The sequence below is a fragment of the Meriones unguiculatus genome (genome assembly GCF_030254825.1).
Source record: "Meriones unguiculatus strain TT.TT164.6M chromosome 13 unlocalized genomic scaffold, Bangor_MerUng_6.1 Chr13_unordered_Scaffold_28, whole genome shotgun sequence".
NCBI lineage: Eukaryota > Metazoa > Chordata > Mammalia > Rodentia > Muridae > Meriones > Meriones unguiculatus.
Window position 1 is genome coordinate 6,508,685 of NW_026843644.1, and position 144,179 is coordinate 6,652,863.

Consider the following 144,179-nt stretch of genomic DNA (forward strand, 5'->3'; position numbering starts at 1 on the left):
TGGCCACTTAAGCCAAAAAGATGTACTCCAAGATTCCTACACTTCCTCGGTTGCAGGGTTGGATTAATGAGCCTTTTGTTCTTTCTCTGTGATTTTTGGAACAGCACAATTAACTATTCAAGGAAACATATCTTTGATAGATTATTAAAAGCTTTAGCAAGAATAGAGTGGAAGAAAAATAAATTTTTAAACGAAGTAATGAATCAGATTCAGTATCAGAAAGCATTATAAGAATAGTGAAAAAATAGTGGGCTCCTCTTTAGGAAAAGATAGCATAAAAAAGTACAGCTGGCTCGATCGTGTCCCCCTTGGTGTCTTCTTTCTAAGGAAGATCGTATATCTTTAGCAAGACATATGGGAGAATGGTTAACAAAGGTGTATTTAGACTTTAATGCAGAGAAAGACTTTGACAGGTATCTGACTTGGCTCAGAGGACTATTACAGCTCCTGACTTTCCTCTTCACTAGTTAGCAATAATAAAACTGCAGTTTGAGTTTTTTGTTTGTTTGTTTGTTTTGTTTTTTGTTTGCTTTGATAAAAAAGTTCCTAGGCCAAGATTTCTTGTGGGCACTGCTTTATGTTTGGCTACACTTTTGAGTTAAAATGTAAACTTTGTATTTTTGGTAAAAATCTAAGTGTTCCGGGAAGTATGCCAACTTTAAGGTGTTTCCTTGTGTAATTAATATAAAATTATTAGCTTGACTTCAGTAAAATTGCAGCAGAGTCAAAGCTATCTCGGTGTCGTCTCTGACTGTCATTCGCCGAAACCGTGCCTTCCTGATATCCAAATCTCTGAGTTCCCACGGGTGTGGGACCTCGGCTGGGTCAGTCCATGGCAGGTGGCGCTTCAAACAGGGCTGTTTGGACAGGTAATATTTTTCTTTTCTTTCTTTTCTTTCTTTCAAGGCAACGGGTAAGGCTTTCACCAGGAAACTGCAGTTCTGCTGATAAAGAAGAGCAGTTAAGTGCAAATAATCAGAAATAGAAACATGGGGCAATCTGAATCAAAGCAAGAGAAAATGTTCCTCTCGGTTTCAAAACATATGTTAGCAAATCGTGGCTTTAGAGTTTCAGAAAAGGTCTTGAAAGTCTTTCTTGATTTTATTAAGAAGGTCAGCTCTTGGTTCCCGGCTGAAGGCTCGTTGACTTTAGCTGATCGGAAATGAGTGGGTAAAGAGATAAGAAAATATTTACAAGAACACGGAGAAGAGGAACTCCCCAAACATGCTTATCTTTTCTGGCTACAAATGAGAGAATTATTAACGAATGAGTCAGATTTTGAAGGTATGGTTCATGAAACCTCTGTGTCTCTAGATCAGACGAATGAGGCGGAACCTATTAATCACCCCACCAAATCCTATGGAACTAAAAATAAGTCATCTTTAAAATTTAAGCACATTAAATATGAATCCTCCTCATCTAGTAAAAATTAGAATGATGATGATCCTTTTGATGATGATGATCTGGAGGATGAGGCAGCTAAATATGAGCCCTCTGAAGACAGGATCATTTTCATGATCAAGATCCTCCTTTGGTGGCTCTAGCGTCTAAAAAAAAACAAGAAAAAGATAGAGTTGGTAGGAGGAGAAAGCCTCTGGTGCCTGTTGGTTTTCGAGGAGCTATGGAAGAAGCTAGAAGAAAAGGAGATTTAACATTTACCTTTCCAGTAGTGGAAGGAATGAATGATGAGGAACCTACTTGGGAACCTCTTCCATTAAAAATTTTAAAAGAGCTGCAAGCTGCTGTAAAGACTTCAGGGGCCTCCACTCCTTATACTTTGCAGGTGTTGGATATGGTTGCAAGTCATTGGTTAACTCCATATGACTGGCACCAAACTGCTAAGGCTACCTTGAGTCCTGGAGATTATGTTCTCTGGAGAACTGATTATGAGGATAGATCAAAAGTTACTGTTAACCAAATTTATAAAGAAAAGAGTGACAAAACCAGGGATAAATATGCTGCTGGGGATGGGAGACTATACTACTCCTCAATCTCAAGTAAAAATACCAAGAGAAGTCTTGGAAGCAATTACACATAATGCTGCCCAAGCATGGAGAAAATTGCCACCCCCTGGAACCAAGGGAACTACTTTATCAGGAATCAAGCAGACAAATGAGCAATCATATCAAGACTTTGTGTCTCGACTTGAGGAGGCAATCAATAAGATGTTGTTTCCATCTGAGGGAACAGAAATATTGTTAAAGCAATTAGCATGGGAAAATGCAAATTTCCTATGCCAGGACCTGATTAGGTCTCTGAGAAAGACAGGATCTATTCAAGATTACGTAAAGGCTTGTGTGCATGCCTCACCAGCCGTCATGCAAGCCATAGCATATGTAGCAGCCATGAAAGGTCAGACATTCAGCACCTATGTTAAGAATACTCATGGAGGAGGGAAAAGAGACTCCTCCAAACCCACATGTTTTAAGTGTGGAAGAACAGGGCACATACAAAGAATGTGTCCAGGGGAAGATACACAGGGGAGGTCAAAAAGGGGTCCTGCTCCTGGTATCTGTCCTCAATGTGAAAAGGGGAAACATTGGAAAAATGAATGCAAATCCAAGTTCCACAATGGTGGAACTTCTCTGATAGGAGAAAAAGAGGAAAATTCAGAGGATGAGACAAAAAAAAAAAAACTAAATGAGGAGCAACCTCTCAGCCCTGAAGCAAAAAGAGAGGAAGAAATTGTAAACCAAAGAGTTTACTCAATCCTGAAGCTCCAGAATTTACTCTCCATGATTTGCCTAGGGCCACTCCAGGAAGTGCTGGTCTGGACCTCTTTGTGAATAAAGATATAATTCTTTCATCATGGGATGGAGTAACCTTAATCTCCACCTTCTTTCTAGGGACTTTACCTCAAGGCACGGTTGGTTTAATGATCGGCTGAAGCTCAAATTATAAGAGAAACTTTGAGGTTCTGTGGTAAAGCCATTAAAGGAAACTATACAGCTACATAAAGGACAAAGAATAGCTCAATTGTAGTTGTTGCCTTATGTAAATTTACCAAATCCAGTTTTAAAACAGGAAAGACGGCAAGGTCAGTTTGGCTCCTCAGATGTTGTGGCCTAGGTACAAGACATAGGTTTTGAAAGACCATTTATGACAGTTAAAATAAATGGAAAAAATCTGCAAGGCCTTATGGATACAGGGGCAGACAAAACTTGTATAGCAGGAATAAATTGGCCTTCCTCTTGGCCCTGTGAAAGGACTTCTTCCTCTTTACTAGGGCTAGGGTTGGCATCTAATGTAGCTCAAAGTTCTCAGATGTTAAAATGAGAACTAGAGGGAAAATCAGGAATGATTCAGCCCTATGTTTTACTATCCTTGCCATTTTCATTATGGGGCAGAGATATGGTGAAAGAGATGAATGTAAAATTAGTTACCTAAGATAATCTAAGCAATCAGCATTTTTTATAAGATCCACTAGAAGCTCATTTTATGCAGATAAAATTAATTGGAAGTCAGAATAGCCTGTATGGCTCAATCAGTGGCCCCTTACAGAAGAAAAAATACAGGCTATAGAACATCTAGTAAAAGAACAGTTAGATAAAGGACATATAGAAGAAAGCAATAGTTCTCGGAATACTCCAATATTTGTTATTAAAAAGAAATCAGGAAAATTGAGACTTTTGCAAAACCTTAGAGCTGTTAATGCTACAACGACTGATATGGGGGTGTTACAACCTTGCCTCCTCTCTCCTGTAGCAGATCCTAAGGGATGGGAAATAATAGTAATATATCTGCAGGACTGTTTCTTTACAATAAAGTTATATCCAAAAGACTGTAAAAGATTTGCTTTTAGTGTTCCATCAGTAAACCTAAAACATCCGTATAGGAGGTATCATTGGAAAGTTTTACCTCAAGGGATGAAAAATAGTCCAATTTTGTGTCAAAAGTTTGTGGATGAACCTTTAAAGGAAGTCAGAAAGAGATATAAGGATGCATATATTATTCATTATATGGATGATATATTGTTGGCCCATTTCTCCAGGGAAGTTATACAAGAGCTTCTCGCTTATACTATTAAGCAACTTACTAAATTTGGTTTAATTATAGCTCCAGATAAGGTTCAAAAGAATAGGCCATTAAGTTATTTGGGTCAATTAATTTATGATGACTATATAAGTTCTCAAAAGATATCTATCAGGCTGGATAAATTACAAACATTGAATGACTTCCAAAAATTACTAGGCAATATTAATTGGGTCAAGCCTTATTTAAAATTAACCACAGGAGAATAGAGTCCTTTGTTTCAGTTATTACAAGGGGATTCTAATCAAGTCTCCCAGGAATCTGACTCCTGAAGCCATTAAAGCATTGGTTTTGGTGGAAGAACAATTAAATAAAGCAAAGGTTAAGCAGATAGCTTACAATCAAGAATGGGACTTAATTATTTTCAAAACACCATATACTCCTACAGGATGTTTATGGCAAAATGTGATTTTAGAATGGGTGCATTTACCCCATACTCAAGCAAAAATGCTTGCTTCTTATCCATATATGTGTCCCTTAATTATAAGCAAAGGAAGAATGAGATCAAAAGAATTATTTGGAAAAGAAATGCATAATATAATTGTTCCATATAATAAAAAACAAACAGATATATTATTAATGGAAGATTAAGATTGGGGAATAGCACTATAGGGCTATTCAGGAAAAATTAAATATCACTACCCTTGACATCCTTTAACAGAATTCTTTAAAGAAACAGAGGTAATTTTCCTCAGAAAATGTTCCCTGCAGCCTTTAGATGCTGCTCTCTGCATTTTCATAGATGGTTCCTCTAATGGAAGGTTTGCAGTTTATGCTCCAGACAGAGAACCACTAGTGAGACAGGATGTACAGACTTCTGCTCAAAAGGCAGAAATCAAAGTGGTTATCTTGGCTTTTCAAACCTTCTCAGAAAAATTTAATCTTTACACAGATTCAAGATATGTGGCTATTCTTTTTCCAGCAATAGAAACTGCTCTTTTAACAGGGCATTTTCAAATTATCCATTTACTTTGGGATTTACCAATTTTAATTAAAAATAGAATAGAAAAAAATTTTGTAGGCCACATCAGAGGGCATTCGAAATTACCTGGTCCATTAAGGCAAGGAAACTACATGGCAGACGCCTTAACAAGAGGAACAATAATGAATATATTAGAAGCTCAAGAAAGCCATACTTTACATCATCAAAATGCATTAGCTCTTAAAAGGTTATTTCATATTACAAGAGGCAAGACAAATTGTAAAAGACTGTGGCAAGTGTCCTCAGGTGTACCATCCATTAAAGATGGGGGTTAATCCTACAGGACTTAAAGCTTTATCACTATGGCAAATGGATGTTACTCATGTTCCGGAATTTGGGAAATTAGCATATGTCCATGTTACTGTGGACACATACTCTCATATGATATTTGCCTCAGCAAGAACAGGAGAGGCTGCCAAGGATGTCATTCAACATCTTATCTAATGTTTTGTAACTATGGGACGTCCAAGAAGAATAAAAACTGATAATACTCTGGCATATACATCAAAAGCCCTTGCAGTATTCTTACAGAGCTGGAACATAGATCATGTGACAGGTATATCATATAATCCCCGAGGACAGGCAATTATTGAAAGAACACATCAAATATTAAAAAATCAAATTATCAGACTTAAACAATCTCACACTTATTTCTCGCCTGGTCATTTGTTGAGCCATTCATTGTTTGTATTAAACCATTTAAATACTGATGAGCAGGGCAATACTCCTGCTATGAAACATTAGTCTGGGCTTAAAAATGAACAGCTTCTACAAGTATATTGGAAGGATTTGTTAACCGGATCCTGGAAGGGACCGGATGTTCTAATTTCCTCTGGAAGGGGATATGCATGTGTGTTTCCACAGGATGCCGACTCCCCCATCTGGATCCCAGATAGACTCATCCAGCCGGCTAATATCAAGACGGCAACAAAAAAGACAAAAGCAAAAAAGGAGAAAAATGGAAGCGAAGCTGCAGAAGCTCTCGTTGATGCCCAAGAAAATGACAACATGGACACAACTGAAACACCTGATGAGAGAAGCAGAGGGATTGGTGAAGGCTCAACAAAAGCCTAAAACCCCTTAATTCATATTTCTGGCTGTATTGTCATTACTTATGTGTCAGAATGCTGTTGTGCATAGTAAAAGTTATTGGGCTTATGTACCAAAACCACCCCTTATACACCCTGTGGGTTGGATGGATCCAGATTATGTGAAAGTACTAACTAATGATACTGAACTTCTCGGAGGTTTTCAGGATTATGAGGGAAGAATAAATAGCTCAGCTTATTTAAATTTTGAGGGCAGAACTGATTTGCTCCCCATTTGCATTGCCCTAAAAGGATCTCCACCATATGGTTGTCTGCCTATAAATTATCAAACTTTTCTTACAGATGCTCCTGATTTGACAGTTAAAGGCAGAAGAAAAAATGATAAAAGATTAATGTGGGAGCTTCAAATTTCTACTTTGGGGTACCTTAATTATAATGTAACTTTTGAAAAGACTCCTTTTATGCCTCTCCCTCTTTGTGCAGAGAAATTTAGAGATAAAGATCAATTTTGAGAAAGTAGCCTTACAGGTGCCCCTAAATGGTTAGAATGTGGCTTCCCTCAGGCTGCAGCTAAATATGTGCCTGTAGGGACCCATATGGAGGTTTGGGATTTTTCAATTGTTTCAGGTAATTATGATTATACTGAATATTTAAAAAATAATTCAGATAAGTTCAATGGATATATCCTCCAGGATTGGGACAAAAAGCACAAAGATGGTTTTCACCTGGTTATGTGGAACCTATTTGGGTCTCTAGAGATCCTAAGACCAATGCTACAGTTTCACATCATGAGTTGTTTAGATTGGCAGCTAGTGCCAATATGATTTTACAAAAAAGGCCTAAAAGGAAAAATTCTGTGCCTTTGGCAACCAGGGCATGTGTTGCTTATGCTTTTGCTCTTCTTATGGGATATATTTCTCAAATTAATATAACTCATGTTGGAAATTCTTATAAAATTCATTGTGTAGCTTGCAGGGTTACTAATTGTCTTGATTCTAGTTTGGATAAGAACATTGCTGTTATGATTTTAGTTAAGAGACCTGCTTATGTTATGCTTCCTGTTGATTTACAGGAAAAAGAATGGTATGAGAATACTGCTTTAAAGATTTTAGAAAAGCTAAGTAAATTGATTAGGCCTAAGAGATTTGTTGCAGCACTTATTTTAGGGATTTCAGCATTAATTGCAATTTTGACCACCTTTGCTATTGCTACTACAGCGTTAGTTCAAGAGATACATACAGCAGATTTTATTAATGAGATGAATAAAAATATTTCTTTAGCCCTTTTAGAACAATTTATTATAGATAAAAACTTAGAATCCAAGATAAATGCGCTGGAGGAAGCAGTTTTAGCCTTGGGACAAGATATGGTTAATATTAGCACGAGGATGGAAACTCGATGCCATGCTGCCTTCTCATATATTTGTGTTACACCTTTACCATACAATGCTTCTGACCAATGGGAAAAGGTAAAAAAAAAATCATTTACAAGGAGTTTGGAAAGATACGGATATTACTCATGATTTAGATAGTTTGCAAAAGAATATAGCAGCTATTAGCAAGGCTCATTTGGATGAAGCAAGTTTGAGTTCTTTAGCTTCTGATTTAGAGTCAGGAATTAGAAATTTAAATCCTTTGAATTGGATTCATTATTTAGTGATGATAGGGGCCCTGATTTTATTATTTTTATTGGTTGTGCTCCTGTTTCCTTGTCTTTTTAAATTACTGCTCCACTCCATCCGCACTGTAGAGCGAGATTTGTTTGAATTGCATCTTAAAAACAAGAAAGGGGGAGATGCCACACCCACGCCAGTGTCGCCATAGTAGCATAAGCTACAGGGCGGGGGATATGATTTCCCCGGAAATAATGCCCCCTGGAAGGTCCCTGGCAAACTCATCCCACTTGGAAAAGAGACGTGTTCTGAGATTTCTACGCTTCTTCAGTTGTGGCTCTGGGGCTGGAATAATGAATTCTTTGATCTTTCTCTGTGACACCTGAAACAGCACAACTAACTTTATAAAGAAATTTATTATTATTAGATTGTTAAAGGCTTTAATAAAAATAAGTTTAAGGAAAGTAATGAATTAGATTTAGTATTAATAGGCATTAAGAATACTAAAATAATAATAGGCTCCTTCTTAAATATAATAGCATAAGAGGTGCAGCTGACAGGAGTTTCCCCCTCCCTTCAGTGCCTTGTTCCTAGAGAAGATCAAAAATCTTGGGCAGGACATATGGGAAGAGGGTTAACAAAGGTATAGTTAGATTTTGATATAGAGAGGGACTTTGGCAGGCATCTGACTTAGCTCCTGACTTTCCTCTTCATTGGTTAGCAATAATGAAACTATATTTGAGGTTTCTTTTTCTTTGTTTGCTCTGATCAAAAAGTTTTTAGGCCAAGATTATTCATGGGTACTGCTTTATGTTTCATTGCATTTTGAGTTAAAATGTAAACTTTGTATTCTTGGTAAAAGTCTGAATGTTCTGGGAAGTATGCCATTTTAAGGTGCCTTTTGTGAAATCATTATAAAAATACTAGCTTGATTTCAGTAAAGTTGCAGCAGAGTCAAAACCATCAAGGTGTCTCTGTCTGTCAATTCTTTGCCGAAACCGTGTCTTCCTGTCTAAAGCCTTGTTCTCCCGCGGACAACGGGAGCCCGACTGGGCCGGTCCGTGCCAGGGAGATTTTAAACAAGTTAAGCCATTCCAGAAAAAAAAAAAAGTGTAGAGGATTTTCTAAAAGGGAAAAATAAATCTACCATAAATCACTTTTCCTAGACATATGTAAAAATGACTAAACAACCCACTCTAGAAATACTTGGTCAGTCACCTTCATTGCTATTTTAGTCACAATAGGTAGGAAGTGGAAACTCATAAATATCTTTAACATGATAAATGGATAAGAAAAATATCATACACATAAATACGTGTAAGTAGAAAATTTATAATTTAGGTAACCCATATCCAGAAATCAAATATCTCTCATTCTCTACTCTGGGGCATTTAGCTCCAAATGTTCTGATGTGAATATTCACCATGGAACAACTGTAGAAACAAGGAAACATGATGGGCAAGCAATACAATGGCAAAAAAAAATTGATCTACTTGTAATAATGTGTGGAAGTTATTCTAAATATGAAGGTGGATAAATATGAAAGAAGGAAGTGAGTGAAATAACAATAAATATTTTGAAAGAGTTTTAAGCAATCATACTATGAATTATTTACATAAAATTCCTATAATACATGTAAGTCCATGCATGAATATAAACATGTTACAACCTAAATATTTTTTTAATAATGCACACAGATATGTATAGTTCACCACTGACCAAAGAATCTTTTCCTTGCAACAACAAGCACGACCACAACCAATCACAAGGCAGAACTCTGGAGAACAGTCACACCTGATACATCTACAAAATAATTTCCAGATCTAAGGCACAGTGATCATGCAAAACAAGTGATGAAAAAAAGTTATATAAGGCAGAGGATCAGAGTATGTTTGGGTAGTGTGTCTTCTACTAATACCAGAAGCTACACCTAGAAGACATACCAATATAAAAAAATAAAGAAAAAAGGCTTACCAATATTCCTGCATAAACACAAACTAAACATTGAAAAAATGCTAATAGACATGCAAACATGCTCCAGGAAGAAACCAGTGGCCTCAATCCCATGCAAAAATTTATAGGGAACTAATAAAGACTGACAGTGGGATAAATATTCTTCCCAGGAAAGGGCATAAGATCAGTTACTTATCCAAAAGCGAACAGCCAGCCCTGAAAACATGCATAGACGTTACATTATTAGAATAAGTAACTTATAATTAGAAGTCTATATCAAACATATATTGACATAATATGAATTCATGAAAAAAAGATCATGAATTTGAAAGAAAGACAGGAGAGGTATTTGGGAATATTTGGAGGGAAGTAAAGAGAAGGCAGAAAATTATGTAATTATATTATAACCTCAAAAATGAAATACATATTGGTTCATTAGTTCATGATTTTAAAATGAATTATTATTCAATAGTTGAGAAAATAAAATTTGCAGCTAAATGGGTGGAACTAGTAAAAAAGCATGTTATTCAAGGTAATTCAAGCTCAGAAAGACAGACTTCACATATTTTCTCTTCTAAGAGAAAAACATAGCTGAAACCTGAGTATGTATGTACTCAGATATGAGTCTATATCTGGCAGTTACTGCAAAAACTAGGAATTAAAAAGGGACCGTTTCCAAGGTGAGAATGGTGCTGCACTGGAGGCAGTAGAATACAGCGGGGTATAACTGATTTCAAAGAGGAAATGGGAAAAATATGAGGGCGTTATAATAATTAGGGAGGTGAGATTGAGAGAAATACAAAAGAGAGGATAGTAAAATATCAATAAGGATTGTCAAACAACAGTCCTACATTGCTGTGATGCTGATGAACCACAACAATGATCGACATCACATGATAATCCTAAGGATGAAGTAAAGACACACATATCTTGGCAATAACCAACCTAAAAAATTCCTAACCTCATCCTAAATATCTATCATTATATTCACAGATAAGTGTGATCTTTATCAGAAATTTTAGAAACTTTTTTTTGTAATGGAGAAGGAAGGAGTACAAACATTTAAGAGACAGAGGATCAGGCATTTTGATATAAGATTTTATTTCCTCATTATAGCTATTGTTACACTGGAAAATATATGTGTATGGGAGTGTTTGGAAGAAAAAGTAGGGGTAATTATGAAATTATAACTGATAAATATAGGAAATAATCAAAAGAATAAATAAAATCACCAATGTTTCTTTGCTTATATTTTCTTTGCTTATATAGTTGATGGGATTGAATAAAATTCAAGGAAAAGAAAGGGCAAAATATAGTCCCTCTCTTTGTAAAATTGAGGAGCTGGAAGATTAATTTAGTGTGCTCTCCATTTGCAGTGCTTTCTTAGACCATGATTACTTCTTTGAAATTTTTATTTTATTTGTTTAATTTTTGAGACTAAGAGCCATTCATTTGGGGAAGTTCAAAAGGCATGTGAGCTTTCTGGAAGGGAGAGCTGGTATTTCATAAGGTCTGAATCCCAATGCACCCAGAATTGCTCCAGACACTGACACTCCTTTATTCTGTGCTACTGTGTCTCAAAATTTCTGGCTTGGCATGAACACTCACTTTTTGGGTTTTTACAATCTCTGATTGGATAACTTTCTATGGGATCTCTATGAAGATGCAATGCTGTTCACATGAATTAATTCCTGATTATGGAATTCCTGATTTGACTAAAACAATCTTAGAAGTTAACTTGTTCTAAAACAATTTTACAATTTTATGGCAGCAATAAATACCTTTCTGGATGCCTCCCAATGCCTCACAAGGATTGAGATAGATTTGTGGCTTCAGAGAAGTTCTCACTCTAGGGATGGCTCCATTAATTCTTGTACACACCATAAATATAGGGATGTTTACTGGTCACCAAACCCAAAATATAATGGGGACATATATCTCCTTGCAACCTCTTCGACCCTGTTAACCTTTAATACTTGTCAACCTTTGTCACTATGAACTTCTATAATGGATACCCAAATATGAAATGTTTAGTTTTAATGAAAATACATGTAATCTGTTGCATTTTCAAATTCATCTTTATCTGTAAACATTTTTGACTATGAAGTAATTCCTTTGTTTCAGAAATATAAAAGCTATGAAAAGACAATAGAAGCATTGAAGCCCATTGGGATTTGCTTCATCTATGAATTGTAAATATATATATTGATATGTTTGCATGAAATATGTCTTTTTTTGTACATGTTTTTGAATGTATGTCAATTCCCTAGCTACAAGGAGCTCCTTTTTATCACCCATGCAATATATGCATGAGTATACACAGGTTTATATGTCTGATCATTTGTTTATGTGTAAGCATGACTATTTGTCTATGTGTAAGCAATAACAGCTGGTCGAAGATATTTTCCCCAAGGGCAGCCTTAATATGCTACAGTTTCAGCAGGGGAGATGCTAGCTGAAATCATCATCATCATCATCATCATCATCATCATCATCATCATCATCATATGTAAGCTTGTGGGAATTTCTTAGTTAAATTTCTTGTTCCATCTACTTTTATTCAGTGAGCTTATGTGCCTGAGACTTCTCTCTTTATCTCCATTTCTCTTTCAATTGCAGAGGGTAAATGGGCCCCTAAATCTCTATCAGTCCTCTGAGCTTACCTCAGAGAGAGGACAGAGGATTGCCACTGATCCCATAGAGGCCTGAAGAAAGTCTCTGATTAAACAAGCCTGGAGCTCTTTGTCAGTCTAATTAAGATCATCTGTTGTTAAACAATGAGGACATTAGGGAAAGAGTGATTTTGGTGGCAGAGTGAGCAGAAAGCCTTAAGTAGCTCAATTGCTAAAGCAGCATTATTTCCTCATCAAGATGCCCAAATAAATTAAATTTTGGTATAGAGTAAGATACAAATATCAGTCCCTGACCATGAATTTACCTGCCTCACTTTTTCCACCCTGGGTATTGACTTTTGGATATTAACAGTTACAAATTATTTTAAGGCTATAATTTCATTACAAAATTTCTTCCTTCCATTTTCTCCCTCCAGGCCTTCCCACATGTTCCCAACTGCTCACCTTCAAATTCACGGCTTCTTTATTCATTGTTATTTCATGTGTTATATACATGTATTTTGAAATATAAACTGATGATTTTTTATAATGCAATCTGTAGGTATGTTTTCAGGGCTGAACAATATATATCCTTTTATTAGTAAACTGAATATTCTAAGTGATTGTAGTTAAATTATAGTTAAATATAAGAATGAAAGCAACCAATCATAATCATTTTTTGAAAATCTAAGGATAACACCAAAATCAACAAAATAATGGGAATTTATAAACATGTTCCAGTAAAACCTGAGTAGTAACAGACTCAATTCTACAACAAAGTGGCAAAGATTGTTAAACAAAAAAATCAATTAGAATTTTTGCTGCCTTCAAGAAAGTTTAATACATCAATGATAGTGATTTGATTTATTATTTTTATTTCTATTATTTTTCAATTCTGATATAACTTTAAGCATAATATAACTTCGTCATTACCTCTCCTCATTCCTCTTTCCAAACACTCCCATTCCTCATTGCTCTTTTGTAAAATTATGGTGTCTTTTTTCATTGTTATTACACACACACACACACACACACACACACAATGTTGGATCATAGCAATAGAAACATTAACAAAGAAAAAAATCTCAGACTATAAAATGCTTCCCCCCAAACTACCCCATGCTCAAGAATAACTGCCACCATACACAATTCATTAATGAAACCTCAGAGGCAGGACTAAGGCCAGAAATTTAGACACTGAACCACCACAATATGTTCTTCTCCCCATCAAGCCACTTAAAACCTGCAGCCCATGGTACTACAGTACAGAATCTCCACTCCCCCCTCAAAAGTCTAATGCGTCAGTGTTCTGTTTGAGAGAAAAATCCTCCACTTGGAAATACCCATCTTCTCTCTTTTAATTCCATGTCAACTGCAACAATCCTGATTTAACAGACACTACAATGTGCAGTGAGGAAAGCAGAGAATCATAGGTTCATATTTTAAATGTCTTCATTCAACTAAACTTTAAATTGTAAAAAAGTAGACTTCTACAGTTATAAAATCTAACAACATTAAATCAAGATGAAGTAAATTATTTAAACAGACACATCACAAACATGATAGAAACAGTAATTTAAATCTCTCAATTAAATGTAAAAATAAAAGAAAGCAAGCCTAGCTCCAGATATTCAGCATGAATTTTACAGGGGTCTCAAAGTACTCACTGCAATACTCCTGAAAGTATTCCACAGAAGGGAAAAGAATAAATTAAAGGAAAGATATTCCAAATTTTTGTTGAGATACCAGTATTATCTTGATAACAAAAAACTAAACTTCTGAAAATTAATAATGCAACCTAATATTGTTAACTAATTAATAACTTGTGTTAAAGAACTTCTATATAGGTACACAGTTATGTGTACAAGAGATGTACTAACTTACCTAATATACTATGACTAGAAGCCGTGATTACAGACTATGTCAATATCAATGTCAAATATTACTGATTCCCATAATACTAAAAAATACATAGTATACTAAACATTCACAGTTCTTTTATTTACTTACCATTGACTGAATGAAAAGTTCAATTGACTTGCTCAGCCATCTTCTCAATGATACTCTCCTTGAAGGCTTAATGTACGTTTAAATGAGTCCTAAGTTTATATCTTGTTGGTTTGAAACCCAAACATTATACTTATCACTAACATCTTGAGATATGGCCTGGGCTCATGAGCACTGTCTGTGTTCTAAAATTTAATAATGGAAACACAGTTTTAGTTTCACCTTCAACTTACCTTATATAACCTGTGAAAGCATTTACTTTTCAATTACTGCTGACTGTAGAACAAGCTATTTATCATCCACAAAAGGATCTTCTTAAAGTTTTGTGTCATAAATATAGATTGTATTTTAGGTGAAATGGCTGCTTTGGATCTGATCCCTTTGTCTGTATCTTATGGTATTGGACATATTGGATGAAATTATAAAAATTTAATTTTTTTTAACTTGTTATATTTTTACATTGATTACCCATACATCTTTTTATGACTTCTTTGTCATTTTTATTAATTTTTTTATATTATTACAGTTTATTCCCTTTGAATCCCATCTGTAGTGTCCTCCCTCATCTCCTCCCAACCACTTCTCTAAGTGCACTGATAGGTGAGGTCCTCTTCCCCTTCCTTCTGCCCCTAGCCTATCAGGTCTCATCAGGACTGGCTGTATTGTCTTCCTCTGTGGCCTGGTCAGGCTACTTAGGGGGGGGGTGTTCAAGGAACCTGCCACTGAGTTCATGTCAGAGACCGAAGTTCATCTCATCCTAGGAAAACATTTGCTGAAATATATTTAAATTTAATGTCTTCAAATCAGTGCTTTCAGTCCCAAAATCATGTCAGATAATTATCGACATAGACAAATAGTCTGTGATAGAACCTTTCTCATTTAAAATTATAAATTTAATTATAAGAAAAAATGTTGTATTGGCTTGACCACAGTAAATTACTTACCAATGATGTTAGATTCTAACAGTTCCCGTGCTTATGAGTGAGGCTTCCCTGCCATGGTAGAAGCCCCTGCTTGTTTTAGTCTTTTATAGACCCATTTCTGTTTTGCTCAATAGCATTTTACAGAAGGCATAGGCCACTGCATACACTGCATCCCATATGTTGTGGTTTGGACTCACAAAATGGTCATCACATCATTTTTTTCTGGTTTAATCTTTATAGAAATATTTTCTGGATATGGTTTATGATTTTCAGATAACATAGCAGGAAGTGAGCAATCAAAATTGCCAATCCAGAATTTATGGAATTATGACTCTTCTGGGTACTGGGAGAATATAGGTGCCTCGAGAAAATGCTTTAAGCCAGTGATAGTTCTTGTCTTTGAATATGAGAAGCTTTCTCTGAAAAAGTTTACGAAACCATTCTTATTTGATACAGACTCTAAATATAATGTGTTGTTTTGCCATGTTCCACACCTTCCATCTGTTTGAAAATATTTTATTTACAGTGCAGAAAAACATCAATTATTCAGATTACTATAGAATACCTGCACACTTAACTGTGTATGTTGGTTCAAATAAAGCAAATCAACACCAAATATTATCCATGTTTCAATTGAAACATGTAAAAACCACACAGATATCTTTCTTACTTTTCTTCCTCCCTTTCCTCTTCTTTATCCTCCTCCTTTTTTCTTTGTCCATGTATGTATGCCTTCAGGCCAGCAGAGGTGGCAGGATCCTTATGTACTGAGTTGAGAGAATCCTAAACAGTAAGCACAGAGCACCTTAGCTACTCAGCCCCCCTGCACCCTAAACACTATTTATTCATTGTTCAGCATGTGTGTATACCTTCAGGTCAACAGATGTGGCCAGATCCTTATGTACTGAGACCAAGCACCTTAACCACTAAGAGCAGAGCACCTTACCTAATCAATCTCCAGCACCCTAAAATTATTGATACTGTCCTGCCTGCTCGGTTACCTGCAGGACAGCAGAGAGCACCTATATAACCTATACAAGCTTGTGCATAGCCTGAACCCCTGGCATCATGCACCTACCTCCTACAGGATGCATGCAGACATGGTGGTAGCCTCATGCACAAGCCGCTCATGGACTTCAGGGAGACAGAATAATGGACAGTCTCCCCATGTGAGTGGGACTCAAAGAGTTTAGGCAAACAGCTTGGAATAAGAAGGATGCTGACAAGGGAAAACCAGTCCGGACAGTGACGCAGGTTAGCGGAAGTCCTGCCCCTTCAGGCTTTGCTTCCAGATCCACCCTGATGGGGGCAGACACTATGGAGCTCAGAGGCTCCGGAGGCTAACCCACGAACTCTCTGGCCTGGCCTCTGCTCCCGGGATGTAAACACAAAGTTTCTAGTCACAGACAGACCTCTATCCTTTCAGGTCTCACTTCACAGTGTTCCCTGGTCAGGGAAGTACCAACCATTACAAGATTTATAGCAACAGAAATCCACCTGCCTGATAACTACAAACACACACACACAGAGAGAGAGAGAGAGAGAGATAATAATAGAGGTCCCCTCATTCAGCCACTCTGAAATCTTATAAAAAGATTGGGATATACGAAACCCTCCCTTAATCAAATCCTTAAAAATCTAAGGTTTTGCCAGGCATGGTTGCACAAGCCTTTAATCCAGGCACATGAGAGGCAGACACAGGCTGTCTCTGTGAGTTCAATGTCAGCCTGGTTAACAGAGTCCAGGATTGTTAGGACCCAAAAATGATGATGTGCACAGCAGATTTTATATGAAAGGTTTATTGGATTGATATGAAGAGAGAAAGAGAAGGAGACAGGGAGACAGGATGGGGGAAGGGAGGGGATGCCTCGACAGAAAAGGGGAGAGGGTAAGAGGGTAAGAGGGCAAGAGAGACAAAGTGGTGGGTTGAACCTCTTAAGGAACAACACATAACCATGCCTGCCAGGTGAGCTACTTGGTCAGTGACACATGATGACATCATAGGTAGCTAGGCAACTGAGAAGCAGGCTACCTAAATGCTAACAGTCTTCCCTTTTTTTTTTCCGTCTCTCCTCTCTGTTGCCTGGACCGTGGCCCCAGAGTCGCCTACAAATCCCAGAATCCGCTGGGTGCTGTTGCCAGCATCGTTTGCATGCGTTCCTTAGATTACCACCAGTTGGCTTGGGGAGGAGCATGGAAGTAGGCGCAGGAAACCTCCTTGTCCTCAGACCCCACACAGCCTTTTCCCTGCTCTCCGTGTCTGTAAATCTCTCTGCCATGCCATACTGTCGTTGGGATCAGGTGCTTTGTGACGTCACTGCCCCGCCCCTTGTCCACGAAGTCAAACACACAGCAGCTGCTCCTGCTACTACAGTAAAAAGTCCTGTCCCTGGTAGCTGGTCCTTGGGTCTCTGCACCTTTGATTATGTCACTGGGAGTCAGACACAGACAATAAATCTTTTTTTTTTACATGAATACCACTCAGCTTTCTTTTGGAGGGGGACTTTTTTTAATTTTTTTTTATTAATTACACTATTCATTTTGTATCCCCCATGTAGCTCCTTCCGCCCTCCCCTCCCAATTCCTCCCTTCCTCCCCTTCTCCACCCATGTCCCTCCCCAAGTCCACTGATAAGGGAGGTCTTCTTTTCCTTCCTTCTGATCCTAGTCTATTAGGTTTCATCAGGAGTGGCTGCATTGTCTCCCTCTGTGGCTTCTCCTTTCAAAATGGAGTCACCCAAGCTAACTTAAACTCTTCAATCACATAAGTAGAAAAGTAACTAAGATACCATGCACACATGATATATATATATATGTATATATATATACACCCAAAGTTAAAATGTAAGATTCTGCTGGAGACATAAATGTATTCTACTGCCAATCTGTGACTAGCGTTTCCCTTCTGTATCGCCTGTTTTGACTGGAGTATGTTTTCACAAACTCCACAAGAAAATGAGTGTCACAAATTACAGGCTAAAAATCGGGACTAGAGGGATGACTCAGCAGTTAAGAGGACTTGCTGTCCTGCCAGGGGAACTGAATTTAGTTTCCAGCATTCACATTGGGCTACTCCCAATGGTCTGTAACACCAGATCCAAGTAAGGACCCACATTCCTCTCTAAACACACACACACACACACACAGAGAGAGAGAGAGAGAGAGAGAGAGAGAGAGAGAGAGAGAGAGAGAAAATGGAAAGTGAGAGGGGGAAAGGCTAGTTGTGTGTGTGTGTGTGTGTGTGTGTGTGTGTGTGTGTGTGTGACAGGATCTCCCATCTGTATTGTCTTTTAAAATCACATATAAACTAAAATGACCTTGATCCAATCATCTTGCCTCTAAATCCTGGGTGCTTGGATTCCAGGTGTGCAGCACCATACATCAGTTCAAGCAGTGGTGAAGATGGGACTCAGATTTTATTGTGGTTGCTAAGCATTTGGTCAACAGAGGGATCCTCAGACCATAGGTACCATTTCTCTGTAAAACAACTTAAGTTTGTTGAGCAACTTTTAAACAGATTCAGCCATTGCAGAAATCATTGTGTAGAATTCTCAAATATGTAATAATAAATGTACCATACGACCCAGCTGATTTATACCTTGACATATGCACAAAGTACTTGATATATCACTACAGAAATAATTGATCAGCCATGTTTCTTGCTATTCTCTTCTCATGGATAGGAAATTGAAACATCTAAACACATAAGTCAGACATAAATATAAATACATATACACACAAACATACATAGAAATACATACAGAACACATATGTCATACATATAAATAGATGAAACTAGAAAAATTATATTGATTTAGGTAACACAGATCCAGAAAGACAAATATCACTCATTCTCTATACTCTGAGGCAGCTAACTCAAAATCTTCAGATGTGAGTATTTACCATGGAATAACTGTAGAAACCAGGAAACATGGTGGGGAAGCAATGCATTTTGTACATTACAGTACAAAAAGCAGTGTGCAATTGATCTGATTTGGATAATATGGGGGAAGTACTCTAAATACAAAGGTGGATAAATGTAAAAGAAGGAAGAGTGTGAAATAACAATAAACATATGTGAACATCATAAACATCCTATAAATTATCTACATAAAATAGCTATAATACATGTAAGTCCATGCATAAGTATAAAAAGTACTTTAAATGGAAAATATACAATGAACACTTTAATAAATCACAGGGCTGATATGGGAGGGAGGGAAGCTCTCCTTTTCTGGGCAGAAAGGGGGAGGAGAAGGGGAAGAAGAGGAAGGAAAAATTGGGAGGAGTTGAGAGAGAGGCACCATTAGGGCTTATAGCACATAAACGTAAAGAAAATACAAATTGAAAAGAGGAATACAGCCATGTGAGGTCACAGAGAAAGCCTATGCAGCCAGTCCTGATGAGACCTGACAGGCTAGGATCAGGTGGAAGGGGAGGAGGTCCTATGCTATCAGTGGAGTAAGGGAGGGACATAGAGTCAAGAGGAATGGAGGGTAAGATTGTGAGGAGACGATGGAGGGGGCCACAGCCGGGATACAAATTAAATAAATTGTAATAAATTAAAATAATAAAACAGCAGGGAAAAAAGGAATACCAATTATGTTGAATGATGACATCTCAGAACAATGTAGTACAATAAGTTTAAATGCTTGGGGCAAGACTGAAGAACGAGAAAAATATTTTGAGTCATTCAGAAAGGTAAACCAGAGTTCACACAAATCTTTCACTGACTTTTTACAAAGATTTACTTGGGATTTAGATAGAGCAATATCAGATCCAGATGCTAGAGAAATTTACTTGTACCTTTAGCTGATGAGTGTGTGAATGCTGAATGGAAAAGGGCTATTAGACCTTCAAGCTCTACATCTGCACCTTTTTCTGAATGCATTAAAACTACTATAGATATTAAGTGTAAAGCTAACAATTTGGTTGTGGTTGAACAAACAATTTCAAAAGATTTGTATGTTCAAAATGTACATTGCTCTGATTGGGTAAGATCAGCTCATTTCCTAAAGGACTGTTGACAAATGGTCCCTAAAGATAATTTATTTTTTCTGGTAATAATCCAAGAAGAAAGTTTCCTGAGATATGTAGATTTGAGAGGAGCAGACCCAGGTCTTATGAATGTGGATCATTTAGAGATGAAAGTGAATGAGGGGCCTAGATCAGACCCTATAAACACAATTTTAAATCCTGATCACTGGTCACTGATGCCTGAGCCCTGAAGCCTCAGGCTTAAGCCCTAAGTCCCAATCCTTGGCCCCTCTGTTATCCTTATGTAGTAGTCAATGCCATCATCATGTCTTGTAGCAGTAGCTTAGACATACTTCAGCTGCCTGTGACCCAACAAGGAGACATCAGGACTCAACACCTGAGACCTGAGACAAAAGGCAGAAAATAATATAGAATATTACACAGTACATTATATCACTATTTAGGAGGTTGTGACACTTGAAACGCTGGCCGCATCCTTGGCCCTCCCCCAGCCCCTTGCATGTCAGGTGGGTCTTCAGCTCCACCCCTAATCTCCCTGGCCAATCCAACCTCTCATGTGATACTTCTGGCCCCTTCCTGGCTCCACTCACATCATGTGACCCCCTCTGGTTCTTCCTCTCTGGCTTCTTCCCTTCTCTGTCACCTGATTTCTTGACACCTCCCACTGACACTCCTTTAATCCCTCCCTACACGTGCAAAAAGTCTTCCCGAAGAGTCCTCCAGGCCTCATCTGTGCTAACACGGATGAGTCATAGACAGCTGATTTTGTGGTCAGTGTTCTCATGGTATCTCTGATACCCCTGGTTCCTTTGATTCTTCCCTTCCTCAAGAACTCCACACTTGTACCTTGCATTTGTTTGTGGGAATCTACATCTATTCCCATCATTTCCTGGAGGAAGTTTCTCTAGTCTCTGATGACAGTTCTTCTAGGCTCCCCTGGCCAGCTCTTCACACTCACTTATCTGGACATGTCCTAAGTCACAAAATATGACTTCAACCAGGCTATAAGAGAGTCCTGACAAGTATGGTGGCACACACCCTTAATCGCAGCACTTGGGAGGCAGAGGCAGGTGGATGTCTGTAGAAGAAAGGCCTGAATAGCCAGGGCTACATAGAGAAACCCTGTCTCAAAAAAACCATAATAATAATAATAATAATAATAATAATAATAATAATAATAATAAAACAAAAAATCTGAGCCAGGCCTGATGGCACATTACTGGGTTCTTTTCACAAGGAAGGTACACAGTAGAGTTTATAGATAAAATAGCAGATTGAAAAAAGATTTGAAAATTCATTTTATTTCATTTTTTAAGTCTCCATTACAATAAATTCTTAATGGGTTGAAAACAAAAGAAATCAAAGAAGGCAGGAGAAAGTACAGAAGATCCACAGGGCAGGGGTGTGGAGAGACACAGGGTTCTAATTATTTTGTAAAGAGAACATGTGAAGAAGAAAGATGTGAAACACTTGAAATATTTTGCATATCTAGTCCACATAACCACAGTGCCTCTCAGCTGCACCTCTTAAAAATGTTTTTTTCTTGGAATTCCTCTCCATTATGAAACCTTTATAATGATGAAAAATATAGATATATGCAAAGCCCTCACATTTTAAAACATTCATTAATGTCTCTCCAGTATGAATTCTTTAATGATGATGACTATACAAATGTGGAAGAGCTTCACCATGCTAAATGCACTCATAGTCTTTCAGTCCAATATGAATTCTTTCATGACTTTGAAGATGAGTGTGAAGAGCAACTTTTAGAACATTGGTTACATTCATAAGGTTTCTCTCCAGTATATGTTCTTTCTGTCATATGATATTATTACGTCAAGAAGCTTTATCACATTAGTTACATTCATAGTTTTCCTCCAGTGTGTATTCTTCTATGTACATGGAGATTATTATGACATGCAAAGGCTTTAACACATTGATTACAGTCATAGGGTTTCACTCCAGTAAGTGTTCTTGTTCAAGATGACTCTTACATGAAAAGCTTTTATGACATTGGTTATTTTCATAAGAATTTTCTGCAACATGCATTTTTATGTATTAGGAGATGACTGTGTTGTACAAAGATGATGCCAAACAGATTACATTCATAATGTTTTTTTCTTCAAGTTGTGTTCTTTTAGGTTTTCAGAGACTACTCTGAAATGCATACACTTTATCATATGAGGTACATTCATAAGATTTCTCTCCAATGTAAGTTCTTTTAGGTACTTCCAGATGACTATTCTGTGCAAAGACTTTACCACATTGGTTACATTCATAAGGTTTATATCCAGTGGGAGTTCTTTTCTGTATTAGGAAATTACTGTTACGTGCAAAGTCTTTGCAACTTTCGTTATATTCATAAGGTTTCTCTCAGGTGTGAGTTTTTTTATGTTTTAGGAGAGCACTGTAACATGCAAAGGCTTTAGCACATTGGTTGCATTCATAAGGTTTCTCTCCAGTGTGAGTTCTTTTATGTACTACCAGATGACTGTTCCGTGCAAAGGCTTTACCACATTGGTTACATTCATAAGGTTTCTGTCCAGTGTGAGTTCTTTTATGTAGCAGGAGACTGCTGTTATGTTTAAAGGCTTTACCACATTGGTTACATTCATAAGGTTTGTCTCCAGTGTGAGTTCTTTTATGTGCTACCAGATGACTGTTCCGTGCAAAGGCCTTACCGCATTGGTTACATTCATAAGGTTTCTGTCCAGTGTGAGTTCTTTTATGTATCAGGAGATTACTGTTATGTTTAAAGGCCTTACCACATTGGATACATTCATAAGGCTTCTCTTCAGGGTGAGTCCTTTTATGTACTACCAGATGACTGCTCCGTGCAAAGGCTTTACTGCATTGGTTACATTCATAAGGTTTCTCTCCAGTGTGAGTTCTTTTATGTACTACCAGATGACAGTTATGTGCAAAGGCTTTACCACATTGGTTACATTCATATGGTTTCTCTCCAGTGTGAGTTCTTTCATGTACTAGGAGAGTACTGTTACGTGCAAAGGCTTTACCACATTTGTTACATTCATATGGTTTCTCTCCAGTGTGAGTTCTTTTATGTATTTGGAGACTACTGTTACATGCAAAGGCTTTACCACATTGGTTACATTCATAAGGTTTCTCTCCAGAGTGAGTTCTTTCATGTACTATGAGAGTACTTTTACGTGCAAAGGCTTTTCCACATTCGTTACATTCATAAGGTTTCTCTCCATTGTGATTTTTTTCGTGTATTAGATTACTGTTACGTGCACAGGCTTTACCACGTTGGTTACATTCATAAGGTTTCTCTCCAATATGTGTCCTTTTATGTGTTAGGAGGTGACTGTTATGTGCAAAGGCATTACCATTTTGGTTACATTCATAGCGATCCTCACCAATATGCATACTTTTATATGTGTGGGGACTAATGTGACGTGTAAAGACTTCGTCATATCGAGTATCTTCAGAAGCTTTCTCTCCACTATGACTATTTTCAAACCTGCAAAGATGAATGACACATATGAAAGCTTTACCACATTCATTACACTAATGAATCTTTTTGTCCATGTCACTTAGTTTTACAATTTGGTGTAAAATGTAAAGAGGAATTAAATCTTAAATTTTCATCATTATTTTTACATTCATAGTGTTCTCCTTCTCTCTAGGGTTTGCATATTTGAAAATACATGTGATGGTAAAAACATTTGTTACCTGGCTCACACTTACACTATACTTTCTTCTATAAGATGGTTTTCCATGTATTTGTAGAAAAATCCAAGACCTCAGAGCTTTAACACAGTGACTGGATGAATAAATGTCCCTATACTGTGTGCCATCCTAAATTTGCGAAGATAACTGTGACAAACAGAAACATTTATATATTCCTAAAACTTATATTTTCTGCAGTGTGATTTTTGTGAGAATTACTAATGAAGTTAAGGAACCTGTTAATTGATGTTGGTGTATATTTTGTGAAAGTGTGTCAGTATAAGTAAATGCTGATTGCTGAGCCAGCAGAGAACTAAGTGCTGACAAGATTGTAGTATTGTTCTCTTTATGGCCCATTATCACCTGTCCTATATTTTGTAAACATTTGTCATTCCTTACTTATCTATTGGAAATAAAAGCTGACAACTGATAGTAGGGCAAAAATGGAGGGCAGAACTTCTGAGTGAGAGAGGGTTGCTGGGAAGAAGAAAAAAATCAGGCGATTCACCAGCAGGACAGTGAGGTCATCAAATGGACATGAACAGGAACAAAGAGGTAGAGCTGGCCAAAAAGTGGGACACTGTGTTAAGGTTTATTTGTGTTAGAGAAAAAGAGGGTTCAGAATCTGACCAGTTAAATTGACTAAACTTTAAAATATTACAAAGCCTCTGTGTCATTAGTTGTATTGCTTGCATCTCTGAATAGCCCATATAAAGCATAACAGGTACCTTTTAAACATCTATTCAAAATGGGGACTACTATTTATTTTAGTTGTTCTGGGTGGTCCATTGTTTCTTTCAATATACCTATAGTAACATGATTTGTATTCATTGTGATATATGATATAACTGTTAAAAGAAAAAAAATAAATGACATGGTTTCACGTTGCATTCACAGATTTGATTTTTTTTTTCATCAGAGACATGTGCTATAGGGATTATGGTTTTTCCACAACAACATTCTTTACTCTAAAAAAACTGACCTTCTCACAAAACTTAGCAACATTACTACAAGTAAATAATTAACCCCAGCTTTACTATGGACTCTATTGATCAGTATAATGTTTTGGACATACTTTCATTAACTATTTACTGTGAATACCTTTGGCAATATCTGAGTTGTAGGAGACTAAACAAATTGCAGTTCTACCTCATAGCGCTAATGACTAATCAATTTTTTTTCAGAATCACTTTCATACCCGCTTACATATGAAAATTACCTTGCATGTTTTCTAGAACTTTGACAATTCTCTTCAATATTATGATATTCCAAATTGTATCCTAAAATACAGGAAAAGAAAATGTATAATTTGTAATTGGAAATAAGGCAAAATTTAGGTCATGATGTATGCTCAAAGAACCATTCACCTCATCCTTCTTCATCCTCAAGAAAAATTACAGAAGTGGATAAAAAAATGAATAAAGAGTCTCCCATATTTTAAAAAGTAAAGAAAATTCACTGTCCTACCTATAGCAGTGAGGTTCCTGTAGGTCTCCAGCATTACCTCTTTGTATAGACTCCTCTGGGAAGGATCCAGCAAAGCCCACTCTTCTCGAGTGAAGTTCACATGCACATCATTGTAGGTCAATGCACTCTAAAATATTCATGCACATGTACATCAGAAAGCATGATACTTAGAATACTGAAAATGTATCCTTCATTTACAATATTTTCAAAGAATTCTGGTGTTTCTTTTATTTATTTCTCATACACAAGTTCTAAGGTAATAACCAACTCCTTTTAGGAGGAAACTGAATAGTGAGTTACCTTTCTAATTTTTACATCCTTTAATTAGGATATAGATTTGCAAGAGAAATGCCAATTAACAGACAAAGAGACAGAGAGAGTAAACATATCTATAGTACTGAGCCCACATGAGAGAAATAGTATAAAAGATTCCTGACTATAATAACAATGGGCAAACTGGGTGTATTTTCTGATGTCTTTAATTCCAAAATCACTCAGGAGACAGAGGATGGTGTACCTCATAGAGCTGGATGCTAGCCTGCTCTCTGCAATAAGTTCCAGGACAGTCAGGAGTACATAATAAGAACCTGAATAATCTGCAAAAAAATCAATCAAACTAAAAACATGGAAAGAACTGAAAGATCATTCTCAAGTTTCTACAAAGAGTTATATATTCTATCCAGTACTGTATACATGTCTAGAAACCTGAAGTGCCTCACTTAAATTGTAACATTAATACGATCTTGCTAAAATGAAATGAAAACTTGAACAATTACAAAAGGAGAGATGCAAATATTAGGAATGTAAATGTTGATCATAAATAGGCAACATGGGGGCTGGAGGTATGGTTCAGTGGTTAAGAACACTGTCTGTTCTTCCAGAGGACAGGGGTTCAATTCCCAGCACCCACATGACAGCTCATAGTTATCTGTAACTCCAATTCAATCAATCTGATATCCTCACATCAATGCACACAAATTTAAATTAAATTATTAGAAATAAAAAATGAATGAATAAATAAATGAAATAGGCAACATAGGACATGAGAGATGGCTCAGCTGTGAAGAGATCTTGTTGGTCTTGCAGATATTTGGGCCTGATTGCCAGTACTTACACAGATGGCGATCAGGTACCATGGGGTAGGTGGGTTAGGGGTGACAGGGTCCACACAGAAACCTGATAATCAAACTCCAGAGACAACATTCAAAGGTGCAGATCAAACTTTGTTACAGCGTTACAGCCTTTAAATGACTGAAAGCCCAATCAGACCATCCCATACTAGCCTCAAATACTAGTAACAATCAATCAGGTTGGTGCAACTGTAAGGAATGTGAGAGTTGCCACACCACAACTTAGTTTTGTGGTATATATTTCCATATACCTATATGGAAAGGGGAAGCAGCACCGCACTAGCCTTGGATCCCTTTGAGACTTCACTAGTGTGCTAGGAGTCACTAGTAAAGCAACAGTGTGCATTGGATCAGAACCTTTCAAGGAGAAACAGGAGTTCCTGAAGCTTTACTTGCCATTCCGTATGGGCCTCTTAAAGGCTTACCTTGACCCAACACATAGGGGCTCACACCTATCTATTATTCTAAGTTCAAGAGTTCTGAATCTTGTGAGGACCAGGCACACATGAGATATTTATTCACATAAACAGGAAAAATAGTCATATTCATTCAAAAAATTTTAAAACAAGCAATCATATGATTCAGAGGTTCAAACAGTATTAATATCCTAATGAAGAGCATATGTTTGACATATACAATATGCACATTCCAGGCCTATCACATAATAATATAACAAAGAAACAAAAAGGCCAGGCATGTGGGCCCACAACTAATCCCAGCACTCTAGAGACACTTTAAAGTGGATCTCTAAGTTGAACCCTGCCTGATCTACATACCTACTTACAGGACAATCAGGACTACAAAAAGAAAATAACTTCAAAAACAAAAAGAACAAACAAACACCACAAAACAAAAAAATAAACATGACCTACATACACTAAGGAAAAAGAAGCAGTCATTAAGTCTCCAAAATAAAATAAAAAGCTCTGAGCCAGCAGGTTTTTGCACAGAATTCTAACAGGCTTTCAAAGAAAAGCTAATACAAATACTCCTTAAACTATTCCACAAAATACAGAAAAAGAAGGAACATTGCCAAAATCATTCTATAGGATCACAATCACCCTATAACTAAATAAAATAAAGACACAACAGAAAAAAAGAATTTCAGAAAATCTCATTTATGAAAGCGATCTAAAAATACTCAATATAATACTCAGAAACTGAATCCAAAAACACATCATTAATATTGCCCACCAAGAGGAGGTAGCCTCCATCTCAGTGATGCAGGGATGGTTCAATATATGTAAATCCATCAATTTAATTCACCTTATAAATAATCTGATAGAAAAAAATCACATGGTCATCTCATCAGATGCTGAAAAGGCCTTTGACAAAAAATCTAACAGCCATTCATCTTAAAAGAATGTAGAGATCATGCACAAAAGGTTCAAACCTAAATATAATAAAGGCAATGGAGTGCAAGCCTATAAACTACATCAAATTAAATTTTAAAAAAATTGAAGCAATTCCACCAAATTCCAGGCTAGAGCAATAAGACAACGGAACATGTTCAAGGAGACAAATTGGAAAGGAAGATGCCAAAGAATCACTATACGAAGATGATATAGTAGAATACATAAGCGAATCTAAAAATTCTAAAAAAGAACTCCTACAATGACAAACACTTTCCACAAAGTGGCGCAGAACAAAATTTACTGAAAACATCAATAACCCTTCTGTATACAGACAGTAAATAGGCTTAGGATGAATTTAGGGAAACAACACCCTGAATAATAGTCACAAACAATATAAAATAGTTTTGGTATAATTCTAACCAAGCAAGTGAAAGATCTGTATGACTAGAAATTCAAGTCCCTGAAGGAAGAAACTGAAGAAGATACCAGAAGACGGAAAGATCTCCCAAACTCAAGGATCATACAATTAGCATTGTAAAAAATGGCCATCTTACCAAATGCAATTGATAGGTTCAAAGCAATTCCAATCAAAATTCCAACACAATTATTCATAGACTTTGAAAGAGCAACCATTAACTTCATAGGAAAGAAAATGCAATATAGATAAAATATTTCTATACTGTAAAAGAATTTCTGGCGGTACCAGCAGCCATAATTTCAAGCTATACTACAGAGCAATGGTAATTAAAACTTCATGGTATTGGCATAGAAACTGGCAGATTGATAATGGAACCAGATTAAAGACCGAGAAATAAACACACATTCCTACAGGAATTTGATATTTGACAAAGTCAAAAAGATACAAAGGAAAAATAGAAAGCATCTTCAGCAATTGGTGTTTCTCTAACTTGATGTCTGCATGTAGACACATGCAAATACAGCCATATTTACCACCCTGCACAAACCTCAAGTCCAATTGGATCAAAGACTGTAACATAAAACTGGATATACTAAACACAATAGAAGAGAGAGTGGGGAATAGCCTTGAACTCATTGGTACAGGAGACACCTCTGTGAATAGTACACCAACAGCTCAGACACTAAGATTAACAATTAATAAAAGGGATGCATAAAAGTGAAAAGTATCTGGAAGTTAAACAACTCTATCAATAGTACAAATGGCAGCACACAGACTTGGAGAGGACCTTTACGAACCCTACATCTGACTAAAGGATAATATTCAAATTAAAGAATTGAACAAATTAGACACAAACAAACCAAATAACCCAAATAAATAATGCCATACAGAGTTAAACAGAGAACTCTAAGCAGAGGAAGTGCTAATGGATGAGAGGTACTTAAAGAACTGTTCAGTGTCTTTAGTCATCAAGGAAATGTAAATTGAAGGATTCTTCATTTCAATCTTACACTTGTCAGAATAGCTCAGATCACGAAACTCAAGTGACAGCACACGGTGGTGAGGAATGTGGAGTAAAGAGAACACACCTCCAGTGATGGTGAGAATGAAAACTTGAACAACCTCTTTGGAAATCCATTTAGATATGTCTCAAAAAATTTAGAATAGACAAATGTCAATTCCTACATACCTTAATAGCTATACCACTTAGGGTAATATACCCAAAAGATGCTCTACTACACCAGAAGAACACTTGCTTAACTATGTTCACAGCATATTCATTTGTAATAAACACAAACTGGAAACAGCCTAGACTTCCTTCCACTGAAGAATGAATAAAGAGAATGTGATACAGTTGCACAATGGAATACCAATTAGCTATTAATAAAAAAGACTTCATGCAATCAGCAAGAGAATGGGTGGAACTAGGAAAGATCTTTCTGAGTGAGATAACTGTGACCCAGAAAGACCCACATGGTACCTACTTACTTATAAGTAGAAATTAACCATACATTACAGGATAACCAGGGAACAATCCACACACCCAGAGAGTCAAGGAGAGTAAAGGCAGGATGTAGTAAACTCACTCTGAAGAGAAAATGAGATATGTATCTGAATTAAATAGAGGGAAGGTACAGAGTGGGAGAGGGAGTGGGTAGGGTAATGCGGATGGGCATCAGGTATGGGGAGAGTAGAGGGAGGAAGGTAACAAGGAGAAAAAATAGAAATCTGGGTGAGTTTCTGGGTCAAGGGAGGCTCCTGGAATTTTATGGGTGTGGCCATAATGTAACAGCATTGGTTAATGAGCCTGAAGTTGCCAAAAGAGAAATGTGCTCTGAAAAATTTCAAAATTCAAGATGTGAGTAAAGATCAAGTAAACAACGGGTTTGATATGAACAAATTTCAGGTCTATTAGCCAATAATATAAAAAGAAAACAAAACAACACTACAAAGACAGGCATGTGGGCCCACATACAATCCATGATCCAGATTCAGGTGGATCTCTAAGTCTGAGGCCCATGTGATTCACATACCTACTTACAGGACACACAAGACAACAGAAACTTTTTCTTCAAAAACAAAAACAATAAAATTAATAAAATGAAACAACAAAGCCAATAACACCTTAGAAAATGGAAGCAGTCATTAAAAATTCTGCCAAACACACACACACACACACACACACACACACACGTCCTGGGTCAGATGGCTTTAGCACAGAATCATACCCGATTTTCAAACAAGAGTAAATACCAATACTTATCAAACTATTCCAAAAATACAAACAGAAGAAACATTGCCAAACTCATTCTGATGGCTGTCACCCTGATACACAAACCAAAGTCTCAACAAAGAAAGAGAATTTCAGACCATTCTCACTTATGAACATAGATATAAATACACTCAATAAAACAGTCGAAAACCAAATCCAAAAATACATGAAAGATAAACACAATGAACGCATAGGTTTTATCTCAGGGATACCAGGATGGTTCAACATATGAAAATCCATCAATGTAATCCACCATATAAACAAAGTGAAAGAACAAAATCACATGATCACCTCATTAGACGAGATAAAGCCTTTCACAAAATCCAACACCCCTTCATGTTAAAAGACTTGGAGAAATCAAGCATACAAGGAATCAGGCACATACTTAACATAATAAAGGCAGTAAAAAGCAAGCTGAGAGCCAGCATCAAATTACTTGGAGAGAAACTTAAATTCCACTCATATGAGGTACATGACAAGGATGGGATGCCTATCCTCCCCACATCTCTTCAATATACTACTTAAGTCCTAGCTAGAACAATAAAAAAAACTGAAGGTGATCAAGAAGATACACATTGGAAAGGAAGAAGTCAAATTATCACTATTTGCAGATGATATACTAGTATACATAAGTGACCCAAGAAATTATACCAGAGCATTCCTACAATTGATATATACTTTTCACAAAATAGCTGGGAACACAGTTTACCAAAAAGTTCATTAGCCCTTCTGTATACAAATGAAAAATGGGCTGAGAATGAAATTTGGTAAATAACACCCTGTGCAGTAGCCACAAACAATATAAAATATTTTGTTGTAACTCTAACCAAGAAGTGAAAGACCTCTATGACTAGAATTTCATGACTTTACAGAAAAAAAAACTGAAGAAGATATCAGAAGATGGAAAGATCTCCCAAAATCATGGATATGTAGGCTTAACATAGTAAAACAGCATTCCTAACAAATGCAAACTACAGATTCAATCCTTTTCCCACCAACATTCCAACATAGTTCTTTACAGACCTTGAAAGAGCAAGCACTTCATATGGAAAAATAAAACACCCTTGAGAGCAGACCGATCCTCTACAAATAAGGTCAGGAATAAGGACACAGAAATAAACCCACGCTCCTACTGGAACTTTACTTTCAACAAAGATAAAACCATACAATGGAAAAATGACAGCATCTTCAACAAATGGTTGTGGTCTAACTAGGTGTCTGCCTGTAGAAAAATGCAAATAGACCCCTTTGTATCACTATGCAGAAACTCAAGTCCAAGTGGATCAAAGACCTTGACATAAAACCAGAGATATATTTAGATAAGACAAGGTGAAGAAAAGTCTGGAACTCCTTAACATAGGACACAATAAAAAAACAACAGCACAGGCTCAGAGATCAACAACTAATAAGTGGGATCTCAGGAAATGGAAAAGCTTCTGTAAGTCAAAGGACATTATCAATAGATCAAAATGGCAGCCAACAGATTGGGAAAATACTAACACCAACCCTACATCAGACAGAGCGGTAAAATCCAAAATATACAAAGAACTTAAGAAATTAAACACCAACAAATCAACTAAACCAATTTTAAAAATGGGGTTCAGATTTAAACTGAGAATTCACAACAGAGGAATCTTGAATGGATGAGAAGCACTAAAGAAAATCATCAAAGTCCTTAGCCATCAGACAAATGGAAATCAAAATGACTCTAAGATTCCATCTTATACCACTCAAATGGCTAAGATAAAAAACTCAAGTGACAACACATGCTGGTGAGGATGTGGAGAAAAGGGAATATTCCTCCCATGCTGATGGGAATGCAGACTTGTACAACTTCTCTGGAAATCAATCTGGTGCATTCTCAGAAAACTGGGAATAGTTCTGCCTCAAAACCCAGCTATACCACTCGAGGGAACATATTCAAAAGATGTTCCATTATAGGACAAGGACATTTGTTCTACTATGTTCATAGCTGTTTTATTCATAAAAGCTAGAAACTGGAAACAACCTAGATGTCCCTCAAATCTAGAAGAATGTATAAAAGCATTTCTGGTACATTTACACAATGGGATACTAATCAGTTATTAAAAATAAGAAATCATGGAAACTGCAGGCAAAAGGATCAAACTAGAAAAAAAATCATCCTGAGTGAGGTAACACAGACATAGATAGAAACACATACTATGTACTCACTTATGAGCGGATATTAAACCTACAGTACAGGATAATCATACTACAATCCACAGACCCAAAGAAGCGAAATAACAAGGGTCCACAGGAGGGTGCCAGTCTCACTCAGAATAGAAAATAGAATAGACAACAGAAATGGATGAAGAAACTGGGCAGAATTTTTTTTTTTTTCTGTTCGTGAAGAATGATATTATGCTTTTCATTGCATTTGCATTGAATTTGTGAATAGCTTTTGGTAGAACAGTCATTTTCAAAATTTTACCATCATCAATCCAGGAACATGGGATGTCTCTTCATTTTCCAGTGTCTTTCTTGATTTCTTCAGGTGTTTGAAGTTCTCATTGTGGGTGTGTTTTTTTCTTTCATCTGTTTATTACTAGATACTTTATTTTCTTTCAGACATTTCTGAATGGGAGTGTGTTCAAGATCTCCTTTGAATGTTTGATGTTGGTATATACAAAAGTAAATAGATTTCTGCAAGTTAATTCTGTATCCTGTCACATAGTTATATTGTTAATCATTTCATAATTTTTTTGTGATAGAATTTTGGGGAACTGCAATGCATATTATTACATCATCTGCAAAGAGTGATAGTTTGAATTCTACTTTCCCTATTTATATTCCTTTATTTATCTTTCTTTATTGCTTAAACAAGCACTTTGAGCAAAATATTGAAAAAAGTGAGGGTGGTGAACATAGATGACAAACTTCTGACCTGAGTATACTTGCCTAAACCTTTTCTCTATTAGGGATGATTGTGGATGCAGGTTTCTCATCTATAGATTTTATTGTGTTGAGAGGTATTGCTTCTGGCCTTACAACTTTTGAAACTTATATGATAAAGGCACGTTGGATTTTTTTAAAGACGTTTTTTGGTTTTTGTTTAAGCTATTGAGATGTTCATGTGATTTCTGTTTATACATCATTTATGTAGTTTTTATATTTATTGACTTATGTTGTGCCATATCAGGGATAAGCAAGTCATTCATAGTGGATAATAGTTTTGATGTATGTCTGTATTCTCTTCAGAGAAATTTTATTAGACTTTTGAGTCTATTTTTATTATTTTTAAATAAATTAGTTTATTCACTTTGTATCCCCACTGTATCTCACTCCATTATTGCCTCCCAATCCTACCTCCCTCATGTCCTACCATGCCCCACCACAAGATGACTGATATGGAAGGTATTCCTCCCCATCCACCTGAACCTAGCCTATCAGGTCTCATCAGGACTAGCTGCATTGTCTTCCTTTGTGGCCTGGTAAGGCTGGAGCCCCATCAGGGGAAGGTGATCAAAGAGCCAGTCACTGAGTTCATGTCAGAGGCAGTCACTGTTCCCCTTTCTACAGAACCCACTTGGAGCTGCCATGGGCTACAACTGTGTAGAGCTATTAAAGATTCTATGTTATCTCCATGCATGGTTCTTGATTGGAGTAGCAGTCTCAGAAAAGACCTTTAAGTTGGGAGCCGTGGCTCTGGCAGCTGCTTTGATATTTATATCTCAGTGGAAAGACTGCTTTTACCAGGACTTCACTGAAGTCAAGGAAGAATTTGCAAGTCCATCACCTTTTGTTTGTGATAGGTGAGATAGCTTGTGAAGATCATACCTCTTGCTCCAGCTCCTTGTGGAAATTTAACCCATTGTTCTGAGCTGTTTTTACTGTGGCTTAAAAGCTCTCTACAAAAAAAATCAGGCTGTTGTGGCTAAGGCGTGTGGCTTGCTGCTGCTGCTACATCTGTTTGCTACTTGTGACTGCGGCTGCTGCAGTCCGGAGCCTCTTTAAAAAAGTTTCCTGTATGCTGTGTATTTGGGGTTTTTTGTTTGTTTGTTTGTTTGTTTTTTCATTAATTTCAATCCTCACTCCCGACTCAAGAACCATTCAACTCTCCTGGTGGGCTCTGGCACCCCTATGCCTAGATTTCTTGGATCTATTGTTCTCCTTGTGGAGATGTTGTCCCCTCCAGGTCCTCTCATCTCCCCTTCTTTCATAAGATTACCTGCACTCTGCCTAAAGTTTGGCTATGAATGTCAGCATCTACTTTGATACCCTGTGGGGTACAGTCTTCAGAGGCCCTCAGTGGTCAGTTCCTGTCCTATTGCCTGGTATCTCCCACTTCCAATATCTGTCCCATTTGTCATTCTGAGTGAGGACTGATCATGTAACCAGGGTCCTCCTTGTTTACCTTCTAGAGGTGAACATATTTTAGAATGTTTGTCCTACATATGTCTAAAAATCCATTTATGAGTATATACCATGTGTTTGTTTCAACTTCTGGGATACCTCAGTCAAGATGAGCATTTCTAGTTCCCACCATTTGCCTGCAATTTTTATGATTTTCCTGTTTTTAATATCTAAGCAGTATACCATTGTGTAAATGTACCACAATTTCTGTATCCATTCTTCATTTGAGGGACATCTGGATTGTTTCCAGATCTGGCTATTACAAATAAAGCTGCTATGAACAGAGTTGAGCAAATGCCCCTGTTGTATACTTGAGCATGTTTTGGATATATGCCTAGCTAGGAGTGCTATAGCTGGATCCTGAGGAAACAATATTCCTATTTCTCTGAGAAAGTGCCAGATTGATTTCCAAAGTGGCTGTACAAGTTTATATTCCTACCAGAAATGGAGGAGGGTTCCCCTTTCTGGACATCTCCTCCAGCATGTGTTGTCACTTGAGCTTTAGCCATTTTGATGGCTGTAAGATGAAATCTCAGGGTTGTTTTGATCAGCATTTCCCTAATGATTAAGGATGCTGAACATTGCTTTAACTGTTTCTCTGCAATTCAATATTCCTCCACTGAGAATTCTCTATTTAGCTCTATACCACATTTTTAATTGGACTACTTGTTTTATTGCTGTTTAACTTCTTGAGTTCTTTATATATTCTGGATTAGCCCTCTGTCAGCTATAGGGCTATACTTTCTCAATCTGTAGGCTGTCGTTTCATTTTGATGACAGAGTCCTTTGTTTACAGAAACTTTTCAGTTTCATGAGACCCCATTTATTAATTTTTGATCTCAGAGCCTGAGCTATTGGTGTTCAGTTCAGGAAGTATTCTCCTATGCCAATGAGTTCAAGGCTCCTCACCAATATTTCTTTTAACAGGTTTACTATGTCTGGTTTTATGTTGAGATCTTTGATCCACTTTGGACTTTAGTTTTGTGTAAGGTGATGAATATGGATCTTTTTGCATTTTTTCCTACAAGCAGACATCCAGTTAGACCAGCACCATTTGTTGAAGATGCAGGCTTTTTCCATTGTATGGTTTTGGCTTCTTTGTCAAAAAACAAGTATCCATAGGTGTATGGGTTTATTTCTACATCTTCTATTCAGTTCCATTGACCCACCATTCTGTTTATATGTCAGTATTATGCGGTTGCTTTATAGTATTGCTTGAGATCAGGAATGGAGATGCCTCCACACGATCTGTTGTTGTACAAGATAGTTTTAGTTCTGGGGATTTTTGTTGTTCCATGTGAAGTAAAGAATTGTTCTTTCAAGATCTATAAAGAATTGTGTTGGTATTTTGATGGGAACTGCATTAAATCCATTGATTGCTTTTGGCAGGATGGCCATTTTCACTATGTTAATCCTACTAGTCCATGAGCATGGGAGATCGTTCCTTCTTCTGATACCTTCTTCAATTTCATTTTTCAGAGCCTTGACATTTTTTTCAAACAGGTGTTTCACATGCTTGGTTAGAGTCACACCAAGGTACTTATTACTGGCTAATGTGAAGGGTGTAGTTTCCCTAATTTCTTTCTCAGCCCTTTTGTCTTTTGTACACATAAGGGCTACTGATTTTTTTCAGTTAATTTTGTATCCAGCCACTTTGTTGAAGGTGTTTAGCAGCTGAAGGCTTTTTCTAGTTCAATTTGTGCAGTTACTTATGTATATTATATCATCTTCAAATAACGATACTTTGACTTCTTCCTTTCTGATTTGTATCCTCTTGATCTGCTTTAGTTATCTTACTGCTCTAGTGAGGACTTCAAGTACTATGTTGAAGAGATACTGAGAGAGTGAGCAGCCATGCCTTTTCCCTGAGGTTTACTGGGATTGATTTAAGTTTCTCTCCATTTAGTTTGATGTTGGCTAAAGACTTGCTGTATATTGTCTTTACTATGTTTAGGTATGTGCCTTGTACCTCTCATTTGTCCAAGACTTTAAACAAGAAAGGGTGTTGGATTTTATCAAATGCGTTTTCAGGATCTAAGAAGATCATGTGCTTTTTCTCCTTCAGTTTGTTTATGTGGTGGATTATACTGATAGATTTCCATATACTGAACCTCCCCTGCATGCAGGGATGAAGCCCACTTGGTCATGGTGGATATCTTTGATGTTTTCTTGGATTCAGTTGGCAAGTATTTTATTGAGTAATGTTGCATCAATGTTCATAAGAGAGGTAGGTCTGAAGTTGTCTTTTTTTGTTGGGTCTTTTGGGACTTTAGGTGTCAAGGTGACTGTGGCTTAATAGAATGAGATTTCACCTCTGAATTTGATTATTTCTAATCATTTACTCCACTTGAGTGTGTCTGCTTAAGATGAAGTCACACCAGAATTCTACCAGACATTCAAAAAGGAGCTATAATAATCCTTCCTAAACTATCAAGAAAAGAAAAAAAGGAAAAGAAACAGAAGAAGCACTTCAAAACTCTTTCTAGAAATCCAGCATTCCTGTCATAAGCAAACTAATTAAAATCACACACACATGCACACACACACACACACACACACACAACCCACAGGCCAATACTCTTGATAAAAATAGACTTTCAACCTAAATTAATGAAAGAAGATGAGGAAGGGCAATTCATTCTCATCAAAGAAAAAATATACCAGAAGGACATCATAATCCTGAACATCTAGGCCCCAAATTCAGAAGCTGAATTTGATGATAAATGATACATGATTAAAGCTTAAATCACACATCGATCCCAACAACTTAATAGTAGGAGACTTCAACACTACACTCTTACCAAGGGACAGATCATCTAGACAGAAGCAAAATAAGGAAATAACAATTACAGAGGTCCTAAATAAAATGGACCTAATAGATGTCTACAGAACTTTTTGCCCAAACACAAAAGAGTATACCTTATTTTCAGCACTTCATGGAACCTTCTCAAAAATTGACCATATAATCAGGCACAAAGGAAGCCTCAAAATATACAAGAAGATCGAAATAATCCCTTGTATCCTATCAGACCAACATGGATTAAAACTAGACTTCAACAACAACAGAAATAACAAAAAGCCTACATACACATGGAAACTAAGCAACTCTCTACTCAATGACAGCTTTGTCAGGGAAGAAATGGAAAAAGAAATTAGAGACTTCCTAAAATTCAATGGAAATGACAGCACAACTTACCCAAACTTGTGGGACACAATGAAAGCACTGCTAAAAGGAAAGTTCATAGCACTAAGTGCCTCCAGAGAGTAGTTCATCTCATACAAGCAATTTAATGACACACCTAAAAGCCCTAGGAAAAAAAGGAAGAGGCACACCCAAGAGGAGTAGACAACTAGAAATAATGAAACTCAGAGCTGAGATGAATAAATTAGAAACAAAGAAAACAATTCAAAGAATCTAGAAGACTAAGAGCTGGTTCTTGGAGAAAATCAACAAGCTAGACAAATCCTTAGCCAATATAAGTAAAGGGGAGAAAGAAATTATCCAAATCAGCAAAATCAGAAATGAAAAGTGGGACATAACAACAGACACTGAGGAAATCCAAACAATCATTAGGTCTCACTAGAAAAGTCTATATGCCACACAATTTGAAAATCTAAATGAAATGGACAATTTTCTTGAGAGATTCCATCTACCAAAATTAAATCTAGATTGGGTAAATAAATTGAATAGTCCTATATCTCCCAAGGAACTAGAATCAGTCATCACAAGTCTCATGCCAAAAAAAAAAAAGCCCAGGGCCAGATGGTTTCAGCACAGAATTCTACCAGACCTTCAAAGAAGACCTAACTCCAATTCTTTTCAAACTATTCCACAAAATAGATACAGAAGCAACCAAACTCATTCGAGGAAGCCACAGTCACCTTGATACCAAAACCCCACAAAGACCCAATCAAAAAAGAGAACTTCAGACCTATCTTTCTTATGAGCATCGATGCAAAAATACTCAATAAAATACTTGCAAACCGAATCCTAGAACACATTAAAGATATCATCCTCCCTGTCCATAGAGCAGTAAGACAAATAAAGGAGATCAAAGGGATACAAATTAGAAAGGAAGAAGTCAAAGTATCAATATTCACAGATGATATGATAGTATACATGAGTGGCCCTAAAAATTATACCAGAGAACTCCTATAGCTGACAAACACCTTCAGCAAAATCGCTGGATATAAAATTAACTCAAAAAAAAAAAAATCTGAAGTCTTCCTGTATACAAAAGACAAGTGAGCTGAGAAAGAAATTGGGGAAACAACAACCTTCCAATAGTCACAAATAACATAAAGTACATCAGTTCAACTCTTACCAAGCAAAGGAAAGATCTGTATGAAAAACAAACAAACAAACAAACAAAAACCCTTCAAGCCTCTGAAGAAAGAAATTGAAGAAGATATCAGAAAATTAAAAGATTTTCCATGCTTATGGATCAGTAAGAATAACAGCAAAAATGGTCATCCTACCAAAAGAAATCAAGAGATTAATGCAATTCCCATCAAAATACCAACACTATTCCTTACAGACCTTGAAAGAACAATTCTCAACATCATATTAAAAAAAACAAACCCAGTATAATAAAGAACTTCTGAAGTTATTTCCATCCATGATCTAAAGCTATACTATAGAGCAATAGTAATAATAACAGCATACAAAGTACTGGCAGAGAAACAGACTTGGAGTGTCAATGGAATTGAATCAAATACTCAGAAATAAACCCACACACCTACAGAAGGCAGGACTAAGGCCAGAAATTTATACACTGAACCCCCACAGTATGTCCTCCCCATCAAGCTACTTAAGACCTCCAGCCCCTGGTACTACAGCACAGAATCTCCACTTCCCCCCGCAAAAGAATAGCATATCAGTGTTTTGTCTGAGAGAAAAATCCTGCTTTTGGAAATGCCTGTCTGTTCTCTTTTAAGACCATGTCAACTGTATCAATCCTGGTCTAAAAGATACTACAATATGTACTAAGGAAAGCAGAGAATGATAGGTTCATATTTTAAAAGTCTTCATTCAACTAAGCATTTAAATGTAAAAAAATAATAATAATAAATGGGTAGACTTCTAGATGTATAAAATCTAACAACATTAAATCAAGAAGAAGTAAATTATTAAAACAGACACATAACAACCAAGATAGAAATGATAATTTAAAAATCTCTTAATTAAAAGAACAAGGAAAGCAAGCCTAGGTATACTGATTCACCATGAATTCTACAAGAGTCTCAAATAACTCACTGCAATACTCCTCAAAGTATTCCACAAAAGGGAAAAAGAAGAAAAACTTCTATATTTTTGTAAAGACACCAGTATTATCTTGATTACAAAAAAATCAACTTTTAAAAATAACACAACCTGATATTGTGTTAACTAATTAATAACTTGTGTTATAAAGAACTTCTATATAGGTACTTAGTTATCTGTACAAGAGACATACTTACCTATTTTATGACTGGAAGCCATGACTACAGACTATGTCAATATCAATGTCAAACATTACTGATTCCTATAATACTAAATTATATAGTATACAAACATTCACATTTCATCTTTTATTTGCCTAACGTTGACTGACTGAAAAGTTTAATTGACTTGCTCAACAATCTTCTTCATGATACCCTATTTGAAGGTGATCTCCAAGGGTCATAAGTGTAAATGAGTCCTAGTTTATATCTTGTTGGTTTAGAACCCACACATTACACTTATCACTAACATGTTGAGATCCGGCTCAGCTCATGAGCACTGTCTGTATTTTAAAATCTAATAATGGGAGCACAGTTTTGGTTTCACCTTCATCATACTGTATTAATATTAAATGATCTGTGAAAGCAATTATGTTTCAGTTACTGCCTACTCTAATACAAGTTATTTATTGTCCACAAAAAGATCTTCTTATGGTCTCTTGTCATGAATATAGATTGTATTTTAGATGAAATGGTTGCTTTGGATATGATGCCCTAGTCTTATGTCATTGGACATATTCCATGAAATCATAAAAATTTTCGTTATTGAACTTGCTATATTTTTATAGTATTTACACATATATATTACAGAATCTCATCTCACACTAGGAAAATATTCGTTGAAAGACATTCAAATTTAATGTCTTCAAATGAGTGCTTTCAGTCCCCAAATCATGTAAGATACAGATATATACACATACATTTTGACAAAATTTTTTTTCCATTTTAATTTGTACTTTCAATGATAAGATGAAAATGTTTTACTGGCTTGATGACAGTGAATTACTTACCAATAATATAAGATCTTGATGCTTCCCTTGCTTATGAGTGAGGCTTACCTGGCATGGTAGAAGCCAGTCAGGATTTCTGTCTTTAGATTCCATTTCAATTTTGCTCAAAAGCGTTTAATGGAGGGCATGGGCCACTGAATACACTGCATTCCATATGGAATAGCTCAGAAACAGTCACCACATCATTTTCTTCTGGCTTAATCTCTATAGAAATTGGGTATGGGTCATGATTTTCACATAACAAAGCAGGAGGTGAGCAATCAAACCTGTCAATCCAGAATTTATGGAAGTAAGAATCTCCTGGGTACTAGGAGGGTGTAGGTGACTAGAGAAAGTTCATTCAGCCAGGGATAGCTCTTGTGTTTGAATATGAGAAGCTTCCTCTGAAAAAGTTCACCAAGTCATTCCTATTTGATACGGACTCTAAATAAAATGTGTTGGTTTGCCACGTTCTACACCTCCGTTCTGGCTGAAAATAATTTATTTACCATGTGGAAAAATGTCAATTACTTTTATCACTACAGAATACCTGCACATTTACCTGTGTATGTTGGCTTAAATTCAGCAAACCAACGCCAAATAGTACCCAAGTTTCAATTAGCTGACTTTTTTCTGTAAAAACCAGATTTCTTTCTTCCTTTGTTCTCTCTTTCCTTCCTTCCTCTTCTTTCTTCTCCACCGCTTCCTTTTTCTCTTTGCCCCAGATCCTTCTGTACTGAGTCCCCAGCACCCTAACAACTAAGCCCAGTGAACCTTACCTACTCAACCCCCAAAACATCGTTTATAGGGTCCTCCCTGCTCATGCACACGCAGGCCAGCAGAGGGCGCCAGGACAACATATACAAGGTCGGGCACAACCTCACCCAGGGCGGCATGCACCCATCTCCCCCAGGAAGCACACAGGCCTGGTGGGAGAGAAGGACTGGGCTTCTTCTCTTCCCGCCATCCCCCTTGCCCCACGCAGGAGCCGCTCGGGGACTCCAGGACGGACGGCGGGCGATGGACAGGTGCGGGAGGCGGCGAGCCCCAAGGTTCTTCCCCTCCCCGCCCCCTCGTGTGAGCAGGACTAGGAGTTCATTACTGCTTGGGATAAGACTGCTGACAGGGGACAACAGGTCTGGGTAGCGGCGCGCCTCTAGCGGAAGTCCCTCCCTTTGGGCTTCGCTTCTGGATCTGCCCTGCTGAGACTTCCGGGTGCAGACGCTCCGAGGCCGCCCCGCCATCTCCCTGTCCCCCGCCACAGGGATGTAAACACAAACCTAGTCACAGACGGACCTTCATCCTTTTTCCCCACTTCTGAGCGAGCGCTCGCTGGTCAGGGAAGTAACAACAGTAACACGATGCTTTGCGGAAGAGACCCACCTGCCTGAAAACTACAAACATGGCGTCAAGGCAAGGACTTCTGGGATTTTATCTGAAAACTACCAAAATGGCGTCTGGGCGGCGCAATGCCTTCTGGGATTGTTTGCAGTCCCATCTATGTGTCTCTCCCGTTAAGCAGCATGTACCAGGGCCGGGGGACGCCTACAAATCCCAGAATGCCCGACATGCTGTTCCCACCAAATCGTGCCGGCGTCCCTCACCTTCCCTTACGGAGGAAGTAGGCACGGGGGACTCTTCACGCTGCTGCTACTAGTTTTCAGAGCCTGCATAGCCATTCCCCTGCTCCAAGTGCCTGCAAATCTCCCTGCCATGCCATTCTGTCGTTGGGTCACGATTGGACAGTTGCTTTGTGACGTCATCGCCCCGCCCCATGTCTTGGAAGCTGCTGCTACAGTATAAAATGTCCAGTGCCTGGGAGCTGGAGAAGGGATCCTTGGGTCTCTGCACATTTGATTACGTCATTAGGAGTCAGACACAGGAAATAAATCTCTTCCAAATATATAAAGGCTGGGTATGGCAGCACACGCCTGTCATCCTAGCATTCCTGCAGGCAGTGACAGGAGGGTCTCTTGAGTTTTCTTCACCCCAAAATCCCAGTATCAGATCAGTTGTAGGGATTTTGTTTGACAGTGATTAATGCTTTTTTTTTTTTTTAATTACATAACAAACTGCTGGAGGTGCCTGCTGCTCCGGATGGTACTAGGCTCAATTCCCAACACCTACCACTGTTCTGAATCCACTTCCAGCAGATCTCACAACGTCACACACAGGAAGGCGAGGCAGTTTTCTAAAAATAAAATTTCTTAATCATAACAATAAAACCTTTTATCTAAGAAGGACTGTGTGTGTTATGCCAGCATCACAAGATCCTTAGAAACCACCAGGAGACTACATGATGCAAAAGGAAGAGAGCTTTATGAGAACGATCAGACTCGGGACCGAAGTCTAACTGATGCAGCAGTAGAGAAGGGGGACCCCGAGCACTGGGTGAACAGGGTTTTTAAAGGAAAAAACTGAAATCAGGGAATGTTCATGAGAGCAAGCAGGGAGATTCATGCCTTCGCATTACAGGATTGGGTAAAAGTCATAGCGAGGTAACCCTCTAGCTGAGGCACATAATCACAATTGGAATTCTTTTAAACTACATCTGGAACATTGGGGAGAATTTGCCCAACCAATTCTCATTGATTGTTGCCGGGGAGAAGGTCTCTGTTTTCTACCAAGTATTTATTCTGTGATATTTCCTGGAGGCTGTTGCTAGGAGAGTTAACTTTGTTTTCTGCCAAGTGCACATTCTGTGATATTTTGTGGTACCCGAGTTCAGCTCCTGATCAAGATGGCTTCTCATTTCAAAATGGAGTCACCCAGGCTAATTTAAACTCTTCAATCACAGAAGTAGAAAAGTAACTAAGATGTCACACACACATGATACATACCCAATAGAATGCCTGATCACCAAAGTTAAGATGTAAGATTCTGCCGGAGGCATAAATGTCTTCTATTGCGGAACTCTGATGAGTGTTCCCTTACATGTTGCCTGTTTTGACTGGAGTATGTTTTCACAAATTCCACAGGAAAATGAGTGTCACAAATTAGAGGCTAAAAATAGGGACTGGAGGGATGGCTCAGCAGTTAAAAGGACTTGCTCCTCTGCCAGGGGAACTAAATTTAGTTCCAGCAATCATGTTGGACTACTCACAACTGTTTCTAACTCCAGATCCAAGTGATCTGACACCCTCTTCTGGCTCTGAGAGCACCTACATTCATCTGTAAACAAAGGGAGAGAAAGAGAGAGGAGAGGCTAGAAGTTGATTTTGTGTAAATATGTGACAGGGTCTCCCATTTGTATTGTCTTTAAAAATTATATATAAACTAAAATGATCTTGATCTTCTGATCCTCTTGGCTCTACCTCCTGGGTGCTGAGATTCCAGGTGTGCAGCACCACACCCTAGTTCAAGCAGTGGTGAGGGTGGGACTCAGACATTCTCAATCAACTGAACCATGTCTAGATCTCCTAACATGACCCTTTCATTTCTCCATGCACTCTGCCTGCTGGGAGAATTTTAGGAGGAAGTGCTGATCTAATTGGATATCAGTGGGGATATTTTGGGGCTCAGTGGGACTGTACTGACTGACCATTTCCTCACCTCCTGCCCTCTCTCATTCTTCAGTTTAAAGTTCCCTCCGTGAACTCCAGGCCACTCTTGGGAGGAAAATGGCAGGCTAATTAGCGTTCAGGAACCTCCAACATCAGCTGTAAGACAGTCTGCCCTTCTTCATCAGTTCTTTTGGTGTGTACAATTATATTTCATTGCATACAGGTTTTCATAATGGATAAATCCAACTACTGTCATTTCTTTTTAAATATAACTTTTATTTATTACAATTTATTCATTTTGTATCCCAGCTGTAGCCCTCCCCTCATGTCCTCCCAATTCCCTCCCTTCCTCCCATGACCCTTCCCCAGTCCACTGATAGTGAAAGACCTATCCCCCCTCCCATCTGACCTTAAACTATTAGATCTCATCAGGACTGTCTTTCATAGTCTTCCTCTGTGGCCTGTTCAGGCTATTTCCCCCTCACAGGGAGGTGATCAAAGAGCCAGTCACTGAGTTCATGTCAGACAAAATCATAAATAACCCAGATGACCCTCAACTGAGGAATGGATACAGAAATAGTGGTACATTTACACAATGTAATACTACCCAGCAATTAAAAATAAGGAAATCATGAAATTTACAGACAATGTGTGGGAACTAGAAAAAAAAATCATTCTTAGTGAGTTATCCTAGACAAAGAAAGACATGCATGGTATAGGCTCAATTATAAGTGGATATTAGACATATAATATAGGATAATCGTACTAAAATCTGTACACCTAAGGAAGCTAAGTAAAAAGGAGGCCCCTGGGTAAGATGCTCAATCTTCATTCAGAAAGGCAAAGAAGATGGATATTGGAAGAAGGTGAAAATAATGAACAAGACAGAGAGCCTCTGAAAGACTCTACCCTGAAGGGTATCAAAGTGGATGCTAAGACTCATAGCAAAGTTAGGGCAGAGTGGAGGGAAACTTATGAAGAAGGGGGAGATAGAAAGACTTAGAAGGGTCTGGAGCTCTACAAGGAGAGCAACATAACCAAGAAATCTGGGCCTAGGGATCTTTTTATGAGACTGATACTCCTCATTAGCTCTTCCCAAGGAGGGTGCTGTTCTGGTTTCACTTTGTGGCTGTGCTGATAAAACTTTCTACCCAGAAGCAACTGGCAGAGAAAATGATTTGACTTAACACTTCCAGGTCACAATCCATCTATGAGAGAAATCATGAAAGGACCCATGTAATAACAACCGTGCTTGGTGGCTTGCTTGCTCACAGGCTCACACTTACCTAGCCTTCTTATACTGCCCAAGATGACTAGAGTTGCCACAGTGCCACCCGAAATTGGCTGGGTACTCCTGAATCAGTCAGTAACCAAGACAATTTTCCATAGATATTCCCCAAGGCCAATAAAATCTAGTTAATTGCCCCATGGAAGATTTCCTCTCAGATGAGATTCCTATGTCTCAAGGTAACAATTAAAATGGGTTTAGAAGAAGGTGAAGCCACATGGTGAAGGCACTGGCCACCACTGGTTTCATCCCCAACAGATCTGTACAGCAACTATACATCCCTTCAGTGGACAGTCTGAAGAACCATGGAGGGTCTTTGAGAATAACTTTCTGAAGGAAACTTTGAGAACCACATGGAGCTTGGTAGAGGGGGCACACACCTTTGACCCCAGCACTTGGAAAACAGAGGCAGGTGGATGTCTGAGTTTGATGCCAGCCTGGTCTATAGAGGCGTTCCAGGATAGCCAGAGCTACATAGAGAAACCATGTCTTTAAAAAAAATTAAAAATAGAGAGATAGAGAGGGAGGAAGAGAGGGAGACAGAGAGACATTATAATGTATATACTAGAGATCAAAGTGCACACATATGGCGGAACCAACAATTACAATCTAGCCACAAAGGAAGTGGCAGATGACCCTCCTTCCTGCGACACTGGCCAGGGCTGCAGCTCCCAGCCACGGGATCACAAAGGAAAGCCAATCATACAACATGGAATTTGGCCATGCTGAGCTATCAAAGCTAGTCCATTAGGTGTGAAGATGGTCAGTTAGTAATTATCAGGTTACTGAAATTCAGAAATGGCGATTGTTAATTGATAAAGGAAGACCTAGGCCCTAGTGGGCAGTGGTATTCCCGAGGCAGGGCATTCTGAGCAGTATAAGAGATAAGCACTTGGGGGCTGCAGAGATGGCTCAGTGGTTAAGAACACCAGCTGCTCTTCCAGAGGTCCTGAGTTCATTTCCCAGCACCCACAAAGGCAGCTTACAACTATCTACACTGGCATCTGAGGCTCTCTTCTGGGATATGATAAAGCACTCAAATGATTTTTTGTTTGTTTGCAAGAGTAAGTTCCAAACCACCTTATATACATACATATAGGTGGATGGAACAAACTCCAAAGAGCAAGCACCAAACCACCTTACCTACATATGCATACATCATGATGGATGGAACAAACACAAAAGAGCAAGCTCCATCCCAACCTTAACCTTACATACATACATACATACACATACATCTTTTCAGATGAAACAAATTCCAAAGAGTGTGGTCCAAACCACCGGACATACATACACCTTGGTGGATGGAACAAGACCCAGAAGGCCAGTTCAGACCACACTTTTACTCTTTTTCCACAGCTTATCTGTCCCAGCAAGATCTTTCAAGCTAAACACACAATGTGGTTTCACTCAATTTTTCTTTAAGTGAGTGAGTACAATGAATATATGCAAAAAAACAAAAAAACAAAAAACAAAAAACAAAACCAAACACATATTCCCCTATACCTTCACATGATCAAATGTTTCACGTATTTTGGGTGAAACATAAGATCAATTCCTTTGGTGCTAATTAATAATGAGCCCACCTGTATTTAATTGTAGCATGTAACACTCAAATATAAAATGGTTTAAGATGAATGTGGCACACTAAGATTTCATAAAGTGAAAAGTATTATGTTGAATGAGTTAGACAACAGTTATATTGGATATATTCAAAAGGTCTTATCACATCAACATTATTTTGTTGATGAACATTTTTTTTATCCAAAGTACAACCCTTACCCATTGCGCTATTCTTTTCTACAATCTTTTTTAATTTACTTTATAACTTATTCACTTTGTATACTTGTAATTTCTCCCTTCTCTCCTCCCAATCATGCCCTCCCTCCTTCTTCTCTTCCCCTACACTTTCCAGAGTCCAGTGATAGAGAAGGAACTCCTGCCCTTCCATCTGACTCCAGCCTATCAGGTCTCATCAGGATTGGCTGCATTGTCTTCCTCTGTGGCTTCATAAGGCTGCCCACAACCCCTCAGAGGGAGCTGAACAAAGAGCCAGCCACTGAGTTCATCTCAGGGACAGCTCCTGTTCTACATACTAGGGAACCCACTTGGACACTGAGCTGCCATGGGCTACATCTGTGCAGCGATTCTAGACTATCTGCACATACGGTCCTTCCTTGGAGAATCAGTCTCAGAAAAGATACCTGGGCCCAGATTTTTTGGTTCTGTTGCTCTCCTTGTGGAGCTCCTGTCCCGCTCCAGGTCTCCCCCTTCTTTCATAAGGTTCCATGCACTTTGCCCAAAGTTTGGCTATGAGTCTCAGCATCTCCTTCGCAAGATCCAGCTTTACAACTCCTAGGCATATATCCAAAATATCCTCAAATATACAAGGAAATTTGCTCAACCATGTCCATAGCAACTTTATTCATAATAGACAGAATCTCCAAAGAACCAAGATGTTCCTCAATTGAGGAATGGATACAGAAATTGTGGTACATTTACACAATGGACTACTACTCAGCAATAAAAACAAGGATATCATGAAATTTGTAGGCAAATAGTAGGAACTAGGAAAGATCATCCTAAGTTATCCCAGAAGTAGAAAGATACACATAGTATATACTCACTTGTAAGTGGATATTAGACATAATATATAGGGTAAACATACTAAAATCTGTATACCTAAAGAAGCTAAGTAAGAAGGATGACCCTGGGTAAGATGCTCAATTCTCATTCACAAATGCAAATGGGACAGACATTGGAAGAGGGAGAAAACAGGGAACAGGAAAGAATCCTACCACACAGGGCCTCTGAAAGACTCATTCCACTCTTCTTAATTCTACTATTTTATAGACCTATGCCAGGTATTGTTTTTCATTCATAAGCTAAAATGTGAGTTATTTCAAATTTCTGAAAATTGCAATCCTTGTTGCCAGGAACATTCAGATACATTTTACTTCTCTTTTGCCATGGTTCTACATACATAAATGGAGCTGCATATCCATAATGAAATTCTGTGACTGATTCTTGACAAGAGACTCTCACCTTTCATGTTTCCACTATTAACTGCTCACCCACTTTATATTCTGCCTGAAACCATTCTTATCAGAAGGGTGGATTATGTTTGTGGCCCTCAATATGCATGTGTAAACAGATAATACATCTAATATCACCAAATTAAAAGGTGGCATAGATAGAAACATCAAATGAATTTGGTTATATGCATTATTGAAAATGCCTGGTGCATATTTAATTGAATGTGCACTTAGTGTCAATTTGACTTCCAAATTTCACTCAGTCATAAAAAGAAAAGTTTAATGGAAATGTCAGTAAATACTTCATATATCTCTAGACACAGTATCTTCTCATATTCTAGATGGGAGAAACACCAAAAATTAACATAGAAAATCTTCAGATATATTACAAAATGACAGAAAATATTGAGAGAACAACACAAAGATGATCTTCTTATTCAAGTGTATGGAAATGCTTTTCCAGGTAAAGAGTAAAGTCACAGAACCCAGAAGTTTATACACTTGCAAGCACTTATGTTAATTAAGTCAACTCTGTGATGAGACTAGATATATGGACAGAGGAATGAAGGGGGTTGCCTGTGATGAAACTTTAATGTGGAAAAGACATGAATTCTGGTGTATACTTGCATGGAACAGAAGGTTTACACTACATAATCCCTGTGATTCCAACCTTCATATTCAAGATATTCTCAGTATACCATGATCACATCTTCTCTTGAAAGATCAGAATGTGAATTTGAAATTTACCTGCAGTGCACAAATCAGTGATTCCGAAGGTATAATGACACTGGTCCTCATCTGTTGAATATAGACACCAGTGATATTCTGCTGCACAGACATTTAAGACCTTTTGTAGTCTAAGGGTAATTATTTTTATGTGTACAATCAAATACAACTTTTAGGAAATTAACTTGAGGGTATAGGAGGTAGTTTTTTCAAAATCAATTATACTACACAATATCACTGAGGAGAGATCAATTTGTATACTTTAAAAACACAGAAAATACCAGGTCATTTTGCAGTGAGGAATGTGAAGAATGAGGTAAGGCCTGGTCCTGTCACGTTCTTCATATGACACAATGCACTTCATTTTCACCCCAAGGATTTTGTGGAGTCCTGATGAATATCACAGATCAAAATCTTAAGGAACGTACTTATATATAGAAATGTGTGTACAGACATACTCAGTATTCATAGAAGTGGAAAACTTGAGTTGGTAGCTTGCATACAATTACACTAATAAATTCTTATTTAGTAAATATTCTGGTGAAGAGATTTATATTTTCTATGTGAGTTAGCATTATTCTGACCCACAATTTCTACAGCCATCCTTTTTCTGAACACAGGTCCAAGCTGTAGGTCTTATCAAAAAGTGGCAACAAGATGTTTCTTGGGACAGAACAGGTGAATGGACTTGCCAGCAGAGCTGCTGTCTGTCCTGAATATGTCCACAAAGTCATCTATCCCTAAGTAACTCAGTGAAATGGACTCTTATTTTAAACCTTTCTTCCCCTAGAAGGAGAATCAAGTATTTGTTAATTTGCTTTTCATTATAGTTGGAATTGCTTGTAGTAAGACCCAGTTCTTCCTGTCCCAAAGCAGAGGAGGACTCATAAGTCTCTATGATCAAGGCACAGCTTATGCCATGGTACACAGACAACAACAAAGTTAGTGTTGAAGGAAGTCACTGAGTACACACTTTTTGATGGTCACAAATACCCGTAGACTGGTCTTTTTCTGATTAGTGAGTGTTTTGTAGTATAGGTATACTATGGATTTTAAAGGCATAGCATTTTTAAAAGCTATCTCAATATTTCTCCCCCCCATTTAATTAAATACTAACCTTTTTTGCATTGTTTATTTCCATAATTTCATATTAAAATTGGTTAAGATTTTTTATTAAATAATTTTGATAACCTTTTCAAAATAAATACTATAGAAATACTGTCTGACATAATATTCACATTCCATTGTCCTTTACCCTGTACTAAGTAAAGGACAATTTACTTAGTCATGCCAGCCTACTGCTGTTGCTCCTTCAGTGAACCCACGATGTGCAAGTAACACAGAGGATTCTTTTTTCCAATAACCTCATCCATTGATTACAAATGGCATCTTATCAAGCATTCTGATGTTATCAAAACTGTCCTTGAAAAACAATTACGTGGGAGCCTAAGTCTCATTCTTTCTTTACACTTTTTATATGAAGTTGGTTAAGAATTTCATACACATATGTAATGTGTTCTGATTAATTTTTCTCACTTTCTCCTATCTCCTGAGAGTTCTCCTTCCCACATTTGTGATTCTTTTGCATTATTTTTATGACAGACTGAGAATTTTCTGGGGCATTTGTTATGTAAACCTGAATTTGGAATTCTTCATTGGATACTGGTGGACTGAAGATAATGACTCTGACTCTCTCAGATTCAGGAGAAATTAGGTCACAAGTATAAACCTGATTCAAAAATCCTACACGTAAATATTTCTAAAATCCAAAATGTGAAGAAATAAAGATTTCCCACCCATCTAACATAACATCCTATAGTGAAAATACAAGCATATCATGTAACATGTACTTCAGGATACACATATACACACAAACACCTCAAATATATGAAATATTCATATTTGCTTTCCACCCTCAAGACTTGTGAATTTATGCATATATGTATGAATGTATATATACATATATGTATATACATAATATATATACGTACATATACATATACATATATGAACCAAAATTGGGAAGTAATGCTTCATGAAACCTGTAACTTCTAATTCTAATATTTCTCATTAGAAATAATCTACATTGAAAATGGAAAAATGATAACCATCCCATAAGCTTGATAATCCTCTTTTTATAATATAAATGATAATCTCAAAACATTTTTAATTACTATTCCAATTCAACCACAGAGGAACAAAAGATTTTTCAAAGAGGAACAAAATAGATTTTCTTTTAAGAAAATCAAACATTTTTTAGTTTCCATTATCTTCAAAAGTCAAAGTGAAATTCACCAGTTTCACAAACACATTGATGGAAAATGATCAGTATTTTTTTTTTTTATTTTAAATGAGTTGATTACTATCTTTCAAAATAAAATTAGGATTTCCAATTGTGGACTAAAGTGGAGCTGAGGAGAAATGACAAAGATGGACAGACAGTTGGGCCATTCACTTAGTTTAGGCCTACACTGGTCAGACACTAAGTCACCCTTTTCTAGGGTGGGAGCTTACAGTGAGAGAAAAATGTTGAGGGTTGAGTTTTCTCTCAGGGTTGAGAGAAAAATGTATGCATTTGGTTGTCTCTATAATGTATAGAAGAACTCTCTCCTTTCATTTTTTTCACAATTTATGAAATGGATCTTCAGGAATATTACTCAATAACTGGAAAATTTACGCCCCAAACTGAGACTGTTTTATTGATGTCTGTCCTAAAATCTATTTACATACTTATAAGAATACTCCTTAAAATATGTACTTGATGAGGTCAGGACCAATTTTATTTCTCTCAGAATAATATGAAGGCTATGATCATGGCCCCTAGAGATTATATGTGATGTGGTCCTAAAAACACCTCTATGCTCCAATCACAGCAGTCCTTAGCATCTGCAGGATCACCAAGCAGGGCCTACTTGGTACCAGCAGTTCCCCTGATGAGTGTAGGGATAGTGTCTGCTTCTCATCTCTTCACACTAATTTGGAAGTTATGAGTTCAGAGGCTTACATATATGATCCCCTTTGAGCAACCAATATAACCAGTGATTTTATCGTTCATATTTTAAACAGTTTTTGAGAAAAATCTTAGTGTAGTCCACAAACTTCCAATACTCATAAGTCAGCTTCAAAATAACTATAATTGCTGATATCTCTCTCCTTTTCATGATTTTTGCTATTTTTTTCTCAATTCAAACAGCAGAATCACACTTTAAATAATTCATTTTTTAAAATATGACTGAAACATTTGTGATAACAAAGTGAAAATGTGTACAGAAGAAAGTCCACTAAGCTTCAACTCTACTTCAAAAAGTCTGTGCCGCTGTGCAATTTTGAGAGTAAGAGAAATACCTCTCATAGGAATAGCAGACTAATTGGCTATCAATACCAAATGGTCAGTCCTGAAAAATATATATACAATTAATATTATACTGACTGAGCTGATTATGTAGTTACGAATACATATATATATATCGACACACATATACGTACCTTAACACATATATATCTGTGTAACAATTATTAATTAAAAAAGAAGCTATGATTTGAAAAGAGACCAAGTAAGGAAACATGGGAGGATGTGTAATAAGAAAATAGGGAAATAATGAAGTAATTATAAAGCAAAACAGAACAAAAAACTATTTTATTTTTGTACAGTAAAGCCTAATCAAAGTGTAGCCTCTAATACTATGGCAGGCATGAGGGACATACTCATAGGTTATTAGTCACAACCAAAACATCATTAAACAAGGAGAGATGTAGTTTTTCTTTTTTTTCCTTGTTCTGTCTCTTCTGAGTTTCCTGGAGCCTTGGCATAGCAAGGTCCAGTATATTCCATCGTTGGTGAACTCCTCATAGGCTTCCATGTAGGTAAATATGGATTCTCCTGGGACAGGTCTCAACCTAACAGAACAGATATTCAGTGGATAATTACAAGACTGATATTCATACTAAATTTCAAAGGGTGCATAGTTTTAAAACATGGACTCAATTTGCAAGAGAAGTCATTTTCCTTGCCTCTGGCAAAAGCGACATATGGCACTCCACCAACCTGTGATATCAGGATATCAGCCACCAATGCTGGCCTCCAGGTCAACTGAAGGGGAAGTAAAAGTACTTATTATACATCTCAGAACCCACACCTGTATTCCTGTTACTTCCCAAACAAGCCTACACTCTGCTAACTCCCAAAATATTCAAGCAAAATATTTTATAAAGACAGTTTCTTTACTTGTCTGAGCTATCTCCACTTTCCTGTCTTAATATTGTTTCTTTTCTCATAGACAGCTTGGTCACATGAAATTTTTTTTTCTCCCCCCAGGTCTGAAGTTTTCTAGAATCCTCTGAACATTTTTCATCTTTTATCCATAACAAAATTCTTTCCTATAATCATCTAAGATTTGGTGTTTTTCTTTCCTGTTATCCAGATCATTTAAATTGAACATTTAAAATGTATCTGTACTTAAGTGACTATTACTCTGCTAAAAACAAGGAATGTATAGCTTTTAGTTAGAAAACACTTAATGAAATGAATGAAAGTATGAAAAGAAAGATAGCAGCCAATGGTCTTCAATACACACATAAATGAAACGTATGTAATGTAAAGGGTTATGTTAAAAATAGTACCAATTCCATTTCATGATAACAGAATTGAAAGTAAAAGAGCATGTTTGGAAAACAGTTCTTGTCTAGTCTGAACCTGTATCAAAATATTGAGATTTAGGTTTCAAAGAACGTAAAATATGTCAGAAACAATGAAAGTCTGTTGAAACAAAGAATTGTGACTGAAACATGAGAGATACTCTGTAAGTTTCATAATAAAGAAATGTAGTATACACTGGACATATAATGGTCATGGACAAATCATTCAAAATTAGAATGCCTGTCTTTAAAATGATTGTATTTCGGTGACAGTAATAATCTTTGCCTTCTGCACAGTGTGCAATTTCATTAATATGTGTAATTATATACTTCTAATTAAGATAGCAAAACTCTACCAGACTGTTAGGTTCTTCATGAAGATATTCTGCTGAATAATTATGATTTTAAAAATATAACACATTTGAGTATGGGAAATAAAAACACATCAGAAGGAAATCTCTATAGTGTCACGTGGTAACCAACCCCATTATTTTCAAAATAGTAATAAATACGTGTAAAGAAAGTAATCGGGCTTTCCTAATAGCATAAACTATTTAGGTCCCAGGGAGTGCAATTATCCAAACATGCCAGTCCTGGACCTACTCAACATGCATTTTCAAAGGAATTCTGGTGATTAGAAAGAAACAAGCAAAAAACAAACAAATAAACACACATACCAAAAATAGCATTCATCAAGAATTTGTGCAAAAGTTCTGGTCCAGCAAAATAGCCATTTTCCTTGCTCCAACAAAAGGGACAAATCGCACTCTATTGACCTGTAGCTCCTATGAGGATATCAACACCCATGGTGGCCTCCAGGTTCCTTGAAGGGGAAGTAAATGGACTTGTTATATATCTCAAAACACACGTCTAGATTCCTGTGCCTTCCCAAAGAGCCTCATCTCTTTCTGCACTATCCTAATTTTCTGCATAGTCTAGAAATACCCTGATTTTTTTTTACACAAATTAATTTATTTATAAATTTCATATCTTCATCCCAGGCCCCGTCCCTTCTCTCTTCACAGTCCCACCATCATTCTTCCCTCCCCCATTCCCTCCTTCTCTTCAGAGAGGCTCACTGTGTGTAACAACCCACCCTGACACATTACATGAGGTAGGACTTCCTCTCTCACTAAGGACAGGCAAGACAGCCCAGCTAGGGGAAAGGAAACTAAGGGCAAGCAACAGAGTCAGAGATAGCCTTCAGTTCAATGTTAGGGGTCCCACATGCTGACCAAGATGCACATCTGTTACATATGTGTAGGTGGACCTAAGTCCAGCCTGTACATTTATGAAAGCATAGTTTGTCTCTGTCTAAGCTATCTTTACTTTTCTCCTAATATTCTCCATTCTCTTCTAGACAGTCTTGGTCATATCACGTCTGCTTCTTTTTCTCTGTGCTATGAACTCTTCCAGGTGCCTCTGAACATTTTTCCTCTCTGACCCATAATAAAATTATTCCCTGTAATAATGGAGTGGCTACAATTTTAATGGTTTCTCTGTTGTTCCTGCTCATACAGTTGGAATATTTAACATATATATTTTATTAAGTGAATATTACTATGCCTAAGTCATTTCATTTCATTCAAGGAATATGTACTGACAAGCCATAGTTTTTACTTGGGAAGGATTAAATATCCCTGTGAATTGAACAGTCAAAGAGAGACATCAGCCAAGGTTGTCATCAAATGCATCTGGCAATAATGTAAAGGTATTTTATAAAATATTGCCAATGCAATTTCATTATAAAATTGAAATTAAATGAGTATGTCTGGAAAGTCATTCCTATCTAGTAGAATCAATGTTCACATATTGAGAAATATATGTTTGAAACTAGAAGGTTGTTGAATTTGGGGCTGAAATTTGAGCAGTTTCCAACAAAACTTTGTTGGCACAATGGGTAATACAACTAGATGAAGAGAAAATAATCTCTCATATCTTGGGCATATAGTTTTGAAGGTACATGGCTATCATTCCTTGTAATAACTCAAAGCATTACTCTCTGTCATGATAACTTTGTTTCTTTGGGGGAATGGTACTGATTATTGCTAACAGGAGTAGCTTTTCATGAAAAAAAAAAAACTGTTAAGAATTAGCTCACAGGTTCTAGAGAACTCAAGACAGAACACTTCCTGAGACCATTAGTCTAGCATGAAAATCATAATGAGCATTTTAAAATACCTTTACATCGGAGCCTGGAATGGAGAACCTTTCACTGGGCAAAAAATTATCCTTTTCTTTCCTGGCACTAACCAAAATGGCTACAGCAGTTTGTAGACAAACCCCTGAAGTGTAAACATTCTGTAGTAGTCAGGGGGAGAAACCACTGTGATGTCAACATTCCAAGGCTCAGGCCATAACTGACAAAGTGACGCATGCATTTCAAATTTTGACTTTAAGACATTGATTTAAAAAAAAAAAATTGAGCCACATGTGTTTTGAAGAAATATTCAAAACTGTGTGTGTGTATGCGTGTGTAATAGATATATGATATAGACAATAGACAAAGAATAGATGTTAGATAGAAGGATAGATAACTATAATGCTATCAGCACAACAATAGGAGGAATACTTATATAGGGTCAAATAGGGGGAATACTTGTACAGGGTCAAATAAAAGGGGAGGACAACCTTCCCTAACAGTGGACTAGGGGAAGGGTGCAGGGGGAGAAGAGGGAAAGAGGGTGGGATCTGAGATGAGGGAGAGGGCCACAGCCACAATATAATTTGAATAACTTGAAATAAATAATAATAATAATAATATTTAAAAGACAGTAATGTAAAAATATCGGGAAATTTATATTCATCTCCAAAGATTATTAATTCCTAATTTTTTAACCTGTTAAAGGCCCAGGTAAAAAAAGGCAGCATGCAAAATCATTAAAACTCTGAAACTTAGAGTCTAATACATGCAAAAATCATAGAATACTTGAAAGATGAATGCGCTTTATTGAGATATGGTCAGAAAGCTTCATGCACAAAGAAGTCAGAAAGCTTGAAGGAGAGGAGTACACATGCTTATGAGTATACAGTAAATTTTATATATTAGTCCTAGATACACAAAGAATTGTAACTGAAACATGGGAGATGCTCTGTACATTTAGTAATAAAATATGTAGTATACTTTGGACATATAACAACCATGAACAAACCATTCAAAATTAGAATTACCTGTCTGTATGGTGATTGTATTTGGTGATAGTAATGATTTTAGACTTCTGCAAAGTGTATAATTTCATTAATACATTTAATTATACAGTTCTCTTTAAGATAGCAAAATTCTACCAGACTGTGAGATTCTTCATAAAGATGTTCTGCCAAATAATTATAATTTTAAAAATATGACACATTTGAGTATGGGAAATAAAAACACATCATAAGGAAATCTCTAAAGTGGCATGTGATAACTAAACCCATTACTTTTTAAAAGGACATAATAGGTGGGAATAGTTTAATCAGGCTCTCCTGATTACACTATTTAATTTAAATAATTTAAAAAACAAGTTTAAACTTGTTAGGTCCCACGAAGTGCAATTATCCAAAAATGCTCAACATGCAGTATCAAAGGAATTCTGGTGATTAGAAACAAACAACAACAAAAACAGACAAACAAATAAATACATATACCAAAAACAGTATTCATCCAGAATTAGTGAAATAGTCCTTGTCCAGCAAAATAACCATTTTTCTTGCTGTGACAAAAGGAACATACTGCTCTCTACTGACCTGTGGCTCCTATCAGGATATTAACACCCATGGTGGCTTCCAGGTTGCCTGAAGGGGGAGTAAATGTACTTGTTACACACCTCAAAACACCCATCTAGATTCCTGTGCCTTCCCAAACAGCCTCATCTCTTTCTGCACTATCACAATTTTCTAAATATTCTAGAAATTACCCTGTCTTTCTTTCCACCAATTAATTAATTAATTTCATACCTTCATCACAGGCCCCCATCCCTTCTCTCCTCACAGTCCTACCATCATTATTCACTCCCCCATGACCTCATTCTCTTCAAAGAGGCTCACTATGTGCACCAACCCACCCTGACATATTACATGAGGCAGGACTAAGAGCATCTCGCTAAGGGGAAGGGAATTAAGGGCAAGCATCAGAGTCAGTGAAAGCTCTCAGTCCAATTGTTAAGGGACCCACATGTTGCCCAAGCTGCACACCCGCTACTTAAGTGAGGGGGGCCCTAGGTACAGCCTGTGCATTGATGAAAGCATACTTTGTCTCTATCTAAGCTACCTCTACTTTTCTCCTAATATTCTCTATTTTCTTTGAGACAGTCTTGGTCATATCAAGTCTGCTTCTTTTTCTCTCTGATCTGAATTCTTCCATGTGCCTCTGAACATTTTTCCTCTCTCATCCATAAAAAATTACTCACTGTAATAATGGACCAGATGCTATTTTGCTGGTTTCTCTGCTGTCCCTGCTCATACAGTTTGAATATTTAAAGTATATATTTTATTAAGTGAGTATCACTATGTCCAAGACATGTTACTTTGTTTAAGGAGCCCCGGTCCTAGTGTGGGTGGCTCCTCCTCACATGCTGAGGAGGCCCTAGATGGATGACTCCAGGGTCTGGAGAAAGCAGAGTTCTGTCAGCCCTGGAGACCTTGGCTCTCCACCACATTGCTGTACTCCCTGGCCTCAGGGTATGGAATCTCTTCCCCCAAGAGCTCACATCACCTCTGGCTACACAGCCTTCCTCCTTTCCTCCCTCCCTCCTTCCTTCCCTCTCCCTTTCTTCCCTCCCTCCATTCCTTCCTTCCTTCCATCCTTCCCTCCTCCCTTCATTCCTCCCTTTCCTCCCCTCCCACTTCTTCTTCCCCCCACTGCCTGGCCTGGCTGGTCTGGAACTCTGTATACCAGGCTGCCTCCAACTCCATGGAGACCAATCTTCATCTGACTCCTGGAATTAAAGACATGTGTCCCTAAGTCTGGACCTTTATTTCAGGATTTATTTATGTCTTTTTTTTTTTGAGACAGGGTCTCTCTATGTAGCCCTGGCTGTCCTGGACTTGCTCTGTAGACCAGGCTGGCCCTGAACTCACAGAGATGCCCCTGCCTCCGCCTCCCTGAGTATTGGTGTCACAGGTGTGCTATACCACCCAGCTAATTTATGTATATATGCATGTAAGCATGTATGTATGTATGTATGTTCGTATTTTTGCATACATCACATGTGTGCCTGGTGTCTGTGGAAGGTGGAAGAGCATCAGAGTTCATGGGCCTGGTCGTGAGCTGCCAAGGGGGTGTCGGGAACCAAATCCTGAGGCCTAGGCGAGTGCTCTTAACTGCTAAGCCATCACTCCAGGCCCTATACTACTTTTTGTATTATCACACTTGTTGCATGTATGTGTGTGTGTGTGTGTTTGTGTGTTGCATGCATGTTCTATCTTCTCGGCTCATTGCATTATTTTTTGGTGTGTGTGGGGTAAGGTTCTATCATCTAGCTCAGGCTAGCACCAAGCTCAGAGCAATCCCTCTGCTTCAGCCTCCCAAACCTGGGCATTCCAAGACCGAGCCCATAGCCAACTGTGTAAACTGAGAAGCTGTGTCTGTGCACAGCTGTGTGGGCTGCTGGCTTCAACACAGCACCAAGCTTTCCTTGTGACGAGGGTGGCTAAGAACCACCACCCACCCACCTGCCAGGGACTGTGCTCCTCCTGTCTTAGGGACTCTGGGGCCAGCTCTTCTGCCAGGCACTGTGGCAAAGTGGCTCAGTGGATAGTGCATGCATGGCCCGGGCTGCACCCCAGTGCTGCCAACTGCCACTGGAGAGACATACCTTGAAATCCCAGATCATCATGGCCCCATTGATGCCAGTGGTGTATAATTTGCAACTGTCCTGCTGGTCCACCTCGTAAATGGACACCTGGCTAAAAGAAGAGCGAGACCATGAGGTTGGTGGAGGGAGTGAGGCCATTGCCCCAAGCCCCGCACCGAAAGATGGCTGGGGGTGCACTAGGCTCCAGATTCCTCAGGGCCACACGACAAGACCCTGTCCTAGAGTGGGAGGGCTCACTCACCCGGGATGTGGCCGAGACTACATCAGGCCCTGGCCAGGTCCCCAAGGCCAGGTCCCCAAAGCCACATACACTGGCTACTGGTGCTTGCATGGAGACCTACCTATCTGAAGGTGGAGGCCAGAAGGCTACAAGTTCAAGGTCAGGGGGCTGCAGGGATGGGTCAGAGGTTGAGAGTGCTGGCTGCTATTCCAGAGGTCTTGAATTCGAGTCCCAGGACTCACACGGTGGCTCATAGCCATCTGGTGCAGAGGAGAGGGAGAGGGAAAAGGAGGGAGAGAAAGAGAGAGGGAGGGAGAGGGATGGAGAGAGAGAGGAAGGGAGAGAGAAAGAGGAGGGAGAAGGAGGAGGAAGGAGGGGAAGGTAGAGGGAGAGAGAAGAGGAATGGAGAAGTAAGGAAAAGGCGAGGGAGAGGGATACAGGAGAGAGGAGAGCGAGGAAGTGGGAAGGAGAGGGAGGGGAAGGCGGCAGGAGGAAGACAGGGAAGGAGGGAGGAAGGAGAAAAGGCCACAGCCTCAGCATGGGGCTGGTAGGGACAGAACAGGGCTCAGCAGATGCAGACACAAAGAACTACTTTTTCCTTCCAAGCTCAAAAGTGACCGGAGCATGGCTGAAGCCAACCAGTCCTCAACAAGGCCTCTGAAAGCAGCCTGCTTGGGCAGCCACAGCCTTCCTGGCTTTTGAAATCGGCCTTCAGGAGTTCCAGGTTCCATCCCAATCCACAACCCCAAAGGAAACAAACAAATAGGGAGACTCCCTACAGAGCCTTCACCCCAAGATGCCTGCAGAACTGGGCAGACAGGGGATACCCGGGTGAGCCAACCCATCTGCAGAGCTTCCAGAGAGACTCCTCCTCCTCCTCAGATGCCAGCCTGGCTGGCCTCAAGGCGTGGAGGCCCCAGCACAGCCGGTGAGAAGGGCCTTTACACACTCACAATCATTTCAGGTTGTTATTAGTTCGTTAAGCTGTGTTTTTGGTATATAGGTCAGTAAACGACTATGAGAATCTGTTCTCTCCCTTCTCCGTGTGGGCTCTGGACAGCACATGCGCCTTGTTTGACTGGCACAGGCAGTGGCACCCTGCAAGTGGGCACACTGTGTGCGGGAAACTGTGTGTGGGGGAGGGTGTGCGGAGCATATCCTGGGACTGGCACAGGCAGGTGGCACCCTGAGAAGGGGCACACTACAGGAGACTATGTGCAGGGGACTGTGTGAGGGGAGCACCCTGGGAATGGCACAAGCGGGTGGCACCCAGCTAGGGTGCCCACTGCGGGGAAGTGTGTGCGTGGGAGGGTGTGTGAGGCAAGTCCTGGGCCCAGCACAGGAGGCATCCCAGGAGGGGCACACACTCACCTCGGCCACCATGCTCTTCTCTGAGGACAAACTGAGCAGTGGCAGAAATTCTGTCTTCAGACTCGACACACTGCACAGGGGAAACACGCATCACACATGGTTCTCCTCCTTTGTGAAGTGCACACTGAGGACCAAACTTGGGCAGTGCCACCTTCATGTGAGGGTCGTACCCTGCAGACCAGGCTGGCCTCAAAGGCATGATCCCTTTGCCTCGGCTCCCCGGATGCTGGGATTGTGGGCCTGCACTACCGTGCCTGGCTTGGAAGAGTGTATTCATGTGGAAGGGTGAAATCTTGACACCAAGGTCTTTGGCTTGACCTTTGTGGCTCTTTGACCTCCCCCACCACCACAGAGGGAGGAGCAGTATTGCCAAGCCAGAGGAGGACATTGTAGCCAGTCCTGATGAGACCTGATAGACTAGGGTCATATGGAAGGGGGGGGGGACTTCCCCTAGCAGTGGACTGGGGGAGGAGCAGGGAGGAGATGAGGGAGGAAGGGATGATGGGGAGGGAGGGATGACGGGAAGGGAGGGTGGCAGGGATGATGGGGAGGGAGGAAGGGATGATGGGGAGGGAGGGAGGATTGGTGGGGAGAAAGGGAGGGATGACAGGGAGGGAAGGAGAGATGATGGGAGGAATGACAGGGGGAGGGAGGGAGCTACAGCTGGGTTACAAATAAACTATAGTTAATATAAAAAATAGAAATTTAATTTAAAAACAAAACAAAATGCAAACAACCAAAAAACAAAATAAAAGCTTGACACCAGCAAAGCTGTCGCAGAGCACAGTTCTGCCATGGTGACCCTTTCATAAGAGAACTAGTAGAGTCAGCACGGGGAGGACCACATCCATACCGTCCACGCCACTGCATCCTCACAGGGTGGCCAGGAGGAGGCCATAACCCAGGCACATTCCTAGTTTGCCCATGGGAGGGCAAGTGCCAAGCTGCCTGAAAGCGGACTCTGGGCTTCTTCCCTTGCCACCGAGCCACCTTCACCGCAGTCTGGTGAAAAAGCACCATTCAGACTCTTCCTGAAGACCTGGGGTGGCACGAAGGCAGGAGAAAGATGGCCCCTGTCCTGTTTGGGGTGGTGTCAGGGGAAGGAGCTGAGGGTGTGCATGTGCTGGGTGGTGGCAGCAGCTTCAGCTCTGGTTTTCTGGGACAAAGACCAGGCTGGCCTTGAACTTCTGAGCCTCCTGCTTCTGCATCCTGGGCCACCACGCTCTGTCTCATCTCCCTGGGGGCTGGTGGGGACCACAGATGTGAGGAGACATTCAGGCATCTGAGGTGCCATCCTCCCAGCTCCCAGACATCATCTTCATGAGGGCGGCTTGGACCAGGCCTGCTGTCTACAAGTGCTGCCGGAAGGGCGGCCGTGGGTTACTGACCCCCAGTGAGACCCAGCTGCTCTATCCTGGGAGCTGTATACACTCCCCCTAGCTGCAGTGCTCTAGGTTACTGTGTCCAGAGTGACTGTGGCCAGCTGTATACACTTCCCCCAGCTGCCAAGGAGAGTCAGCATGTCCAGATCGGTAGCTGTCCACCCTTCCCCTCGCTGCTGTGTAGGGCCAGCATGTACAGATCGTTAACTGTACCCCCCAACCCTCCCCTCAGCCAGGCGAGGACTCACTGAACACTCTTGGAGGTGTCAGCCACAGACACTGTGCTGTCGCAGGCGGCTCCCACTGGCCGAGCAGCTGACACTGTGCACCCAGCCACCAGTGCAGCTGCTTTAGTGCTGGGTTTACAGGCGTGCAGCACCTACCGGGCTTCTGCAGTGCTGTGGGAAGGTAACCAGCTCAGCAAGTTCTCTACCTGCTGAGCCACATCTCAGCCCCAGCTCCTTTTCTAAACGAAGAAGCTCTCTTTATCACCCAGCTGCTCACATGGTACTGTACTTTGCAAATAAAGGAGCCCAAAGGGTACCTGGCAGTGCTGAGCAATAGGCAGTGCCCATTTATCCTCACCTGGATTTGAAGTCACATGACCCTGCAGCCAGCAAAATGTTGTTGGAGTGCCAGCCCAACCTGAGGACTGTGGAGCGAATCAGCTTCTTAATGTGCTTGCTCACCCACCTAAGGAAGGAGAAAACCAAGTTTACACTGTCTTCACAGACAAAAACAGCATCATTTGCCAAGACGCCCCATAAACCCCCTCCAAATAAAACTGATCTATATGTTTATAAAAACCATTTCAATTCTGAAATCTACTAGCAACGTTAGCTACATTTACAGAGATAAGTCATATAGGCACTTTTAATGTTGTAAGGCTGCCCTTTGACTTAGGCTTGAGTATTTTCATGGGCTCCCTACAGTTCACAGGTGCTCCTGCTGAAGGCTGGCTTGCTCTCTGTCAGGGAAGAGCTTCCTATACAGAGTTCAGGCTGGCCTCTGATTTGCTGTGAACCCCACACTGCTCTTAAAGTCAAGCTAGAATTACAGGCCTGTGCACCACACTGGCCTGAGGGGCTGACGTACAGCTCATGTTTAGGGACTACATTTGCGACCACAGTAAGGTCCAGTCCACTAACAACCTCTCTGCAAACACATAGAGTCAACTGCTCCAAGGCAGTCAGGAGGAAATGCTTCCTACATGAATTAAGAAGAGTGGGGAGCTGGAAAAGGAAGGATGGAGATGAAGGGATGAAGGAGGAGGTAGAGGGAGAAAGAAAGGGAAGGGGGATTAGCATGGCTCACCAGGTGTTTTCAGACTCAAAGTAGCAGACTGAGGAGATGAGCCAGCCTCCACTCCCCACAGCAAACTTGTTATCCAAAGAGGACTACTTCACAAAAGTGGCACAGTTGATCCTGAGCAAGGGCAGGGGTGGTGGCAACCTCAAGGTTGTCACTTTTCCAAAGCCCCTCCTCCTTGGCCCTGCAGAGGACTTATGAGGTGGCCGTGCACCTGGCTCTCCACTTCTCCAAAGCCCTTCCTCCTTGGGTGCACAAGGGACGCAAGAGGTGGCTGTGTGCCCTGACTCTCCTGGAGCACCCTGGGGCTGTGGCGGTGGCAGAACAGCATCTTTAGGTGGTTTCTCTTCCCTTTCGAAGTCCATCCCCAGGGGGACGGGGGGCGCGCCTTGTACCCAGGCCTGCGCAGGCTTGGTCTCCTCCTTGTAGTCCTCCTACTGCTTTGGGATCAGGTTAGGTTTCAGGCAGCTTGGTTCTCCAGGCCTGAAACGGGAGAATGTGAGCAGAGAGAGAATGGGCCCAGCCCGGGACTCCAATGTCAGTGTTAGGACCCAAGGTCTCGGTGGGGTCAGGGGGTCAATCTATAAGAACTGTTCCCCTGAGCGCTTAGGGAGAGGGAGGTGGGGGGGGATGGGAACTGGGGGATACTGGGAAGAAGAGGGGTTCCAGAGGCAGGACAGGAACTGGGGTATTCTGGGAAGGACGCTTTATCACAGCATCCAGGAGGAGACCCTGGCTCACCAGAGCCATGCGGACCTCAGGGCGTCAGAGAGGAGCCTCACTCACCCGGCACGGTCGTGCTCCCTTAATCCTCCGCGCTCTCTTTGCACGAGCCGTTCTGGGGATCCACGGCCAGCTGCTGCCATTCTCCCTGGGTTGGACATTCAGCCTCGGCCTTGAAAGTCGGGGTGCCCTGGAGGGGCGCAAGACCTCAGTTAGTACTCGCTTTCTCTGCTGAGTAGCAAGGAGCTGGTGAGCCGAATGGCAGGGTAACAAAGCGACCCACGTCACCTCGACTGGACTCAGGGACCCCTGAAACACGGCTTCGGGACTAGCCTGAACTAGGCAGCATCTCCCGGCAGCTTTGACTAGGCTGAATGTGCGGAATGGAGACAAGAGGAGCGCCAGTGTCCACCTCCTCCTCACTGCTAATCGGGAAACAAGGGGACCAGCTACAACCCTGCTGCACCTTCCTGGGCCTAGACTGTGGATCTTGTTCAACCCTGACACCCCAAAGTGCGCCCTTCCCTCTCGGAGCTCTTGACACAGCGGTGGGAAGACTCATTCGCCTGCGGTCTCGGGGTTTGGGGGGTCCTCACCTGCGGGGAGGCCGGGTGCAGGGCGCGCGCCCAGGCCCCTGCCTACTCCCCGCTCTCGGGAGGCAGGTGGCGCACGGGGTCCTGCAGCCGGCGCGCGAGGAGGCTGAGGAACTGCTCGAGGACCAGCAGCTCCAGCATCCGCTCCTCGGAGCGCCGCTCGGGCCGCAGCCAGCGGCGGCACAGCTCCCGCCGGCGGCTCAGCGCCTCCTCCGGGCTGGACACGTCCCCGGAGCGCAGCCGCCAGAAGCGTCTCCGGGAGGTTTCGGGGTCCCGCCAGTCCCCGGGATCCTTCTCTTCCTCCTCCGCTTCTGCTTTCAACGCCAACACGACCGCGCAGGCCACCGCCATCGCAGCCTCCGGGGCCACGAGACCCCGATGAGATTCCCGGAAAGCGGGGCGCGCGGCCACCGTTTCCCCCAAAACATGGCCACGACAGCTCACGACCCCGGCCAGCGCGCCAGCGGGAGAGAAAAAAAAAAACCAGGCCGGAAGTGCGTCATCAACCCACGCCTACTCCGGACAGAGACATACAAAAGCCGGGACCGTCGTGGGTCTCTCCATGCGCATCTCCGCCTCGCAGCGTTTATAATGCTGGAAACAGCGCGCATGAGATTCTGGGATTTGTAGGCGACTCAGGGTCCACGGTCCAGGCAACGGACAGGAAAGGAATCAAACTCGGGACTACGAGCAATCCCCGAATGCATTGCGCCACGTGGACGCCATTTTTGTAGTTCTCCGATACAATCCCGGAAGTCCTTGCTCCGAAGCCATGTTTGTAGTTCTCAGGCTGGTGGGTCTCTGAGGCGATGTATCTTGGACCATTGGGACTTCCGTGACCAGCAAGAGCTCCGAAGTGAGAAACGAAGGGATAAAGGTCTGTTTGTAAGTAGAGGGTTTGTGTTTACAGCCCAGGCCAGGGAGATGGTAGGGCGGCCTCGGTGCCTCCGAGCCCGGAAGTCTCTGTTCTCTGCGGGGCGGATCTGGAAGCGAAGCCATAAGGGGCGGGACTTCCGCCAGCGACGCGCTGCTACCCGGAACGGTTTTCCCAGGTCCGCAATCTTCTTATCTCAAGCAGTTATGAATTCATAGTCCTGCTCACACGTGGGGTGGAGGCGGGGAGGAAGGGGAGTAGGAGGGATTTGGGGGTTCCCTGCCTCCTTCCCTTGTCCACCCCTGGCCTTCCATCCATCCATCCGCCTGGAGTCCCTGAGCGGCTCGTGTGTGGAGCAGAACCGCAGGCAGGGTGTTGGCGGACGAGAACACAGTCCTCTGCTCCCTCCAGGCCTGCATGCTTCCTGGGGGAGATGGGTGCACCCCGCCCGGGGTGAGGCTGTGCACGACCTTGTATTGGTTGTTCTGGCGCCCTCTGCTGGCCTGCGGGTGCACGAGCAGGGAGGATCCTATAAATAATTTTTAGGGGGCTGGGGGTTGAGTAGGTAAGGTGCACTGGGCTTAGTTGTTAGGGTGCTGGGGACTCAGTACAAAAGGATCTGTCCACCTCTGCTGGGCTGAGGGCATATACTTATGGGCAAAGAGAAAAAAGAGGTGGAGGAGGAAGAAGAGGGAAGGAAGGAGAGAGAGAAGAAAGAAAAGGAAGGAAAGAACGAAAGAAATCTGTGTGGCTTTGCAGAAAAACAACAGCTAATTAAAACTTGGGTACTATTTGGTGTTGATTTCCTGAATTTGAACCAACATACACAGGTAAAAGTGCAGGTATTCTGTACTCACATAAGTAACTGAAGTTTTTCCACATGGTAAATAAATTATTTTCTACCAGAAGGAAGGTGTAGAACATGGCAAACCAATACATTTTATTTTGAGTCCCTATCAAATAGGAATGACTTGAACTTTTTCAGAGGAAGCTTCTCATATTCGAAAACAAGAGCTATCCCTGGCTTAATGAACTATCTCTAGTCTTCTACAGCCTCCCACTACCCAGGAGATTTTTACTTCCATAAATTCTGGATTGACAGGTTTGATTGCTCATCTCCTGCTATGCTATATATCATGACACATACCCAATTTCTATAGAGATTAAACCAGAAGAAAATGATGTGGTGACCGTTTCTGAGCCCAGCTATTCGATACGGAATGCAGTGTATGCAGTGTCCCATGCCCTCCATAAAATGCTGCTGAGCAAAATTGAAATGGGACCTAAAGAAGACAGAAACATGGACTGGCTTCTTCCATGCCAGGTAAGCCTCACTCATAAGCAAGGGAAGCATCAGGATTTTATATTATTGGTAAGTAATTACTATCCTCAAACCAATAAAACATTTTCATCTTATAGTTGCAAGTACAAATTAAAATAGAAAAAGGTTCTGTCAAAGTGTATGTGTATATATCTTACATGATTTGGATACTGAAAGCACTCATTTGAAGACAAATTTGAATGTCTTTCAACAAATGTTTTCCTAATGTGAGATGAAATTCTGTAAGATACAATTGAAAATAGTGTAAAAATATATCAAGTTCCAAAATTTTTATCATTTCATGGAATATGTCCAATGTCATAAGATACAGATTAGGGCATCATATCCAAGCAACCATTTCACCTAAAATACAATCTGTATTTATGACAAAAGACCATAAGAAGATTCTTTTGTGGACAATAAATAGCCTGTCTTTGAGTCAGCAGTAACAAAAGTAATTGCTTTCGCAGATGATTTAGTATTAATAAGGTAAGATCAATGTGAAACAAAAATCATGGTCCCATTAATAAATTTTAGAACATAGACAGTGCTCATGGGCCTGGACCATATCTCAGTGTGTTAGTGATAAATGTAATGTATGGGTTTTAAACCAACAAGGTTTAATATAGGACTCACTTACACTTATAAGCCTTGGAGATTAACTTCAAATAGGATGTCAAGATGATTGTTGAACAAGTCAATTGAACTTTTCATTCAGTTGATAGGTAAATAAAAGATAAAATGTGAATGTTTGTATACTATATAATTAGTATTATGGGAATCAATAATATTTGACATTAATATTAACATAGTCTGTAATCATGGCTTCCAGTCATAATGTATTAGGTAAGTGAGTAAGTCTCTTGTACGAATAACTGAGTACCTGTATAGAAGTTCTTTATAACATGAGCTATTAATTAGTTAACACAATATTAGGTTGTGTTATTAATTTTCAGAAATTGATTTTTTTGTAATCAAGATAATACTGCTGGTGTCTTAACAAAATATGGAAGTTTTTTTCCTTTTCCCTTATGTGAACTACTTTGAGGAGTATTGTAGTGAGTTATTTGCGACTCTTGTAGAATTCATGCTGAATCTCTAGACCTAGGCTGTTCTTTTCTCTTTTCTCTTTTTTTTTTTTTGAGAGATTTTTAAATTACCATTTCTATCTTGGTTATTATGTATCTGTTTTAATAATTTATTTCATCTTGATTTAATGTTAGATTTTATACATCTAGAAGTCTACCCATTAAATGTTTTTGCATTTAATGCTTAGTTGAATGAAGACTTTTAAAATATGAACCAATGATTCGCTGCTTTCCTCAGTGCATGTTGTAGTGTCTGTTAGATCAGGATTGATGCAGTTGACATGGACTTAAAAGAGAGCAGACAGGCATTTCCAAAAGCAGGATTTTTCTCTCAGACAGAACACTGATATGGTAGTCTATTGAGAGGGGAAGTGGAGATTCTGTGCTGTAGTACCAGAGGATGGAGGTCTTAAGTAGCTTGATGGGGAGAAGAACACACCGTGGGGGTTCAGTGTATAAATTTCTGGCCTTAGTCCTGCCTGTCTGTAGGTGCGTGGGTTTATTTCTGGGTATCTGTTTCAATTCCATTGATCCACAAGTCTTTTTCTCTGCCAGTACTATGGCGTTATTATTACTCTTGCTCTATAGTATAGCTTTAGATCAGGGATGGAGATAACTTCAGAAGTTCTTTATCATACTGGTTGTTTTAACTATTCAATTTTTTTTAATATGATGTTGAGAATTGTTCTTTCAAGGTCTGTAAGGAATAGTGTTGATGTTTTGATGGGAATTGCATTAATCTCTAGATTTCTTTTGGTAGGATGACCATTTTTGCTATTATGCTTACTGATCCATAAGCATGGAAAATCTTTCCATCTTCTCATATCTTCTTCAATTTCTTTCTTCAGAGACTTGAAGTTTTTTTTTTTTTTCATACAGATCTTTCCCTTTCTTGGTAAGAGTTAAACCGATGTACTTTATATTATTTGTGAATATTGGAACGTTGTTGTTGCCCCAATTTCTTTCTCAGCTCACTTGTCTTTTGTATACGGGAAGACTTCAGAATTTTTTGAGTTAATTTTATATCCAGCAATTTTGCTGAAGGTGTTTATCAGGTATAGGAGAGCTCTGGTAGAATTTGTGGGTCTACTCATGTATACTATCATATCATCTGTGAATAGTGATACTTTGACTTCTTCCTTTCTGATTTGTATCCCCTTGATCTCATTTACTGCTCTAGCATGGACATGATGGATGATATCTTTAATGTGTTCTTGTATTTGGTTTGCAAGTATTTTGTTGAGTATTTTTGCATGTTCATAAAAGAGATGGGTCTGAAGTTCTCTTTTTTTGGGTCTTTGTGGGTTTTAGGTATCAAGGTGACTGTGGCTTGCTTTCTTATTTGGGAAGGGAGATTTGTGATGACTAATTCTGTTTCCTTGGGAGATATAGTACTATTCAATCCATTTATCTGATCTTGATTTAATTTTGGAAGATGGAATCTATCAAGAAAATTGTCCATTTCATTTAGATTTTCATATTTTATGCCATATAGGCTTTTATAGCAAGACCTAATGATTGTTTGCATTTCCTCAGTGTCTGTTGTTAGGTCTCCCCTTTCAATTCTGATTTTTCATTTCTGATTTCCACTATGAACAAATTGCTTATACCTAATATGGCACAACATTAGTCAATAAATATAAAAACAACATAAATGATAAATGATGTATAAACAAAAATCACATGAACATCTTAATAGCGTCTACAAAAAAAAACAACAAAATCTTTGAAAAAATCCAAATACCTTTATCATAAAAGTTTCAAAAGTTGTAAGGCTAGAGGCAACACCTCTCAACACAATAAAGCTATAGGTGAGAAACCTGCATCCAAAATCATCACTAATGGAGCAAAGGTTTAGGCTAGTTTATTTAGGTCAGAAGCTTGTCATCTATGTTCACCACCCCCACTCCTTTTCAGTATTGTGCTCCAAGTGTTAGTTTAGGCAATAAAGAAAAATAAGTAAAAGAATATCAATAGGGAAAGTAGAATTCAAACTATCACGTTGTAGGTGTTGTTTAATATTTACTATTGATATACCTTCTGGTAAAGCTTGCTGTTAATCCTAAACAGCTGTATACACAAATCACCACACAAAGACTGGGCTCATTTAGTTAACCTAGAACACAATGTAGGGCAATAGTTACTGCATCCTAAACCTCCAAACCCTCATAGTTTCCTAACATTTAGATTCCCCACATTATACTTGCTTTTTGTGAAATATTATATCCAGTCCATCTTCACGTAGTTCCAGGATCTCTCTCTCCTGCTTCTTTCTCCTAGCTTTCCTCTCACACCTCTCTTCTTGCTCATTTGCTGCCCTCTGGCTCCTTGTCCCGACCCAAGGGACTTCAACGGGGTTCCTAAAGAAAGGAGGGTGGAAGGAATGGGGGAGGGGAGGAACAAGAGACACAGGAAAAAAATGTCAATTTCCTTCAGATTTTCCAATTTTATTAAATATAGTCTTTTGAAATAAGACCTAACAATTATTTGGATTTCCACAGGGTCTATTGTTACGTCCCCCTTTTCATTTCTGATTTTGGTTATTTGGATACTGTCTATCTTTTTCTTATGGCTAGAAGTTTGTCTATCTTGTTGATTTTCTCAAAAAAACAAAGTAAAAAACAAACAGCTCTTAGTTACAATGATTCTTTGTATTGTTGCCTTTGTTTCTACATCATTGGTTTTAGCATTGAAAAATAGCTGCAGTTTACTTAGCCCCAGCATGAAAACACAGAACAAATATCTCTCTGTATTTTTTAAAATCTCTCAATTCTTAATATTCTTGGCACCCTTTCACCTGTGGGAAAGTTTGTTTACTCCCTGCAGGTTGAATAATGGACTGTACAGCTATCTGTCTTGATTCCAAGAGGAAGAGGGAAAGTGCCTACTGTGTACTGGAAGACAGAAAGTAGGCAAGGAGAGGATAGGCACAGATCATGATGAAATACAAATCTCTGCAGATATGGAAAAAGACTGAAATGGAAGCCTGGACCAAGAATCACTGTACTTTTTCATTTCAGTACACTGTAACCCTAAGGGAGGTGCTCATGTCACTCAAGACTCACTGTCCAATCAGAACCCTCCTTCCCTTCAGTCACAGGAAGAGGCAGGTTCTTCCCACCACCTTGCTGCAGTTCTGTAGCTGAGAAGAGGTTAAAGGTTGGTATGATCTGGTCTGAGCACAGCTGCTGTGTGCTGTGATGGGATTTCAGGCTAGGTCCAAAGTTGCAATATGGTGAGTGTGCAGCTGCTTCCCCCAACCTGGTGGAGGAAGTGACTAAACAGCCGGACCTGCTGTGGTGTGTCCTTCCTGGGGCTGGGTGGGAACCTACAGCCAGAAGCAGCTACAGAGAGATCCCTTGTCATAGCCATGACTACAGCAGGGGCATCCGGGAGAGCCATTTCCTGTCACCTCTCTCAATCCTAGTCTCCTCAGGAGGACGGAGTGGACAGGGTCGAGCTGGTCACCATCTGGGGTGGACGTGTGTGTAAACAAACCAGGTCACAGGGTCACGCCTGGGGAGGGTCAGACACAAGTCTTTGGGGAAAAATAATGAAATGAAATAAAAATAAAAATTAAAAAGTAGAGGACAAAAAATGGGGAAAGCAATGTAATATACTTTAATTAAAATGTATAAAAATACATTTTAAATTAAAATGTAGCTAGGGAGATAGTTTAGCAGTTAAGAACAATGGATATTGGTACAGAAGATACAGTTTCCATCTCCAGAAACCACATGGTAGCTAACCATTTGCTCTAATTCCAGTCCATGCCATCTCCTGCAATCTTCTAGCTTCTGTTGTTACTGAACATAGACACATGGAGGCAAACACCCATGTATATGAAATAAAAATAACGCTTAAAATTGTAGTAATCTCTACAGAGATATCACAGCAGTGAGACAGATAGCAGCCAGGGCTACTTAAAATGAACTCTTTCTGCTCCTGTATGAAAGTAGCTGCAGCATTCCTCAGAACCAACCATCTCATAGGCAAAAACAGGCTCATTGTGAAGTTAGACTAGTTCAACAAAGCTGTTCCTCTAAGAATAGTGTCCATGGTGCTGATAGGTGATTTCCTTGATGTTTTCTGAATTTGTATTCTCTATCTTTGTATGTATGAGAAAATGGCCTTGATACTTATATCTGTGAAATCATACAACATGATTGAAAGTACAGGCTGCATGCAAACGATTTTTAGTGTTCCTTATTTTCATCTAAGACCTTGTGGTACAAGATGAACATTACAGAAGCATTTCTGTCCATTACTTTTATATTTTATAAATGTTTCTGCATGACTTTGAGCTAAGATGCATTTAAATATCTCTCCTTATACACTATTACCATGTTAAGAAAAGGATTTAACTTAGCATGCTTTAAAGTAGGCAAACCTATATTTGAACTTATCCAGATTCCCTAAGTAAAACCCCAAAGCTTCCTTTGTTGAAGAAAATCATGCTTTAGAAAAGACTTCCATGTTCTCCTTGCCTGCGACAGGAAAAAAAAAAAATCTTTCTCAGCTCTTCTGTTTTTTCTTCTGTTATGATGGCTCTTCTAGGCAGCCAAATTGACTATATGTCTGGAATTAACTAAAACCCAAACTGTTGGGAAAGTGGAAAAACTCTTTCTTCAATCTAGATTTTTGATGTGATAAAATCCACCTTTAATCTTGGCCACAGTCTCTGATGGTAACATATGATATTGGAGATGGTAGCTCTTTCTCTTTGTCTGCTGGCCCTACCTCTGGCTGGCAAGCTAATTTTTTTAAAACTGGCATTAAAGCCTACTTCTTAAGGAGTCTGGTATATACTGAAGACCAGCTGAGACATCCAGCCACACTGGCTGAACCATTACTGGCTTTTTTGTTTTGTTTTGTTTTTAAGCAAAAGATTTGATGTCACCAATAAAGATGCTGGAGTCAGATGCCTGGGTGAAAACTTACTAGCTCAGAAAGGCATAGAAAGCACCCAGCCTACCTTCCTACTCACCCTTGTTGACCTCTTGACCTATGGTTGAGTTTATTTAAGCCTGTTTTAATAAAGCGTTCATGGATTAAAGGTGTGGGCTTGCACTGAGGCATACCACAACTAGAGACAGATTTTTCCAGGACACCATCTCAGGGTTCACAGTATGATTAAATAATCTTTCAGCATGTGAGCCATTCTAATAAACCCACGTTCTACACATGTGCATTCATTCGATCAGTTCTGTTCATCTAGAGAATCTTTACTAATACAGATGTTTTGTTTTATTTTGGTTTTGTTTTGTTTCCCTTCCCATTTGGGAAGATGTGGCTGCTAAAGACAGTGTTCCACAGAGATTGTCATCTGTTAACTGCTTTTCTCCCAAGGTTTTCACAGGTACCAGGTGAAATATAGGTGCAATTATCTGAACCAAGCATGAAGCCACAAAAGAAAATTGTTGTTTCTTGAAATTTCTCTAATAGGGAGGTCCTCCTCTCCTTTCATCTGACCCAAGCCTATCAGGTCTCATCAGGACTGGCTGCATTGTTTTCCTCTGTAGCCTGGTCAGGCTGCTCTCCCCTTAGGGGTAGGTGATCAAAGAGCCAGCCACTGAGTACATGTCAGAGAGATACCCTGTTCCCCTTACTAGGAAACCCACTTGTATACTTAGTTGCCATGTGCAGGGGTTCTAAGTTATCTCCATGCATGGTCCTTGGTTGGAGTATCAGTCTTAAAAAAGACATAGAGGGGCATGGATGGAAATGAGGGAGCATGGGTGAGATTGGGAGGGAATGAGGAAGGGGCCTACAGCTGGGATACAAATTGAATAAACTTAATTAATATAAAAATAAAATTAAAAAAATCGTAACATTCAGAAATGAAATGTATGAGGAACACACAGTCCCAATCAAAATTCTGTTAGTAGATTTTATACTTTTTGCCAAGAGTGCATTTTGCATTTATTATAAAATACAATGCCTGTTGTTCTTTCAGAAGAGTATATAACTCCTGTGAGAGTCATTTATAAAATCTAACAAACTCCTCTGAAATACTTGTAAATAACTATAAATAACTTGACATTCCTTCAAAGATGAATATGATTTAGCCTAAGTTAAGAATCCTGCAATCATTTCATCAGTATTGTTTGATTGTACTAAATATGTTCTCTAGACATGTTAATCATCTCACAGGAATGGGCTTTTTGGAGTATGTGATTCCTACCTTTTATATTTTATATTATATACATATATGCATATTACTGCTAAAGCACTTAAACAGCATGCTAATTTAATAGAGAAGTCAGCTTAATTTGTATTTTGTTCCTTAATTATAAAATGTATGAATAATTAAAAACTTCTCCTTAATTGTTAATATTCTAGGACCCCTTCCATTTGTGGAACAGATGGGTAACTCCACTGCAGTTGAGTAATGGGCTGTGGAAGGTTGATCCACCAGGAAGAAGAAGCAGAACGCTGTAGGAGAGCTCAGGCATGTCCTGAGTTCTAGAGTTGGGGAGCCTAGGGCCCCTTCCCACATAGGGGAGCAGCAAGTGGCTGAGCAGCCAGAGTGGGAGGGCTGGGCGGTCCCGAGGCTGGGTGTGCAGGCAGACAGAGGCTATGGGAGAACAGGCCCTAGCACTGCTGAAATGCGAACCTCTGCAGATCTGGAGAAGGCGAGGGCACGGACTGGAAGCCAGGGTCAGGGACTAACTGGCTGTGTCCCTTCTGCACACTCTAACCCTAAGGGAGACACCCTAACCCTAAGGAAGGGGCTCCTGTCACTCAAGACTCTCTGTCCAATCAGGGCCTCTGTCCGGACCTGCCAGTCAAGAAAGGGGGCGTGTTCTTCCAGATACCTTTCTGCTGGTTCAGCTCCAGCTGCTGAACAGGCTCTTGTGGTTCCAGGTGAACCACGTGAGCAACCTCTTCTGTTGCTTGGGTGCTTGAGGGGAACTGAGGCAAGCTACAAAGTCGCAACATGGTGAGTTCAGGGAGGAGAAGGCAGCTGAGCAGCGGGAGCTGGTATGCGGGGTCTCTTCCGGGACTGGCTGGTGAGCAGCAGCCACTGGGGAGAGACCTTGTGGTCCTGGGTGCTCGCTGGACCCAGAGGTGGCATCTGAGTCACTTCACTGAGGGGGCCGCATCTATGCAGAGCGTTTGCAGCAGGGGTTTGTGTGCAGAATCATCCTTGTGGTGGCATGCCAAATTCGGAGTATTTCAGTTTCTCTTCAGTGTTCCAGTTTCTCTAATGTCTTCTACAGGTTCCGCTCTTAGCATTTAACCTTTAGGTGTAAGATCCATTCCGAAGTAGTTTTTTGGGGGTTGCAAACGGCATCTCGTGTGTTGGGTAGCACTCCAGTATTAAGCTGTGATGAGGAAGAGTAGAATTGATGTAAAGGATTTCCAATGCTTGGGAAATAGTAGGTGACACTAAATAGAATTTAGCCGCGGGGAGGACTGTCTCTAAATCACCCCACAGGTAAACAGTATGCTAACCAGGCCTGTTAGAGATTAGCATGCTAGCATACACATGTTGACCGGGCTTGTCCCGAAATTTGCCTCCCAACACTAGCAAAGGAGAGAGACAACTCTGATTTACAACCAGCTATCAGGCCAATCCTCATATCAAAGAATAGACTTCTACCGAGCTGCTGAAGTCGATCTTACAGGGTCACAACCAACATTACAGCCTGTGGTGACATAAAGGTGTTAAAGTAACATTTATTCCCCTGATGTAATTGTCCTCCAGGAGCTTAGTGCCTTCATCTGCTAACCTAAGCCTAGTCCTGCAAGCTTCTAGCCTCCATACAATCAAATCTAGGCCTAGAATGTTTTCATCCTCTGAGACAATCATTTTGTCAGCATTGCTTGATTGTACTGAATATGTTTTCTAGACATGCTAATCATCTAGGAATGGGCTTCTTGGAGTATGTGATTCAAATGTTTTATATTTACATTATATATGTGTATATTACTGCTAAAGCATTTAAACACCATGGTAATTTAATAGAGAAGTCACCTAAATTTGTATTTTGTTCTTTAATTATAAAATGTATAAATAATTAAATTATCTTGTTAATATTCTAGGATCCCTTCCATTTGTGGGACGGATGGGTAACTTCACTGCAGTTGAGTTGGGCTATGGAAGCCTGATCCACCAGGAGGAAGAAGCAGAACTGCCTCCTGAGTGCTGTGGGGAAGCTTAGGCATGCCCTGAGATCTTGAGTTGGGGAGCCTAGGGTCCCCTCCCACAGAGGGGAGCAGCAAGTGGCTGAGCGGCCAGGTTGGGAGGGCTGGGCGGTCCCGAGGTTGGGTGTGTAGGCACTAGCGCTGATGAATTGCGAATCTCCGCAGATCTGGAGAAGGTGCTGCCCTGGACAGGAATCCAGGATCATGGACTAACAGGCTGTGTCCCTTCAGCACACTCTAACCCTAAGGTAGACAGCCTAAACCTAAGGAAGGGGTACATGTCACTCAAGTCTCTCTAGCCAATCAGGGCCTCCTGCCGGACCTGCCAGTCAATAGAGGGGTCGTGTCCTTCCGGATTCCTTTCTGTGGAGGAAAAGAATCCTGTCGCTGGGCCGGCTTTTTGGGTCCAGGTGAAGAGCTCTGAGCTCCACCGGCGCTGCTTGGGTGCTGCGAGGGGAACTGATGCAAGGTCCGAAGTCGCAACATGGTGAGTGCAGGGAGGAGAAGCCAGCTGAGCGGCGGGAGCTGGAAATTTGCCTCCCAACACTAGCAAAGGAGAGAGACAACTCTGATTTACAACCAGCTACCAGGCCGATCCTCATATCAAAGAACAGGCCTCTACCAAGCTGCTCAAGTCGATCTTACAGGGTCACAACCAACATTACAGCCTGTGGTGACATAAAGGTGTTAACGTAACTTTTATTCCCCTGATGTAATTGTCCTCCAGGAGTTTAGTGCCTTCATCTGCTAAACTAGGCCTAGTACAGCAAAAAGATGTGTCTATATTCCATCCAGATCATATATATCTAGAAAGTCTTTGGATGTGATCTCTTGTCAGAGCAGCCATGTTTGTGTTCACAGCTGTCCTGATTAATGAAGGCATTCCATGAGGCCTTCACATAAGGGGAATGACATAGTTCTTTCTCATTACCATTAACATTTTTGGCATAGGCAGTAACAGATTGGGACCTAGGCCTTGGGAGCTTTCACTAAGTTCTCCATGTATTGAGAATAAAATGGAGTTCCTTCTCAAAAGCCAGGAATATGTTTGAGAGAGCCCATAATGGTCTGAGTTCCAGGCCTTTGGGGAGGCATTGCTTCAGATCATGAGATCCCACCTCTTCCCACCACATGGGGCTGTGGTTGTCAATTCCAAGGCCACTGTAGGCTTGGTTAGTAATGTTCTTGAGAGACCCTGTGTTCCTCTTACTGCAGCTCTGTTTCATTAGACTCCTCGTGAATTTGTTTCTACTTATGATATTTTCTCCTGACATCACAGAAGTTAACCATTTCCTTCCATTTTCCCTGAAAGTAGTATACCAGATGCTATTCTTGAGAAGCTAACTTGGCCATGGACCTCTCAGAGGCTGAACCACCAACTAAATAGTATTCATGGGCTGGACATAGAACCCCTCCACATATGTAGCAGATGTGCAGCTTGGTCATCATGTAGCTCCCCTAACAGTTGGAGTCCTGGCTGTTTCTGACTCTGTGCCTGGGTTTGGATCACTTTCTTTCCACCTGGACTGACTTGCCTAGCTTCAGTGGGAAAGGGAACAGTTGGTTCCATTTAGACTTGATGCATCAGGGTATGTTGGTACTTAAGTGGGGAAGGGGATATATGCTTCTATGAGGATAGAGGTAGGGAGGGGTGGGGTGTGGGGATGAGACAGGGAGGAAAGGAGGATGGCATTTTCCATCTGGCTGTTAAGTGATTAAATAAATGAACTGAAGGACAAAAATGCTTACTTGGCTTAACACATAGCTTGTACAAGACCTCCCCATCCCAGGTTTTATTTTTTTTCAATGTTGCCTTTTCCTGTCTTCTCTTCTGGCATACTCAATTCAGGACCCTATCCCTGAAGAATGGCCTTCTGTTTGAGGGCACTGGTGTACTTCTGGAAATATTTTTACTGTGTAAATCTCCCATCTTTTTAAGTGGCTAGACTTATATGTCTCCAGTCCCCATTTAAATTGTTGAAAACATAACCTGAGGCCTTTACCTAAAAGTGAATTAAGGTTTACAAGATACATGTAATGCAAAATTCTGTCCTCAGCTGGCTCCTTTTGAGCATTGGCCAGAGCTGAATGTATGCTGTCATTAAATGTATGCTGTCATAATTAATCTTTTAATTGTGTTTGCAGTGATTTCTCCTGGGGAGGGGATATTAGTTCTAGAACAGTTACATCTTTAGCCTTGTAGATAAATGTTCCAAGGCAAGCTCTTCTGACTGAGGTCACCTTCATCCCACTCTGTTTTCCCCTAGGACAATGACCTTGCTTTCCTCTTGATTAAAATTTCTAAATTATTTAGTTAAACAGCTGTATCACAAAAGAGCTTTATACTTTGAGTTAGTAATAAACTGTCCATTGTAGTTACAGTGAAAGGATTTGCATGTGGAGCATGGTTTGTGTCTTCTGTTCAGAACAGGAAGAAAAATTTATTATGTTCAATTGCTGTGTGAATCAGGGTAGGCAATAGCTAGATCAAAGACTAAGGCAGGCAGCTGCAGGGGTCACCCTATGAAAAGGGACGTGATCCCTACAGGGTTAGTGATTTTTCAATTTCGAGCACCTATTAACTTTTGCATGTGAGTGAAAATGGACCAGATTGGTGGGTGTTCAATTTCGGTAGGTCAGATGGAGCCAGTGAATATTGAATTTCCAAGTAAGGTCTATCCTATGCATTTATTTACAGTCTTCATAGGGCTATGTCTGCTCAAAAATTTGAGACTCATCTATTGGTGGTAGCTTTGTATGTCAGGTTACCAATCTCAGCAGCTAACACTGAAGGTAGAATCAAGGTCAAAAAGTATATGATTAATGCTATTAGCTCTACCAGAGAAGGGCCCGCTTATGTTCAAAGTCAGTATACCTACGTAGTTTTTCAATTATATTTATCTTTCTAAAAAAGTCAATTGTTGGTATTACTTAGTAAGTTTTACTTTCATTATGCATCACTGCTCTAATCTCTTATTTCTTTCTCTTCTCCAACATTTACCAGTCATTAAGAATTTGATTCCTGGGACTGGAGAGATGGCTCAGTGGTTAAGAGCATTGTCTCCTCTTCTAAAGGACCCAGCTTCAATTCCCATCACTCATGTGACAGCTCACAGCTGGAATGCCAATTCCAAGCAATCTAACACCTTCACACTAATGCACAGAAAAAATTAAATATTTTTTAAAAAGAATTTTATTCCTAATTAAAAATGGATTTTTTTATTATTTTCTGTTTAGAGCAATGTCTCCCAAAATTCGGCCTTTCTTTATGCTATGTAGTTAAGACTTGTTTGAACCACCCAATCCTGCCTTTGTAGCCCAGTGTCTTGCAACTCATTTCAGGCTGGACCTTAACCCGGTAAGTGAAATGAAAAAGGGACCAGTGAATGAGGTTCCTCAAACATCCCATGGGTTTCATGGGGTGAGTAATTACAAATAAAGAGGCACCTATGTATAAATTGAATTCAGTGACCAACTTTGAAGCTGGTGTCATCACTGTAAAGAAAGGGATGGAAAAAAAAGGATGGTGAGAGCTTTTCTGCTTGAACAGAAATGTCAGTTACTCAATTTTAGATGATTAGGAAATGTCCAAACTGGCAATACTTGGAGTTCACAGACCAAGGCAATCAAGATTCTGGAAAAGCAGCTAAACTTATTTCTAGAAACCAAATTTCTGTAGTTATACTGATTCAACAAACACAGAAGACCTGGATAATCTGGTGTGGCCAAGCATAACTGGAATGTTATTATTCTAACAATGGCGCACCCCAAGGAAAAGGAGTGTATAATTCTTGGTGTGCTCTGCTATGCATGTCTAGTCCCAGAAAACTATCGGAGCATGAAGCCTGTTTTAACTTTTTACAACAAATTTTGGAGATTATAGTTAAATCATTTCAATCTCCTCATTCTTCCCTACTGTTAAGTCTCAAATGCTGGGACAAATGGCTGAGGTATCTATTTAACAAAGCAAAGCAGGCCCAGCTGCTGGTTCTCCCAGCATCCCTCTGTTTCTACCTGTGATTGGGTAATGGTTGGCATCCCCAGCCTTCTAGCCCAGGGGCTGAGCTCCACTTTCCCTGGATGGTCTTCCTTATATAATCCAACCATTTTGGTTACCTGGCCTTTTTTATCTATCATTTACTATCCTGGCCCCTTGGTCTGGCTTTCCCCTCTCCCTCCTTCCTTTCCTCATAAGGCTCACAGTCATGTCTCCTCTGGACTCTCCCAGATGTCCCTGCATCTGGCTGTGCTGTCCCTTTTATCTATAATAAACTTTCTACACTACCATATCTAGAATTATCTATGTCCTTTCCTTTTTATTTCTTGTTTTTTTTTTTCATTCATTAACCATTTACCACTCCTTACTTTCAAATATATGGTCACTTTTTGCTTTAATTGTTGTTGACTTTGACCTGTTTGGATTTGGGATTTCTCAGCTATGGGGTAGAGATATCTGCACTGAATGTTGTTTGTGTATTGGAATGTGCACACAAAGGACCCTGTGACTTTGAAGAGGAACTGTCTCCTTGTGTCTTGGAGACTGGAAAATTGTACTAAAATACAGATTTCTTAGAGTAGGGCTCTGTCTGCTCCTAAGGTCGAAGGGTCCATCTGGGAAAGACTCACATGTCTGAGTTGCTTGATCTGATACCCCAGTTAAGTAGCTGTTACTGTCCTGAAGCTCAGCTAGATGGCCAAATGAAATGAGGAACTCTGGGAAGATCTACAAATCAGCAGCACCAGTGTGAGGTAGCTCATAGTCTTTCTCCAAGATTCTTCTCTGATGCATCTGAAGAGAACTGTGAGGGGTGCCCCCATCAGCGGAGACTCAGTTATTATTATTCTTTGCACTATTCTTTGCTGGGGACAGATTTTTTTTTCCCCTAATACCATTGAAGAAAAAGCTTGTTATTTTATTTATTTTTTTATTTTATTTTTCAATGCAGTTTATTCAGGAACCTTGAACAATCATCTGACCCTGGGGAAAGCCAACCCACAGCTTAAATAACCTCTGGGTAGCCAACCCCAGCATGCCACGTGGGCAATGCAGATAGGTCCACATACATGGAAGCAAGCCAGATCCTCAGCCTTAGCCAAATGTAGAGTTGTTCGTAACAGAGAGCACTCACCATCGGGAAGGTGGAAGGTGGAAACCAGCTCCCTCTTTAAGGCGCGGCATCACGCAGCTCTCTACAGTTCCCCATTTTTTTTTAAGACACATCAGGCAAGAGTAGAGGTCTGATCTCTGATATTAGAAATAAATTGGGACTTTGTACCGATGTTCATTTAGGTGTCATCCACCCAAAGAGCATCAGACCCATCCGATACCTTTTTCTCAGAGGCGGGACCTGGGGCATCAACCCGCATGCAATCAGACATGCTCTTCTCTGGGTCCAAAGCGGGTGATCCTGAGTGGAGTGCTTAGCCTCGCATCCTGAGCATAACATTTTAGCTTTTTATGGTAGCCAACCATACTTGGGGAGACTGTCCTGCTTCAATGGCTCTAAAGGCCTGAATGGTCATGGCTGCATTACGCTGTTGTGAGACTCTAATCTTGCATATATACCACAGGCAAACCAAGGAGACCAACACCAGAAGGCCTGCTAATGCTCCCATGCCCGCCCATTCCTTCAGATGATTCATGGCTGCAGCAATCCATGATGATATTCCTGTGGCTAGTCCTGTGTCCACTCTGGTAGAATTTACCGTGACAATGGCCACTCTCAGGTGCTCCATCGTAGTATCGAGTTTTCCAGTCCAATTACCTAAAATATAGCTTGACAATTGTTTAGACAGATTTGCAGCACAGGAAAAATTCTTATGTTGTATGCTAGTGACTTAAAGTCCAGCATACTTCCATTGACAGCCAAGTTGAGCAATTTGCCATAGGGTATCAATTTGCTCCTGCACGAGGTCAATCCTCTGATCGAACACCATCAAGCCTCCTTTTAGTTGAGCATTAATTCCTTTTTGTACATCTAAGGCATGAGCTACATTGGCTAAAAGATTATTCAGGGTCTGAGCAGTCTGCACAGTATGACTCATGGCTAATGCCACGGTGGTAGCTCCAACAGCCGCCAATGAGATGGCAGTAACAATGGTGGCTGTTAATTCCAAGATCCCTTTTCTGTCTGAAGAGAGTCATAGCGTGAGGGGCATCAACAGGCACAGGCGCCCAGCGAGGCATGTGAGTAACCAGGTAGTAAATTTACTAGCATTCCAGCATTGGGCAAAAAAGCAAGTATCATTACCACAATTACTTGGCTCTATTTGGCTAATAATGAATAAAAATGGGGGATATAAATAAACAGGTGTGGGCTTATAGGAAATATTATGAGAAGCCTTAACCCCCTCGTTGGAACATCCTGCATCAGTTCTAGAACTAGCAGTGGTGGTGTCCGAGGTATGAGTAGGTTCAGGAGACCATTGCCCCAAGGGGCGAGACGTGCTCCCTGTAAATTGTCTAACTCCATGTTTTTCTCCACTTTTGAAAGTCATTTAAGGTTCTTAAATTATTTTTTCCTTTTTTTTAAATTTTTCATCAATTACACTTTATTCATTCTGCATCCCCCCATAAGCCCCTCCCTCCTCCCCTCCCAATCGCACCCTCCCTCCTCCCTCTGCATGCATGGCACTCCCCAAGTCCACTGATAGGGGAGGTTCTCCTCTCCTTTCTGATCTTAGTCTATCAGTTCACATCAAAAGTGGCTGCATTGTCCTCTACTATGGCCTGGTAAGGCTGCTCCCCTCAGGAGGAGGTGACTAAAGAGCAGGCCAGTCAGTTCATGTCAGAGGCAGTCCCTCTTCACATTACTATGTAACCCAATTGGACTCTGAACTGCCCTGGGCTACATCTGTGCAGGGGTTCTGGGTTATCTCTATGAATAGTCCTTGATTGGAGTATGAGTCTCTGGGAAGTTCCCTGTATTCAAATTTTTCTTGTTCTGTTGCTCTCCTTGTGGAGACCCTGTCCTCTCCAGCTCTTACTATTTCCCAATTCTTACATAAAATTCCATTCATTCTGCCCAACAGTTGCCCATCAGGCTCAGCATCTGCTTAGATAGTCTGTAGGGCAGAGGCTTTCAGAGGCACTCTGTGGTAGGTTCCTAGGTTGTTTCCTGTTTTCTTCTTCTTCTGATGTCCATCCTCTTTGCCTTTCTGGATGGGGGATTGGACATTTTAGTTAGGGTCCTCTCTCTTACTTAGTTTCTTTAGGTGCACAGGTTTTAGTGGGTTTGTTCTACGTTGTATGTCTATATGAGTGAGTATATACCATGTGTGTCTTTTTGCTTCTGGGACAACTCACTCAGGATGATCCTTTCCAGATCCCACCATTTACCTGCGAATTTCATGATTTCCTTATTTTTCAGGACCATAAGGTCCTGGGCCTTTTTTGGATGGGAGACTTTCGATGACTGCTTCTATTTCCTTGGGGGATATAGGACTATTTAATTGATTTACCTGGTCCTGATTTAGCTTTGGTAAGTGGAATCAATCAAGAAAATTGTCCATTTCATTTAAATTTTCAAATTTTGTTGCATATAGACTTTTGAAGTAAGTCCTAATGATTGCTTGGATTTCCTCAGTGTCTGTAGTTACGTCCCCCTTTTCATTTCTGATTTTGTTGATTTGGATGGTGTCTCGCTGCCTTTTAGTTAGCTTTGCTAAGGGTTTGTCTATCTTGTTGATTTTCTCAAAGAACCAGCTCTTGGTTTCATTGATTCTTTGAATTGTTTTATTTGTTTCTAATTGATTGATTTCAGCCCTGAGTTTGATTATTTCCAGCCATCTGCTCCTTCTTGGTGTGTCTGCTTCTTGTTTTTCTAGGGTTTTTAAGTGAGCCATTAAGTTGCTTGAATGCTCTGTCTCAAATTTCTTCTTGAAGGCACTTATTGCTGTGAACTTTCCTCTTAGCACTGCTTTCATTGTGTCCCACAAGTTTGGGTATGTTGTGTCTTCATTTTCATTGAGTTCTAGGAAGATTTTAATTTCTTTCTTTATTTCTTCCCTGACCCAGCTGTCTTTTAGTAGCAAGTCGTTCAGTTTCCATGTATGTGTAGGCTTTTTGCTATTTCTGTTGTTACTGAGGTCCAGCTTTATTCCATGGTGATCAGACAGGATACAAGGGATTATTTCAATCTTCCTGTATTTGTTGAGGCTTGCTTTGTGACCAACTGTGTGGTCTATTTTGGAGAAGGTTCCATGAAGTGCTGAGAAGAAGGTAAATTCTTTTGTGTTTGGGTGTAAATGTCTGTTAGGTCCATTTGATTCATGACCTCTGTCAGAGATATTGTTTCTTCGTTTAATTTCTGTTTTGTTGACCTGTCTTTTGTTGAGAGTGGGGTGTTGAAGTCTCCCACTATTAGTATGTGGGGATCTATATGTGGTTTAAGTTTTATCAATGTTTCTTTCATAAATGTGGGTGCCCTTGTATTTGGGGCATAAATGTTCAGGATTGTGATGTCTTCTTGGTGGAATTTTCCCTTGATGAGTACGAAGTGTCCTTCCCCATCTCTTTTGATTAATTTTGGTTGAAAGAGTATTTTATCAGATATTAGAATGGCTACTCCTGCTTGCTTCTTGCGTCCATTTGCTTGAAAAGCCGTCTTCCATCCTTTTACCCTCAGGTAATGTCTATCTTTGTGACGTAGGTGTGTTTCTTGTATACAACAGATTGCTGGGTTTTGTTTATGCATCCATTCTGTTAGTCTTTGTCTTTTTATTGGAGAATTAAGTCCATTGATATTGAGAGAGAATAATGACCAGTGGCTGTTAGATTCTTTGAATTTGATGTTGGCTGTGGTCATACGGTTGTGTGCTTGGTTGCTTTTTGTTTTACTGTAGTGGGGTTATTTATTTCCTGTGTTTTTTTGAATGTAGCCAGCTTTCTTGGGTTGTATTTTCCCTTCCAGTGTCTTCTGTAATGCTGGATTTGTTTGTAGGTATTGTTGAAATTTGTTTTTGTCGTTGAATATCTTGTTTTCTCCGTCTATGAGGACTGAGAGTTTTGCAGGGTATAGTAGCCTGGGCTGACATCTGTGTTCTCTTAGGGTCTGCATGATATCTCTCCAGGCCCTTCTGGCTTTCATAGTCTCTGTTGAAAAGTCAGGTGTGATTCTAATGGGTTTGCCATTATATGTTACTTGGCCTTTTTCTCTTGCAGCTTTTAGTATTTTTTCTTTGTTCTGTATACTTACAGTTTTGATTATTATGTGGCGGGAGGATTTTCTTTTCTGGTCTAATTTATTGGGTGTTCTATAGGCCTCTTGTATTCTTATTGGCCTCTCCTTTAAGTTGGGGAAATTTTCTTCGATGATTTTGTTGAAAGTATTTTCTGGGCCTTGGTGCAGGGAATCTTCTTTTTCCTCTATTCCTATTATTCTTAGGTTTTGTCTTTTTATGTTGCCTTGAATTTCTTGGACGGTCTGTGTCAGAAATTTTTTAGATTTAACATTTTCTTTGACAGATACATCTATTTCTTCCATTGTATCGTCCACACCAGAGATTCTTTCTTCCATTTCTTGTATCCTATTGGTTATGCTAACCTCTGTAGTTCCTGCTTTCTTCCCTAAGTTCTTTCTCTCTACAATTTCTTCCATTTGTGTTTTTTTTTAATTTTTCCAATTCTATCTTCAGTTCTTGAGCTAGTTTGTTGGTTTCCTTCCCCTGTCTGACTGTATTTTCATGTTTTTCCATCAATTCCTTCAGCTGCTTGTTTGAAGAATCCACTGTTTCTTTTATTTCATTCAGTGATTTAAGCATTTCCTCTCTAAAGGCCACAGACTGTTTGGCTGCAGCTTCCCATATTTCTTCATGGATGGCCATAATCTCCTTGTCTTTAATTTCCTCCATTTTTTTACGGATAGCCATGATATGTTTGTTTTTATCTTCCTCTAATTCTTTTCGTATTTTATTTGTTTCCTCTGTTATCTTCGTGAGCATAGATGTTAGGTCATCTCCTTGAATTTCATTTATGCTGGGGTTTCTAGGGCTATTTGCCCCTGGATAACTGGGTTCTGGAGATGCCATATTGCTCTGGCCTTTGTTGGTTGGACTTTTACGCTGTCCTCTACCCATTGGGCTATCTTAGTTGTTTGAATTTAGTTTCTGGTTGTTCCTGGACTGTTGTAGTGGAGAGAATCCCTTTGGCAGGAAGATGGTTTTTCCTGAAGGAAGCCTTCTCAGCTTTTTGGTTATAGTCACTGGATGGCCTGTGTTTTTCAGGAGTTGTTACAGCTCACCTTAGGCATAGAGACCTGGGTGGTAACTGTGGCCCTGATTAGTCAAGAGGGCTCTCCTTTCACCGGGAGAAGTCCTGGAGACAGCTGCCCTTCTTCTGGGTTTCTTGCTGTAAATTTAGTGACCAGCTTCTGTAACCTTTGTGTCCCATGGTTTGGTCGGTTTTGTTAGGAATAACTGGTTGCCCCTTGGAGCAGTATCTGGGGGTTGATCTCAGGGTTCCCGGACTTTTGTAGGTCTGAGGTTGGGGCTCTGTGCCCCAGAACCCAAGAGCTAATCTGTGGCGGGTGAGTACTGCTCTGGTGTCTTAGGGCACTCAGTTCTGTCTGTAAGGAATAGTTGGTACGAAGCAGACCTCTGAGCTGGTGGAGTGTGCGCCCACCTGCTAGTCTGCGGGAGCTGAGTTTCCAATCACTCTGTGCTCCCTGTTTGGGCCCAGATCTGTGATGACTGGCCGTACTCACCTGTTTGCAATCTGCAGTCTGCTAGACTTTCCCTAGGTGACCCCAGCAGCACGGTTTCTTCCTTCTCTGTGGGGTCCTCTCTGAACAGGGGTTCCCAGTACCTGTTGTACTTGGGCGCGCAGCTTGTCTGTACCGCTGAGCTGAGTGCTAAATTCTCTGCGCATGGCAGGATCTCGGCTGTGATGGCGGCAGAGACCTTCCAGGTAAAGACTGGGTGACCAGCGATCAGACCCGCAACCCTGCTTCCCCGTGGGGTCCCCCCGCGACTGGGACATCCAGTCTCAGGTACCCTTGTGCCCACAGATCAGCCTAGGAAAGTGACTGGGACACGCCTGCTTGCGCCTCCAGCCTGGAGACACAAAGCCTGCGTTACCCGGGATTTCTTCCGGGTTCTGGCTGGGTAGCTGTGAGTGGACCCGACCGATTCCCACCCCGTGGGAGCCTCCCCTCACCTGGGAAACACGATTGATGTAGTTTCAGGGTCCCGAGTTCAGTCTCCTGGTCTCTGCACAGAGAGTGTTGTCCTGCTTCTCAGATGAGCTGTTCTCCCGGCGCCGCCATCTTGGCTCCTCCTAGGGGACAGATTCTAATCTAAATGTTTGTGCAAGGGATGTTTGCAATCAACCAAGGAATTTTAACTACCTAAGGTAGTTATCTTAGCTTGAGGTCAGTCCCGGACACTGGAGACCACAAAGTATGCAATGGTGAGTATGTGGGCCACTGTCCCAAAATCAGGAGGAACAGTTCTGCTAAGTTCTCAGAATCTGATATGGCGGTGCTGAGACTGCCAGTCAGTCAACTGTCATTCTGTTGATCTATGTGGTGATTTTCAGTAGTGGTCCTTGGTCTCTGACTCTCCCTTGAGTGTGGATTCCTTGGCGGTGGTTGGGGGCAGTGGATGGGGGGCTGGTAGAATTCCTCTGCAGTCCTGGCAGTTTAAAGCAGTGATTCTTAAAATATCACTGTCCAGTGTGCACACATACACATTGCTTTTGGTGTGTGCTGGGAAGACAGATTGGAAAATTGATGGTCTGCTCTCTAGACGTTCTGAACCTTGTATTTCACGTTCAGTTTTGTGTGGCAAATTTTATAAATAGTTTTGAAGCTGGTAGAAAGGGGGCGATGTACATTCTACAGCAATTTTTGTAATCTTTTTATCTTTTCGCTACTTTCAACCACAATGGTGTGATTCAGGAAATTTAACTTCATGACACAAAAGGAATTTCTGAGATGCAGAGGTTTTTAAGGTGTGCATGGTGTTGGGTAGGTGAATAAGGCAGATTCCATATCTTGTGGCACAATCTATGTGGGAGTAAGCAAACATGAAAACACTCACCACATTGGTTTGTGTGTGGCTTTCGGTGGGGCTGGATTTGCCTGAAACCACAAGGAAGCAAGAGGGTCTGTAGAATCATAGCCCACTTTTTTGATCACTTTTTTCTACACCGAGCTCCAGAACACAGAGCATGTGATCTCTCCTTTTCGAGAGCGATCTACAGTAGCCAGTGGGTCAGAAATGTATGTTAGTGGTCAGTTTGAATTGCTTTTGTAAGAGTTTTGAAGTCTGTGTTTATTTAATTTCTATATACATATAACCAAAAGTACACATGGTCAAGTACACATTTTTCCTGGCAGAGTTTCCTTGGGTCTTTTGAGGAAAATTTGAATATATTTTTAAGCTTACAGTTTTGGCTTTTTCTCTTCATCTCCTAATTTTGTCAAAACTGTTGTACACATTCTTGGTAGTTGTAGCTCTGAGATACATTCTGAGGTCACAGCTGCCCATGTGTTCCTTCATAATCCTATTTGGAATTCTGTGTCGTTTTTTCATGGGATATAGCTTTGGAATCAGCTTTCCTCTTAGAAATTCATAGAAATTTTCTTTAGAGTCTGTTGAATTCATGTTGAAAGAGAAAATAGCCAACATCTTTTTATTTTTAAATACATCATTCCATTTGTGTCATTTACTCTAGTATAAAAGGGTAAATAATATTATCCTATATAAATAATTTGTTTAGCAAACTACAGTTAGTACATAAAATTGAAAGTGATATGAAATAATTTACAATCTATAGAAAGAAGACAAGTATAGAATTTACTGACACAAAAAACATTGTTATGGTCAGAAAAGCTATCCCACCAAGTATAATTTGAGAAGACAAAAAGTGAAAATAACACACGGTACAGAATTGAACAATAAATTTGAATATGATATGGGATCGTGTATTAGCATACAAATCAACTTTTGATAGCAGAATTTGGGATTTCCTGTGGATATGAACTAAAATTAAGTAACATCAAGTAGTTTTATAGTCAATGTAAAACTGCAAGTATTTAATGTATGTAATCTGATGCTTTTGCAGATATTACCTACACCCACACCCCCTCATTACCAAAAACAACACAATAAACCATGTTTTCACACATTCTCATTGTTTCCATGTTTATGTGTGCCTACATTGCACAGAGCTCATAAAATGACAGAATTGCTATGGATCCCAACAGTCTTCTTAGTAAATTTTCATGTACTCTAGATTGGTTTTAAAGTAGTATCTGAAATCTCATGCTTATTGCATTTATATTCGTGGTGGTATAACTTTCAAAATAACCTAATTCTTCATTTGTTGAGGTCACCCTGGGTACCTCAGGAGGACAGTATGGCAAATAAATGAAGACAACAGCAATAGTTAAAGGATTGCATACTTATAAAAGACTCTCACAGTCAGTGCTGTATTAGTCATGAAACAGGATATAATTACAGCATAAGCAGTGTTAAACCAACAAACTTCTCTCTCTCTCTCTCTCTGATTTCAATCTTGCTGCATTCCCATTTGTCCATTGGGAAGGAGACCTTCAGTCATCTTGTCTACCTTAATGTTCGCAATAGAAAATGAAAGGCAGAAACAACACAACCTAGGTGAAGCACTTTCAAAGAATTTTTGTAACATTTTTTTTAGTTGGTATGTGGAGAAGGAAAATCAAATATCAGACTTTTTAGAGCAAAAGTTGTTATAGAAATAAAAAGCAAATGTGCTTGTATAATATTCTAGAAAATTGCAGAAAGTTGGTTTATTTTGATGGTATAAGAGCTTTCTGCCAATGAGTCATGCTGCATGAAGTGAAAATGAGTTAAGAAACTGACTTGTTTTGTTTGAATTGAAAGAATGACAATAAATTACAGTTGAATAAAAATGTAATAGTCTTAGACAAGTAACACTTTTCTTAGTTTTGTTTTGATCAGCTAACCCACCTTAGATGATGACACTTTTATTTTTATTGGGAAAACATGTTTAAATGCTTAACATTTTAAAATATCAGTTTGTATATACTTAATGTAGTATATATTTAATGTATAGTGTATAACATTATGCATTTATTTCTGTTATTGCGAATATTATTCAAACATTGTTTTTGGTTGTTTCTTTTTAAAGATTTTATTTATTTAATTAGTGTTCTGTCTGCATGTGCGCCTGCATGCCAGAAGAGCGCAACAGACCACAGTATAGATGGTCGTGAGCCACCATGTGGTTGCTGGGAATTGAACTCAGGAGTTCTGAAGGAACAGAGAGTGTTCTTACCTGCTGAGCCACCTCTCCAGCTTCAAAGTTTAGTTTTTATTATAGAGAAGAAAGAGTACTCTTTTGGAATTAAGTGAGCAGGGACCCCTGTAATTCCACATAACAGCAGAAAGTTACCATTTTTTTACCTGCATGATATATATTTCACATTGGTGAGAGCAAAACTTCTGATTTCATAGATCTAGATGGGACTAAAGAATAAGCTTGTTAAACTTCTGAGTGATGCTTTCCCTCTATGCACACAGAACAATAACTGTACGTCATGATAGTGTTTTCCTTGTCTTCACTATTTCACTTCTCTTTGATTGCTTCCCTTCTTTCCATTTTTTAGGTAGGAAAATTGAATTAATGCTTTTTAATTGAAAAGGATTCTTCCCTCAGACAATATATTCTGACCAATTTTCCCTCCCTCCACTTCTCCCACATCCAGCATACCTCCCTTCTTCCCCGGTTCCACTCCCTCCACTCTGTATCCTTTTCAGAAAAGAACAGGCCTCCAAGATAGGACTGCCAAACAACACCAAACAAGATACAAAAAGATAAACAAACACCCCACACAGAGGATTGGCAAGGAACCCATTAGGGGAAAAAGATTCTCAAGAGCAGGTGAGAGAGTCAAAGCTATGCCCATTGCTAATGTTATGATTCCCATAAAAATACAAAGCTAACAGCATGACACCTCAGTAGAGGACCTGGTGCTGATACATGCTCATGCAATGCTTGTCATTTATGTCTCTGTGACATTCCTGGCCATGAAGGGAGTGGATTCCATCCCATGGCTTAGGGTGCAAGTTAAACCAAACATTAACTCACCACTCAAGCATGTTTGGTGCCACCACGCCAACTTTACATCTTGCAAGCAGTACAGATTTTAGGTGGAGTGGTTTTTATTCTGGGTTTCTGTCCACGTTTCTCTTTCAGTAGCCTGTACAGTAGTCTCACCCTAAAGAGACTAGAATATAGGGGTGAAGTCTTTCAGCCTGCACCTGGTCCACCTCTCCACCTTCAGTGCACTGTGTGTAAGCTTTCCTCCACAGTGTGGTCCTGGTGTTATTTTTGAGAAATCAATGCTCTGTCCTAATATTAGCCTTGGCTTTTGGGCATTTCCAAATGACCTCCTGGGACAACAACTCAGTTGTCTGAGAAAATACAATGTTGGCTGTATTTGTTTGACCTCCATCCAACAATGAAGGAGTGTTTCCCTTCCCCAACACCTTTGTCAGTATGAGTGAGCTGTCGCTTGTCCTGTTAAACGTCACCATTCTGACATGTGTAAAATTAAAGCTCAAAGTAGTTTCCATTTGCATTTCCTTAAAGGATAAGGATGCTGAACCTGAACAGTGTTTCTCAGCCATTTGAGATTCTCCTGTTGAGAATTCTCTGTTGAGATCTGTTCTCTGTTTCTTATTTTATATATATATTTTTAAATATAAGTTACAGTTTATTAACTTTGTATCCCAGCTGTAGCCTGCTCCCTTATTACCTCCCAATCCCACCCTCCCTCCCTCATCTCCTCCCTACCTTTTTCCAAGTCCACTGATAGGGGAGGTCTTCCTCCCCTTCTATCTGACCTTAGCTTATCAGGTATCTTCAGGACTGCCTGCAGTGTCCGCTTTTGTGGCCTAGCAAGGCTGCTCCTCCCTCAGAGGGGGGAGGACAAAGAGCCAGCCATTGAGTTCATGTCAGAAATAGTCCCTGTTCCCCTTACTAGAGTGCCCACTTGGATACCAAGCTACCATGGGCTCCATCTGAGCAGGGATTCTAGGTCATATCTATACATGGTCCTTGGTTGGAGATACAGTCTCATAAAAGACCCCTGTTCCCAGATATAATTGGTCCTTGTGGAACTCCTGTCCTCTCCAGGTGATACTAACTCTCTCTTATTTTATATGATTCCTTGCCCTCGGAGGATCAGACCCACAGTGCAAGTGGTGCTCAGCACAGAACTCACTGCCTGGGGAGATGTTTTTCAAAAAAAAAATAAATAAAATTTCTTAAGCATAAGAATAAAAGCTCCGATCTAAGAACTGTGAGGATGGCAGCAGTGTCTGATTTAATGTCTGTGCATGCACAGACACACATCTATGCATGCACAGATAATAATAATCAGAGGTCCCCTCATCCACCCACTCAAAAATCTTATAAAAATTTAGTTACATAAGAAACCCTCCCTTAAACAAATCCTTAAAAGTCTAAGGTCTTGCTAGTCATGCTTGCATAAGCCTTTAATCCAGGCACACGAAATGCAGACACAGGCTGTTCTCTGTGAGTTCGGCCTGGTTGACAAGGAGAGCCCAGCACAGACAGGCCTACACAATGAAACCTGGTCTTGAGAAATACAAAACAAAAAATAAAATTAAAACAGAAAATCTGGCATGGATTTGATGGCACAGGCCTTGAATCCCAGTCCCCTGGCAGGAAGAAGCAGGTCAGTCTCTGTGAGTTCAAGGTCAGCCTGGTCTACACATCTAGTCCAAGCAGGAGAAGCCCAGCTGAAAATATATATATATATGAATGTCTGTGTTAGCTATATACATCCAGAGAAATTTATTCTGTCATTTCTTTTCGTGCAGAGAGCCTTTACTAGCACAGCTTTCTGTTTTCTTCATCTTCCCATTGAGGAAGCTGATTTACCTGCTGATAGTACTCCAAAGTGTCATGTTTTTCCTGCTTTCCCCCCCTGGGTTGTCTCTTATCTTCCAGGAGAAAAGCGGCTGCAGTTTACCTGACCCCAGTGTGAAGTCACCGAGCAAAAATCTTGCATTTTCTAAAATCTCTTTTTAATTTTTAATACTCTTGGCACCATTCTACCTGTAGCACAGATTGTTTACTCTGGTACAGGTTGAATAATGGTTGTGCAATATCCACCGTGATTCTCGTAGGAAGAGGGAAATTATGTCCTGAGTTCTGGAAGTCAGAGGGTAGGCTAGGGGAGACAGGCACAATTGATGATGAAATGCAAATCGCTGCAGATCTGAAGAAGGTTTGGTTCTGAAACTGAAGCCTGGGCCAAGAATCACTAACCTTTGTCCTTTCAGTAAAGTGTAACCCTAAGGGAGGTGTTCATGTCACTCAAGACTCACTGGCCAATTAGGATCTTCCATCCCTCCAGTTAGAGGAAGAGGCTGGTTCTTCCTGGCCCCATGCTGCATGTTCCCTCTGTAGCTTAGATGAATGGGGTTGAACGATTGGTGTGCCGCTGCTGTGTACTATGAAGGCATTTCAGACAAGTTCCAAAGTCGCAACATGGTGAGATTGTGTCTGCTGCCCCCAACCTGGTGGAGCAGGAGGCTGAACAGTAGGAGCTGTCCTGTAGGGTCCTTCCTGAGGCAGAGTGGGAACCAGCAGGCAGAATCACCTACCTGAGAGGTCCCTTTTCCTAGCCCTGAACACAGTGGGGCATCTAAATGTCTTGACTACATTGGCTTCGGGTTGGGAGCAGAGAAAAGTCATTTCTGGAGCAGAAGGTTAAAATGAAAGCTTTATTTTCTGAGCTCAGGGTCAGTTCAGGATCTGAATGGTGCTTTATTGTGTATTTAAAGGATTAAATCCACAAAAGCAGGGCCCCTTGGTGAGTGCTGGGGTTATCCAATCAAATTTTAACATTGTGGGTTTAGCAAGGGAATTTCTGTTGGAGGCTGTGCTGATACAGGCCACTGGGCTCAAGACCTTTAACTGTTTTCCAAGACATTTGGTCTGGAATCCAAGGTCCTTAATTTATGTCCCTTGACATTTGGTCCTGAACTCAAGATGATAAAGAAACAAAGTTGTGTGAGTTCTATCCATAATAAGGCAGAGCTTTGTAAATGACATAATTTTACAGTTTAGCCACCTTGGTTAAGGTAACAGCAATTTTTCTGAGTTAACTGAAAATTAGGAAAATGTTTCAAGGGGTAGGGTGGGAAGTAGAGCTGCAAGCTCAGGTGAAGTTAGTATTTTACTTGGAGAGGGTTGGGGCTCTGGAGGCTGCCTCCTTACACACTATGGGGCTGCATGTTCACAAAGTGTTTGCAGGACAGGTTTGAAAATAGACATGTCCTTGGTAGGATGCAAACTCAGAGAAGCCTAGTTTCTAGTACCTTTTCTAAGTTCTGACCTTGGCATTTAACATTTAGATATAAGATTCATTTGGAGTTAATTTTGTTGAGGTTGTAAATAACATGTGTTGAGTAGCACTTCCTTACACAGCTGTGATGTAAACAAGTAGAATTGTTGATGTAAGGGATTTACCAATACTTAGATGACAGGAAGTCACACCAAGTAGAATTTAGCTAAGGGCTAAGTAGATAAGTAGCATGCCATGCAGGCCTGTTAGAGATTAGGATGCTAGGAAACACATGTTTGCTCAAGATGATAGTCAACAAATTTGTCTCCAACCATAACCAAGGAGACAGCCCTTATGCATACCAACTATTGGCCCATCTCCATGCCAAAGAAGAGGCATATAACAAGCTGCTTAATTGCCATTATAGACTCACAGCCAACATTAAAGACTGGTGTGTTATAAAGTTGCAGTTTTCTTCTTGAGAAAAGCATAGCTCTGTCACATGGGGAAGACATCTGGTGAAAACCAATTGAACAGGAAAAACACTATTGTGTTGAGGGTTTCTCTGATCAAACAAAGCTTTCCCCAAGAGCCTCATGTATGTAGAATCACCTAACTTCTTCTCACACTTCTCAAATATGCTTGGCAGAGCTAATAGAACCTGTGGCCTGCACTTTGGGAGATTTCCCCAAAATTCTGAGGTAATTAAAATAAAGCAGTGTTCCTTTTCTAAAACCAGCAATAGGGTGAGCTGCAGGGTTGGGACATGTGAGGAGGGTTTCCTTCAGATTCTCAGAACCCCACTCTTTCTAACACATCAGTTCCAAAGTCACTGTGGTTTTGGTAAATAATGTTCTTGAGATCCTGTGTTCCCCCTTCCTTGTGCAGTTTTGTTTAATTATAATTCCTCATGATTTTATCCCACTTTATGAGACTGTCTGATCAATTCATAGATGTCTCCTGTTTCCTTCCATTTCTCCCCAGGAAGTAGTGTACAAGGTGCTATTCTTCTTAAGAAGCTTACTTGGTATAAGATATAGCTCATGGAAAACCTTGCCACCCTAGCTTTTGCATTTTCTACCTTTTACTTTTCCTAGTATTATAAACCCCTGAGACCTCTTACTTATACCATGTCACTGAATAATGACCTAGGGGAGTGGATTACAGAAATCATTCTAAGAATATTTTTGCTGTGTAAATCATCCAGTTGACTCAGTGGCTAGACTTGAACTCTCTAGCCCATATTGAAACTGTTTAATATATAACCTGGATCCTAAAAGAGACTTAAGGAAGACTGCATGTATGGAGTACAAAATTAGCTTTAGGCTGACTTCTCATATACCATTAACTAGCACTGGACACATGCTACTATTAAAGAGAACTTTTTTAATTAACCATTTAGTTGTGTGTGGCATTCTTTCTTCCTGGTGTGGATATTAATTCTATAATGGCTGCATTTTCAGCATTTTGGAAAAAATATTTCTGAGACAAGCTTTGTTGGCTCAGGTCACATTGATCCCAGTCTATTGCTCCCCAGATCCATGACTTTGCCTTTCTCTTGGTTAAAATTCCTAAATTCTTAAGTTAAAGTCTGTACACAGCAGAGTTTTAAACATTACTCATTTGAGACATATAATGAGCTGTCTATTGTGTGTGCAGTAGGAAGACAGTTTGGAAAAACTGAAGGTCAGATTTCTGGAAGTTTTAAACATTGTTTCCTAATGAATTTTTTTTTGTGAAAAATATTTCAATTTTACAAATAGGTTACAAAAATGATGTTGAGGAAGGAATGTGGATGAAACTTCAGAAGTATTTGATTAGCATCCTTTTACCATTCCAATAACAGCAGCCACAGTGTTGTGGCTTAAGGAACTCACTTCTAGGGTTAAAAGGCGTTTCTGAGCTGCAGAGGTGTCTCAACTATATATGGTGTTATGCAGTTACATAAGACAGATTTCACATCTTGTGCTGGAATACATATGGCAAGAACGAGACATAAAATTACTATTTAACATTATTTCCTTTATGGGAATCAGAAGGACTGGGTTTGCCTGAAATTGCTAGGGGGAATGATCTACAGCTCCATAGCGCACTTTTCTGGTGATCTCCATTTACAAAGAGAGTACTAGAGCATGGGGACTTAAAAAAAAGATCAGTTGTATCTAGAAAGTAATATGAATAGTGTAGGGGTCAATTTGCATTATTTTGTGGGAGGTATTACATTTCTGTTTATCTAATTTCTATATGTATACAATCAGAGGTAACATTGGTCTACTTCAAGTTTTTCTTGGTTGAGTGTCCTTGATGAAATCTTGACTTTATTTTTGGGCTTCTGTTATTGGCATTTTTGCTGTATTCTTTCACAAAAAAATGTGCACAATTTTCATTGTTGTGTTGTAAAGTAAGTACCGAAGTCATATTTGTCTCTATGTGTAATACTTCTTCATAAAACTGCTGAGAATTCTGAGTTATTTTTTCACATGGTAAATTCAGTTGGTACCATGCCATCATAGAATGGCTGGTTGCCAGCATCCAAAGAGCGAGCAGGTGCTGACCTAGGCACACTACACATATCTAGCTGATGGGCAGCTTTGTCTTCATGTAGGTCACCTAACATTTGAAATGGGGGCTGTCTGTCACATGGACACAGTTGCCTGTTTATGAATAACTTTTCTCTATCTGGGCTGCCTTGTCTGTCCTCACTGGAAGAAGATGCACTTAGTTTGTATGTAACTTGATGTGTTGAGGAGAGTTGATATGGGGAGGCTCCCCTTCTCTGAGAAGAAAGGGAGGAGAAGAAGGGGTAGAGGTGGGGAGGATGATACCAGAAAAGAGGAGATACAGAGCTGCAAGCAGGATATAAAGGGAAAAAAAATAAATGAAGTAATGAGAAAATGGCTGGTTTCTATGTAAGTGAGAGATTGTGTTGACTGATGATTTCTATAGATGGTTCTTCCATTGAGAGTGGAATTATCCTTAAGCATGTTGGCCCTGGGCTGGATAAAAATGTTAGGTGAGCCTGAGATGATGTAGAAACAAGAGAGCAAGGCAGGAAACAATATTTGCCATGGTTTTTGCCTAAGTTTTCTTGAAACTTGAGATTCTATCCTAGGATTCCAAAATGATGGATTCTGATCTGAAAGGACCAAACAAGTAAACTCATTCATAACCTGAGATATTTGGGGTTAGGGGTTTCAATCACAGCAGCACAGTTAGCAGGTTAGGAGAAAAAAGTTATGCCAAAAGTGACCTTGCTCCTGGACAGACCTGAAGATGTTCTCTTTTTTGAGGAATGTGGAAAATATCAGGACTTGAGATGGCAAAAGTCCAGACCTTAATTGGCTCTTCCTGTAGTACTTGGAAGTGCACAATGTTGAGTGTAGTGCATACAGAGGAAGTGGAGGTTATAGGATTTCAGTGGAAAATATGCTCCGTGAAAAATTAAGCTGGAGGTCATTTGTGTGGTAATTTGTCCTCAGATCTTTCTTATTCTGCTCATGATCTAAAAAATTTAGTAAGGTAGAGTTAAAAATTGGGGACTGATTTCTTAGGTGGTGATGTTTGTTTCATACCTGACTTGGATATTACTAATTAGTCAAGGCTACGTTTAAATTCTTGATTCTCATGTGTCAGCTTTCTGAATACAAGTCAAAGGATGGAAGATGTACCCCCAATGTGTTCTGTTTTGTCAACATATTTTACCAATGTTAATATTAAAATGCTTAATAGAATGTATGTATGTATTGTTTGAAGTCATATGCTTCTTTATGTTCTCATTTGTTACTACAGGGCACATCATGCTGAAGTTTTGCCTTGTAAGAGAATTTTCTAGAGGGGCTATATAATTCCACAACAATGAGATTTATTTCAAAAAAGCATGTTGTATATGTGTAATATGACTGAGTTCTTAGGCTATGACAGATATATGAAGATTTGATAACAGTTTGGGGTGTTTATTTTGACCATTTTAATTTGATGGTCAAGGTCATGTTGCCAGTTTTGCCTCTTGATATTTCAGAGAATGTATTAATATTATTCTTTTTTTATTTTTATTTATTACATTTATTTCCTATCCCATATACAGCCCCCTCCCTATCTCCTCTCAAGCCCACTGTCTCTCTCTTTCTCTGAGTGTATTAAATTTTTAAAGAGATTAGTTTGTTTTTTGACTTTACATCTAAAGGGCGATCCCTCCTTCCTCTGTTCTCAGTCCACCCCTACCCTTCTTTGTCCCCTCCCAGAAAAATGGAGCCCTACTCTCCCTGCATCACCCCATTACAGCACATCAAGTCACATCAGGACTGAACATATCCTCATCCACTAAAGACAGACAAGGCACGCCTGACAGGGGATGAGGATTTAAAAGCAGGCAGTAGAGTTCATAAAAGAAACAGTCCTTTTCACTTACCATTTAACGCATATGGACCAAACTGTCCTTAGTACACAGATAAGTTCAATAGGCCTAGGTTCAGAACATATGTTCCTTATTTGATATCTCATTTTCCGTAAGCCCTCCTGGGTCTGGGTTACTTGTCTCTGTTGGTCTTCTTGTTGCTTCCTATACCCTCCAGATTCTTCCATCTTTCCCCCAGTACTATCATAAGACCCCCAGAGATCCACCCAATGCTTATTTGCAAGTTCTAGATTCTGTCTCCATTGGCTACTAGGTGGAGCCTCTGAGAAAATGGGCATATTTAGGCTTTTCTATATGCACAGCAAAACAACATTTACAATTTCATTGGCTGGCTGACTAGTTTAAGGTGGGTCTCAAGCTGGCCCAATTATTGGTTGGACATTCCCTCAGTCTTTGTTCCCTCATTATCCCTAAACTTCTTGTAGGCAGGGTAATTTTTGGATCATGAGTTTTATGGTTCAGTTGTTGTTCCCTCTCTCCAATAGTCCTGTCTGGCTAGGGGGTAGTCATTTCATTTTCCATGTCTCTTTTCCCCTGTTCATTCGTTAGGAGTCTCAGCTAGGATCACACCCACATGCTATCAGGAACCTTCCCTGTCAAATGACTCCAAAGAGAAATGCCTTCAGTTTCCCTTCTTGTTCTGAGCCCTCTCACCTCCTACTACAATTCTCCCCACATTTGATACCCACATTTGTTTCCCACCCCATTCCAACTTCTGCCCAGTTCCCTCTCTTTATCCATTTGTGCTGTTTGTTCTGTTTTCTATTCTGAGTGACATTCTGGCAACCTCACATGGACCTTCTTGTTACTTAGCTTCTCTGGGTGTGTGGATTGTAGTATGATTATAAGCAATGTGTTTCTTTCTGTGTCTGGTTACCTCTCTCAGGATGATCTTTTATAGTTCAGTCCATTTGCCTACAAGTTCCATGATTTCTCATTTTTAATAACTGAGGAGTATTCCATTGTGTAAGTGTACTAGAAGTTCTTTATCCATTTCTCAGTTCTGGCTGTTATGAATAAAACAGCTATGAACATAGTAGCACAATTGTCCTTATTCTATAATGGAACATCTTTTGGATGTATTCCCTGGAGTGGCATAGCTGGGTAATAAGGTAGAATTATTCCCAATTTTCTGAAAATGCACCAGTTTAATTACCAGAGAAGTTGTACAAGTTTGCACTCCCATCAGCCCTGGAGGAAAGTTCCCTTTTCTCCACATCCTCACCAGCATGTGTTGTCACTTGAGTTTTTCATCTTAGTCATTTGAGTGGTGTAAGATGTAATCTTAGAGTCGTTTTGATTTCCATTTGTCTGATGGCTAAGGACTTTGATCATTTCCTTAAGTGTTTCTTGGCCATATGAGATTCCTCAGTTGTGACTTCTCAGTTTAGCTCTGAACCCCATTTTTAAATTGGTTTATTTGATTAGTTGGTGTTTAATTTCTTAATTTCTTTGTATATTTTGGATATTACATTTTTGTCTGATGTATGGTTGATGCAGATATTTCTCCAATCTGTTGACTGATGTTTTGTTCTATTGATAGTATCCTTTGACTTATAGAAGCTTTTCAGTTTCTTGAGATGCCATTTATTAATTGTTGATCTCAGAGCCTGTGCTGCTGCTGTTCTCCTGTGTTAATACATTCCAGACTTTTCTCCACCTTGTCTTCTAAATGATTTAGAGTCTCTGGTGAAGGTCTTAGATCCCCTTAGACTGGATTTTCTTCAGGATGAAACAAAGGCTTTATTTTCATTTTTCTACATATAGACATCTAGTTACACTACCACCATTTGTTGAAGATGCTGTCTTTTTTCCATTGTATGATTTTGGCTTCTTTGTTGAAAGTAAAGTTCCAGTAGGAGTGTGGATTTATTTCTGTGTCCTTACTCCAATTGTGCAGGATTGGTCTGCTATCAAGGGTATTTTATTTCTCCATTTGAAGTTAATGTTTGCTTTTTCATGGTCTGTAAAGAATTATGTTGCAATGTTGTTGGGAAATGGATTGAACTCATAGAATCCATTTTTTAAGAATGCTGTTTTAGAGAAGGGGATTAAGGGAGTGTTTCATGGGGAGGAAGAAGTGGGGGGAATTCAAAGTGAATAAAGTGTAATTAATAAAAAATTTTAAAAAAGAATGCTGTTTTACTATGTTAACCCTATATATCCATGAGTTTGGGAGATCTTTCCATCTTCTGAGATTTTCTTCAGTTTCTTTCTTTAAAGACTTCAAATTTTAGTCATAGAGGTATTTCACTTGCTTGTTTAGAGTTACAACAAAATATTTTATGTTGTTTGTGGCTACTGTTCAGGGTGTTTCCTAAATTTCATTCTCAGCCCATTTTTCATTTGTATACAAAAGGACTGATGAAATTTTTAGTTAATTGTGATCCCAGCCACTTTGTGGAAATTGTCAATTGTAGGAATTCTCTGGTAGAATTTCTTGTGTCACCTAGGTATACAAGTAATTCATCTGCAAATAGTGATACTTTGAATTTCCAATTTGTATACTTCCTTTCCAATTTGTATCTCCTTGATAACCTTCAGTTGTCTTATTGATTTAGTTAGGACTTAAGGAGTATATTGAAGAAATATGGAGAGTGGAGGCATCCTTGTCCTGTACTTCATATGAGTGGAATTTCTTTAGTTTCTCTCCAAATGGTTTGATGTTGGCTATCAGCTTGCTTTTTACTGCCTTTATTATGTTAAGTATGTGCCTGATGTCTTGTATGCCTGATTTCTCCAAGTCTTTTAACATGAAGGAGTGTTGGATTTTGTCAAAGGCTTTATTTCATTTAATGAGATGATCATGGAATCTTGGTCTTTCAGTTTGTTTATATGGTGGATTACATTGATGGGTTTTTATATGTTGAACAATCCCTGTATCCCTGAGATTAAGCCTATTTGTTCATTGTGTGTATCTTTGATGTGTTGTTCTTGGATTTGGTTTGCGAACGAGTATGTTATTGAATATATTTGTTACAGACAGCTATTAGCTGTCATGTGGGTGCTGGGCATTTAACCCAGGTCCTCTGGAAGAACAGACAGTTTCTTAACCACTGAGCCATACCTCCATCCGCCATGTTGCCTATTTATGATCAACATTTACAGTACTAGTATTTTCATTTTTCCTTTTGTAATTGTTCAAACATACGTTTCATTTTAGCAAGATCGTATTAATATTACTGTTTAAAATGAGGCACTTAATGTTTCTAGACATGTCTGCACAACTAGAGAGAATGTATAACTCTTTGTAGAAAGTTAAAGAAAGATCTTTAAGGTTTTTTTTTATCTTGTTTGTTTGATTAATTTTTTAATATTATTCAGGATTTTATTATGTACCCCTGAGTGTCCTGGAACTTATTGCATAGAGCAGGCTAGCATTCAGCTCTATGAGATACACCAGCCTCTGTTTTCTTTGTTTTGGAATTAAACTCATCAGAAAATACACCCAGCCTGTCCATTGTTATTAGATTAAGGAATCGTTTATATTATTTCTCAGATGTGGACTCAGAATTGTTGATCTGTTTATTCTCTCTATCTATCTATCTGTTACTTGACATTTGTCTTGCAAATCTAAATCCTGGTTAAAGGATGAAAAAATTAGAGAGGTAAACTTCTCTATTCAGTTTCGTCCTAAAAAGAGTTAAGTTATTATATTAAAACTTGTGTGTCACAAAATATGTAGAAGAAACACCAGAATACTTTGAAAATATTTTAAACGAAGTATACATTTCCAGTGTTCTAAGTATCATTCTTTCTGTTGTATACGTGTGTGGATATTTTAGACTGCATTGACCTACAATGATGTCCATGTGAACTTCACTCGAGAAGAGTGGGCTTTGCTGGATCCTTCCCAGAGGAATCTCTACAAAGATGTAATGCTAGAGATCTACAGGAACCTCACTGCTATAGGTAGAACAATGAATTTTCTTTACTTTTTTTTTTTAGAGATAATTGTGACTGTATTTGATCATTAATATTTTCAAGTGGGATATGTTGGTTCAGAAACCCCAAGATTAACAAAAATGCTCATATCATAAAAGTGGAGAGCGCCTTCTTTTGAGAACAATCCCTTGTTACAGTAGTGCCTCTCATAATGAGTCCAGGTCTTTCTAAATGCCTTTACCCTCATTTAAACCATTAGCACAATCTCAAAGTTCAGCCCTTGAACTTGAACAATTGAACAACATCAACAAAAATTATATACCACATTACACAGCTTTATTGCTATATAATACAAAAAGAAAAAAAAATTGGTGCTTATTTTCATTTAATTGACAATGAAGGATAAATGACAAATATGGGAAAAAATATTTATTCATTATTGATCTGCTTCTGGAATTTCTCTTGAAGATGAGGAAGAAAGAGGTGAATGGTTCATTGATTGACCAGAGATCACAACTTAAATTTTGTATTACTTCCAATAATACATCATACATTTTCTCTTACTGTATTTTAGGCTACAATTGCGAAGGTCATAATATGGAAGATCATTGTCAAAGTTCTAGAAGACATGCAAGGTAATTTTCATGTGTAAGCTGAAATGAATATGTTTCTGAGAAAATTTTAATATGTTCTGGAAGTTTGAAAGAGAAGAGACAGTGTAAATGAACTCCTTTAAGTGTATTTATTGATGGTGACTAAGTTGTTACTAAACCATGTGCCTCCATGTTAGGTATTTGATGTGTGTTTGCAAGGTTCTCCTCTAATAAAGAATGCAAGGAAATCATACCTTACACAAGGTCAATGTTTAAATCATTTGCTCATTATCTCTATGAGGTAGAAATGCAGTTTGTTTAGTCTCCTACAACTTAGATATTGCCAAATGTATTCAGAGTAAATAGGTGATGAAAGTATATTCATAACATTATACTAATCAACTAGTGCATAGTAAAATGGTGTTACTCATATACTTGCAGTAATGTTGCTAAATTTTGTGAGGAGAGCAGTTTTTTAGACTCAAGAATGTTGTTTCGGCAAAATCATAATCCCTATAGCACATGTCTCTGATGAACAAAACTCAAATGTGTGAATGCATCATGAAACCATGTCATTCTTTTAATAGGTATATCATATATCACAATGGATACAGTAATATATATATATATATATATATATATATATATATATTCAATGAAACAGTTAACCACCCAGAACAATTCAAAAATACAGTAGTCTCCATTTTGAGTAGATGTTTAAAAAGTGATACCTTTTATGCTTTATATGGGTTATTAAGAGCTGCCAGCAGTGCAAATAATGACACAAAAGCTTTTTAATATTTTAAAGCTTAGACAGTTTTACTAGGCAGATACTGAACCGTTTTTTTCCCCTAGTACATATAAACCAAGTATAGTGTCCCGATGCATGTCCAGCTCTACCTTCTTCATGTTCAAGTCTGTCTGTTAACCTCACTGTCCTTCTGGTGAATTGCCTGTCATTCGCTTTCTTCTTCCCTCTCACTCAGAAGTTCTGCCCTCCATCTATGCCATGCTATCAGTTGTCAGCTCTTTATGATTTCCAATAAATGAGGAAGGACAAATGTGTAGAAAATATAGGACTGGTGATGGGCCACAGAACTAAAAATACTATGATCTCATCAGCACTTAGCTCTCTCCTGACTCAGCAATCAGCATTCACGTATACTGACACACTTTCATACAATATACACCAACATCAATTAACTGGTTATTCAACTTCATAAGGAATTCTCACAAAATCACACTGCAGAAAATGTAAGTTTTAGGAAATATATAAATTATTGCGTTTGTTACAGTTATCTTTGCATATTTAATATGGCGCACAGTGTAGGGAAATTTATTAATCCAATCAGTGTGTTAAAGCTCCGAGGTCTTGCAGTTTTCTACAAATCTATGGTAAAACATCTTATAGAAGAAAGTATTGTATAAATGTAAGCCAGGTTACAAATATTTTTACCATTACGGCTATTTTCAAATATGCAAAACAACTCGTAGAGATGGCGAACACCATGAATATAAAAATAATGATGAAAACTCAAGATGTTATTCCTCTTTACCTTTACACCAAATTGTAAAATTAAGTGACATGGACAAAAATATTCATTATTGTAATGAATGTGGTAAAGTTTTCATATGTGCCTATTATCTTTGCAGGTATGAAAACAGTGATAGCAGAGACAAACCCTCTGAAGATACTCAATATAATGAAATATTTGCACCTCACAGTGGTTCCCACACATATGAAAGTATCCATACTGTTGAGGATTGCTATGAATGTAACCAATATGGGAACGCCTTTGCACATAACAGTCATCTCCTAAAACATAAAAGGACACATATAGGAGAGAAACCTAATGAATGTACACAATATGGTAAAGCCTTTGCATGTAACAGTGATCTCCTAAGACACGAAAGAACTCACACTGGAGAGAAACCTTATGAATGTAACCAGTGTGGTAAAGCCTTTCCATGTAATATTGAACTCCTAAGACATGAAAGAACTCACACTGGAGAGAAACCTTATGGATGTAACCAATGTGGTAAAGCCTTTGCACATAACAGTAGTGTCCTGAGACATCAAAGAACTCACACTGGAGAGAAACCTTATGAATGTAAGCAGTGTGGTAAATCCTTTGCACAGAACTTTAATCTCCTAATGCATGGAAGATCTCACACTGGAGAGAAACCTTATGAATGTAACCAATGTGGTAAAGCCTTTGGTCGTAAAAGTCATCTCTTAACACATGAAAGAACTCACACTGCCGAGAAACCTTATGAATGTAACCAATGTGCTGAAACCTTTGCACGTAACAATAGTCTCCTGGTACACTATAGAACTCACACTGGAGAGAAACCTTACCAATGTAACCAATGTGGTAAAGCCTTTACATGTAACAGTAGTCTCATTCTACATAAAAGAGCTCACACTGGTGAGAAACCTTATGAATGTAACCAATGTGGTAAAGCCTTTCTACGTAAAAGTAATCTCTTAACACATGAAAGAACTCACACTGGAGAGAAACCTTATGAATGTAACCAATGTGCTAAAACCTTTGCACGTAACAATAGTCTCCTGGTACATTACAGAACTCACACTGGAGAGAAACCTTACCAATGTAACCAATGTGGTAAAGCCTTTACATGTAACAGTAGTCTCATGCTACATAAAAGAGCTCACACTGGAGAGAAACCTTATGAATGTAACCAATGTGGTAAAGCCTTTCTACGTAAAAGTAATCTCTTAACACATGAAAGAACTCACACTGGAGAGAAACCTTATGAATGTAACCAATGTGCTAAAACCTTTGCATATAACAGTAGTCTCCTGGTACATAAAAGAACTCACACTGGAGAGCAATTTCATGCATGTAACTAGTGTGTTAAAGTCTTTGCATGTAACTGTGTCCTCCTAAGACATAAAAAAAACTCATACTGGAGAGAAACCTTATGAATGTGATGAATGTCACAAAGCCTTTACACAGACCAGTATTCTAAAAGATAAGAGAACTCTCACTGGAGATTAACCTTATGAATGTAACCAATGTGGTAAATAAAGCCTTTGCATGTAACAGTAAACTCTGAAAAGATAAGAGAACTCATACTGGAGAGACACCTTATGAATGCAACCAAGGTGGTAAACCCTTTGCATGGAACAGTCATCTGCTAGTACATAAAAGAACTCACACTGAAGAGAAACCTTATGACTGCAACCACTGTGCTAAAACCTTTGCATGTAACAGTAGTCCCCTGGTGCATAAAAAACTCACACTCCAGAGAAACCTTACAAATATAACCAATGTGATAAAGCCTTTACATGTAGCAGTAGTCTTATGCTACATAAAAGAGCTCACACTGGAGAGAAATCTTATGAATGTAACCAATGTGGTAAAACCTTTTGCATGTAACAGTGTTCTCCTAAGACATAAAAGAACTCACACTAGAGAGAATCTTTATGAACGTAACCAATGTGGTAAATAAAGCCTTTGCATGTAACAGTAATCTCTGAAAACGTAAGAGAACTCATACTGGAGAGACACCTTATGAATGCAACCAAGGTGGTAAAGTCATTACATATAACAGTGTCTCCTAATACATAAACTCACACTGGAGAGAAACATTATGGGATGTGTCCTATGTGTAAAGCCTTTGCACAAAACAGTCATTTCCTAATATAAACTTGCTCTTCTTCCTGAAGATACCTGATAAAAGGATCAGATGAATGAGGAGGAGGTCCCCCCATCAGTGGACTTGGAAAGGGGCACGGTGTAGATGAGGGAGGGAGGGAGGGACTGGGAGGGAATGAGGGATAGGGACACGGCTGGTTTACAGAGTTAATAAAATGTAACTGATAAGAAAAAAATAAAATTTGAGAGAAAAACCCTTTCTCTTCACAATCATGTCCAAAGTCATGAAAGAATTCATACTGGAAAGAAAGACTATGAGACTATTTAACATTGTGAAACTATTAAACATTTGTATAATCATCATGAACGAATTTGTACAGGGAGAAACTTTTTGAACATGTTAAGATGTGAGGCCTTTGCACATATCTATATTCTACATCATCATAAAACTTTCAAAATGGAGAGAAAATCTAAGAATATGAACAAATGTCATCCAGGTACTACTGGTTGATTAAGGCCACATAATGTTCTTGGGATCTAAACTGTGATGCCTACCCACCAAATGAACCAGAAAGTTACAGAGTTTCTGACCTTGAAAATCATAAACATCTTTGCCATTTTACAACTAAATTTTTAACATCAGTCAGGGTTTAGGGATATGGGATTTGTTTATGTCATTGAGGAAGTCAGCTGATGCAAAATGTAGGTTTTGCAATCAAAACAATCATCCATTTGTCCTTTTGTGATTAGGAAAAGGTAATATGGATAAAGAAAGAGAATATGTGGTTTGGGTCTGTCATTATGTTAGGGGACCAGAAACCATGGTATGGAAATTTGATATTTATGGGAACAAAAGTTGAGTAATGAATGCTGGTCAGCTATTGGTAATTTTACAGCTTTCTGAGGGACTATGAACTTAACCTTGGTTTCACCCTATAATTCAATGGAGGCTAGTATCAAAAAGGCACTACTTAGGACAAATTTCTTTTGCTCATTCCCACATGCAAATTACTTTTTCAAGTTTTGCATCCCACAGTCATCCTCAAGTATATAAAATACAGATACTAGAAACCTCACCCATGTAATCAATATGATAAAGCCTTTTCTTAATAAAGTTATGTCCATGCAAGAATACATAGTGCAGTGAAACCCTATGAGTAAACAAAGTTGTAAAGCCTTTTCATGTAGTTGCCTTTGAAATCATGAGAAACAGTCATGCTGCAAAGAAACGCTATGAGTGTGGTCAGTATGGTAAAGTTTTGTGCTTCATGGTACCATTATAGAAGAGTAAAATGTTAGTGTGTGAGCAACCAGTTAAAGCCTTTGCAGATCACAGTAGATTTTGAGAAACTTAAAGAACTAATTCTGAAAGAAATCTATTAGAATAAAAGATTTGTTAAGATCTTTGAAGAACCAAATTGCATTCAGTTAAAGGAGATTATATGGAGGAAAAATTCTAACAAGTGTCAACAATGTATTCATGCTTTATGGCATCCATCCTTATGTTGTTTCCAATTGAAACTAATATGGACAAAAGACCTATGAATTTAAACAATAAGGCAACTCTTCTAGATTTCAAAGTTCTCTCCAATTGCATGAAATAAATCATCCAGTTGTAAAATTTTGGGGTGTGTATTAATGCCTTTTTCTGTGACAAAACGCAATGTCTAAAGCAAATATCAAATGTGTTTAATTTGCCTTATGGTTCCAGAGGTATATGGGATCACTATGAAATGGGTTTCACAAGTGTCACACATGGGAGCTAGGAAGTTTGGAACTCACATCCTCAACCTGAAGCATGAAGTAGAGAGTGGGAAATACAAATGGTATGCAGTTGAAAACTATTAAGCCCACTCCAGGTAACATACTTCCTCCAGGAGGGCTGCTTTTCCTAAGCATTCCCAAATGATACCACCAACTGAGAAAGATTAATTTCTCTGACTTCAAGCCTACGTGTTTGATTACTGTTACATGAAGGAATTCTTGATGAAGAAAAACTCTGTAGATAACCCTATAGATGCCTCAACACCTGAGGTACAGGAGTGAATGCTTACACATGAACAACATTTATGAGCAAACATTTGTTTACCAATTTCTTTTAATTTAAATTATGTGATATCAGTGTGTCTTTGTTTATGTGCCTGTGCATTCTGATCTCCCGATCTTTTGATCTTCTTGTACAAGGAATTCCAGGGAGTTGTCAAAAACATGATCTTGGTTCTGGGAATAAACTTGTCTTAACTGCACAGCCATGTCTCTAGTACTGTAAATATCTTAACTACTTTATATATAATCTTAATGTCAAACTGTAGAAACTAATTCATAGAAGAAAGCAACTGTGTTTAAGATTTGATATAAAATCTTAATAGATTTTATGAAAGATTTGATGACTGTAGACATAGTTGATGTATTCATTTTCAAGAAAAGAACCCTTTTTAAACTTTTTCAACATAGACTTGTAAGAAGTAAATTATTCATGTTCACTTATAATGTCAATTTTGTTCTGTATTGTGAAACATTAGAGTAGGTATTGGAGTTTGCTGTATGTGTAGAAAATTCATTCACAGAAGTTTATTAGGCCATTCTGATATTTTTTTTTTTTTGTAGCTGCTGTTCATCTTCTAATGCATTTCCACTTGGTGTTAGGTATTTTCCTGCTGCAGTGTATAAAATGGGATTCCCATCACCTGTCTGGTCCATTGCTTATTTATTAAGATGTTTTTTTCAAGCCTGGCTTGGATGTCAGTAATTTGTCAAGGCTACGTTTGAAGTCTTGATTCTCATGTTCCAGCCTTTGGAGTACAATTCCAAGGGTGGAAGATATTCTCCCAATTTATTCTATTTTGCCATATTTTTACCAATGTTAATGTTAAACTGCTTAATAGTGTGTACGTAGAGATGTATATGTGTTTGTCTGTATTTGAAGTTCCATGCTTCTTCATGTTCCCATTAGCTACTTATGGCACATCATCTTGAAGTAGTGCCTTCTAAGAGAATTGGCTAGAGGTAATAGACAGTGTAACAACAATGAGATTTATTTCAAAAAAAAATGTGTGTGTGTGTGTGTGTGTGTGTGTGTGTGTGTAATGTGACTATGGCCATAACAGATATGTGAAGACTTGGAGAGAGCTTTGTAGAGTTTGTTATCATTGGTATATGATTTTCAAGGTCATGTTGCCAGTTTTGATTACCACAAACATTCCTCACTGAGCTCATTAATACTCAAATAGTCTCAGTTCAAACATTTCATCAGTAAAATATTGTGTCCTATTCAAATTGTAAACATTGTTATTTAAGGGTGGAAGAAATAACCTGAATTATAAATGCTGTTTGCAAATGAAAATGATATACTGCTATCTTCTTTTGGAGTGTATTAGTTCATTACTAGGAGTAAAGAGTTGTTCTTTCTCAGAACTACAAGTGAATGTCAGAGAATTGTCTCAGTGGTTCAAGTTGGTTGTTGCTAAGCCTGATGATTTGAGTTCAATACCTGGGTAGCCTGTATTACTCCCAAAGATTTTTGTTGTATCTCTGTTCTTGGGTTGCTGTAAACTAACACACGAGGACATAGGTAAATAATTTTTAGACCTAAAAAGGGCCCGTGTGGTCAATAGCAAAAAAGACCTTTGCATTTCATGTCAAGAACTCACATACCTGATGTAGATAATAAGTAGCAATAGTTGTCTTCTCATCAGCACATGCATACCATGTGTATACACACAAACACATTCAAATATTTTTAAATGGATGAAATTAACAAAGCAAAGAACCCACTTACTAAAAATGACAAATCATTTTCAAGTGTAAATAATTGTAGAATTTGAAGAATTACTAATGTTCATTAAAAGAAAAGTGTTTCTTTGTATATTATATTTTATCCTTTCATTCATTGATTCAAGGTTATTTTAAATACATATCTCAGCTTGACCCAGAGGGGCATCCCTGTCATCATAGATATGGTAGTCAGTGGCAGACTGACTCAATCTCTGAGATTGCGGCCTGGTTTGTCCACAGAGTTAGTGCTCCTACTTGTTTGTTTTTGAGAGAGCATTTGTTTGTACATTGACTGGCTCTCTGGGACCCACTGTAGATCTGGCTGGCCTCATATTTACATAAGTCTGCCTGCCCCTTCATCCTTGAGTTCTGGTATTACAGGTGTGACATAATGCCCAGCTCCACAGATTGAGTTCTAAAAGATATAGACTTTATCTCAAAGTATAATTTTCCCCCTTAGGGATAGTCTCCACAGTGCTGATAGATGTATTTTCATTGAAGTTTTCTGAAGTTGTGCTCTCTGTCCTTTGTGTAAGTGAGAAGTGTAGCATTGTATCATCCACCTGTCAGATCAGACATCATGATTACCAAATGGCATTGCCTCCTGAGCAGTCTGCTTTTGTAGTGTCATTTACTTCATTTTCAGCTAAGAATTTGTGGTCCAAATTAAACATTTCAGAGGCATTTCTGTCCATTTAAAAATATGCATATTTCTGCAAGACTTTGAGCTAAGAGTGTCCTTATATCTCTGATTACATTGTGACCACATTCAGAATAGGTATTTTTTTTTTTAGTATGGCTTGGATTAGTGGAACCTATATTTGCGCATACTCGTATTCTCTCAGTGAAATCCCAGTACTTACTTTGTTGAAGAAAAACATTGCTTTGGAAACAAATCTCATGCTTCTCTTGCTTGCCTAAGGAAACAATTTTCTTATGTCTTCTGTCTTGATATTGTGATGGCTCTTCTAGTTAGTCAATTTGACTCTATTTAACTAAAACACAAAGAGTTGGGTACTGTTGGGAATCTTTCTTATTCGTATCTTTTGAAGAGGAAAACCCTTCTTTAAATTGAATATTTTGAAGTGATAAGAGATTATAAGATTCACCTTTAATCTAGGCCACAGCTTCTGGTTGCATCCTACATATATTAAGGACATTGACAGTATTAGCTTTTTTTCTGCATGAAGCCCTCGATTCATTTCTAGAAAACAAATGTCTGTAGTTAATGCTAGTTCAATCAACACAGGAGATCTGGTCAAACTGGTGTGGCTGGGCATAGAAGTAATGTGATGTTTCCTTTCTGAAAATGCACAACCTGAGTGAAAAATGTGTGATTAATACTTGGTGTGTTCTTGTAAATATATCTAGTTCCTGGAAAATATTCTACAAAAAAAAGCCTGTTACAAATTTTTAAAATAATGTCTGAGATTATATGTAAATCAACCTTTTTATTTCACCCTAAAGTTAAGTCTAAAATATTAGGACAAATAGCTGAGGTGCCTATTCAGCATATTAAAGCTGACCTTCCAGGTTCTCCCAGCATCCTTCTGTCTCTATCTGTTCCAGGGTATAGATGGAATACTAAGCCCTGTAGTCCAAGATTTGGGTGGTACTTCCAAAGGCTGTCCATTTGTAATCCAACCATTTTAGTTATCTGGTCTCTTTCATCTATCATTTATCCTTGTGGCCTCTTGGTTTGGCTCTCACATTCTCTCTCCCTGAGATGACTCGGAGTTATATCCACTGTAGACTCTTCCAAGTGTCCCTATGTCTGGCTATGCTCTTCTTTTTATCTAATATAAGCTTTCTATTTTACTATAACTAGGAATAGTCATATCTTTTCATTTTTATTTCTTTTTTTCATTCACTTTCCAATTCCATCTCATTAATTTCAAAGTCATAGCTAATGTTTTCATTAATCATTGTTACTGTTTGATTTTGATTAAAGGTTGGCTGCAGGGCTTTTCAGCTATGAGGTAGAGATAACCACACTGGATATTGAGTGTGTGATGGATGTGGAAATAAATGTTCCTTTTAAGAAGAACATGAAGAGCTGTGGGAGACTGGACAATTATACAGAAAGAGATGTTTCTCAAACTGGGGCTCTGTCTTCCAGCTGGGCAGGCCTTAGCTGTCTGGGTCATTTTATCTTTGATCCCCAAGTAGAGGAGCTCCTGGTTGCTAGAGTCCTGAAGTCCAGCTGGGTTTTCAAAGTTACTAAAGACTCTGGTGAGGCCTACTAATCAGGAGCACCAGTGGGAGGCCATGTGCATATTCTTTCCCATATTCTCCTCTGATGCAGCTATTGGGAGCTCTGAGTGAGGCTATAAACCACAACATGGTATGTGTGTGATAAACACTTTCCCCAGGCCAGGACGAGCAATTCTACTGAACTATCTATTAGATTCTGCTGAAATGAGATGGACTCTGAGTCAGATTGTGTTTCTGTTGATCTATGTGGTGACTTGGGCAGAAGCCCTTGACTTCTGACCCTTCCTGAGTGTGGCTTCATTGGCTACAGGGAGGCTCTGCAGCCCTGGCAGTGAAAAAGTTTGGTCGTTATAATAGTACTGTCTGTTGGTGTGCACACACAGTCATTGCTCTGTTGTGCAATAGGAAGACAGATTAGAAAACAGAAGGTCTGGGTCCTTGAAGTTCTGAACCTTGCCTTCTACATTCAACTTTGTGTGACAAATTTTATGTGTAGTTTTGAAACCAGTAGACAGGAGGTGCTGGGGATTATGGTTCAGCAATACTTGATTAGATTCGTTTTTGCCTTTCCAGTACCACCAGGCACAAAGGTAAAATTTAGGGAGATACAGTTTGAGGGAACTAAAGAAGTTTCTGAGATGCAGAGTTTTCTCTGTTGCATATGGCTTTAGGAAAGTGGAGAGGGCAGATTTCACATCTTACACAATCCATGTGGGAAGAAGTTAAATCATTCTTCACCCTTGCTTTGTTTATGGGCTTCACTGGGGCTGGGTTTGCCTGAAAGTGCAAGTAGCTATGAAGGGCTGCAGAGCCATAGTTCATCTTTGTGATGACTTTCATTTTCAAAGAGACCTCTTGACCATGGAGCCTCTGTTTGCAAGAGAGATCAGTAGTAGCTAAAGGGTTAGAAATACAGCAGTTTAGGTGTCACTTTGATTTGTTTTTGTAGGAGGTGTGAAGTATGCATTATTTTTTTACACATACATTCAAAGTAACTTTAGTCAAATTCACACTTTTCTTGGCAGTTTCCTTAGGTTCTTTGATAAAAACTTGAATATATATTTTAGGCTTACATTTTAGGTGTTTTCTTGTCATCCATTCATTCTTTCAGAAATACTGTACACATTCATGAATGTTGTAAGTTTGTGGGAAGTACAGAAGTCACCTAGTCCTAATGTGTATACAATTTCTTTATAATCCTATTGAGAATGCTGAGGATTTGTACATGACACATAGCTTTCTAATCATCTTTCCTCTGGTGTATTTCTAGAAATTTTCTTTGGATTGTATTGGATTTATGCTGCAAATTGCTCTTTTTAAGACATAATTTTAGTGGTGTTTAATTTTAGTGGGGTAAAAGGTATTGTTCTACATAACCATTCATTTAGAAAACTACATTGTGTAACTATGAAAACTGATATGAAATAATGTACATAGCCATAAAAGGAGAAGACAGCAGCAGTTTCTGAAGCCTCAGGTGGGACTGCTGCTGACTGATTTATCTATATGAAGGTAGTTTGTGAGCTCCAGCAGCATCTCTGTGGCAACAATGTATAAAATAGCCATTCCCCTGATTCAGGGAGCTTTAGTTGGTCTGGCATGGTGAACTTGATCAGGTCTCTGCCCCTTCAAGATAAGTTCACTGTTTATTTGAGGAAAATTGTTTTGTTTAGCTTAGAAATGAACTCTGTGTATACCCCGTGAGGCAGAAGTCAATAGGTCCCTCACCCGCACAGTGCTGTAACTGTTACAATGGCATTTCTGCTTCTGTAACTGTCACTAAGGCCATTTTGAGCCACTATGTAGGACCCACCCTATATTATGCTAAGTTTAGGTGAAAACCCTAAACAAGAGCTCACTAATATCTGAGCAGGAAAACCCACCAATTCCTGAGCTACCCCCCCCCACATTATCCATGAGTTGGAGTTCAGATCAAACAGGAAAACCAGGAAATCCTGAACTTCCCTGAGTGCAGAAATTGAAATCCTCTCAATCCTCACTCTGAAAATCTCTACCCTAAAAATCTCTACCCCATAACAAATCACATTAAAAGGTTGTGTCTGCTCACTTCTCTGCTGACTTCTCAAGGGAGCAGAGGCAGCCACTCCTGGATTTCTTCCTCCACTGGCTGGATCCTCTAATATAAACCCCTTTTATTAGATTTACTGCCAGGTCTGACTATCATTGGAAAGAGAAAAGAAGCACAGCAGAGGAGAGGTAAAGTAGGAGTAGGGCCAAGGCTCCTGATGTTCTTCCTCAGTTCAACTGGGGATACCCTCACATAGGAGCTACAACACCTCTGCTGAAGAGGCCTCTTCTCAGAATTATGTGCTTCTTTGACTCTCCTGTCTCAAGATTCCATTCCATAGGGACATTGTTCCACCTCAGAGCTCTTTGGTTTCTGGGCTCCCATATCTCAGGATGCCTTTTCATTGAGATACCCTCTCTCCTTAGATCTGTCTTGTTCCAAGGCTACCAAGTCCCAGGACAGCTTCCCATGTGAGCAGGCAGGCCAAGAATATGGGTTTTATCTGGAGGACCGATCCATTGGTGAGAGTTGCCTGTCAGGCTGGGAGGCAGGTTCTTCAGGAGTCATGCTGGAGGTTTTGCTCTACAGCTGATCAGGCTTGAATGATTCGGTGTGAAGCGCTCTGAGCACTGCTGCTAGGTTTTGTGAGGAAAACTCAAGCAAGTTCCAAAGTCCCAAAATGCTGAGTGGAGGGTCACAGCCCATAAATAGGCAGAACAGGCTGCTGAGCAGTGCTAGCTGGAGTGGTGGGTCCTGCCTGGTGGGATAGGTGGGAAGACAGATGGAGGACAGGCACAAGTCATACTGAAATGCAAATCTCTGCAGGTGTGGAAAAGACACCACCGTAGTAGCATTATCAGTTTGCTGTGTCCCTCAGCAAACTGTACCCCTAATGGAGGTGCTCATGTCACTCAAGACTCACTGGCCAATCAGGGAGTCTAGTCAAAAGAGAAGGCACATCCTGCTTTAGGTTCTGCTCTGTTTCTGAGCAAGCTTGAACATCTGCTGTGATGAGATGTGAGAGGTGCTGCTAGATGTTTTGAGGGAAGGTCACGCAAGTTCTGAAGTCTCAAAATGGTAAGTGGAGGGTCATTGCAGCTAGATACAGTGGTAGGTCCTGAAGCTGAATGGAAATATAGATTTATACACTGTCATAAGGGCTACTGAAATACAAATGTGTGCAGATCTTGAAAAGGCATGACCCTGAAAAGCCTCGTACTAGTAGTGTTATGTTTTTTTCCCGTTCTGCACACTCTAACCCTAAGTGAGGGGCTCATGTTATTCAAGACACACTGGCCAATCAGGGCCTGCAGGCAAAAGAGGTGGTGTGTTCTTACAGGCATCAAGCTGCAGGTGTTACTAGCTGTTGGAACAGATTGTACATATTACTCAAACCTTGCTCTTTGGACACCTTGACAGTCAGTGACTCCTACCCGCCCAATGGAAATAGTTTATTTGTCTGTTTCTCCAGATTCTCCACTAGGATTTTTTCTGGAAAACTTCAGATTTCTATACCTAGAGCCTGCTTTAAGAGCCTCTAAGTGTACAAACTTCTGTAACCAAACTTGGCTTCAATTTTCTTAGATGACAGACCCAAAGCAAAGCCTTCTTAATTACCACCAGTGATTTGGTAACTGGAGGTTCCCTCAGTTAAATAGAAGCATCTGTATTTAAGTCTCTTTGACCCAAAGCTTCCAACTCTATTCTTTCGCTCTCAAAAGTTAAATGTACACCCGAATGAATTTTCTGCATAACCTACTTAACTTTGTCTTCTGCCTATATATGTGTATCCTGCCAAATGCAGATATTTCCTGTATCCACAACAGCGCCAAAGCAGCTACCACAAGCATTCCAGTCTGACCTCACAGACTTCCTCAAGCTGGACTTGCAGTTTTTCTCCCAGCCATAGATTGTCTCACAGACCCTGAACAGCATCAAAACAGCCTGTTCTTCCTGGACTTGACCAGTGTTTCAGTGTTTTGTCCTCCTTACAGAGCCCCCAGTGTCAGCAGGAAGTAGCCAGAAGAGAATCTACACCCATTACTCACTTATTATTAACAAAATCATGGAATTATGTGCTTCAGGCCCAGGACAAGTAGCTCCAGGTTCTCCCAGCATTCCTCAGTCCTTACCTGTTAACTTGCATGGCTGACAACTCTACAGTCAACCCTCTACCCTGAACTTTCCAGGGCAGTGGATTCTTCTCCTCCTGACCTTGAAAATCTGGATATTTTGTTATCTCTCTCTCTCTCTTTCTCTCTCTCTCTCTCTCTCTCTCTCTCTCTCTCTCTCTCTCTCTCTCTCTCTCTCTCTTTCTCCCTCTTGCATGGCAACCAAGAGCTGCTTCCAATGAACCTAAATGTATATACTTTAACTTGCCTTACATGAGAAGCAGCCCAAGCTCCTCACTTTTTTTAATTATAGAAAAAGGGAAGAATGTTAGCATTTAGGCAGCCTGCTTCTCAGTTGCCTAGCTACCTATGATGTCATCATGTGTCACTGACTAAGTAGCTCACCTGGCAGGCATGGTTATGTGTTGTTCCTTAAGAGGTTCAACCCACCACTTTGTCTCTCTTGCCCTCTTGCCCTCTTACCCTCTCCCCTTTTCTGTCGAGGCATCCTCTCCCTTCCCCCATCCTGTCTCCCTGTCTCCTTCTCTTATTCTCTTCATATCCATCCAATAAACCTTTCATATAAAATCTTCTGTGCACATCATCATTTTTTGGGCCCTAACAATCCTGGACTCTGTTAACCAGGCCGACATTGAACTCACAGAGACAGCCTGTGTCTGCCTCTCATGTGCCTGGATTAAAGGCTTGTGCAACCATGCCTGGCAAGACCATAGATTTTTAAGGATTTGATTAAGGGAGGGTTTCTTATATCCCAAGCTTTTTATAAGATTTCTGAGTGGCTGAATGAGGGGACCTCTATTATTATCTCTCTCTGTGTGTCTGTGTGTGTGTGTGTGTGTGTGTGTGTGTGTGTTATGTTTGTAGTTATCAGGCAGGTGAACTGTTGCGATGAATCTTGGAATGGTTGGTACTTCCCTGACCAGGGAACACTCCGAAGTGAGACCTGAAAGGTTAGAAGTCTGTCTGTGACTAGAAACTTTGTGTTTACATCCCGGGAGCAGAGGCCAGGCCAGAGAGTTGGTGGGTTAGCCTCCGGAGCCTCTGAGCCCCATAGTGTCTGCCCCCATCAGGGTGGATCTGGAAGCAAAGCCTGAAGGGGCAGGACTTCCGCTAACCTGCGTCACTGTCCAGACTGGTTTTCCCTTGTCAGCATCCTTCTTATCCCAAGCTGTTTGCCTAAACTCTTTGAGTCCCACTCACATGGGGAGGCTGTCCATCATTCTGTCTCCCTGAAGTCCATGAGTAGCTTGTGCATGAGGCTCCCACCATGTCTGCATGCATCCTGGAGGAGGTGGGTGCATACTGCCAGGGGTTCAGGTTATGCACAACCTTGTATAGGTTATATAGGTGCCCTCTGCTGGCCTGCAGGTAAGCGAGCAGACAGGACACTATCAATAATTTTAGGGTGCTGGAGATTGATTAGATAAAGTGCTGTGTTCTTAGTGGTTAGGGTGCTTGGTCTCAGTACATAAGGATCTGGCCACATCTGTTGACCTGAAGGTATACACACATGCTGAACAGTGTACAAATAGTGTTTAGGGTGCAGGGGGCTGAGTAGCTAAGGTGCTCTGTGCTTACTGGTTAGGGTTCTCGGGACTCAGTACATAAGGATCCTGCCACCTCTGCTGGCCGCACACATACATGGGCAAAGAAACGAGGAGGAGGATAAAGAAGAGGAAAGGGAGGAAGAAAAGTAAGAAAGATATCTGTGTGGTTTTTACATGTTTCAATTGAAACATGGATACTATTTGGTGTTGATTTGCTTTATTTGAACCAACATACACAGTTAAGTGTGCAAGTATTCTATAGTAATCTGAATAATTGATGTTTTTCTGCATGGTAAATAAAATATTTTCAACCAGAAGGAAGGTGTGGAACACGGCAAAACAACACAGTATATTTAGAGTCTGTATCAAATAAGAATGGTTTGGTAAACTTTTTCAGAGGAAGCTTCTCATATTCAAAGACAAGAACTATCACTGGCTTAAAGCATTTTCTCAAGGCACCTATATTCTCCCAGTACCCAGAAGAGTCATAATTACATAAATTCTGGATTGGCAATTTTGATTGCTCACTTCCTGCTTTGTTATCTGAAAATCATAAACCATACCAAGCAAATATTTCTATAAAGATTAAACCAGAAAAAAATGGTGTGATGACCATTTTGTGAGTCCAACCACAACATATGGGATGCAGTGTATGTAGTGGCCTATGCCTTCTGTAAAATGCTATTGAGCAAAACAGAAATGGGTCTATAAAAGACTAAAACAAGCAGGGGCTTCTACCATGGCAGGGAAGCCTCACTCATAAGCACGGGAACTGTTAGGATCTAACATCATTGGTAAGTAATTTACCGTGGTCAAGCCAATACAACATTTTTTCTTATAATTAAATTTATAATTTTAAATGAGAAAAGGTTCTATCACAGACTATTTGTCTATGTCGGTAATTATCTTACATGATTTTGGAACTGAAAGCACTGATTTGAAGACATTAAATTTAAATATATTTCAGCAAATGTTTTCCTAGGGTGAGATGAACTTCTGTCTCTGACATGAACTCAGTGGCAGGTTCCTTGAACACCCACCCTAAGCAGCCTGGCCAGGCCACAGAGGAAGACAATACAGCCAGTCCTGATGAGACCTGATAGGCTAGGGGCAGATGGAAGGGGAAGAGGACCTCACCTATCAGTGCACTTGGAGAAGGGCTTGGGAGGAGATGAGGGAGGAGGCTACAGATGGGATTCAAAGGGAATAAACTGTAATAATATAAAAAATTAATAAAAATGACAAAGAAGTCATAAAAAGATGTATGGGTAATCAATGTAAAAATATAACAAGTTAAAAAAATTAAATTTTTATAATTTCATTCAATATGTCCAATGCCATAAGATACAGACAAAGGGATCATATCCAAAGCAGCCATTTCACCTAAAATACAATCTATATTTATGACACAAAACTTTAATAAGATCCTTTTGTGGATGATAAATAGCTTGTTCTACAGTCAGCAGTAATTGAAAAGTAAATGTTTTCACAGGTTATGTAAGGTAGGTTGAAGGTGAAACTAAAACTGTGTTTCCATTATTAAAATTTTAGAACACAGTGCTCATGAGCCCAGGCCATATCTCAAGATGTTAGTGATAAGTATAATGTTTGTGTTTCAAACCAACAAGATATAAACTTAGCACTCATTTAAACGTACAAGCCTTCAAGGAGAGTATCATTGAGAAGATCGCTGAGCAAGTCAATTGAACTTTTCATTCAGTCAATGGTAAGTAAATAAAAGAACTGTGAATGTTTAGTATACTATGTATTTTTTAGTATTATGGGAATCAGTAATATTTGACATTGATATTGACATAGTCTGTAATCACGGCTTCTAGTCATAGTATATTAGGTAAGTTAGTACATCTCTTGTACACATAACTGTGTACCTATATAGAAGTTCTTTAACACAAGTTATTAATTAGTTAACAATATTAGGTTGCATTATTAATTTTCAGAAGTTTAGTTTTTTGTTATCAAGATAATACTGGTATCTCAACAAAAATTTGGAATATCTTTCCTTTAATTTATTCTTTTCCCTTCTGTGGAATACTTTCAGGAGTATTGCAGTGAGTACTTTGAGACCCCTGTAAAATTCATGCTGAATATCTGGAGCTAGGCTTGCTTTCTTTTATTTTTATATTTAATTGAGAGATTTAAATTACTGTTTCTATCGTGTTTGTGATGTGTCTGTTTAAATAATTTACTTCATCTTGATTTAATGTTGTTAGATTTTATAACTGTAGAAGTCTACTTTTTTTACAATTTAAAGTTTAGTTGAATGAAGACGTTTAAAATATAAACCTATGATTCTCTGCTTTCCTCACTGCACATTGTAGTGTCTGTTAAATCAGGATTGTTGCAGTTGACATGGAATTAAAAGAGAGAAGGTGGGCATTTCCAGATGGAGGATTTTTCTCTCAAACAGAACACTGACACACTAGACTTTTGAGGGGGGAGTGGAGATTCTGTACTGTAGTACCATGGGCTGCAGGTTTTAAGTGGCTTGATGGGGAGAAGAACATATCATGGTGGTTCAGTGTCTAAATTTCTGGCCTTAGTTCTGCCTCTGAGGTTTCATTAATGAATTGTGTATGGTGGCAGTTATTCTTGAGCATGGGGTAGTTTGCTGGGAAGCATTTTCCAGTCTGAGATTGTTTTTCTTTGTTAATGTTTCTATTGCTATGATCCAACATTGTATATGTGTGTGTGTGTGTGTGTGTGTAATAACAATGAAAAAAAACATCATAATTTTACAAAAGAGCAATGAGGAATGGGAGTGTTTGGAAAGAGAAATGAGGAGAGGTAATGATGAAGTTATATTATGCTTAAAGTTATATCAGAATTGAAAAATAATAGAAATAAAAATAATAAATCAAATCACTATCATTGATGTATTAAACTTTCTTAAGGCAGCAAAAATCCTAATTGATTTTTTTGTTTAACAATCTTTGCCACTTCGTTGTAGAATTGAGTCTGTTACTACTGAGATTTTACTGGAACATGTTTATAAATTTCCATTATTTTGTTGATTTTGATGTTATCCTTAGATTTTCAAAAAAATGATTATTATTGGTTGCTTTCATTCTTATATTTAACTATAATTTAACTACAATCACTTAGAACACTCAGTTTACTAATAAAAGGATATATATTGTTCAGCCCTGAAAACATACATACAGATAGCATTATAAAAAATCAGCAGTTTATATTTCAAAATACATGTATATAACACATGAAATAACAATGAATAAAGAAGCCGTGAATTTGAAGGTGAGCAGTTGGGAACACGTGGGAAGGCCTGGAGGGAGAAAATGGAAGGAAGAAATTTTGTAATGAAATTACAGCCTTAAAATAATTTGTAACTGTTAATATCCAGAAGTCAATACCCAGGGTGGAAAAAGTGAGGCAGGTGAATTCAGGTTCAGGGACTGATATTTGAATCTTACTCTATACCAAAATTTAATTTATTTGGGCACCTTGATGAGGAAATAAATAGTTTTATTTAGGTGTGAACCCCCAACCTCCATATTCAGATTAAGGAAAAATGTCAAGTAATCCTTCAAATGCTTTTTTTTAACACATTGAGCTCCTAGTTATATATACATTGTATGTTGAACAAAAATACACTTCCTTGTTTCCACCATCATGTGTTCTTCTCATTTTTCTTATTGCTCACAGTTTCAGTGAATATTTGTTACCCCATTTCTGTCTAATTTTTCTCAGGGATCATGGAATAAATTAGATACCACTTCCATGGTCTATGGAACTATTCTGATTTGGTAGTAAATACACAACAGTTGCATCAACAAATTGCAGCTATTGGGTCAGATCAACCAGTACCTATCTCTGCTGTGGAAGTTGCATATAAATATCTGTAGTCTTTGACATCCTTTGACTCAGGATAAGACCCTTTGTCTTTCATTATTAATTTCAGATTAATCTTTGGAATTTTTCTAATTTTCATTCTCGTTGTTCTAGTCATCTTTTGAAGAATAAAAAGTGCCCTACATGTCACACAATATGTCTATACATGTTAATCATTAAATCAGATAGCAGGAAATTCAGAGCCATATTCACTGGAATGGTGATTCTGATGAAGCCAGTTCAGCTGTTTGACGAAATTCCAGCAAAGCTGAGCAGAATGTAACAATCACTGTTCTTCTTTCTTTTTTTTTCTGTGTGTTCCATTACTAGGGACTTTCTGCACTGATTCATTTTCTGTTTTTTGTTTTGTTTTTCTACAAAAAAGTTATGTTTTAGTCTTTTTATGAAAATCCTATACTTAACTCTTCCTTTCCACAGTTTGGAAATCGTCTTTATGCCCTGGAGATTATTAAGCACAGATAAGCAGATAGAAAGATGAGGCCAATATTTCAGGAATTTTCTTGGGGTATCTGCCTGTAAACAGTATATTTCAGGGTAAACAGAGACAATATGCAAACCTCAGCAGGCCAGGATATTCGATTATAGATTTAAGACATTCTTTTATTATAGGCTTAGAACTCCCTGAAAATGTAGTTTAAAGATAAGAGGCCATAGAGAGTACACTCCTGATGGAATAAAATTCAGTTAACATGATATATTGACTAAAATAAAATTTCCTACTTCATAGCATAGATGATGATATTAGTATTTGCTATTCATAAAAAGAACAGTTCAGGTATTATCTGTTTGTATGGACTGTGGTCAAACTGAAAACACTGCCAGCCTAAAAGCAGACTTTCATATATTAAATGTGTTTTCTTGAAGGAGACATTCTTTAGATTCCTTAAATTAGGGTTATAGGGCTAATAATAATAATTAACTCTGTTATGTTTGTAATTTTTAAGTGTAACTGAATTTGTAACCCTGGGTATGTGATGAAAAAAAATTAAACACCCACTCTGTACCACTTGTGTAATCATTAGTCTGTGTTTGTACTGTGAAACTTGTATAAATAAAGTGCCTTGTTGATAGTAAGTTAGAGCCACAGATATTCCTGAATTTCAGAAGTTGGCAGTGAAATTCTCCTGACTACTGTACTTCACTCACTCCCTTCCCCAGTAGTCCCCTCATCTGCCCTGTGAAGCAACCTGTATGCAAAGACCCTCCAACTCTCCTTTCCCTGCTGAAGATGGCCCCACAGAAAGTTTCTTGATACAATCTCATAGTAATGAACTGCCAACAAGAGAGCATGCATGAAACAGATCTGGGCTCTGCATATATGTAACAGTTATTCTACTTGGTCTTCATGGGGGACACTGAACAGCAAGACCAAGACAATCTCTGTCTTTTTGTCTGCCATTGGATTCCTTTCCCATAATTATACTGCCTGTGTAACCTCAATAGCTAAAATTGTGCATAATCTTATTGCAACTTTATATGCCAAGGCTGCTTGATATACATTGGAGGCTTCCTTTTTTCTGATAAAGAAAGGGAGGAGTAGTACATTGGTTGGTAGGTAAGGTAGGTAAGGTTAGTAGGAGAGACTGGGAAGGGAGGTGTGAGCAGATGCTTCAATATTACATAAACAAATTAAATAGTATATTTAAAAATAAATAAAAAGATTATAATAGAAATCAATGAAATAGAAACAAAGAAAACAATACATAGAATTAACCAAAGGATGAGCTGGCTCTTTCTGAAGATAAACAAAATTAACAGATCCTTGTCTCAAGTAAATCAAATAAAGAAATAGAAGACACAACAGAATCAGAAACAACAGAAAAACATTACTACAGACACGAAAGAAATTCAGAATATTCAAAGGAAATATCAAAAAAATACTATATTCCAGTAAGCTTATAAATGTACATGAAATGGATGTTATAGAATTGCTGAAGCAACCATGATTCAAACATGAATTCAACAATAATTCAACAACCTAAATAGACCTCAACAGACCCATGAGGAAATTGAAAAGCTCACAAAAGTTTCCCACCATAAAAGAAAAGAAAGGTGTAAGATCAAAAAAAAAAAAAAAAAAAAAGGAGAATCCACGATGGTGGAGACCAGTGTGCACTCTATATGAGAGGCAAATGATTTCAGAGACTCTGAGACCAGTGAGTGGACAGGTGGCTAAATTCAGAGCATCAAGTTTTGTGCTTCCTGTCCTGGGTGGGACATTCAGGAATTAATTGGAATCATTCATACCCAGGTCCTCTGTGGTCATGTCATGGATCCAGGAGTAGCAAACATTGGGCCACCTGACCTTCCACGTACTACAGTGAGTTTGGACCTCCATATCCATGGACTCCCTGCTCTAGCAGACAGACATTGGATCCCTCCTGCTCCCCTGAGGGCAGCATCAGGATTCCTGTGACAGCATCCCAGGAAACAAGACACAGTTCTGCTGGCCACCTTGTGGACACTGATCTTCAATTCACCACCTCCCACCTGTTTTTGTGCCCACCACTGCCCTTCAAGACACTGGCATCTGAATCGCCAGCACCCATTCTTGAGCCACTGCACATTTCTTGTCTCCTGAATACTACTTTAGACTCCAAAGACAGGTGGATCCAGTCTCTTGTGTGGGTCCCAGGAAGAAACAGCTAAGGCTATAGACAACCAAGATGGCTAAAGCCCAGCATAAGAACATAGTCAACAAAAACCATGACATCATTGCTCCACCAGAACCCCTCCCCTCAAAAAACCAATGGATATTCTAATGTAACTCAAACACAGAAAAATGACATTAAGTTTATGTGTATGCAGTTGTTAGAGGCAAAGAAAAAAAAAGAGGCAAAGAAAAAAAAATCTCTCAAAGAAGTACAGGGAAATACAAAAAAAAAAAAAAAACAGAGGCCATCATGGAGAGGAAACCACAACCAAAAAGGTGAAGAAAATGAATAAAGTTATTCAAGACCTGAAAATGGAATTCGAATCAATAAAGAAAACACAAACCAAGAAATCCCTGGAGATGGGGTACCGATAGAAAGAATCAAGCACCACAGAGAAAAGCATCACCAACAGTATGCAAGAGGTGAAAGAGAGAATCTCATGCTTTGAATATACAATTAAAGAAACTCATACATCCCTCAAAGAAAACAATGGAAAGGTTCCTTATGCAAAACATCCAAGAAATCAAGGAATCTATGAAATGATGAAACCTAAGAATAATAAGAATAGACTGAAAAGATGATTCCAGGATACAAGGTCCAGAATATATTTTCAATAAAATTATAAAAGAAAAATTCCCCAACCTGAAAAAAGGTGATGTCCAGAAACATACAGGAGACATATAGAACACCAAATAGAATAGACCAGAAAAGAACATTCTTACAATAATCAAAACACTAACTCTACACAATGAAGAAAAAATATTAAAGCAGGAAGGGAAAAAGATCAAGTAACATATAAAGGCAGACCTATCAGAATTACACCAGAATTCTCAACAGAGACTATGAAAGCCAAAAGGCCTTGGGAGGATGTCATGCAGACATGAAAAGACCACAGATACAAACCCAGACTACAATACCCAGCAAACATTACAGTCAAAATAGATGGAGGAAACAAGATATTCCATGATGAAACTAAGTTTAAACAATATCTATGCAGCACCCTGGACATAATGAAGCTACTAGCAGGAAAACTCCAACCAAATGAAATCAACTAAACCCAAGAAACACAGGCTATAGATAAGATCACAACAAAAAATCAAAAGAAAACAAGCACACATATACACTGTCCACATCTACTCCACAATACAAGGAACTAGCATTCATTGGTCAATAATATCTATCAAAAGCAGTGTACTCAACAATCCAATAAAAATACACATCCTAACAGTACGCTTACAGAAAAAGGAGCCAGCATCCTGCTGCATACAAGAAACACACATTAGCCACAAAGATAGAAACTTCCTCAGAGTAAAGTGCTAAAAGATGGTTTTCTCATCAACTGGACCGAAGGAGAAATTGGTAGTACCCTCCTAATATGTAATGAAAGAGACTTCCAACCAAAATTAATCAAGAGATGAGGAAGAACACTTCATCCTCATGAAGGAAAAATCCACTGAGGACATCAATATCTTGAACAACTATGCCCCAGATACAAGAGCTCCTGCACTTGTAAAAGAAACATTTTTAAAGCTTAAATCACATATTAGTCCCAACATACTTATAGAGGGAGACTTCAACACCCCACTCTCACTAAGGTACAGATCATTGAGACAGAAGCTAAATGGTGAAATAATGAAGTTTACAGAGGTCACTAATCAAATGGACCTAATAGATGTCTACAGAACTATTCACCCAGACACTAAAAAGTATAAATTCTTCTTAGAACCCCACGGAATCTTCTCCAAAAGTGACCATATATTTAGGCACAAAGCAAATAAATCTCCATGGATACAAGAAGACTGAAATAATCCCTTGAATCCAATGACACCACCATGTTCTAAAGCTGGATTTCACTTATGACAGAAATAGCAAAACAAGTATACACAATGGAACCCAAATAACTCCCTACTCAACAACAGGTGTCAGGGAAGAAATAAAGATAGTAATTAAAGATTTCCTAGAATTCAATGAAAATGAAGGCACAACTTGCCTAAACTTATGGTACACAATGAAAGCAGTGCTTAGAGAAAAGTTCATAGCACTCAGTGCCTTCATAAGGAAATTTTAGATGTCTCATACAAGCAGTCTAATGACACACTTGAAAGAACTAGGAAAAAAAAACATATAAACACACCCAACAGGAGTAGATGGCTGGAAATAATCAAACTCAGTGCTAATAGCAATATACTAAAACCAAAATGTTTTAAACCGTCAACAAAACCAAGAACCAGTTCTTTGAGAAAATCAACAACATAGAAAAAACCTTAGACAAAATTACTAAAAGGCAGAAAGACACTATCCAAATGACAAAATAAAAAACGAAAAGGGGGACATAAGAACAGACACCAAGGAAATCAAAAGAATCTTTATGTTGTACTTCAAAAGCCTACACATCGCAAAATTGGAATGGACAATTTTCTTGATAGAGTCCACTTACCAAAGTGAAATAAAGATCTTGTAAATAAATTAAATAGGCCTGTCTCCCTTAACAAAATAGAAGCAGTCATCTAAAGTACCCTTCCTAAAAATCCCAGGGTCAGATGTTTTCAGCGAAGAATTCTATCAGACCTTCAAAAAAGTGCTAACTTCACAACTCTTCATACCATTCCACAAAATAGAAACAGAAGTAACATTACCAACCTCATTCTATGACCCCACAGTCATCTTGACACCTAAACTGCACAAATAGCCAACAAAGAGAGAGAACTTCAGGCCAATTTCCCTAATGAACATTGATGCAAAAATATTCAATAAAATCATCGCAAACAGAATCCAAGAACACATTAAAGATATCATCCACTACAACCAAGTAGGCTTCCTTCCAGGCATATACTGATGTTTTAAATCACAGAAATCCACCAATGTAATCAATCATATAAATACACTGAAAGAAAAAAAAATGATCATCTTCTTAGATGCCTAAAAAGAATTTGACAAATACCAACACCCAATCATGTTTAAAGTCTTGGAGAGATCAGGCATGTGAGGCATATACCTAAACATAGTAGAGGCAATATACAGCAAATCTATAGTCAACATCAAACTAGACAGAGAGAAACTTAAATCAATCCCACTGAAATCAGGGACAAGGAAAGGATGCCCACTCTCTCCATATTTCTTTAACATAGTACTTGAAGCTATATAGCACACTGCAAGAAATTTATCCTGTGGTAGCATTAGATCTTAGAATATAAAGAATATTTAATTAATCTTTCAACATTTTATTGTTTTAATAAAAGATAAAATATTCTATTTGTTATAAAATTATCTAAGGCTTGGCTTTTTTGAGTAAAATAAATAGTAGATCCTTATTGTAATGTTTATTCCTCCTGACTTTATTTTTTTATAAAAAATTTCATTTAAAAAATAACATAATCACTTCTTTATATCTCTTCTTGTTCTTCTTTCTCTAGACCTTCACCTGGACCCACCCTACATTTATTCTCTCTCAAATTCACGGAATCTTTTTTATTAAATGTTGTATTTGTGTCTTTGTGTGTGTGTTTGTATTCATAAATACAACCTGATCATTCCATATGATGTTACATGTACATGTTATCACATGTTTGACCACAACCTTAAACAGGCAGCCATACTTTAATTTATAAAGACTGGCTTTTTCTATTGTTGTTGATACTCAAAATGAAAATTATAAGTTTTTAAAATGCTATTCCATTTCTTGTGCATTCAGGAAACAACTACAAATGTACATTCCCTGTAGTTATTTTCAGGAATGAATCATGAGGTTTGTTTATTACAGAAATACAGTTTGATCTTGGACAACTGAAGATCTCACACTCAATCAGGAGCCTATAACATGGATCACTTCAAGAGCTGAGATGGCCATTCCATGCACCAAAAGGAAGGATTTTTAAGTAGGTTGATTTTGACAAAATAGCAAGAGAACTCCCACTGAAACATTCACACATTGTGTGGAATCAGCAGTGGTTACTAATGGGTTCAGAGATAAGTGAAAGAGACATAGGAAAGAGCACTGCATTATGACACCACAGTCACTTCTTAGCTTTTCTCTTCAACATTCCCAAGCAGTTTGAGGAAAAGTATTAGTTTTCTACCTGTCTGGTTGGAAATGTGCTGCTCTGGACAAAATACACAAGAAAAACAGCAGACAGGTCTTTCTTCTTGTGTAACTTTCCAGAATCCTGGACCACAGCTCTGTGCACATACAGATTGAGGAGTCTGAGGGCAATACAGAAAAACTGGTAATAATATTTTACATTAATTTAAAATACTTTAAGCTAAATAGCTTAAATGCATACATCCTATGTAAAATATATGTATTTATGAGGAACTCAGAGGTTTTAATATGGGACTGTAGAATGGAGTAATTTAGCACATTTCTCAATCCTAAATGTTCAACATCCCTTTATGGTGTCTAAACTATGACTCACTTCTTCCTAGCCTTTGTGAAATGTGTACAACATCCATATATTCTCCCCTGTGAGGCACCAAGCCAGAATTCATTTTTCATATGAATTATGGAACAGTTGGATTGTCAGACAGAATCTCAGTCACTACTGCTTCATCTATTTCTACCTTTACATTTCTAGTCATGTAATAATACTCACACACTCTCCTTTAGCTACAAAAGGAAGTTCAATTTTCTCATGAAAGATGGTTTTGTCTTTGGTGAATTATGATATATTACTGTGACTTTTACCTTTGACTACCAATGCTAGGAATAGTTCTATGCCTTTCTTTTCAAACATTAGTGACATTTCCATGTAAGATTTTTACAAGTTGCACTTTAGTTAATCACATTAACTACTAAACTTCTAACGCAACTTTAGTTTTTTATATGTTAGAAATTGTGTAGGAGAAGAATTATTTCTATCTATTCTTAGCCTCTTTTCTGCCTTGATTTGAATTCAGTTTCTGACTCATAAATATGAATATATTAACAGATATATGCTTCTGGATAACTGGCTCAGAAGTTAAGAGTGCATACTGTTTTTATAGAGAAATACCAAGTTCAGTTCCTGTCACACATATCTGGCAACTCATATATATTGGTTACAGAAATGTGTTGTATCCAAATCCATAGTTTATTGTTCATGCTAGTTCACAAACTTGTAAATCTATTGATGTGCTTGAGTATGAATTGTGTGAATGGAAGGATGCTTGAGCATGATCATGCATGTATAATAAAAATATATGATTATATACATACTTTTGTATGCAAGTTTGTGTACACACAGAAAAACCCATACACCTACACACCTATATAACCATGAACATTCATTCATTCACTATAGCATGAATGAACACACATTGAAATTCAATTCATCTAATTCTATCTACAAGAAGCACTTAACATTTTGAGTTTGTTTTTACATATATTTATATGTATATAAATAATTCTGAAATATACATATACATAATCCTGAAATACTGGTTTATTTCTCAATTAAAGTAATCAAATAAGACTGAAGAGTTTAGTGTTTAGCATGCTTGTCACATGAACATGAATACCTGGATTTGATAATGCTGAAGGGATGGAAAGAAAAGTTGGCTGTAGAAAATATTCCTCTAACAGGAATTTTGTGATCATGAAGACAGTAAGAAAGTCAAGGAAATTTTGTCCACTGAATACTGCAAAATCAATAAGCAAAGGTTTCAGAGAGATAGCTAGCCTGTTAAAAATATAAGGGTGAGGAACTGAGGAAGATAACCAGTGTTGAGTGTGGACCTAACAAGTACATGTGTTCAATAACACACAAGCTCACAATAACAATAGAGCTAGGAACATAGAATATATGAATCATTTTAAATTTTCAAAGAGACATCACACAATCAGGGAGACAAGGCACATACCTAAGCAAATAATGGCAATGTACAGCAAGCCAATAGCCATCATCAAGTTAAATGTTCAGAAACTTCAAGCATTCCCACTAATATCAGTGACAGGACAAGGCTGCCAATCTCACCATATATCAATACAGTGCTTGAATTTCTACCTAGAGCAATTAAACAAGTGAAGGAGATCAAAGGGATACAAACTGGAAGATAAGAACTTGAACTACCACTATTTACAGATGATAAGTGACGCCCACGATTCTACCACAGAACTCCTCCAGCAGCTAACCAATTTCAGTGAAGTGTCTGGATACAAAATTAACTCAAAAATTGAAAAAAATTCAGTAGACCTTCTGTACACAAGTGACAATAGGGCTGAAAAATAAATTAGGGAGACAACACACTTTACAATAGCCACAAATACTACAAAATATCTTGGTGTAACTCCAACAAAAAATTTGAAAGACCTGTATGACAAGAATTTCAAGTCTTTGAACAAAAGAAAGTGAAGCTTTTTCGAAGATGGAAAGAACTCCCATTAATGTGGATCAGTAGAATTAAGATACTAAAAACAGCCATCCTACTGAAAGCTATCTACAGATTCAGTGCAATTCCCATTAAATTCCAACACAATTCTTTGCAGACCTGGAAAGTGCAACAATTAATTTCATATGGAAAAACAAAAGACCTAGATTAGCCAAAACAATTCTATACAATAAAAGAAGTTCTGGCAGTGTGATCATCCCTGATTTCAAGCTATACTACAGAGCAAAAGTAACAAAAACTGCATGATTTTGGCATAGAAACAAATAGATTGGTCCACGGAGACAAACTGATGGTCTACCTGGATGCCTGCATGTAGAAAATGCAAATAGAACTTTATGTATGACCCTGCACAAAATCCAGGATGACTGGATCAAAGATTTTGACATAAAACCAGAGACTCTAAATCTATTAGAAGACAAAGTGGTGAAAAGTCTGGAACTCATGGGCATAGGAGACAATAGAACAACAACAGCACAGGCTCTGAGATCAACAATTAATAAAAGGGATCTCATAAAACTGAAAAGCTCCTGGAAGTCAAAGGACAATATTAACATTGAACAAAACGACAGCCTACAGATTGGGAAAAGATCTTCACTAACCCTACATCACGTAGAGGGCTAATATCCAAAATACACAAAGAACTTAAGAAAACAAACATGAACAAATCAAATAATCCAATTAAAATATGTTAAGAATTCACAACAGGAATGTGAAATGGCTGAGAAGCACTCTTAAATGCTCAATGTCTTTAGCCATCAGAGAAATGCGAATCAAAATGACTTTAAGATTCCATCTTAGTCCAGTCAGAATGGCTAAGATCAGAAACTCATGTGACAACACATGCCAGAGAGGCTATGGATAAACAGGGAACACTCCTCTGTTGCTAATGGATGTGAAAACTTGTACAAACTCTCTGCAAATCAAGCTGGCACTTTCTCAGAAAGTTTGGAATAGTTCTACCTGAAAACCCTGATTTACCACTTTTGGGCATATACCCAAAAGATGACTCACCATACAACAGGGAAATTTGTTCAACTATGTTCATTGCAGCTATATTTTTAATAGCCAGAAACTGGAAACAACAGTTATGTCCCTCAAGCAAAGAAAGGGTAAAGAAATTGTGTTATATTTACAAAATGGAACAATACTCAGCTATTAAAAATAAGGAAATCATGAAATTTGCCAGCAAATGTATGGAACTAGAAAAGATCATCCTGAGTGAGGAAACCCAGAAGCAGAAAGATACACATGGTATATACTCACTTATAAGCAAATATTAGAGCTATAGTACAGGATAAATATACTAGAATCCATTGACCAAAAGGAGCTAAGTAAAAAGCAGGTCCCAAGAGTGGGTGCCAAAATGTCACTCAGAAGGGGAAATAGATTAGACAGCAGAAATGGATGAAGAGGGGGAACTGGACAGGAGAATTAATTGGGAGGGAAACACTGGTGGGGATCAGATGTGGAGACAATGGAGGGTAGGAGGATCTAGGGCTGGGAAAAAGAAGGGAACACAAAGGGAGTCATCACTTTATCAAGATGGCGGCCAGTGATAGTGCAGGCTCCCTGGAGGATATGGGTGTGCTCTAGCTGAGACCCCTAGCAGGGAGGAAAACCTGAAACCTGAAATGACCACCTCCTAGCTAAGCAGGGCTAATGAAGTGAAGGGAAAACAACCCATCAACAAAAACTTTGATCTAAAAATTACCCTTCCAAGATAGAAAGACCTGAAGGGGACAGAAACTCCACAAAGAGAACAACAAAGCCAAAATACCTGAACCCAGGGTGGCCTGCAGAGACTGATGCTCCAACTAAAGACCATGCATGGAGAAGACCTATAAGCTGTGTTCAAAGAAAGCCTTTGGGCTGTTCATTTCCCAAGACTTTTCCCTAGTAGGGGTAGAGGGATGTCTCTGACATGAACTCAGTTCCCAGCTCTTTGACCACCTCCCCCTGGTGGGTGAAGCCTTGTCAGGCCACAGAGGAAGATGATGCAGCCAGCCTTGATGAGATCTGATAAGACAGGAGGTCTTCCCCTATCATGGGACATGGAAAGGGCAAAGGGTGAGAAGAGGGAGGGTGCATGGGAAAGGGAGGATTTGAGGGAGGGGGCTGAAGAGGGGATACAAAGTGGAAATTTTGTAATAAATAAATATATAAATAAAATTAAATTAAAAAAATTACCCTTCCTGCAAGAAGTGTGGAAATAAAGAGGGAACAAAGATTGAGTGGAAAGTACAGCCAGTAATTGGCCCATCCTGAGACCCACCACACAGTAGAGTCTTACAGGACGGTTTTCTGGGAGGCTCCACCTGGAGGGAACAGAAACCCTATAAGACCAACAGATGACTAACTCAGACACATGGGAGCTTACAGAGATTGACACATTAACTAAGGAGCAGGCATGTGTGGATCTAGGCTCTCTGCAGATATATGGACAATGAGTAGTTTGGTCTTCATGTGGGTCACCTGGCAAGTGGAGCTGGGAGGGAGGGTTCTAACCTGGACTCTATTGCCTGCTTTTGGAGCACTTTCCCCTGGCAGGGATGCCTTTCCTGGCCTCAGTGGAAGATGATATACTCAGTCCTGATGTGACTTTACGAGTTGGAGAGGGTTGATATGGTAGGAAAGGAGGTCCTTTTTTTCTTGGTGAAAAGCAGAAAAGAGGGAGAAGCTAGGGGGTGAGGAAGGTGGGACCACCCTTGGGATGAAAATAAACTGAAATTAAAAAAAATATTTTAAAATTTCAAAGAGACACCACACAACCAAATTTAACAACTCTTTACATATATTTCTCTACATATTAAATATTGAAAAACTTCAGACCTGATTGAAGTTGCTTGGCCATTTAACTAGAACTTCATTGATGAAAAAGCCTTGATCTCATGGACTCTTGAAGATAAACTCTCCCACTTTAACTAGTAATTAATTATGCTTAGTATGTTCCACAAAATTTTGAATATCATGCATTTCTATAATCTTGTTTTCATCAAAGCTTATTTCATCTCCAGCACCATTTGTCACTTTAATTTTCCTCAGAAATGGATGCATCTGAAGAGAGACATCATTTGATATGAGTGGGCTGTACAAATTATTGGTTGACGATCTTTAAGAGAAATCCGTTCTCTCTCTCTCTCCCAAACATGCCTATCTTTCTGAAGAGGCTTAGTTTATGTGTCTCCCCATTTGTTTTGGTGAGACTGAAGAGTTTAAGTTAGCCTGAGTATAACTCCATTTTGAAATAAAGAGCCATCTTTACTAGGAGCTGAATTCAGGTACCAGGAAATATCACAGAATGTACACTTGGCAGAAAACAAAGTTATCTCTACTAGCAACAGCCTTCAGGAAATATTACAGAATAAATGCTTCATAGAAAATAGAGACAATCACCCTGGCAAAATTCAATGAGAATCGGTTGAGAATCAGCTGGGAAAATTCTCCCCAATGTTTCAGATAGTTCAGAAGAATAGCAATTGTGATTGTATGCCTTAGGTAATTGTGATTCAGAGAAGGTCACCTCACCCCTCTAACTTTTACCTAATTCGTAACGTCGAGGCATGTGCCCCACCCCTGCTTGCTGTCATGAAAATATTCTCCCCCCACCAATTGCTGTCTTGGAAACCCCCTGATCACAGCCTTCCCCTTTAAAAACCCTGCTCACTCAGGGCTTGGAGTCTCACTTCTCTTCTGCTGCGTTGGTGAGACTTGGGTCCCAAATATGATTGCTCTCTTAATAAAGTTCTCTTGTTATTGCATCAAGTCATCTCCTTTTGGTCTCTGAGTGTCCTGTGATCCTGGCATTACAAGATGAACAGTTCTCCCCATGAAAATAATGTAAGAGTTACTGAACACAAGAAGAAATATGTACATTGTGGAAAACGTGAACCTTGTTCTTACAGGGAACAAGGTCTGTGAATGTCCTCAACACCAGAAAAATGTGTATAATCAGAAAATGTAGATTTTTTTTGTAGAGAATATTCTGTTTAATAATGTAAACAACATCATTTCAGTGGGTTCATATGTATTAAGATATGTCCATTTTTATGTCACACAATGAATATGAGTGTATTTCAAAAGACATGCATTTATATACAGACTACCTTGATGTGATAATATTAGTGGAGCTTATTTAAAGCTCCATATTGATTTAAAAATGTACATTAAATATGTACAAAATTTATGTCATTTATAACTCAGGAAACTGAAAAGAGACCCACTGCCTGCCTTCATTTCTCTTTGGTTTGTTTTCTGTCACAACAGTTGACTTTCAGCTTTGATATGAACACTATGTGGGACAATGTACACTACAAACGTGCCTGGTGCCTCTGAAGGCCAGAAGAAGGTGCTGGATCCCCCCCCACGTGGAGTTACAGACAGTTGTAAGCTTTTATATAGATACCAGAAACCAAGTGTGAGTCTTCTCAAGAGCAAGAAGTGCTTCTAAACACTGAGTCACCTCAGCCACCTGGATATGGGTTATTTTTGCTTATTGCATACAAGTATATATATCTCATGGCACATGACATATTCCATGAATGTACATAAATTTTGATTATTGAACTTGCTTTATTTTTACATGGATTACATTTACATCTTACGGAATTCCATATTGAACTACAAAAACATTTGTTAAAAGATGTACAGACTTACTGTCTTCAAGTCAGTGCTTTCAGTCCCAAAATCATATAAGACAATTACAGACATATACATATACACTGTGACAGAACCCTTTTCCATTTTAACTTATAGTTTTAATTATTAGATGAAAATGTTTTATTGGCTTGACCACAGTAAATTACTTACTACTAATGTTAGATACTGAGCTTCCCTTGCTTATGAGTGAGGCTTACCTGCCATGGTAGAAGCCAGTCTGTGTTTCTGTCTTCCATAGATCCCATTTCAGTTTTCTTCAATAGCATTTTATCGAGGGCATGGGCCATGGCATGCACTGCATTCCATATGGAATAGCTGGGCTCAGAAATGATCATCATATCAATTTTTTATGCTTAATCTTTAGGGAAATATTTGCTGGGCAAGGTTTAAGAACTTTACATGGCAAAGCAGAAAGTGAACAAAAAAAATGTCCATCCAGAATTTATAGAAGTAAAAATCTCCTGGGTACCAGTTTGGTGTAAGATCCTCAGGAAAGTTCTTGTAGCCAGGGATAGTTCTCTTCTTTGAAAATGAGACACTTCCTCTGAAAAAGTTTATCAAATGATACTCCTCTGCTGCATACTCTAAATATATGAAGTGTTGCTTTGCCATGATCCACACCTTCCCTCTGGCTAAAATGATTTTATTATTAATGCAGAATAACAGCAAGTCATCAATATCACCATAGAATATCTGCACATTTACTTGTGTATGTTGGTTCAAGTCCACCAAATCAGCAACATTTTTTAACCTTTGCTTCCAATAAGGAGGGAAATTTTGTGTAAAAGCCACACAGATATCTTCTGTTGACATCTCTTCTTTCAGGTGAGAGAGGAACTCCTTTCCTTTCAGATCATCAACCACAAAAAGCCCCACCCAATTCCAGCCGAAGTATAGCAATAAAGAGATCACCCCATGGGTTAAACCTCTGTCTTTAGGAGACATCTGATAAAGGGATGGGAATGTAACTTTGTCCCTTAGCTTGGTATCAAAAGGTCCATATGTGATCTGAAGAAGAAAAAAAAAGGTGATTTTGATATTCTAGGTATTTGGGGTCATCACCCTAATAGAGAAAATTGATTCATTCTTCCCATATGAATTGTTTAACTGAGTGATAGTAATCAGAGTTACACTGTGGGCTTTGTACTCTTGATTTTTCCTGACACTTATACTCACCCAATAGTTTCTCTGTTTGTACTAATACCTTCTGATGGATGCTTTGCTTCAGTATAGGCTTACAATAGTCAGTAGTGGGAATATACCTAAGTAGATATTCTCTTCTTAGGTCTATTATCCTGAATGAGATCTTAAAATTTCTTTGGAATGTTTTCACTGGTGATCATCGTAAGGATTGTTCCAAATTTAGTTACATTTTCTATGCTTTCTATTTTCTATGTCATATATTGACCACTGTATGAATTATGAGGTGTTTTTATGGTAAATTGGGCACTTAGATATCTGTGTTTTAGATTTTGACTTGTGACCAAATAAAGCCTTAGTATCCACAGTACATCTTGCCAGCATTTGGATATAGACTTATGAATACTGCTAGGTGATCTGCTTTGAAATTCTCAGAATGTACTGCTCATGCTTTTCACCACACCCTTTCCACTGTTAACCATTGCCATATCAAGGTAATTCATTCACTGCTATTTGAAATCTGCCTATAGTAAACATAAACCACTTGTTTGTTTTCTTTTGGTAATATTTTCCTATGTGACTATGAACAAAAATACTCTCCTAACTTACTTGTGGGACTTTGTCGAGCTCCAAAAGTGTTCCAATAGCAGCAGAAAATTCTGGCCTGATTCTTGAAATAAGTCCTAGAACTTTGTGTTGTGTTTTGCATTTGTAATTAGGGATAAAATCACTCCTTCCAGACAAGAACATCAGAGGGCCCTCCAAGGTTCTTTTATTAGAATTAAAGGCATTGTAGATATGGAAGCCCATGGTCACATTAGGAAGCAGTTGTGAATCCTTATTGATTTCCTCAATGGCAAAGTATAGGGTCAGCATAATTTGATAGTTTTTCTATCTTGATCTAAACACATAGGGATTGAATGATGAGTATAGTTAGTCAAGTTTCTTCAGAAAGTCTTTATCAAATTCAGGAACCTAGAGGTCTTAGTCCTTGACTTTTCCTGTGACATATAAAGCTTCTGTGACTAATTCCCTGGCAACTCAGGAGCATCATGGAATGGCTCCTAAACTCTCAGAAATTAAATTGCATCTAGTAATTGTTTTCTTGCTGTGCATTGTCACTTGTCTGTGTCCTATGACTGCTGAATATATAAGTGCTGATGATGTTTCTGTTCATGGAAATGTTGGGATATGGAAGAGTTACTAAGGTGTTCACTAGGAATGTGAATAACCACCTCATGTCCTTTTATTTTGAAATGATTCAATCTCATACTCACTTAAAAGTGTAACAAGTTTGTTTTTATGCATTCCTAGTGTTAAAGTGTCTTTTGGGGGATAGACACATGTCCAGGCATCTAAGCACACTGACCCCTTTGAATAAAAGCTAGTATCAGTTCTCAGTGCCCACAGGGTGGCCTTGGAACCATGTGTGGCTCTAGGTCATAAGATCCTGTCTGGCATATTTGGGCACCAGGCACACCTGTGGCATCCACTCACATATAAAAAAAAAGTCAGCACTCAAGGACATGAAAAAATATATACCTGTGTAAAATAGTGTTCTGGGGCCTTGAGAAATGACTGATATATTATGACTACTTGCTTCTCTTGTGGAGGTCCCTGATTCAAGTTTCAGTAGTTAGTTTTAGGTTCCAATAATATGAAACACCACTTCTAGGGGATCTGAGTCCTCCACTGGCCTCTAACAGAACCATGAACACAAGTGGTATATACACAAACATGTAAGCAAAACACTTGTAAACATAATGTAAAAAATAATAAATCTTTACAAAAATGTAAAAAGTAGTAACTAACGGAAAGGTATTTCTCAAACTTTGAAGGAAACCCCCAAGTACATTAAGACAGTACAAAAGTGCTCTCAAGGGGAAGAAGTGTAACTTTGTGGCAGGTAGGTGGTCTAAACTGTCTCACTCATGGCCCTCAGTGTTTGTAGATTGGTTCTCAGAAGCTTCTTTCAAAACCTGTGTTAGAAAAGAGTCTGGGTGACAATTAGAGAGGGAGATTAACAGAAATCATGAACCTGAAGGCCACTGGGTTCTACTGAAGGAATGATTCTGCCTTCAGATCTGCCATCACCAGGAAGAAACACCATTTGGTTGTACTACAGTAACCTGAGATATATGGCCAGATGAGAATCTATTGGTCAATACCAGGCAATTAGGAACAACTGAGAGAAAGAAAATGAGTCTTTCCCAGGGGTTATCCCACAGGAAATATTGAACTGTATGAATGTGTACGTGTATTAATGAGATCTCCTGGAAAGACCTTTGTCTGCAAAGACTGGCTATAAAAACATTAATGATGTGGAGAAATTGGAATGTAATAGTTTTAGAGGTTTATTACCATAGTCCATGATACCTGCAGAACCCTGAGTAACCATTTCTTGGACACCTCTGCTTTTGAGTTGATCTCCTGTAGATAATGAATAAAATAATTTTGGAATGTAGTAAGCCAACACACCTCTGGCTTCTGCCAATCTAAAAGATAAGAAAGGCATCATATAATATCTTGGGTCTGTATGGTAACTTTCTCCATCTTGCTGTTAACCTCCTCTCTGATGTTTCCAGCAATGTATTGGATTTATAGCTTTCTTTATTCTGTTACTATGAAAACTGCATGAAGCTGCTTCCATGTTATAACACGGAATTTGGGATAATGTAAATTGTGTTCAAAGACTCTCAAATTTATTCAACAATAAATTCTCTCTTTTTTTCAATTTTAGCTGAGGGCTGATGTCTTTCAAATCACATAAAAGTAATACAAAAGACTAAACAATGGATCCAGTTGTTTATATCCATATAATTATTCATTTATATATGTGTGACAGAAACTCCACATGAATATTATCAGGGCCACTCAAACAGGGACCAGAGGGTTCTAGAGAGTTTGAAGCACCCACCAAGGACAATGCATGCCTGGACTTAGGCTCTCTACATATAATTAGCTGAGGAGGTGATTAGGTTTGAGGTGGGCCCAGTAGTTAGGGGAGTGGGAGATATTTCTCACATGGACTATGTTTTCAGTTTGTTAATCAATTTCCACTAATGGTACTGCTCTAACAGACCAAAGTGGAGGAAGACAAACTCAGTCATAAGACAACAGGAGTTGGGGTGTGTAATTATGGGACAGAATAGGGGAGGAGGATGTAGGAGAGAGATTTGGATTGGAAGGAGAAGAGAGTGTGGCATATGACTAAGATGTAACTTGACTTAATAAAAACATTCAAGTGAAAAATTATGGTAATATATTAGATGCTCTCCCTCAAGTCCCTCAGAGTTCTGCTGAATATGGAATTAAGGAATTTAATGAGAAAGGCTTTCTCTGACAGACTTCATGAGTCAGTAGCTATGCCTATCCACAAATAAGGTGGGAAGAAATGTCCTTTTCTTTGATCATATTTCAACTGTGGTAATGCTGAACCATGAATTGCCACATGATTCTTCCACTAATACATCCCTGCCCAAACTATGGACATTGTTGAGTTAAATGCCATACTTGGCCTGGCTAAGGTAGGATAATTTTCCCATGTTTCTTCTCCATAAAAAAATCTCTCAGTCCTCACGAGTCTGGTGTTTGGAGGCTGATGATGCCCTGTGTGGCAGCTGAAACCTTAATCCTGTTTTGTGTGGCATCCAAAAGCTGTCAACCTCTGCTCCCTACAAAGTCTTTGAGATTGCCATGGAGGATCCCAGACTGGGTGCTCAGGTGTCCGTTAAGTCTCTGTCATTTTGACTCATCTAGAGGCCATTTGGATTATACTTCCTGTCAATTTTACACCTCTCAGATCTCTTGATGTGTTGACAGCAAGTTGTCATGACAGAAATTTAGCAGAGGTAATAAAACCTTAGGCAGCTTCTCTGAACAAGGCTGCATCTGTACGGTCCATCTGTATCATACATGAAAGTCAGGCCTTATTTGTTTCTACAGCTCCTAGGTTCCCTGCTAAAGAAGGCATTACCTTGCTGTGAAAAATCTAATATCACAAAATTAGATTTAAATGAAATTCAAACTGAAGCTACTAATACCTAACAGTTTGCTTTTTATGGTTCTTTCATTTAACTGAACTTGTTTGTCTATCATTTCTCCCAGTAATCAGACATCTTTGTCTCCTGGTAAATGCCTGTAGGAGGAACAAACACTTTAAAGTTGATGGAAATTTTGAATGTCTAAGAAAGTGATTTAAGGTATGTAAATGCAAGTGTAAATGTCTGAGAAGTAGATTAAAATATGTGAAAATGAGACTTAAAGATTTCAAAATTTCAGAGTTTTAAAATATGAATCAATAGAGTCCTGATATGCTATGAAAACCTTCAGGTGATAGCACTGGCTTCTCTCTCATAGTTACAGAATCAAACTTTTTAATGTCCTTCCATTCTTGCTGAAGATATACTTCCGTGCTTCTCATTGTGCTGAAAACTTATCTGTCATTACATATTCAAAGAGAAGAAAGGTTTTTCGTTTTTTTTCTACCCCAGAACCATACTTTTTGGTGCCCAAGCTTTAGCTGTAAAGCATGACTCTACTCCATGTGTTTACAAACATTTTCTTTTCCTACAATGGGGGTTTCAGTTTAGATTAGAGATTGTGGTCATGTTAATATATTTAAAACTTTTATATCTTCATGTAAACTTTAAAAAACTATGATTTAAGCTTCAAGGAATTGAGACTTGATCCACCTATCACAGGTCAAACAGAATCTAGATTAAGATGTTTGTCAATTAACAATTCAGTCTTTTCTATCTCTTGTCTATATTTGTGCATGGGCTCTTTCATTCCTCCTGTGTTAGGATTCCTTCTCTTTCCAGATGGAGTGGGCTACTGAACTATGGTTTCTCTATCTTGTGAAAGCATTCCTAAGAGGTCTTTACTTCCAAAATAAATTAGGTATTTTTTTTCTATTCAAATATTCCATAACAATACAACTGCCTGGATCACAGGCTTTTATGTTTTTTCCTGCTCAGAGAGGAAATATGTATTGAGGTTTCAAGAAGACACTTCTCAATACGTGACCATTCTAATCCTGAAACTGATGTTCAAATGAACAGAATTACCAATTATAGCATCTACAGAGAAACAGGCATATGAAAAGGCTTAATGATTCCTCCACATTATCATAAATAACCAACAAACTAACACACAGTTTCTCAGAGAGATAAAGTGGCAGATGAATACTTCAGAAAGTAAAGAGATGAACAACAGAAAATAAGACAGAACCAAGCAATGAATTTAACTGGGCATAGAGAAAAGTTTCAACAGTCTCCAGGAGAACTTGAATGAGGGATAGAATAAACAGCAATACACAGGAAATAGTACCATATAAGACAATTCCCAAGACAAAACTGAGATTCTTTGAGAGGAGAAGGACAAATAAAAAGGTTGGAAATGAAAATCATAAAGCCTCCAATCAAATCACAGAACACTGGGTTTCCAGCAGAGCTAACTAAGCAGAAGACAGAATATGGGCACAAAAGACATGATTTTCAGAACACTACATTATAATATCAATGATAAATAAAAAGTCATAAGTATGACCACAGTATCTAAACTCTGAGATACTTTAAATATACTAAATAACACATGAAACTGAAAATTCTAAGATTTGTACTGGGGACATAGGGATATTCAAGTTCACTTTAGCAGAAACTCTGCAACTCTCTGGAAAGAAACCGATATTCAAACATAAGACATTTAGATGGACAAATAGAGCTGAGAAGATGGAAACTTATTTGACTTATTAGAGTCAGTGTTTTAAATATATGTAAGTCTGACCATGGAATCACACT

At 39.0% G+C, this 144,179-nt stretch overlaps 2 protein-coding genes and 1 pseudogene across 9 annotated transcripts; 1 reads left to right on the forward strand and 2 right to left on the reverse strand.

Annotated features, from left to right (window-relative positions):
• Positions 1–21,446: 21,446 nt before the first annotated feature.
• Positions 21,447–42,545, reverse strand: LOC132650644 (zinc finger protein 431-like). 8 transcript variants are annotated; one of them, XM_060375993.1, is made up of 6 exons: positions 42,408–42,523; positions 41,197–41,414; positions 25,845–25,923; positions 25,328–25,454; positions 25,080–25,140; positions 21,447–23,651 (listed from the first exon to the last, which is right to left on the reverse strand). In XM_060375993.1, the coding sequence occupies exons 4-6, from the start codon at positions 25,359–25,361 to the stop codon at positions 22,541–22,543; spliced, it is 1,206 nt and encodes a 401-aa protein (XP_060231976.1). In that variant the 5' UTR covers positions 25,362–25,454; positions 25,845–25,923; positions 41,197–41,414; positions 42,408–42,523; the 3' UTR covers positions 21,447–22,540. The 8 variants fall into 8 exon arrangements, with proteins under 8 accessions (XP_060231976.1, XP_060231975.1, XP_060231971.1 ...); XM_060375992.1 differs by lacking the exon at positions 25,845–25,923 and having other exon boundaries at positions 41,197–41,352; positions 42,408–42,545; XM_060375988.1 differs by lacking the exon at positions 25,845–25,923 and having other exon boundaries at positions 41,149–41,352; positions 42,408–42,545.
• A 22,286-nt stretch (positions 42,546–64,831) lies between these two features.
• LOC132650651 (zinc finger protein 394-like) lies at positions 64,832–66,205 on the reverse strand (annotated as a pseudogene).
• Positions 66,206–66,227: 22 nt separating this feature from the next.
• Positions 66,228–108,112, forward strand: LOC132650643 (zinc finger protein OZF-like). The gene is made up of 5 exons (XM_060375987.1): positions 66,228–66,591; positions 67,741–67,904; positions 103,666–103,792; positions 104,340–104,400; positions 106,012–108,112. The coding sequence occupies exons 2-5, from the start codon at positions 67,836–67,838 to the stop codon at positions 107,231–107,233; spliced, it is 1,479 nt and encodes a 492-aa protein (XP_060231970.1). The 5' UTR covers positions 66,228–66,591; positions 67,741–67,835; the 3' UTR covers positions 107,234–108,112.
• Positions 108,113–144,179: the final 36,067 nt, after the last annotated feature.

Bases quoted from the DNA above. Each gene is read 5' to 3' on its own strand.
- LOC132650643 (XM_060375987.1), top strand. From the start codon at position 67,836: ATGCTGCTGAGCAAAATTGAAATGGGACCTAAAGAAGACAGAAACATG. The intron at 67,905-103,665 runs GTAAGCCTCACT...TGGATATTTTAG, and splicing joins ACTGGCTTCTTCCATGCCAG to ACTGCATTGACCTACAATGA. The intron at 104,401-106,011 runs GTAATTTTCATG...TTATCTTTGCAG, and splicing joins AGTTCTAGAAGACATGCAAG to GTATGAAAACAGTGATAGCA.
- LOC132650644 (XM_060375988.1), bottom strand. From the start codon at position 41,241: ATGGAATCTAAAGACAGAAATCCTGACTGGCTTCTACCATGCCAGGTA. The intron at 25,455-41,148 runs GTAAGTAATTCA...TGAATATTTTAG, and splicing joins ATCAAGATCTTATATTATTG to AGTGCATTGACCTACAATGA. The intron at 23,652-25,079 runs GTAATTTTCATA...TCATCTTTGCAG, and splicing joins AGTTCTAGAAAACATGCAAG to GTTTGAAAATAGTCATAGTG.